Raw genomic sequence first — 142,874 nt, forward strand, 5'->3', positions numbered from 1 at the left:
AAGTCTACCACGGATGAGCCTACGAGCATTTAGGATAATGCTACTTGTTTTGACCAAATGAGGCAAGGCTACATCAAGAGCGACAACACCAAGTATAATCAGCAACAACAGACACTCCTTGAGATCAAAGTGAACTAGATTCAATCTGAGGACAGTGAGGCAAACTTGTTTACTAAGTCATTACCCAATTCCACGTTCGAGAAACATGTGGCAAGAATTGGCTTGCGGAAATTATCTGAACTCCCATGATCGTAGTCATCAGGGGGAGGTGCAGACATCAGGGGGAGATGTCTACATGTTCGTCTCGAATCGTGAAGGGTGTGTTGTGCTCATTTTCCCCTTCGACCGAGGTTATTTTTGTCCCACTGGGTTTTTGTTACTCGGCAAGGTTTTTAACGAGGCAACAAGAGAAGCACCGCGTTTGGGCAACACAAGGGGGAGTGTTCAAGGAAAACCCAATTTGTGTTTAGCCCAAACTCTAGGTTACTTGACCTAGTGGTAATAGGATTTAATTAGAAGGATCTAGAATCCTATTCAATGTAGAATTACTTTCCTTGTATGATTGAGATTCTATGCATTGTAATCCTCTATATAAAGAGGCCCCTATTATCAATGAGAATACACAGCAAATTCCTCTCAAATTCAGTTTCTCTAAAACACTTTTTTCTTTTTTCTTTTTTCTTTTTTCTTTTTTCTTTTTTCTTTTTTCTTTTTTCTTTTTTCTTTTTTCTTTTTTCTTTTTAATTTCTTTTTTCCTTTTTCCTTTTTTTTTCTTTTTTTTTCTTTTTCTTTTTTGCCTTTTTTTCTTTTTTCTTTTTCCTATTTAATGACCATCATATCCTGCTGCATCAGTAACGCCACGTCGGCGAACCAATCCAAATCGACCTGAAACCCTAATTATTGTTCTCCATGCCGGCGACCATTTTTCTTTTCCATCACTATTCTTCTTCTTCACTTCTGGTTTTGGTCAACTTGGTCATCAAAAACCACCATTTCAACCAGACCCAAAATCCAAATCACCATTTTGAGCAAGACCCAAAAACCTCAGAGTCTGAAAAAAATGGTAGTTCTCAGTGAAAAGTTTCCAAATTGAGGCCTAATGTGGAGAGAGAAAGTGCGATTTGAGTGGGAGAGAGAGAAGTAGGCTGTGAAAACAAGAGGGGAGTGGTTGAGTGGCGAATTTCCGTGCTGATTGGGATCTGCTGATGTTTGAGAGATGGTGTCGGTGACGATGGAGACGAGGGCGGATTTGCTAAGAAACAATGGAGGGAGATCGCTTCAGAGAAGGTGAAGAAGTGATCGATCAACTCCTAGCCTCTTGCTTTTGCTCGATGTCCATCTATACACCGCCAAACTAGGTCTTTACTGGGTTTGGTTTCAATTTGGGGAGAGAAACAGATGGGTTGTGGAGTTTGATCGAAATGGGATTGGTGGGTTGAGAAAGGAGAAAGTAGGCAGAACGAAAAGAAAAAAAAGGAAAAAAGAAATTAAAAAGGAACAAGAAAAAAAGAAAAAAAGAAATTAAAAAGGGAAAAGAAATAATAGAGGGGTATATTGGACATTTCATCTAAGGCCAACTCCTAATTTGACGCGGAATGGACCTATTGGAGGGAAATTGTGAGGTCAGAGAGTTTTTAGATTAAATTAGAATGTCAGGGATTAAAACGATACGAGAGGCAAACTATAGGGACTAAACAGATTTTATCCCAAAAAGATGATTGAACACCTGAGGAAAAGAGAGATATAAAAACTTACAGTACAATTACTAATTCTAACCTTATGGAAGAAAAGAAGGGGACTAGGGGAGGATGGATTTTTGCAACACAAACTGCAGTAAGGCAGAATAATTTGGGTGAGAAGCTTTTTGTAGCAAATCGTGTGAAACCTAAATGAAATGAAATCAATAAGGGAGAATTGAAAGAAAAAAAAAATCAATTTTTCAAGTCAAGGAAAATGAGAAGATGGTGCTGAAAGGAGAGTGGTAAAACCTCACATATTTTCCAGAAGAAGAAGATGATCATCTTCTATTTTTAATTTTTGATTTTCCTTATAAAATTGATTTAATTAAGGTTTATCTAATTTTTCTATGGAATATATACATTTTTTTTCCATGTCATTTGCCACATCATTCTTATAATGAATCAAGACCATTGAAAGCACTTAAATCTAATGGCTAAAAAGAAGTGTAAAAATTTGTGTAAAATAAAGTGTCCCATGATCCGGACCCTTTCTTTTTTGGTAACAAAGGGTGCGTTTTGTTTCTAATTTTATTGCCGTTGTAACAAAGGGTGTGTATTACTCTAAGCAGAAACCCTAGCTCTCATAAACTCATTTGGGACCCCAAAAAAAGGGTTTTTATTCTGTCAAGTCTACATACTGGATTGCCAGAATAGGTGTCATGCAAAAATGTTCTAGCTTCTATCTCTAATAGAGACCCTTACAATGCAAAGATCTTTAAAAGTGTCCGTGGAAAGCTAAAGTGCCTGGCAAAGTACAAATTTTTGTATGGCGTGCTTGCAACAATCTATGACCTACAAGGGAGTGACTGCTCACCAAGGGTTATGAAGAAGACTTAAACTGCGTGTTTTGTACTCATCGTATTGAGAATGCTGCTCATCACTTTTGTAAGTGTGTCCTACTACTTATGAAATCATTATTGTAGCACCGTTTAATTAGCATGCAAGCCTTCAGCCTTCACTAAACTTTAAGGAATGGATGCTTGAAAAAGCTCTTACCATGTAGCCTAATATCTTTGCTAAGCTATTAATGATCATTTGGGCACTGTGGAAAAATAGAAACAATGTGTTATGGTCTGGAACAAGGCAAACTGCTCAAGATATCATCATATTGAGCAGTTTTGCTTGGCAAGGAGATTTTCAAAAAGCATGAATACCCACCAATTAAGTCAGAAAACAGCCTAAATGAACATGGAAACCAGCTAAGAGAATCTTTAGCAATGCTAGCCATATTTTAGTGAAATTTTAGCTAAAGTAGCTAAAAAGTTATTTTGGCTAGTCACTTTTAAAAAACGTCTGCATCAGTTCTCTCTATTTTAGCTCGTTTAAAATTTATATTAATTTTTAAATGAAGATTAAATAGTTTAATTGTATTTATAAATTACATAAAATTACTTAAAATGAATGTTTTAAATTATAGAGAGTCACATCTCGCTCTCTATACTTAGGAGCAAAATAGCTAAAAGTTATAATAGAGAGCCACTTAGAGAATCTTTAGCAGACTCTCTATTTTAGCTCCTTAGCTATTTTAGAGAGCATGTTTAGCTTTTTATCTATTTTAGCAGCTGCACCAGACTCCTAAGTGACTCTCCATTATAACTTTTAGCTATCTCGCTCCTAAATATAGAGAGCGAGATGAGGCTCTCTATAATTTAAAATATTCATTTTGAGTTATTTTATACAAATTATAAATACATTTAAACTATTTAATCTTCATTTAAAAAGTAATATAAATTTAAAATTAGCTAAAATAGAGAGCATTGATACAGACGTATTTCTAAAGTGGCTAGCTAAAATGACTTTTTAGCTATTTTGGCTAAAATTTGACTCAAAATAGCTAGCATTGCTAAAGATTCTCTTAGGAGTCTAGTGCAGCTGCTAAAATAGATAAAAAGCTAAACATGCTCTCCAAAATAGCTAAGGAGCTAAAATAGAGAGTCTGCTAAAGATGCTCTAAGAATGGAGGTTTTAAACTCAATGTACGTAAATGCTACTTTCTTACCAAATCAAACTCGTGGAGGCATAGGTCGAGTACTAAGGGATGCTACATAAAGGTCTAGGGCAGCTTTTGCAAGTCCAATCGAGCATACTGCATCTCCAAAACAATGTGAGTTATTTGCAATAAGAGAAGGTCTGGATCTGCTCTATGACCTTCAAGTGCAGCGAGTAGTGGTTGAAATTGATTGCACGGAAGTAGTTAATGAGGATCTCTGTACAAATTACACTCGCCTAGCTAATGGAGGATTGATAGACGATATCAAACATGCCTTGCAGAAGGTGCAACAGACACAAATTTGCTATGCATGCACCTCGTACTTGTAATGCAGTTGCGCATAGGGTTTGAGGTAGAACACAAAATTATCTGGATTGACCAAGCACCTGATTGTAAACACCTCAATTGAGGTCCTTTCTATAGAAGTTCTTTCATTGATTCTAAAAAAACAAAAACAAAAAGAATATAAATGTATTGATATTATGATAATTAGTTCAGGAAAAGTGGAAGGGAAAGTAAATCATTTGGATGATGAGAGGATTCACTTTCCCCCATATAAAAAGGAAAGTTGTTCATTTTCTTAGGAAAAGAATAAATTTCCTTTTCCAAACCCTTAATTAATTCCACAAACCAAACGAGACCTAAGAATATTAGAAATTGTTGAAGGAAAATCAGTTTTGTGTGCCTATTCAAATTAGGAGTAGTTACATGATTGTAATAGGAGAGAATGTTCTAAAATTCCTAGTCCTATTCGGAATAGATTTCCTTGTATCATTAGAACATGTACTTTGTAATCCCTATATATATGGCTCCTATTCTCAATAATGATATACAATTTGTTTGGCTCCAAAACCAGTATGGGTGAAAACTGTCTCTTTTGAGCGTGTGGGCAGGCGTGCCAGCACCATAGGGTGCAGTCGTCGGAGAATCCCTTGACCTGACTTCTTGATCAAACGATGTGAACGAGGAGAGCACCAACCTCGTGTCTCTGCCTTCCGGAAAAGGATTTCTTTCCTTACGGGTAAGGGCTTTGGTTGTGATCTTTTCGCATCATCGAATCGATACTCATCGTTGTAGGTTGAGCAGAGCAATCACTGGGAAGTTTGGAGAAAGCACGGGTTTGCTAAAGCGTATCTTTAGCTTTGCTGGGTTGTGAGGCGTTACCCTTGCTTTGCTGGGTTGCAACTGGGTTGCAGGTAGGTTTGCTCCTGAGAAACTTTGATAATCATTGAGATTAGTTTATTGAAGAGTTGTCTTTTGTTGTATCGCTTTAGCCTCTATATATAGGCTACTGCAGATTCTCTTTCCAAATAGGAATGAAATACTATATTTTAGGCCACAGTTATTGGCCTTTGAATCAAATCAAAACTCTTAATAGTTTTGATAATTACCGTAAGCAATAAGTAATAATTATCCTCTGTACGTGGCTAGAATGTAGGCAAGGATTAATTGCCTCTTGAAGTCCTGGACGTAATCTTCTTGGATGCGGTAGGATATGCACGCATCTTAATTGCAAATATATCGTCACGAGGACTCTATAGCGCGCAGCATGAAATTAGCTTGTAGATATATCTTCTTATTGACGTTCGCGAGCAAACTTGATTGTATAGCACCATGACTCCTTGCATCTTATTGGCATCGAACAGTTGATGGGCCACCTTGCTATTTCTTAATTGTCTCACCATGCATGAAGCACCATACATACATGACATATATATATAGATATATATATATATATATATATATATAAACCCCTTTGTTTATTGCCATCAATGATGATTGATTCTTCCTCAAACTGCTCCACGTCCATTATGGCTATGTGGGACCTCTTGATTTCTTGCTTAATTGACCCATGCATAAGCAATCGTATAAACCATTCGCATAGGCTACGTCCTCTCGCAAATATATTAATTGTATGGGAATACATGAAGATTCGCATGGCTCTTCTCGTGCACAATGTTGGTAATCAAGCAAATAAGTCATCATTAATTATCAAAGATTTGATAATTACTAGTAAATCAAGGAATATCCAGATTTGCTTAACAATTGCTTGGCCTCCAAGTAGGCCTTATTTAGCCTCTAAATAATATATTCCAAACTTGTAGGAAATATATAGCTTGGGCCACGGATATTGGCCCAGATCTCTTCGAGTCCCCCATGTCGGGAAAAAATGTTAATTTTGGGTTCAAACACAATTCTCTCATCAATCTCTCTCGAATTCTCTTTTACTTAAAGATGTTATCAGCACGAGTTCTAACCACAAAACAAAAACTAAAAATCTGAAAACTCAACTCGCAAAACAGCCTCGCTACCCCTAGCCCGAGCTAGCCGAGCCACCACCGCATCTTGCCCCGCCCGCACTCCGTGCCCCTGCTCACCTGTGCGCCTGCAGCCCTGCACTACTGTCCGACTGCCCCTGTCGTCCGCCCCCACACACCAATCCACTACTCTTGGCCTCCATCTTCGGCAACTACTACTTGCTACTGCCCACACACTTGACGCACACCATCAAACCATCCAAGATTGCTCCATCCAAGCTACATCAACTACAAGTTCAAGACTTCAAGGTTTCAAGCTTCAAATTAACCAAGTAAGTTTTTATAATTAAAGTTCCAGCTTTCCGTAATTTAATTTCTCCTTCTTTTTCTTCGGGGACTTGTAACCTCCCTTCTTCTACATCCCACCTTTCTTATAACGTGGGTTCGATTCTTGAAAAGCGGAATCGTGGGGATTCACGCTATTAACGAACTAAGAGCATTCATAAAGACTTCAAACTAAGAGTGTCTGCAAGCATCAATTTATGACCATATTAAACATCATTGTTTCGGTCTAATCTAATGATTCTTGGAAATCGATTTCTTGGTAGCATAGCTCAGAAATCTTATTATTTAGTTGTCGTGGAAATTTTTAACTCCGAAACTAATATATTTCTTCTTCTTATTTCAAGATGTCGAAGCCGAAGCTTGACTTTCCTATACTTGACTCAACTAGCTTGGAATATCATAGTTGGGTCACGGATGTTGAGAACCATCTCACTTCAAAAGGGATTCTACCCGTAATTCAGGCACCAAACCCCGAGCTCGTATTTGAGCGTACGACTACGAATAATGCCACCACTTTCATCTTGATAAGACACCACATGGATAAATCACTCCGATTGGAGTACATGGCAATCAAGGATGCTAGAGAATTATGGGTTGCGCTAGAAGAGTGTTTTGGCAATGTCAAGGACTCCCTCCTCCCCGATTGAAAGTTCAATAGAGCAATCTACGATTCGCTGACTTCAAGTCCGTAGCTGAATTTAATTCAGAAGCTCTATGCCTCAAAACCATGTTGAGGTTCTATGGACAACCTGTCACGGAGCAAGAGCTAATTGAGAAAACTTTCTCCACCTTCCCCATCTCAGCAATATTGGTATCAAAGCAATATCGAACCGAATACAATACTGGACGGATCACGAGGTTTCATCAACTAATTAATGTTATGTCTGTAGCTGAAAAACATGATAATATCCTTGTGAAGAATTATAATTCAAGGCCTATCTGAACTAAGAGCGTTCAAGAAGCGAATTATAATAATGCACCCAAAGGAGGGCACAAGGAGCGGAACCCTAAAAATAAGGGACACAACATACATTTTGGTCCATATAACCGCCCTACAAAGGAAGGAAACTGTCAGAATGAAGGACAAACATGTGGCAATACATGGCAACGTGGGAGAGGTGGCCATGAGGCTCCAGGACGTGGTGGAGCCGCCCAAGGCTGTGGGAATTGCACTAACTCCTCTAGGGGACGCCACCCAAGTGCAAACAATGCAACTTAATTAAAAGGAGGAAATCACAATGATGTATGTCATCGATGTGGATCAAGTGAGCATTGGTTTAAGCAATCCAATACAAGCAATCAATTAGCTGCGCATTACAAGGCATATAGAGACTTTAGAGAGCATGAAGCCTATCTTGCCGAAGAAGAAGAAGACGGTGATGATGCCAACGTCAATCTTACCATAGCGGACTTCAAATCTGACAAGGAATTGCACAAGGATGCTGCAAATTTTGATTAGTATAGTCCTTTATTTTTCCAAGAATTATGTAATGGCAATTATGCCTTAAATCAATAAAATGACTTAATGTATTAACTCTTTCCCTCTAGGAGTACTCAAGAGTAATTGTGATGTCTAGAAAAGGTTTGAACTGAGAGAACGGTTTTAAAAGTGAGCAATGATCCACCAAAATCTCGCCTTACCTTACCTGGTCACAACCAAATTGGAATTACCGAACGGATTGAGTGACTACGATTTGTCTATGATTTGATTTTTTCATTTTGGATTAGATTTTGGTCACGAAACTTTGATGTAATCATTGGCTATTATTAATAAAGTCTCGATTTATTTTATTCAATGTCTTGGACATATTTTAATTTCAAACTTTATTATTTTTCAGTATGTTCCCCAGAGAGCTAGAATGCCTCGTGGATAATGCAACTACACGGTTCCTTCGAAATAGGCAACTATTTTTATGGATGACGCCTTCTCGATCTTCCATGACTACGATGGCTGGATCATCTCAACATGGTAAAGGACTAGCCCAATTTATGTTGCCAAATGGCACAACTTTAAATGTCACCGAAGCTCTTTATGCTCCTAGGGCAGGAAGAACCCTATTGAGCTTCAAAGATATAAGAGCCAATGGTTTTCATGTGGAAACACATTGTGAGAATGGACAAGAGTTCCTTTGCATTACCTCTAATGACTACGGACATAAAAGAGTCTTAGAAAAACTTATGTGTCGTTCTAGTGGGTTGTATGCAACCATTATTCGAATAATTGAATCAAATCATGTTATAGGAGATGATTTATGGGATTCCGACACATATAGGCTTTGGCATGACCGTTTGGGACACCCAGGTCATGATATGATGATCCATATATTAAAGACTTCACACGGACATCCATTTTTCAGAACAAAAAGAAGTAAAAATCAGGATTTGGACCCCAAAGGAGCCTCTGCGCCTCACGGTGCCGTTCACCCCCAAAACCGGCCTTCCTTGGCCGGCGCCGCCGTCCCCCTGCGGCCCAAAGATGGCCTTGACGCCACTCATGCTCCTTTTACTCCAAATCCTACTTCTAAAGTCCATTGTGACTTCCTGGCTCAACCAAAATCCTCATTGGTTGTTTCTAAAGCCCATCATTAGTTCTGCAAAGCCTGCTCTTTAGCAAAATTAGGATCGAGATCATCCTATGCAAAGGACACTAAAGAAAATATACCATTCTTGCAACGAATCCAAGGTGATATTTGTGGACCTATTCAACCTCCTTGCAGACCATTTAGATATTTTATGGTGTTGGTTGATGCATCGACATGCTGGTCACATGTCATGCTATTGTCCACAAGGAACGCTGCATTTGCTAAACTCCTAGCACAAATTATTGAGTTAAGGGCTCACCACCCTGATCATCCTATTAAGTCTATAAGATTAGACAACGCTAGGGAGTTTACATCAAAAACTTTTGATGATTATTGCATGTCCATTGGGATTGATGTTGAACATTCTGTTCCTCATGTTCATACTCAAAATGGTCTCGCAGAAGCCGCCATTAAAAGAGTACAAATGGTCGCTAGAGCATTCGTAATGCGCACCAATCTCCCTATTTCTGCTTGGGGCTATCCAATATTACATGCAGCTGTGGTTATTCGTCTGAGACCCACTGCCAATCAACCATTTTCTACATCCCAGATGGTGACTGGATACGAGCCTGATGTCTCACACTTACGCATATTTGGGTGTGCAGTTTATGTGCCAATTGCGCCGCCACAGCGCACCAAAATGGGTCTTCAACGATAATTAGGCATTTATGTTGGATATGATTTTCCAAAGATTATCCGCTACTTAGAACCCTTGACAGATGATCTCTTTACCGCTAGATTTGCTGATTGTCACTTTGATGAGACAGTCTTCCCGTCGTTAGGGGGAGATAAGAACATAAATGTTTAACAGGAACGACAGGAATTGTCTTGGTCTGTCCCCACTCTGTCTCATCTTGATCCCCGAACCGCACAGTCAGAAATTGAAGTGCGGAGAATTCTCGATCTTCAGAACGTAGTAAAATCGATGCCTGATGCGTTTTCTGATATTGCTAAAGTGACGAGATCACATATACCTGCTGCAAACGTGCTTATAAGGATTGATGTCCCTAAAACTAGAGGACATGACGCCACCTCAAGAGTACATGAGCATGGCGCTAACTGGCCTAAATGGCCTAAATGGAAAGATGCGATCCAGGCTGAATTAGATTAGCTAGCAAAGAGACAGGTATTTGGGCCTATAACGCAGACACCCCCAGATGTAAAGCATGTTGGCTATAAATGGGTCTTTGTTAGAAAGCGTAATAAGAAAAATGAGGTGGTTAGATGTAAAGCCCGCCTCGTGGCGCAATGTTTCTCACAACGCCCTGGAATCAACTATGAGGAGACGTATTCTCCCGTAATGGACATTATAATGTTCCGCTACCTTGTCAGTTTGGTAGTTTCCGAAAAACTTGACATGCAGCTTATGGATGTGGTTACAGCATATCTCTATGGGGATCTAGATTCAGAGAGAGAGATATATATATATATATATATATCTATATATATATATATATATGAAGGTTCCAGATGGACTTCAATTAACCAAATCAAGTGGCTCTAAACCACGGAGCGCGTTTTTAATAAAATTAAAACACTCACTATATGGATTAAAACAATCCGGACGGATGTGGTATAACCGTCTAAGTGACTACTTGATTGGGAAGGGATATATTAATAATGAAATATGCCCATGCGTGTTCATTAAAAGAACAAGTTCCGGATTTGCAATCGTAGCAGTTTATGTCGATGACATGAACCTAATTGGAACTCTAGATGAGTTAAAGGAAACTGCTAAATACTTGAAATCGGAATTTGAGATGAAAGATCTTGGGAAAACATGGTTTTGTCTCGGTTTAGAACTCTAGCACCGTAGTGATGGGATTTTGATCCATCAGTTTGCATGTACTCAGAAAATTCTAAGGCGCTTTAATGAAGATAAAGTAAAGCCTGTGAGTAATCCCATGATTGGTAGTAGTCTTGAGCCCAGAAAAGATCCATTTCATCCAAAGGATGAGGACGAAGAATCACTAGAGGCCGAAGTGCCCTACTTAAGTGCAATAGGCGCATTATTGTACTTATCTCAATGCACAAGAGCGGACATCTCATTCGCAGTGAACTTGTTAGCTCGACATAGTTCTGCGCCAACACGCCCCTCTATTGGGTTGGTGTAAAGACAATCTTTCGATACCTAAGGGGTACGATTGATATGGGCATATTTTATCCCTACAGAGAGAAAAGGAATGACAGAAGGATGGGATCGGACCAAATTGGCTCAAGTGCCACCGTCCAAAATGCCATGGACGGCAACATTGCTGCCGCCACCACCAAGGGTGGCCGGCCACACCCTACTCCACTCCATCAAAACGACAATGATATTTTAATGGGTTTTGTTGAAGCAGGGTATCTCTCTGACCCTTACAAAGATCGCTCCCAAACGGGTTATGTTTTTACCATAGGAAGCACCGCGATATCTTGGAGGTCTACAAAACAGACTCTTGTTGCTACTTCCTCGAATCATGCAGAGATTATTACTCTACATGAAGCTGTACGTGAATGCATATGGCTAAGGTCTGTAATTAGACATATTCAAAGAAGTTGTGGTTTGAAGTCTACCACGGATGAACCTACATGCATTTATGAGGATAATGCAGCTTGTATTGAGCAAATGAAGTTAGGTTTCATCAAGGGCGACAACACCAAGCATATATCGCCTAAGTTCTTTTATAATCAGCAACAACAATCACTTCTAAAGATTGAAGTGGATCAAATCTGATCAGAGGATAATGTAGCGGACTTATTCACTAAGTCGTTACCTAAATCAACCTTCAAGAAACATGTGGAGAGCATCGGATTGAGAAAGTCATCCGAACTCCCACGATTGTAGCAATCAGGGGGAGATATCGACATCAAGGGGAGTTATGATGTCTACATGTTCGTTCTCAAAGAATGAAGGATGTGTTATACTCTTTTTCTCCTCCTCGAGCTTATTTTTGTCCCACAGGTTTTTTTTTACTCGAGCAAGGTTTTTAACGAGGCAACGGATGAAGCATCACCACCAAGTTTGAGCGGCACAAGGGGGAGTGTTGAAGGAAAATCAGTTTTGTGTGTCTATTCAAACTAAGAGTAGTTACATGATTGTAATAGGAGAGAATGTTCTAGAATTCCTAGTCCTATTCGGAATAGATTTCCTTGTATCATTAGAACATGTATTTTGTAATCTCTATATAAAGGGCTCCTATTCTCAATAATGATTGATGCCCTTTGAGCAAGCGCATAATTTAACCCTGAAATGTCATTAGTAGTATATAATAAATAGGGATCGTTCTATTCTGGGGATTGAGGGTACACCTGTCAATGTAGGACAAACAAACAATTAAAATTAAAACAAAGTATAATATTCACAAAGATATTCACAACTATAAACACTTTACACGAAAAAGGGGGATTTTGTTTTTGATTTTTCGAAAATAAAACTAAATTAACAAAACAACTAAAATGCAAAAACATAAAAATACAAATGGAATGAGAGAACACAGATCAAAACTGAAATATATGATTAAAATCGATTCAAGTTCTAACATTGTTCATCAAAGTCATGCAAGAGGAGTTGATCATGTGAAACGTTAAAAGCAAACAATTTCCCATATTTTACTTTTCAATGCTAATTAATCTACGTGAAAGCACAAAGACTAATTCTATCAAACATGCATTCAAGCCCTAGAAAGCTAGTCAATCACAACATGTTCAACGCAATAAACACCTAGAAAGGCTATCAACTCAAGTGTGCAACTTAGTATGAAAAAGTCCACCTAATTGCAATTCTCTTTGATTAAATCCGATTTTTGCACAAAACCTTTACTACTTGTCGATTTAATAACACAAAACCAAAAAGTTGATTCATGTCCTTAATTTCGTAGCAACATTCATATGAAAACCCAAAAAGTTTCGAACCTTTTAAGATCAAAATACAAAAGACGTCTATCATGCAAATTTAATCAAACACTCACACAAAAGCAACCATAAATCGCAATATAAGAATCTGAAATTATCAATTAATCATAAAAATTCCAGAAATAATACTTTGTTCATACATATATGTCAACTAAGGCAAAACCAACGAAATACAAAGCAAAGGTTACAAAGGAGAATCGGATTACACCGTGGATGAAGATGAGATGAACGAATTGGTGATGTGGTCTCTTGAATTTCGAAAGCAATCTTCAAGGTGGAGGATGGATGATGCTCACGGCTTCTCTTCTTCTTCCTTGGCCTTGCTTGAACTTCGTGGTTTGCCCTAGAGGATGGAGAAACTCACGGCTTTGCTAAGGAACTTTTCTGATTTTTTTCTAAAGTGTAGAATGTCAAAACTTGGGAACCCTTGACGTTGAGAGAAGGGGAGTATATATAGGGGACGACCTCCTTGCTCTCCAAGCTGTGTGCTTCCTCAATATTCTCACGGCAACCATGTGATAACTCCACATAATTTCCTCCAATGCTTGCTTGCCACATAAGCCCTATGAGGTGGTCCAACCAATCACAAAATTCTCTTTTAATTCCCTAGAAATCATGCCGAAATTCCTTGAGATAATTTCTGATTTTTCTAGTTTAAATTCGGCCAAACTTCCTTTAGGGAATTAAGGAATGTATCTAGACTTCTTTTTAGCTTTTCTTGGTCTCCACACATATTTTCTTTCCTTAAAACTCTCTAGAGAATATCTCTTTGCCGTCCAAAGCTAGGGTTTCACGTTGCCTCCCTTGTTTCTCTCTTCATTCTTCACGGCAAACTCTTCTAGGATAAGTCTCCAAGTATATTTCTTTCCATAAAAATAGCCCTAGAAAATCTCTTTGCCGAAATCTTTTATTTTCTCTTTGATTCACACGGAAACTTCCTTGTTTATCTCTTAGAGTTTCACGGCAACAACATCCTAGGGTTTACTTCATTGCGTCACAACCCTAATTCCATGGGCTTTGTGGGCTTTTAATCCAATTGCCGAAAATCCAATGAGTCTTGAGAGTTCTTGGGCCTTGTTGCTTCAACTTCAAGCCTTGTCACCTTCCAACGTCATGACACTTCATTTTTCCATTTCTTTTTCATAATAACGTTGGAAACTTCATTGGTAAGCTTTCCTCCTTTTCGCAGGGTTTCCTGGTTGAAGCAGGAAAACTTCTTTTCTTCATTTCTGCTCACTTCTGTGGTCCATTGTTTCTCATCTTTGCTCCCCTTGACTTCCGCAAGCTCCTCTTCCCATCTATGAGTTCATTTCCACTTTTTAGCTCGGAGGTCCTGAAAATAGAAACTAGTAAGAAAAATAGAAACTTTCCAAAAATGAAAAATGGCAACTTTCCTAAACTGAAAATGGGAAACTTTCTAAAAATGAAAAATAGAAACTACAAAAAAAATAGAAACTTCCTACAAATAGGAACTTTCCCAATCAAAGAATTGAAACTTTCCTAAACAGAGTTTTAATAAGGAAATAAAGCAGAAAATGTAGGGAAAAGCAAGTAAAACGTCGCATTAAAATGCTCCTATCAATGATATACAATTCTCTTATCAATCTCTCTCGAATTCTCTTTTACTTAAACAATGATATTTTGTTTTTGGGTCCCAATCAATCCATCTGACCATCTGCGTTTTGCTTTAGACTTGGTGTCACCTAAATTCTATATACTTCAAAGATTGTGCCTTTACCTTGGGAGACGAAAGATTTTTAGACTTGATACCCTTAAACAATCGCGTGAGATCAGCATTATGGATTTCACTAACTATGGTGTGAGGATGCATGGTTTTCCGATCCTTTGATTCATATATAGAATGGTCTTCAAGTCATTTATGTGTGATTTCATGTGTAGCAGCTTATTTCTTTAGCAAATAAATATTTTCACTTGTTTGTTTCATAAATTATAATCTTAAGGACGTTGAAGTGTCATCCAAATTTCATATACTTCACTGATGCATATGTAGAGATCACTTTTCATAAACGTCAAGGGAGCCATATTTTGGAAATCAGAAGAATAGGAAGGCCAATTACTGCTTGGATCCTTCATACAGAAGCACATGCCACCGGCAATTTGGCGGCTTTTACCCTCTATGGTGTGGAAACTTGGAATGGTTTCATACACTACAAGAAGCTTAAGCCTCAATTATCATTATCACTTCATAATATATACAAGAAAATTTCACTCATCCGAATGTTACAACCAAATAACTCTGGTAATAACATAGAAATTGACCGCTGCTTTTGCTCATCTCAACCGTGCTGAATTTGCATGCTGCTCAACATACATAGGCAGAAGAATGATGTTATCTATCTCCTTCAGTAAGACGTCCTCCGTGATATTATCCTCTATGCTTTTCTTTACCTTTTTGTAGGTCTCTACATCATTTGGAGTCGATTTATCTGTCCTGCTCCGCATGTAGACCCATTCTTTTTTCTCAGAATCCCGAAAACACTCTATTATTTTTCCCGAATAAAAAGAGTAGTGTTCCGAACTATCCTTAAATGCAACCCTCTCTCCTTTCATTAGTTGCTTTTCTCCATATGCATACAGATAAAGCAGTTTCCGACCATCACCACCTACCTCGAAGAGAAAATCAACCGAGTTCATTTCCGGGTATTTCCACTTCACAAGGCGTTCATGTTTTCTGATAACATAAGGATCGTCCATACCCTGAAAGATCACGCCATCTGCATCATGTGAAAGCTTTGGGATGAATTCCTTCAAAATCTTCTTCACCTTAGAGAGTGGCCAAAAGCCCTTCATCCTCACCCTGAATGGTTCCAAGTCATATCTGTAGTCAGGATTATTGCTCCTACTTTCGTAAACTCGGCGCTGGTCATTAGTCCGAGGCTCAATTACTTGCTCCTCAATCTTCTTCGACCGCTCCTGAAAAGGCCACTCTACCACAGAACCGTTGTTGAGTGCCATCATATCATAAACAAGGTATCTTCTGGTCTGCTTCTTCTGTGGACCTGGCAGGTGCTCAGTATCGATCACCATCTCCCCATCTAGTAACGTGCAGTGGTGAGTACTCTTCTCAGTAGAACCATTTGAGTGTTTGCGGGGAAACCTCATTTGAACCCTCCTAAAATTGAAGCTTCTATCAATCAAGTAACATCCATGTATAGTTATTAACATCATATAACGGGTTCCATCAGCTTTCCAAGTGGCATAGTAAGACTGTTGCCTCAACAACTGTAGATTCTCCCAGTTAAGAGAAACTGGGTGTGACCCTGGGAATTGCCATCTTCCTCGTACCCTGGGAAAGGCCTTAAGAAGTTTGTAGCACAACCTCCGCAGTTCCTCTTGCTGGCCATCAGGTATATCGTCACCCAGGATATCATCATTAGTCATTACTACACCATCTGTATCCCTATCCTGATGACTATTTTTCAAAATTTGATCATTGTCGTCTGGCACAAATTCCGAAGATCTCTTCCACTCAGGAGAAGGTGGGCAAACGAATTCCACAGGCTTCATTTCATGATAGAATGAGTACAATGCATTGATGTAGTCAGGTTTATATATTCCCGGAGGACGCGCTTGAGCAAAATCTTTTATTGCTCGAGTGACTGTCCTCATTGGCTGCGTGCGCATCAAGTAATGTATGATCATGTACCCTGTGCGATTGTGTCCATGTGTACAATGCACAAGGATATACTTCTCTGGGTAGTACTCTTTGAATCGCATAACCTCGTATACGAAACGATTCACCGAAAAGTTGTCCGGTACAGAATTCCGGCCATTGCATGGAATCCTGACATGCTTGATACCCATTTTCACCAAATCACACGTCCGATAGTAACGAGTTGTGTTGGTCAAATCGATAACCAAACCGATTTTTCTTCGCCGAAATCTCTGTGCCTCAATCACTTGCTTGAATGAGTATCTCTTAGCATGAGGAACAAAGACATTGTAGGATTCACCTAGTGGCACTTTAGAAGGTATCATGCAATCTAGCTCTTCACCAAACGATGAGCAATCCAACCACCCAGAGGGGAGCTTAGATGTGTCATAAGACTTGGGAGTTTGAAAAGATTCATTTGAAGGACGCAGCTGAGATAGTACTGATCTGTGGGTATATGAACTACCTTGATCTGGTTTCAATCGCTTACACTGTCTCTCTTCGCTATCGCTGCGTTCTGGGTTTGGTGCGGGTAATTGTAATGAACTCAAGTGGATGTCTGTGGAGACCATTATTAGGTCTGATCGAAATGGATTTGCAAGGATGCCGCATCCCCTGTATATATAGACAAGTATATATACCAAATCCTTAAACGATTAGGAGAGTAGGACTGTTTTCCTTATTTGGCTAGGATTGATAGACAACTAGGAATTGTAGCTCTTTCTTAAGTGTGTGTGCGCGCGTGTTTTCAACGTCTCAGTTGGTCAAAAGAAAGATATTTTATCCTCGTTTACTATTAATTAATGGGTTTTTGTCCATTTACCACATTTTTAGAGATTTTTTTCTCACTTACCCATTAAGTTTTTTTAATTCCCTCTTACCAAAAACACTCTAAGGAAGTCTTCCCTAATACCCCATTAATTTTTTTTTTTTTTGTTTATTTTTTAGACTATTTCACCCTCACCCCTTTGTTACTTAGAGAGAGAGAAAAAAAATGGAAGAGAGATAAACCATAGGAGACTTCGTCAGATCCCTGTCACCGTTCGCCGGATTCCGGTCACCGGTCGCCACCCTCCGAATTTTTCTAAAAACCTCTCCGGAGGTCCCCAAAAAGGTCGCCGGAAAGGTTTATTGCTCCAATAGACGTTTATTGCCCCCCAATAAATGTCTATTGCTCCCCATTGCCCCAATAGACGTCTATTGCCCCCAATAGTCTATTGCCTTCCAATAGACGTCTATTGCCCCCCAATAGAGGGGCAATAAACCTCTATTGCCCCTCAATAGACGTCTATTGCCCCTTAATAGAACTTTCGATAGCCGGAATGAGAACTAATCTTTTTAAAATTAGACAAATAAAACTTTGATTAAAGAAAAAAACTAAGAAATTATATCAATTTAAAAACGTCTATTGCCCCTCAATAGACATACAAAACTTTTTTTTCTTTCTTTCTTTCTTTCTATCCCATTACTAAAAAAAAAAGATCTGGTCACCCATGTCTTCTCCCTTCGCCGGTTGCAGGATCTATTGCAGAAGCAGAGCAGTGGCGCGAAATTCCGAAGAAACCGCTCGTCAAGCATGCAGCTCTCGCCTACCTCCAGCCAATGTCGACGCCGCCGGAGCTCAGCGACAAGGGCCTGCTCGTCTTTCTCCTCCTCAACTACTTCCTCTTCCACACTCTTTCCCCAATCCTCATCGTTGGCTTGGCTGTACAAATTCTTGGGATTGGGATTCGACTTTGATTGGAGAGGCGAAGGCGTGGTGGAGCTAGGGTCAGGAGATGTCGGATAGAGGTGAGCGACGTTGACCGGAAGCTTCCGTCGTTGGTGCGACACCATGAAATGATCAGATGTCGAAGAACCTCTTAGAATAGAACGACGATATGAGGGGGGAGAAGCAGTTTGAAGATGATGTCGTGGTGGACAAAGAGGATCTCGACGTCAATGGAATGAACCAGGGAGATGACGATGATGACCCGTGCACAATTGATCTGATTCTATAATGATATCATTGTGGTTTTGTCGAAGCTCCGGCGTTGATATCTTGGCTAGAGAGAGAGAGAGAGAAGAGAGAGAGTAATCTGGTGAGATAGTGGTGGATCGGAGGGATGAAAGGGAAAGGAGAGAGTGGCATGGATGTGATTTTTTAAATTAGGCTGAGGGCATAATTATCATTTTACGTTTAGTTTGTGTAAGTGGGAATAAAAAACAGTTGATGGTGTAAGTGGGAATACCTTGATCTAATTTTGGGCTTTGGGTCAAGGACCCTTAATTAATTGCATGTATTTACAGTATCATATTTATGAAACTTGGGAGCAAGTATCCCCCAAGAATCGGGTCATCTTTGAAATACGAATACAAATCACTCAGGTCCTTGCCATATCATCAAGATAAGGTTACGCTTGATTTAGCTATTTAATTGCCAATGTGACGTGATGGATAATAATTTATACTATTATTAAGAGAAGATGTTTTATTAGTCAAAACAGAATAAATGTACCAAGATGACCCTGAAATGTTAAAAAAATTATACAACTCATAAAATAGATAGGGTGATATAGTCAAATTACAAAATAAACAGAAAATATTAAAAAAAATGTGAAAATGAGAAACAGATAATTAAACTACCCACTCCTTTAAATAACTTCCCACTCCCTATTAAAAAAAAAATTCAATTTTCACACACATAATGTGTGAGGCCATCTAGTAACATAGCAATCACCCTTTGTGATTACGACCTAAAAGTAAATGTATCAACTGCAAAATCACCCTTTGTGATTTCATGGTCAATTTAGTTTGCTGCAAAACAGCAATCCTGGCCAGAGGGATTTCCAAAAGCAGAAGCACAAAGGGAGTGATTATAAGATCGCATTCTCCTGTAGGTTGGGGACCTCCTGGTCCTGGGATCAAATTTTGGCACTGCAACTGGTAAACACCTTGCATTGTGTGCACTGGATTACCATGTGGGATCGATTTCTAGCAATCGCGGCCGGCGGTCTATGTCAAACACTAAATTGGCCTTAGTCGGTGGTGTCCCCCAATCTCGACTCCACATAATCAATAAAGAGCAACAACTCCAGGCACGTCAAGTTGGGGTGCATGATAGTAGTATAGTACCAGACTACCAGTACTAACGAAACTGATATTGGTTTGAAATGTGGAGAAGACGCTGATTTTTATGCAATTGAGCAAGGATTGGAGTTGATGGATTGATGGTGCTTTAGTCTAAGAGAGACAACACCAGAATCAAGTTCTATTCAATCCAGTCAAACTGACAACTAAAAAGTAACATTGTTCAAGTAGTAATGTAAGATTTAAAGTATATCACCGAACAATTTTTATCCAATCATTGAATAAAGGGTTTTTATCACCCATGGGGTCTAAACTTTTGAGCACCAGACAAATGATACCCAAATAACTTTTAAAAGTGATCAAAAAGGTAGCTGAACTTTCAAAAACACATCAACATAATACCTCCGCCAATTTTCTGTCAATGGACCGTTAAATATGAGGGTATATCAGTCATTTGAACCATTTTGACTGAAAATCACTTGTTTACCCTTGGGCCTCTTTTGGTTCGCGGAAAGGAAATCAATTCTTTTGTATTTCCTATGGGAAAGGAAAGCTGGTGGGAAATTAGTTCTCCTTTGTGCTGTTTGGAAACGTTGGGAAAGCAACGAGAAAATATATGTGTGTTTCCATTTTAGTGTTTGGTTTGTGTAAGGAGAAAGGAAACTAAATTATATTAAAATTTCATTTATATCCTCATTGTTCAAGTAAATCCAGAATATGTGTCTAGCCCAAACTCTAGGTTATTTGACCTAGTTGTAATAAGGTTTTGAATTAGAGAAATTCTCGGAGATAGTCATGGATATCCGATTCACATTTCCTTGTACAACTCTGATTCTATGTCTTATAATCCTCTATATAAAGAGGCCCCTATTATCAATAAAAGCACGACTCAATTCTCTCCCAATTTCAGTTTTCCTTAAACACGTTATCAGCACGACGTCCTAACCCTGAAATAAATAGCTAAAACCCTAAATCCGAATACAAAACCTTGAAACCTTTTCTACCTCTGCCACACAACTGGAAGCTCTCGACCCCAAGAATCCAGAACCGGTGGCAGAACCACCAGAACATTCCGGAAACCTACTGAACCGGCCACCGGAAACTCCAAACCACCCTCAGCAAATACTCTACCTGTTCACCACCTTTCGGACCTCCTATTTCCACCAAATCTTTTCAGCTGAGGCCTTTTGACTCCAGGATTCAGGAACCGGAGGACAATCATTGAAAACCGGCCTAGAAGTTGCTGAACTGGCAGCCAAAACCTTCTGCAAAAAAACCGGCAGAAGAAGAAGAAAAAAAAAAGGAGAAGGCAACCCAAGGCTCAGCGGCCCAAGTGCGAGTGCGGCCCAAAAGAAAAAGGGGCTGACGTGGCCCACTGCAAAAAAAAAAAAAAAGAGACCAGCCCAAAAGAAGTCAAGGCCCAGTCCATCCAACCACGTCAGCACGCCACGTAACACTACCACGTCAGCAGTGGTTAATGCTGGTTGACCATTTCCGATCAACTTTTCGGCGACTTTTTCCGGTTAAATTTTCCAGCGACCTATTTCAAGGTATTTTTTACTAAAAGTTCCCGTTTTTGAAGTTTTTATTTCTTTTCTCTTCTTTTTCTCGGGGACTTGCAAACTCATTTCTTCTACCCTCTTTCTTCATCATAGGGGAGACCTAATTAAGCCGAACTGTGGGGGTTCATGCTCACTCCAAGCTTGGAGCTTGTTGAGATCTCCAAACTTAGAGTTTGTAGAGAATTTATGATCGACCACTTGCGTCATTGTTTTGATCTAATCCAATACCTCTTGGAATTGAATTTTTTGGAAGCGATTACACTCAGAAATTTTATATGTTTTCGTGGTAGCCTTTTACGCTCCGAAACTAACCCTAATTTCTTGTTCTCTTTCAGGATGAGTAACCTAAACAAATTGGACTCCATTGAGAACAACTGGCTCTGGATATCACAGGTGGGTTCCTGATGTCCACCAGCATCTCAAGGCCGATGGAATTCAGGATATGATTCTCGAGCCTAGCCAGGACGTGCTAACTGTTGAGCAAGCTAAAGCTTTGGAAGCAAATAGAGCAGCCTTAGAGGCAAATAAGGCGAAAGTCATCATCATAATGACTCGTCATATGAATGATTCGCTTCAGTACGAGTGTATGAATGAAGAAGACCCTAGAAGGCTGTGGGCCTCACTCGAAGAAAGATTTGGCAACGTCCGTGACTCCCTGCTTCCTGACCTAGAAGTGAGATGGCATAGCCTCCGCTTCTATGATTTCAAGTCAGTTCTTGACTACAACTCGGAAGCAATTCGCATTAAATCTTTAATGGAATTCTGTGGTAAAGAGATCACAAATGCGAAATTGATTGAGAAGACTCTCTCTACCTTCCCCGTCTCTGCATTGGTGGTTGCTAAGAACTATCGCATCGATGTTACTACAGGACGGATCACAAGGTCTCATGAGCTCATTGGAGCTATGAATGTCGCTAAAAAGCATGACAACATCCTTGTGAAGAACTATAATTCAAGATCTGTGGAAACAGAGCATATTCCAGAATCCAATTTTAGTCGCACTCCTAAAAGAGGGCTCCAAGAGCGAAACCCTAATTTTAGGGATACTTCTGGATATTCCGGTCCATATAATTACTCTACTTGGGAAGGTAACCACCAAAATAGGCGAAAACAGAACCAAAGAGGTCAACGTGGAAAGAGAGAGGGAGGCAACTCCTCTGGCCATACACTAGGAGCCATCTAAAGACATATCATTGGCACAAAAATGTTATTTGCAGTAGTCATCAATGCACCATAACTTTTGAGAAGGATTTTTCCCCTAATCCAGCTATTATATAAAAATATATATATATATATATATATATATTCAAAAAATAATAGTAATAATAAAATTTAAAAAATCTTTCCTAATCCAGGTAGGATATATACATAAATGCCTTCCCCTGTTGTACTCTGCGCCAATAATTTCCTGAGTTACAAATGCCATAAGCAAGATTTAAATTCTGAACCAAAAACAAAGCAAGAACAATATTCTGTTTTCCTCGACACTCTTGGCGTGTGTGCGCTTCGGAGAAACCTGGTCCAAGAAACTAAAAATACATCTACATGTTACGCATGCTATACTATACAATGTCATGCAACTAACTGTGCCTCATCAATTTCAGGGACTACAATGTCAAGCCTCATCATGGGCTTGTATTTCTCAGGAATCTGAGCACCTGCTTGCAAGCACAGCTCTACCACTGCTGGCACCTTCCCGTAGAACTTCTTGAGCGCACCACCCTTCATTGGAGGCCCTTTGGGATCTTTGACATGCCATACATAATTTGGAGGGAAAACTTCGTCCACGGTAGCATCCTGCCAACCATGTTTTCCATCCCTCCATTGGTGCTTGAATTCTCCACACAGCTTTGCATTATGACCCCAAGGTCCTACATGAACCTCCGTGCAATACCCACATGCCTTCACACTGCATTTCTTCATCAGCTTTGTCACTCCAGACTTGACAGTTTCATATGCATCTAGTGTCTCCTGTGCAATTTTAGGAATATCTGATGACAGTGGAGGTGCAAACCATTCAGAAGCCCCATGTGTATCAAGATCAGCAATAGCAAGTGAAGATGGATTTGCAGCATGCCATTGCTCAGGCTCCTCAACAAATCCACCCCGATCGATCACTTTCTTTCCGATCATTCGGATGGGTTTGGTTCTTCGGCGTGAAGGGTACTCAGGTATGTCCACACCAGCTTGGATGCACAGCTCCACAACTGCTGGAATCCTGTCATATTGGAATCTAGTTTCATGCTTAATGCGCCGACCAAAAGGATCGTAGAGATGATATGCTTCAATGGGTACAAGTACGTCATTGATTGAACCCTTCATCCATGAGTGGAAGCTTCGGCGTGTAGCATTTGATGGACCAAGACAGTCCTGAATGTGATGGCCAGACTGGGCTACATGGACCTCAGAGCATTCACTGCCAAAGAGTTAAAACAATTTAATGTTCCAATCTATAACCTATCTTGCGAAACATACTGAAAGATGGATACAAAATACAATTAAAACATACTTACAGGCAACCATATACTGGAATAACATGCAACAGCTGTGCAAGGCCTTTAATCAAAGCTTTCCAAGCATGCAGTACTTGATGAGCAACAGGAATTAGATCAGGGTCAAGTAATCCATTTTTTGGAGGGTCGAGTGGCTTTTCTATACCCTTTTCTGCAAGTTTTTTGTTCACCTTTGCAGCCTGCTTAATCTTCTCTAAGGGAATGGGATATGGTTTTTTCTTTTGCTTAGGTAGTACAGCTGGAAGATCCTCATTTTGGGGAGATGCATCTCGCTTCCTGAAAGTTGGTTCTACACTGGGCTTCCTACTGACAGAGTAGATGGTTCTGCATGTACTTCCCCCTTTACGAAGCTTTCCATGCTCAAACTGCATTTTAAACAAAGCTAGGGTATGAGGCTCAGAACAAAACTAAACTCACATCAATAACTATGTATTTCCAAATTAAGCAGGCAAATATTTTCAAAAGTACCCTTACAATCACAAGTCACAACTTGAACAACAGAAGCCTAAGAGTGTAACATCACTAGGAACACACGTAGTGATCTAATCAACTAGTAGCACAATCATACATAGGGAAGAGGGTTGGTAGCAACAGTTCTAGCTCAGCCTTCTGACTTAAATTCTTGACAAGTAGTCAAGTACCACTATCTTTTACTTTTTACGGAGTAATAATATCATAATATAACTGAGTAACATACGAACACATTGTTATCTATATTTTCCAACTTGACATTCAGCTTTGCAGCAAAACAAAAGGAAATAAGATGCAGTCCTTTCCATATTCAAAATTTAGCCAGATCATCTAATATGCATATTTGTAGTACACTTCCACAATAATGTGCAGATAAAAAGAACAAAAGGAACTCAAAAAGAGGTAATCAAACCTTCAAGCCAAGATTATATGAACTCGCAGCTGATAATTGAGGCGGCTTGAAATCTACGGTACTGAGGCAAGCACCTAAGAAGTAAAGCAATACGAAAACAGGTTATTTTAAAATTTGTTTCTAAACATACAAGCTAAAGAATGAAAGAATGAGTGTATCACCTTTCGGAGACGGTTCCCACAAAGTAGAGGATGCTGTTGGAGGCCTCTGGAACATCTATCTATGTTGGAGTCAGCTCTCTCCTGGCAAACAAAAAACCCAGTACAACAAACCAAGTGTGAAAATCAAAGGACACGATGCTTGAATACTCAAATTATATAGCTTTCCTGGGGAGAAAAACTTATCCCTAATGTCATTTCAAAGCCTAAGTATAGCAATTCAGTACTATTGTTAACGGGTGTGCAATAATATAAACCCAGAAGAAATCTAGCATTCAACAACACCACCACCCAAAAGCTGATGCAAAGATTGCAACTTTCACACCCAAAATGCTGAATTTCCAGCACCCAATTAATCAGGAAGCTAAAAGACACTGCTTTTCCCACCCATTTAATTTTGAAGGGTTCTGTTAGGGCATTTCATCGAACAGGTGGTGTGCGCTAGAAAAAATAAGACTACCCAAAAGCAACCCAGTTTCCAATTACTACAGACTTGTGTGTAACAAGACTAAGATAGCTTACTGAAACTTACAAGATTGATGAGCCACTTTTTCAGGTTGGAAATACTGCAACCGGTTCAGCCTGGCGCTTATCAGTAATACGTGTACAGTTAACAGCAATAGAGCTTCAGTTTCTTGGTCTTATGGAAGGACATGGTGGTCAACAAAATATCTACATGGGGGTATGATAGCTAGAATGTGGAAGTGTCGTTGGCCCCAAGCATAGATTATACTTTATATAAAAAACCTTCAAGCACAAAATTTTTAAATATAGGTCCGTGTTTAAGGGTTTTTGGATAATAAGAAAAGTGTCAAGGACTGAGTGATAATTTCTTGAATCCAAAATCCAGAAAATAGCTTATGAATTTTGAGCAGTGACCAAAATATCGAAGATTATGGAAATATTAATGGTTTAAAAAAAGTTCGAAGGAAATATCGAGAAAATATTGAATATCGATGGAAAATTTACCAAAATTTTGGATAAAAGTTGTATGATCAGCTAAAAATATACTAATAATAACATATAAAATTAATATCGATATTTGTACAAAACTGAAATTTCGAGGAAATAGTGAGGATATTGTGGATATTTTAGTCCTTGATTTTGAGGATTTTGCAAGATGCAACTGCTTTGTTTAACGGCACAGATGGTACTCTTTTTTTCGTTCGAGTTTTGTTATAGGGGTTTTCTTGTTTGGCAAGGTTTTAGCAAGGCAGCCATTAGTGTATATTCCGGCTTTTTATTTTTTTATTTTTTTATTTTTTTTGAAGTGAATATATCCTGATTTGTAAAAAATTAGAATATTTTCTTCTTGTGGTTATTGAATGCCTGAATGGGATCAGTTCTTCCAATCCAGCCTCCTCCACTGAAGGAGGATGATTCGGAATTGTGAGACTTCAAGTTGGTACACCATGAAAGTTATGATTATGGTTTATGTGGTGGCATTGAAGGTTGCAGTTGACACAAATGCCAAAAAGAAAGTATTTGCTATGCACACAAACAAATAATTTACATATCAACCAATTATTCCCCTTTATGCACCAATACACTGGCTCTGTCCAGAAACAATTCCAGACCCAGCTTATAATTCCACCCTTACTACGCGGGAGCTCTTCTCCCGACTCATATAACACAAGCAACATATACGGAGTATTAATAAAGTCTTATGTTATGTTCATCTCATGGTAAATGTAAGTTTGCATGGGCCTCATCCCAACACTGCTACTTGGCTACCTGGTTCTGCTGTTGTGGCTTAGTTTGGCAAGCTGCAGACATCACACGCAACCGTGCGGCAATTTCCGTGAATGATGGGCGGACAGTGGGATCAGGGGCCCAGCATTGTTCCATCAGCAACTTCCATTCAGCATCACAATAGTTGGGTACAGATGGCCTCAATGTGTTATTGACAATGCCTCCTGCAAGCGAGAAAGAGAGTACAAACTTAAGTAATATTTTCTATTATTGCAGTGAGGAACATCCTGCACATAAAGATAAAGACTTAAAACCAATTTAAATCACGAATGACCACAGATAAGTTCATATCTATTGTTGAAGATTGTTTCATAATCAATCAAATGAAACTAACTCATGCATCCTTAACCTGAGCTGATTTCAAGATCACTCAATTATATAAAGGATAAAGCACAGCTCCTTTAAGGCAATCCAATGAAAATTCTCAGTATTACCTACAGTTACCCAATATTCCAAATGTCATTTCATATTATCATCAGCCTACTCAAGTTCATACATCCGGAAAAGATATTATTCATACCCAGAAAAAGTGAAAAACAGTAAACTTCAACAAATTACCAAACCATGGAATGACCCAAGCAACAACTGCCTGAGAGATTTCATTACTTGGATGCAGGTTCAGTGTTAAGCAAAAGCTAATAAGATATTAAACGTGGCTTGAACATTGGAATGAAGGCCACTGAACATCCTGAAGAGAGAGCTTAGTACACACCTATGATTGCTCCGTAATGCATATTGGCATAAGGCTCCTCACAAGTAAGAATCTCCCATAAGACGATGCCAAAGGAAAAGACATCAACCTGCCAACAGACGTAAAGTAGGTAAAAGACATGCATCATCTTACAAGCCAAAAAAAGAAAAGAAAAAAGGAAAAGGAAAAAAATAAATAAAACAAAAGCGAGGAATGAAAACTGCAAATAGTCGACAGCTAAAGGTTTCATGTTGGAATATAAAGAGAACACAGTGGATAAGTCATTTTCTTCTTTTAAATCGGATATCTGTCCAAAAGAAGATAACTTGTGTTGGTTATGCAACTATTCTGCAACATGGACGAGCACCATATCATCCAAAAATACCACTAGAAACAGATTTAACTAAGATCCCCTTTGTTACTTTTGAAACATAGTTCTATATAACATTGCACACTATCCACCTAAGCTAGTGAAGAGTTTCCTGTATGGCTCTGAGTACATATAGCCAGTGATTTTAAACTAGAATGAATCAAGTTGTTCCAGATTCATTAAACAAACAAACAACCGTGGGACAATTAAATCTCTTCTGCTGCCAATAAGCATAAGAGATGAACTCTAGCGTACCTTTTCTGAAACCTTACTACTGCTACCATTAAGAAGCTCAGGAGCCATCCATGGAAGGGTTCCCCTCACACCACCCGTAACTAAGGTATTTCTTTTGATTTTAGACAGCCCAAAATCTCCTACCTGAAAACAATAAGCAACTTCAGCTAAAATATATGTTCAATTTGGAACATATTATGTGTTCAGTACAGAACAAACAAGATGAAAAATAAATGCCTTTCCAATAAGCAAGATTCCATCATGAATCACTAATTAAGAATTGAGTTTAATAAAGACAGCAAAAGATATATATAGAAACCTTGCAAATGGGTCGTAAAGGGTCTTTCAAGTTCACAAGCAAATTGTCACATTTCAAATCAAAGTGCACTATATTTTTGGAATGCAGATATTCCATTCCAAATGCTGCATCCATAGCAATAATGAGCCTTTTACGACGATCAAGATGCCTGAAAATTCAAAACCAAAATAAAATGGAGAAGATTACAGTCAGTGCCTCGTCCACTGCAAAGGATTACATCTTTTTCATAACTAAAGTAAGAGATATCACCTCTCCTTGCTAAGTAAAACATGCCTCAGAGAGCCATTCACCATGAACTCGGTCACAGTGGCTAGCGTTGCCCCTGGTCCGTCCTGCACGACCCCATAAAATGCCACCACATTTGGATGGTGAAGCTTTGAAAGAATTTCAGCTTCACGCCAGAACTCAACCGTCTGAGAATAAATAAATAAATTAGTAAACAGATTCAGAGCTGCATGTTACTATATGTCATATAATCACTGGTTAATGAGCATAATGCAGCAAGTCAATGCCACCAGACAGCACTTAAATGTTATCTTGATATTTGAAACAGGACCACCAATCAATTTACATCGGAGGATCCCAGCCTTCTTTTAGAAAAGCTCATAGCAGAGATATTCTTCGTCCTAGACTTAACGGTCACAGCTGCATCTCACATGACTGAAGCTGACTCTACGTGCTTAGTTGTTATTGAATAAGAAAACAATATGCTCCGACTCACCAATCTTTCTTGCTCTGATGAGCGCCCTGTGAAACAGCTCTTTTTTATTCGCTTAATGGCAACATCTGTTCCCCTCCACTTTCCATGATAAACAGTCCCAAACGTGCCAGAACCCAATTCCCTAAGCTCTTCAAGATCTTCATTTTTTATGATCTGATAATGAATTCATAGATAAGGCCAATAAGAGAATTAATAGAATCATCAATAAAATCATCTCATTTGTCATGGTCAAAGGTGCTTTTTGGTCATCAAATATAATGGCATGGACTACAAGATTTTCATTAAACTTTTGACGTGCGAAAGTAAGAAAGATTATTTGGAGACGAGCATAACAAACCAAACTTTAATCAGGCACAGCAACTAAAAGGAAAACAAGGATCCATTTAGCATAGACACAAGATTCAGATTATAAATATACATTTTGTTTGCATACTGATTCAGGTTCAAATAGTTGTAAACGTAGAGTTGGAGGTGTAAACGTATGAAGAAATTCAATCAGTGCTAAGCCAGTGATGGCAGTCTGTGGTAGGTAGTGGAAGAAGGACTATGATATAAGTCTATAACATATGATGTTCAAGATATAGGGGTTTTTGTGATGTTAGAACCACTGAAGAGAAACATGGTGGGACTGTCAACAAGGCTAATAGGCAGAGGCAGTACTGTATGATGGAGAAAAAACTTTTGCTCCCAGATGAAATCCAAGTACTACTAAGTTTTACTTAAGCAATGCGTAAGTAGGTTAACCAAGGATATTGAAAATTCTAATACTCCAAAAGATTAAAGAAAAAAAAATCTATATGCATTCATTGACAGATTATGGAGGCATTTTTTGACATTTGCAATTTTGCAGACAGAAAAAAGAAAAATACTATTATACGATTTATACCTGCAAGGTAGTGATATCAAAATCTTCCAGAGGAAGATCACCAGGTGGTCCAGCTGTGTTCTTGTTCTCTAGCTTGTCATCCTATAAGTGAGGAGAGCAATCAAAAATTGGTCACCGGAGTCAATATGGTAAAAGTGCAAGTCAAAAGTAAAAAAATGCAACAGATAGAGATACCTCATATTCTGATTCTCGTACTCTATGATTTACCCCATCCACCTGCTCACTTTCAATTCCCTCAGGTAGAGAAGGATTATAATCTGACTTTACATTTATGGTGGTGGGTCCAGTTATAGATGACAAATCTTGCCGAATATCCTCATCAAAACTGATATGTGATTCAGTGTGACCAAAAACAACTCCAGCAGACTTCAAAGGTGGATAGCTGTAATCAACTGGAGCTCCTTCTCCAATACCTGTCAGTGGGGATGAGAAACCCAGATGGTCCTGATCCATAAGGGAGACATCTTTTCTTACAAATTCATTCTGAGCCAAATTTCGGAAGTATGACCAATGCATAGGTTCATGATTCTCCATGTTCAAGCTCAAGCCAGTTCCATCCCCAGGAAGTGGACTGACACCAGACTGGTCTATCCTAGCTTTGGAAAATATATCAGACAGAAAATCACGGGGAAAACGATCATTAATATCAATAAGAATATCCCCGTGCTCTGTAGTGCCAACACCAACAGTAGACTCGCCATTACCACCACCTGTAATTGGGTTCTCTTTCCGAGCCACAAGATTTACATAAACCTTGCCATTATTCCCGTAGTCCTTACTGGCAGTTATCTCAGTCCATTCAAATTCTGGTGGAACTGAAGCAGAATCATCTGTAGGCTTGAGAGACGTTTCTTGACCAGCTCTTAGTTGAGTCAGCGCTGCTTGTTTATCACTGATACTTCGGTCTCCGTAGTTATCCTTTAGCCTGCCCGTTTCACGGCCATCACCAGAATTACCAACTGGATGTATTGAGTCAGGTTTTTGTACCTTTCGCTCAAGCCCCTCTTCAACTGTCTGAGGAATTTTGTACAGTAGTTTTGGAGGTAAGACAGACTGCTCAGACTGCAAAGTGACATTCTCATCATGCAATTTCTCAACAGATTCCATGATTGGTTGTTTGTGATCAGGACGTGCCTGAGCTACCATAAACGGCGAACCAAAAGAGTCCCCAGATTTTGATAGACGGTTCAGTTCTGATTGCTCCCTGGGGATTCGTTCTGAATGATAGACACGCGGAGGAACCACAGGTTGTTCAAGATAGCTAAAATCCATAGAATCAACCTCAGAGCCAGCATATCTAGAGTCAACTTCAGAGCCAGCATATCTAGAGTCAGCTTCTGAGCCAGCATATCCAGGAATAGACAGTCCGCTGGTTGTTGTGTGGAAACGGTCATCTTCATTGTTCTTTTTCCCATCATTTACATCTTCAGAGGTTGTTGGATTCTGTCGAGGTTCCTGGAGCTTTTTGTTGCTTCTTGTAGCCAATAAGGGTGAACCTGTCTCTGCTACTGAATTGGCAACTGAAACTTCATCCCTAGAAATATAATTTGGAACAGAACCATCATATGGATTTACAGAAACAGTCTTCTCATTTTCTAAACTTCGAACTTTATCAGTTTCATTTAGCTTCTGGAGAGAGCTCTCTCTTGTCATTCTTGCTTCCTTCTGTGGAGTATCCTTCTCTAAAGATTGAACTTTCTCAGCTTCATTTATCTTTTGGGCCGAGCTATCTCTTTTCAGTTTCATCTCCTTTATGGGTAATTCTGAATCTTGCCCATGTATTCCAGCATATAGCTTATCTTCAATCAGACCCCCTTGTTGAATCGGCTGTCCATAGATAGGCATAGAACCTATATTTTCTCCAATTGCGTAATTAGGAGGTTGAGAACCAAAATCATATTGCACTGGAACAGATGAGAGCACTGTAGTCTGTTCATCTTTTGCAGGGAAGCTCTCCACAGGGTTCAAAGCTGACGATGGATACTGTCGGGTGTCTCCACTATGCATTTTTTGTCCCTGATAAAGCTGTGAGTTGGATTCATAAGCACTTGAAGAACCAGGAACCGCTGAATGAGAAGCTTGATTAACCGAGGAAGGCACATCTACCGCTGAAGGAACAGTGCCAGCAGGAGCTGCATCAAGCACTGTGTGAGTGCTGCCCCTTGTAACATTTAGACTGAGTAACTCTTCCAAATTGTTGCCTGAAGAACTTGCCAAAGCAATAGAATTCTTTTTTGAACCTAGGTCCATCCCGTTTACAGCAACAACATATTGAATCTCAGAATCCCCCTCCACGCTTTCAGGGCCAAATTGAGATTCCTCTAAATCAAGACTAGAAAACAGGAACATCCTAGGCCTCTGTGATCCTCCATCCTGTAGAATAGTGCATTCCTCCATCATATTTTGCAGATCCTCATCAGAAGAAACCGAAACTAATGCATCAAGATCCTCGCCCGGAAGCTGATACTTTATTGTATGAGTTTGGTCATAAACTGCCAACAGTTTCTGCATAAGATCCTGCCAAACGATATCCTTGGTTATCCGGATAATACGTGTTTCACCTCCAACATATCTAAGCTTTCCGTCACTAGGACGAGGCAAGATTTTACCACCAAAGCTGCAAAGGAACTTCACTTTTTTCGATGAGCTATCAGACACTCCTGCAGAGGAATAACCAGAAAGTCCTCGATTGATGTCATTTCTTGATGAGGGTTGTGGTAACCGTACTGAATCATAGTAACTTTTATTTTCAAGAGGAGAAGATGCCTTTGTTTCATTTTCCGGGACACGATCTTTCTCTACCAAATTCAGCATAGAAACATCGGACCCACTCTCTGAGCCTGTATGGCTGATTCCAAGTATGCCTTTTAGACCCATATATCTAGAAGCACTGTTAGGATCCCCAGATGCATGTGGGACTAATAAATGCTGCCTCGAGTTCACCCTTTCCCGCATAAATTCAAGAGCAAATTCCTCGCCAGTCTGAATAGAGTAATTTAATACAGGTCTGGTTCCACCAGAAACATTATACTCTGGAGGTCGCATATTAGTGCTAATATTACTTGATGGATCCAGGAAAAACCGTTGATTGGCAGACCCATATCCGTCGTTTCTAGTTTCAACAGTGCTGTATCGAACTTGATCGTAGTTTTTTGGTTGATCCATTGCACCTTTACCCAGATTTCTATCCATAAGGTAAAACTTCACCAGGACAAACAACCAATACAAAACGCAGTAAAAATGGTACATGAGCATGTTCCCATGGGTAGCCAACTGCAATTTTTGCTAGAACAGAGCATTCTCCCAACCCAGCAGTCTTTGAAGAGGAGCCTAAGGGAGAAAACAAAGTATCACTAGATCAGTTAACCAGCAAAAATAGTCTCTGTGCCTGAGAAATCTATAAGAAGACAACCTTGAACAACAAGAAAGATGTCCGAAATCAGTTTGAGCTCAATGTCAGAAAAGAAAAAAAATGTTGATGCCTTTACATAGACAATCCAAGTCGAAGACTCTAGTGAAAAACTACAGCTCTTAAATATCTATACCAAGCAATTTGATTTAAAAAATTCACTGATTCGCATACATGCTATCATAACCACAGCACCAAAGCACACACTAGAAAAATCTTCCGCGATTTACATTGCCTAATTCAAACTTGAGACTGCATTAACAATTAATGTTAAAACTTAGTTTCCCATACCCATGTGTATAGTTTCCTCACTCATTTCATTCATTTTCTTAGCAAAACAAAACGGTACACATCCGTTACAACACGAATACAACTCAATTTCACCATATTAAAAATTTCTAATACACCATCTTAATAAAATTAGAGCTATTCATGAACGAATGGATAACTAGTGGAATTGACCAGATTAGAAAACTGTTAGACTAAATCAGACTTGACCTAGGTTCTAAACCCCCAACATGCAACGCAGATCAAGATCAAAACCCTTAAATTCCATCCCAAAAAAACCCCCAATTGAGCAAATAGCAACAGCAAAACCCCAAAATCCGAACCAACTGGATCAAAATTCCAGTCCAGTGAACTCCATCTACACCTAAGCTCAAAATCCACCACCAAACTCCCACAAAACACAATAAAGACTCAAACTTTACAAGGATCCAGCTCAATCCATTACAGCAATGAATCAAACAAACCCAGAACCGATCCCAAAAAACCCAAAACGGAGACGATGAATTTGAACACGTACCTTGAAATCAACAGTGGTGGATCATCTGCAAGTCTCTGTGTCTTGTGTGCTCAACTTTTCTCTGAGCTCAAAGACTCCAACTTTTTCTTTTGGTTTTTTTAAGGAGGATTTCCAAGTCTCTCAGATTTTACGCCTTTTTTTTTTTTCTGAACGGTAACGATTTTTTATTTCTGCAACACTTGGCGGCCCACGCGCGGTGTCAGCGCGTGTGAAACACGGTCCGTCCAGTTGGAGTTTGAGAGGAGACATTCCTTGGCGGGTGCTGACTGTGCTTCCGTGGTGAGAGTGAGAAAAATATTGGCAGCGTGTGACTTGGGTTGGACTGGTTGGGTTAAAATATGGGGGGCGGGGTTATTTAATCCAGCTTTACCAATTCCAACTGAAATGACATTATTTACCGCATCATGAATGACATTATTTACCGCATGATTTGCTTCACCGGAAAGATATAGTAGCTCTCACACGATTGGCCGGATTGGTCAAAAAAAAAAAACAATATTCTCCTACGTTTACAACTTGTAAACTCAATTTACATGACTTTATGTACACCAAAATGCTCTAAGACAGATAATGAATCATTTCTATTCTACCCAATTGATATCCAAATGCTTTAATTCTGAGATCCACTTTTGTGTATCTTGAGATACGTAGGGATTGGATGGTGCATCTTTTGCACCCTCTGCGTTAGTTGATACTACACGATCACTTTTTACATCCCTGGCAATGTTCGGCCGTCTATTGGGGTGCCTCACATTGAGTGACAGAAGACGTGAAACTTCATGAAGGCCGCCCCACTTTTCTAATGCACGCGCAATGTCATACCGCCCTGTCAGAGGTCAAATACAGAAGTGGTTCAATAGGAAGATAAAATTATTAACATTGATCCCAAATGGTGATATCTGGCCATATACAATGCTAAAACAATCTATAACCAGACATGAGATTATGATATCCTTCTAACATGTCCTACCTAGGCCTTGCTTCCGGTGTAAATTGATTCAGTGGATTGAGGTAACTCTTAGGTTCAAACCTTGTCTAGTTCCACGAAGTTAACGAACAATGAAGACGAAAACAAGAAGAAAATCTGTAGATTATACAGCATCAATCATGTTGTTGGCCATTTTGATTCCATACCTGCACGCTCGAATGACTTCCTGCTGGGCATGTATGAAGGGTCCATTCCCCAGCTCCTCTGAAATCGACTAATCTGCAATATAAAATGGAATTCTGTTAAAACCAGGAATTTAGCACTTTTATTTTGTGAGAGATAGATCTTAAGATTTACCACATAGTAAGTTGTCCTCAATCCTGATTAGTTTTTATTCGCTAGTGATTTACATGCCAAAAATAGATGAAATGCTATGCTTCCAAAAAGAAATGGGAAAAGCGGTTACAGTTTGCACCTACCTCTTCCTGCAAATTCTCAAGATTATCCCAGTAACCCTTTGGTTTTCGATGCTTATAAGCAAGAGAAAGATTCATCAGTGTTGCAATCCTTCTGAATCCACCCATGCGTGTGATTGCTTTCTCAATATCTACTCTTCCCCGTAAACGAAGTTGCTTTCTCATGGGCATAAATCCTTCCTGCCCATGCTCTGCAATAAATTTCAGGAGCTCGGCTTTCAAAACTTCAATATCCCTCTGCAATCCTGGGACCCTTGGCCTTTGACTAGATGAACTCTGAGCATCGGAATCAGACAATTGATCAACTGTTATACAACCATCATCATTATGGTCTGTACTGGATGAAGCAGTTTGTTCCTCCAAGCTTATTTTTTCATCACATGCTTTCGATGACTGTGCTACCTCCCTCTTTTCTATGTAGTCTCGTATTGTACATAAATTTGAAGGGAGATCTTCGTATATGACCTACAATGTCATGACAATTATGACTCAATTAATGTTTTCTTGTCAAGGCTCACATCCAAGTTATGATTGAAAAACTATGCAGACTGATTTTAAATATAAAGTTGGGTTTAATGAAGATGTATAAAGGTGTCCAGAGATTCAGTTAGTGATTCCATAAATAATTGCTTCATAGGAAAACCCAAAAATAAGTATTCTCTTCAGCAACATGACAAACTCCTCTAACAATACATCATGCACTGAGGTTTTTACACTAACAATGTTCTCCAAAGACAATAGATTAAGCAGAAGCAAGTATTTTATACCAACCTCTTCCATTATAGCTTCAGAGAGAAAAGTATCCTTGCGCATTTTCGATTCAACAGTGTACTTCAACAGCGTGTGATGACTTCCTAGCTGCTCAAGAACCCATTTACCCCTAAATGAGTCGAAGTCCCCTTCAACTTGTTCAAAACTTATCTCCTGTTCAAGCAGTTCGCACAAGTCTAGGACAACACGTGCATGAAGTACCATATAAAGTAAGCCCTTACATCCTTCCTGCATATTACAGATAAATTACATCAATTTCGGTATATGATTTTAAGAAGAACACTAATAACATCAAGGAAACCATAGCTAGTGGTGCTATGGTAATCCTGGAAGCATAGTGTAGCACTGAGCCCCAGAGTGGTACCAATAACATAAATCCTTATATGTTGCCATCTCTCATTTCTTTGCTGATAAACCTTTTCTTCATGTTTGAACTCAAAAACTTACAGAACTACTTCATAATTTAACATTTATGAGAAATAAATAGATTAACCTCAATAGAAATCAAAGTGGACAAGATGTCTTCAGCAGTTCACTTCTTTTTTGTGATATAATAACCAAGTGTATCTCTAAATAACCAGTCATCCAGTCTGTAGAGATGGCAAAGGAAGTCCTTGAAATCCAGCCCCACCACCTACATTGTACCTCCATAAGACTTTCCACTTCTTCACACTCCCGAAGACCTTGTACTTCTCAGTAAACCTTTATTCAATCAACTATCTTTGGGATTCTTAGCACCATCTCTTTATCAAATTATAAGATTCATTGAGAGGATGGACAAAAACTAGTTTTCATCTGATCCTCAGTTAACTAAAGATTCTGCTCAGTTTACAAAGGAAGGCACAACTTGTACCTGAAGAATTCGGACTTTGTTGTTTTCTCTTGACAATATCCGACTGATTGCCAAATTCGGGACTATCCTGAAAGATAAAATTTCACCAGGTAAACAATCAGGCTGCTGCAAGCAATCGTAAAACCAACTTGCAGAAATTAATAGCTTACCTTTCCTTCTTTTCCTTTATGTTATATAACTATTTTGTTTTTTTTTAAATAAAAACAAATAAAATAAATACTTGATTTCACTAATTCACACTAGGCAGAAAGTTAAGACAATGTACAAATATTATTATTATCAACTTACCACTATTATAGTTGACAGAGAATTTGAAATACATATCTACCATGTCTCAGCTTCAAATCAGATAATGAATCAGAATAGACATTTCAAGAAAAGGGCAGATCTATTCACTCTATCAAAAACCTATCATAAGGGATTTGCCTTTTCTATTATCAAGTCTACTCATTAATCTCATCAAGTCCAAGAGCGATAAAGAATGGAAGTGAACTTGGGAATCCTTTTACCCTATGCTAAGTTTTAATTCAGATATTTAGCTAACTAAAGCTGTGATAGGTTATGTATGATATGAATCATGAATTTTCTTTTTATGTATGATAGTTCTTTCTGCCAACCTCTTCATCAGGCTTTTCAAAAGTTACTAGTCTAAATGGTAAGCAACATTTATCTAGATGCATAACTGAACAAGTGAAAGCAGCATACTCGGGAAGACTTTCGTAAGCTGTCAAAACACCCCATACTTCACGAACAGGAGCTTTTACTGTTATGCTAGCAACAACACCACGATGGACGCCTCCATTTTCCTTCAGCCAAAATCATTTTATCATCAATTGCTAAAACAGAAGAGGCTCTCCCTAGGCTAGATGAGAATAGTCAAGAATCAATTGGTTACCAATAGACCATCGAATCTCCGAAGATGAACCTCATCCACCAAGCAAGGCCTATCAAGTCTGCAGACTTTTCCAAAAACACCCCAATTACTATTCAACTCAGAAGAAGCTGGGGGCAAAGATTTAGCAGTAGGGCCAGGTAAATTCTCTTTAAACTCGTTAAGTGTATAATCCTTTTCACACAAAGAACCATCCATGTCTTTTTGGAGTGAACTAGTGACACCATTAGTCATGCTAGGCTTGGAGCTTTCTTCTATTGCTATCTTTTTCCCCCCTTCAAAAGCCTTTTCAGACCTACAAGCCAAGGCCCGAAGATTGACAGGGAGATCTGATCTGATAATCCTCTCCAAGAAAATGGCAGGGAAGTTGAATCTCGGTATTACATTTACTTCATATGATAAAATTGTTGATGATGACCTACAATGATTAGTGAGAAAAGAGGAAATTAGGAAAACAAAACGCGACTTCAGTAGCTCATATCACATAACTGTATATCCGATGTGTTCTAATTTCCAAGAGGCACGGAAGATAAATACTAGATTTGAAGACCTATAATGCATTGAACTTGCTAAAATTTATTTCTAAGACCTGTTGTGAATCGACTGAGATGTGGAAATCATCTCCTCAGCAAAGAAAATATCTTTTATCAGGCCACATTCCTTTATGTGTCAAAAGCTTTTCAGCTGTAATAACTACTTATACTTATCAGGCATGGTGGCAGAAAATACTGGGAGTTATATAACAACTATTAAAGTGAAAAAAACAGAGCCAAGCATGTGATAAAGATCAAATCATACGCATACTATACTGCAGCAAAAAGTTAAACTGACCGATAACCGCTAAAAGATGCCACGAAGATTTCGCACTAAATTAAGAGGGGTACAAAAAAGCAAATAGAAAGAGCATATATAAACCCAAAAGATGCAAGGGTAATGTAAATCCTTGTTAACTCACAATCAGAGTACCTCAATCCTACCTTGTCCCGCATTTCACAGACCATTTGCCTTCAAACTTTTTGAAGTCCCCATCAACCATGGAAAAGTGAAGCTCACGATCATTACCACTCTAAAACACAAACCACAGCTCAAGATTAGTAATTGCAACAAAATAAAATACTCAAATATCAGAACTTTACAGCAACCCACTTGCACGTTAAACAATACCCTGCTCCCGAAATACTATTCAACCAAATGATAAGCACCAAATACAAGAACTAGGCTTCAATTTAGTCCTAACCAAATTGGAAAACTCCTGAAGGTCCAAAACAACTCGAGCTTCAATGTGCCAATACAGTGCTCTCTGCAAGCCTCTCTGCTCCAGCCAAATACGCCCAGGATGTGGACATGGAATCCTCCCACTAAAACCATCAAAACACCAAGTAAAGATTCCAACTTTACAACATTACGAAAAACCCAATTGAATTCAGAGCTCACTTAATATCAAACACTAATCAAAGATCCCAACTTTACCAAAATCCCAATTGAATTCAGAGCTCATTTAGTATCAAACACTACTCAAAAGATGCCAACTTTACCAAATTACCCAAAACCAATTGGATTCCTAGTGGTACCTGGAAACAAGATTGGGGATGAAGTCAGCAAGACGCTCGTAATCCGTGAGAGCGTTCCAGACGGAACCGACGTCGGCATTGACCGAAATCTCGGCCTTGACTCGGCGCTCCCGCCACGAAATCATATCCACTTCACAGCTCACCCTTCTCTCTCCTCCTTCTTCATCTGCCTCTTCTTCGCTTCTGGGTTTCTTGTATACGGCGCCGTTCTTGTTGCCGTTGAAATGGTGGCACTGGTTCCATCTGGGTCCGTCGGCGGAGGACGAGAAGACCATGCAGACGTGAGGGTGTGGGCTTTTGAGGGCCCATTTGGGGGTGTAGAGAGGGGATAGAGCTCCGTGGGCAGTAAAGTTTGAAGCTTTGGAGATGATCATCGAGGTTTTTGGGGTCGGAGAGCGAGAGTGAGAGGGTCGGAGTGGGTGTAGAACTCGACCGTTGATTGGTGACCACCAGTTTGCTTTGCGAGTCCAGGAATTGTGTGGCGGGTGTTGGAGGAGGGGCGTTTTCGTCATTTCGAGTGGAAAGTGTGTGATTTGGACTCTGCATTTGACTTTCCTTTTTCCGGCCGGCGCCCGATCGGAGTACGACTACAAGTGATAAGGTAATCGATTTGTTTTTGTGTTACGAATTAATCTAAATTTTGTTTGGTTTTTTTGTTTGATAGAAAATATGTTAGCCCTTTATTGATGAACTTATATTACACAACTGGGAGCTCAGCTGCAATTGCAGCTGCTAGATAACTAGGGAATGAAAAATAAAAGCAATCCTGCACTATAGAACTACCATGTGCAGCTAACATGTGGGCAACTACATTTGCCTTTCTACTAACATAGCTAACTTTCAAAAGATTTTGAGAATCCACGAGTAGACTCAGATCCTCATAAAGTCGTCCCAAGGCTGAAGCATTATGGCTAGCTTGGGCAGCTAGTTGACGCTGCACCTCTTGTGTGTCAGTCTCCAACAGGGCTGGAACAAAACCATGATCAATTGCAAAGTTAATTGCATTCCTACACGCCAAAACTTCGGCATGTTCTGTTGATATCAGTCCGCGTAGAGGACCTGCACCTCCAGCTAACATGGCACCACTTAAATCTCTAATTACAAAACCAAAACTTCCAGACCTAGTGATATGATGAAAGGAGCCATCAACATTGATTTTTAACACTCCTATTGATGGAGCCACCCATGATTGCACTGTTCTTCTTCTAGCACTAGCCACTGCAAATTTGGTGTTATGAACACGAAACTCTTGCATACGAGCATCAGCTCTAAGCAAAACATCACAAGCCAACGCACTCTTCCCCTCCCAAACTCGTGAGTTTCTTTCTTTTCAAATACTCCACAGTAGGAAAATCAACACCCCTAACTCGGTAAGAGATAAAATCCTCACACAATACTCAAACCATGTCAATAAATCACAGTCTGCTACTTGTGGATCAAAACATGTCCTCCTCAGAAGTCCATAGCCCTACAGCACCTGCCGCGTGAAAGGACAATCTCTACAGAGATGTAAAGTGGACTCACTGCTCCCTCCACACAAAACGCATCCATGAGATTCTACCTGAATATGCCTTGTAGCTAACCTCTCCACTGATGGTACAATATCATGACACACCCTCCAAGCAAACACTTTTGCTGCATTAGGAATCGAAACCTTCCAAATCCTCTTCCAAAATCTCCCATTTACCGCCAAAGTAAAAGGACTCCGACAAGAAGAATGAAAAAACAAAAACCGGTAAGCCATTTTAACAGAAAATTCACCATTTTTGTCCAACCTCCACACCAATCGATCAGAGATATTCCTACGACTGAGTGGGATATTTAAAATGATCTCGGCCTCCGCTCTATCAAACAGCCTTTAAATCAGAGGCTCATTCCAAACTCCCGTAACTGCAATCAAATCACTAGCTTTGCTAACCTCCCCCATAACTGAAACATTATGCCTCGGCCTCCCAGCTTGCAAAGCAGAAATCCAACACTCTGACCATATGTTAACCTCCTCCCTATTACCTATTTGCCAACAAGAATTCTCCTTCAAGAGATCCCTAGTAGAACTAATACTTCTTCAGGAAAACGAGGGAGAAGCATGGGGTGGAGCCTCCCAAAAAGAAGACTCTGGAAAGTACTTGGCTTTATAAATTCTAGCAATGAGAGAGTCCGGATAAAGAATTACCCTCCATGCTTGTTTTGCTGGCATTGCCGAATTGAAAGTTGTAAGACTCCGAAATCTCAATCCTCCTTCCTCCCTTGGATTGCACAAGGCATTCCAAGTCTTCCAATGTATTTTCCTCTTATCCAGAGTCGTACCCCACCAAAATCTGGCACACATTGTTCCAAATCCTCACAAAAATTCTTTGTCAACTGGAAAACACTCATAGCATAAGAAGGTAAAGCTTGAGCTACTACCCGAATCAAAATATCCTTCCCTGCACCACTCAACATCTTACCCTGCCAACCTGCAATCTTCTTGGCCAAGTTATCTTTAATATATTTGAATGTAGCAGTCTTCTTCCTCCCCACGTAGGTAGGAAGCCCTAGATATTTTTCATGGGAAGCTACCACTTCAACCCCCAATAAACTAGAGACCTCCTCTCTCATCTCTTCTGATACATTCTTGCTAAACACAACAGAACTTTTACTAAGATTAACCAACTGACCTGAAGCTCTCCCATATGTCTCAATGACATCCTGAATCTCATAACAAGCCTCTAAAGATGCATGAGCATAAAGCATACTATCATCTGCAAACAAAAGATGATTAACATAGGGAGCATCGTCACATACTCCGATTCCTGGCAAAAGACCAGCATCCTGTTTCCTTTGCAACAAAGCAGAAAACCCCTCAGCTCCAATCAAAAATAAGTAAGGAGATAAAGGATCCCCCTGCCTCAATCCTCTACGAATTAAGAAGGAATATCTCACAGAACTGACACACTGTATCACTAATTCGATCCAATCATGTGCAAAACCAAATCGAATCATCACCTTCCGGAGAAAAGACCATTCCATCATATCATAAGCCTTGCTAAGATCAAGTTTCAAAGCCATACGATGACCTTCACTCCCTTCTCTTTTGTTATGAACAAAATGGGCAATCTCATTAGCCACTAGAATATTATCAGTAATTAATCTCCCTGGCACAAAAGCACTCTGGAAATGAGAGATCAACTCAGGCAAAATCATTTTTAGTCGATTGGCCACCACTTTTGAACAAATTTTATACAGCACATTGCACAAAGCAATAGGCCACAAATTTTGTTTGCTTGAGAACAAGCAAAATCTAAGTTTGAAGGTCGTCAAACACTTGTTAGAATTTCTCTGGCCTCACTAGGGTTTTGTGTAGATAAACTTATCATACGAAAAATCGTTTAGATAAACCAAATTATTTACAGTGCCCATGCACAACGACAGACTTACAATCAACTTAATCAAGTCCTCATTATGCTATGAGTTGTTCATGACTCCCCTAAACCTCCATGTAGCTGCATTTGATTATTCATAGTTTTCAAAAATTACACATTATTAAGAGAAAATATATCATTGGCCCCCCAAAAGTTTTGTGCTAGCTCCGCCATTCCCCCAAGCCGCAGTCGGTAAATTATGTTAAGAGTGCAGCTATTGTCCTAAATAAGAGACTAATCCGTGTTGAGGCATCATGTCATAAGGTTCCCCCCCCCCCCCCCCCCCAATCTTTTTTTTTTCCTTTTTTTCTGTTTTTTTCTTCGTTTAGTATTCATTCCTTAATGAGCTTCATAGCATTTTTTTTTTTAGGGCAACGGAAAACTAATCCATTGATCGAAATCATGACGACCTCACTCGGTCAAGTATGAAGGGTACAAGCACCCCTCATATTACAATGCAAGCTCATAGAGTACTAAAATTCAAAAACAGAAACTCCAAAAAGACTAAAATCCTAAAGGAACTGCTGAAAACAAAATACATAATTGAAAAAAACTCCCTAACCCGACATTGCCTGAGGATGGAACCACTGGTCTGAACATCTTGACACCTAAGACCCTCTTAGTGTACGTCGCAACACTCAACACAGCCACAACAATATTCGAGGAACAGGGTAAAGAGCAGGATAGGCCGCCTCCCAGAAATCCCAAAACCAAGCCCAACACAAGTGTTGGAGGAAAGGGGAACTGAACCAATAGGCCCAATTCACCAGCCTGCATCTGCAGCCCAGATCAGTAGAGGCCCAACAGCCCACTACCCAAACCCTTCGCCTCCCACCCCTAGATCGACCGGTTCTGACCTTTCAGAAGATGCGGCCGCCGCCCATCACCGCTTCGGTGGCCGTCCACGGTCTTCCCCCATCAAGAAAACCGGAAAAAAGACCTCTTTGGATCTAACTTGAGACCACCTACAATCGAAAGAGGAAGAGAAGATCCTAAGCACTAAGCCTCCGGTGAAGCCCCAACAAATGTTCCAAGCCTCCACAGAAACCATGTCGAAGCTACCTCACACATCACCCTCCTTCCCCTGCTCGGTTGCATGAAGCTTGCAAGCCTTCTATCCGGCACCTATGGTGGAATCTCGATCGATCTCCCCATACACTTGTCCCTCGAAGAGACTGGGTCATTCTAGAGTCCATAACACCATACGGTTTCGGGGACTTTTTTCTAGAAAAATAGAAGGTATGAAACTTGTTGCGGTTGGCCAAAGAAGGAATAACAGGTTCTGGATTTGGGTAGGGTGGGTTGAAGAAAAGTAAGAAAAAGGATGGGAGGGGGATTGAGGTGATGACGCCAGCAGCGATCTCTATGGATAAGACTGGATCTCTATGCTAACTACCGGGACTAGCTGCCCGACCGACAAACACACTCCCCCTATTCTCTAGCCTGCGATCAAGATCTGAAAGGATCCCGATCTAAGCCAAAGAGAAGGGGGAGGAGAGGACGAGATCTACTTTCTCTCTAGCTTTTAGAGAGAAGGAAGAGAGACGGGGGTTTTTGAACAATTTAGTTTACTATTAGAGAATCTTGCCTTAAGGAGTTTAGTTTGTCATTAAAAGGCGAAAGCCCTCCTTAGCTTGGATTGAAACAAAGTCCTTGGTCGTACTTCAATCATCATACCCATGAAAGATTTATTTGTGTAGACAAATACTAACACTAAACAAACCTACTTGGAAGGCTTGTCTTTGTTTTCAAACAAGCATTTGCTCCTCAAGAACAAATAATTTTACTATTGTCCTATAGGACGAATACTAAAGCTAAACATGTCATCAACTTAACAATGCCATGGACACGACAAGTTGGCGACCGTGATGCTAAAGACACAAAAAGTTAATCTTAGAAGGCGAGAAATCGGTTGAAGTTTTTTTTTTCCAACGAAAAGTGAGTATTAGGCCGCGTTTGGATGAGAACATTTTAAATCCTTGAGAAATTCTGAAATGATGGAATCTAGAACTCTATCAATTAAAATTTCATTAATTGCAGTTTTCATTATTTGGTTGTATCTTCTTCTTTTTTTTTTTTGAATCAATCGATCAATGATTGTTATATTCATCACAAGCCAGACTAAGCCGTTACATACTACTGTCATTTAAGGGCATAGGCAGACAAGAAAATAGTGGTAGTACCCACAGTGGTACATAGAAATATACCTACTCATTATATAATTAAATACGTAGATATAGCAGGAATCTTTCTTTGGTACTACTCTAGAGGCGCTAGAAATACATAGAGTGTGCACAACGATGCTTAGCTTCCTAAATACAAGGAATTTATTGTAATTTAGAGTTAACTAAAAAACATAGAAAAGGGCTTAAGGCTAAAAAACCTCAGCCTAAATTAGAAGAGAAGAGAAGAGTCCAACTCAAGGCCCAGCAAAACTGGGTTGACCCAAGCCAGTCCACCACTCCATCACGTCTGCAACTGCCCGTGCATCGTTGCCCACGAGTCTCGCCACGAAACCAGCCGCACCGCCCATAAGTCCCACCACAAAACTAGCCTCACCACGAGTCACGTCGCCGATCTCCTCCACAAGCCAGCACCCCCCAAGCCCCCCGAGCTACTGTCGATGCACTAGCCCCGCAACCTGATAGGAGCATAAATGCGACGAATATAGTGTGAAATCCCTTACACTTTTCTTAGCTATTTCCTTTAAAAAGTCAGTTTTAACTTTGTTTTCTTTTTAGGTAGTTCGTGAAGTGATTCAAGAGAAATAAGAGCTGAAAGGGAGCAACGAAGCCATGAAACATGAAGTACTGATGCAGAGGACCAAGTTTGATCAACCATTTGGCCAGAAATTACAAGGAAAGTCCACGGAATTCATTGTGCAAAACAGTTGCTGCAAAGCAGAAAACTGCAGTTTCAGAATCAGCTTTCTGGGAACGGTTTTGAGGAGAAATTATTGCATCATTCCAGCTTCACATTTGAAGAAAGGACCAGCGATCCTTGAAGACATGATGTTATACTTCAACTACAGCCAAAGAACAGGTCAAAATCATCAACGAGGCAGTAGGAAATCAAAGTCGAAGTATGTTTCCCGATAAGGCAGAAACTGTCAGCTTTTCACGAAGCTTTTTGAGAGATCTTTTCCGGCGATTTTCTTGGAGTTTTTCCAGAAGGTTATCGATCATTCTAGATGATATGATGTCATAGAACACGTGGGAGTCAAGAACCATCCAGAAACTTGTCAAGACGAAGTCGTTCCTTGTCCAAGAAGGAAGCTTCAGAGTAAGAAATCGAAACCTAGTCGAAACAGGACTGTTTGGCAGAAATCTTTTGTGGACGAATTTTGGGGGCATTTTTGGAAGGTTATTGCTGCTGCAAACATGAAGGAGAGTCCTAGAATGATTCCTCAAGATTTTGGGAAGATTACTAAGGCTTGAAAATCATTTAATTATGCACCAAGTAGAGTGATCCTCAAGCAATTAGGAGAGGTTTTCAAAGCAGAATTGGGAAAGGAAACTAGGGCTGTGTATTCTATATATATAGAGCAGTATAACACGTTGAGACACACCATCCTACAGCGCCGCTTCTGCTCCCAAAACCCTAGCACACAAAGTCTAAAATTCCCAAGTCTTCAAGAAGGAAAACCGTGCACATCACCATCCATCTCCATCAAGCTCCTGCCGTGCCCCATCTTGAAGGATTGCCTGCATCTAAGGCTGCCTAAAAGTGAATTCGTGGCTCTCATACTCTGCTCTTTACGGTTTTTATCCTCTTGTAATCGATTACTCATGCTTTTAATTGTTGAATTTAAGACCATGTGTGGCTAGTTATTTTTGTTAGGGGCGAGGTTTGAAGCCCCAATTATGTAGAACATCTGTTTGATTAAACTTAGTTTCTTGATCTATGGTGTGGGTTGGTTGTTTATCTCTGATTGATTGAAAACTTTTGCATGTGTATGTTTTATGGTCGCGAACATAGGATTTATGCATGTAATTGGAGCTAGGTTTAGAAAATAATTCACCTAATCGTTTTGTTTTCTAATCCACAAGTATGCAAGGCTTTGAACAAAAGTTGATGTTTTAAACAACTAGAAGAGCATGCTAGGTAGGCGTTCCACACTAGACTGCAACTCTATAATCAATCGTTTCCATGAGATCTTAATGCTTCAAATATGTTGACACTATATGTGTTGTTGATAGGATAGCGTTCTATACCTTGATTGCATGTTTGATAGGCTTAGCTATTGTGCGTTCACGTAGACTAAGTAATTAGGGAAACATTAATAAGGGACATGATCTGCTCCGACTTGTTTCTTGGTTGATTTCTGTTCACACCTTAGTAATTGAAACTAGGTTAACTTAACATTGTTCGAAAGTAATTGGTGGTGGATTTCCGAGTCTCTAACGTCTTCTCCATATTGTTTTTCAACTTAAAATTCGAAATTGCTTTCTTTGTTTTCCTTTAATTTTCGTAAAACTTAAAAACCCCCAAAACATTTATTTTTTTCCTTTCTTCTTTTATTTCGTTGCTTCCTCTCTCCTTTTCCCTATTCTACGTTTGTTTTCCTTTCTTTTAGTTAGTTTCTTTGTTTGTTTGATTTGTGTTCTTTGATTAGTTTAGATTAGTTTATTTTTATTTCTCCTTGTGATTAATTGGTTACCCTCAATCCTTGGCATCGAACGATCCTTGCTTACTCTATATTGCTAACGACTACATCTTGCAGGGTTAAGTTGAGCGCTTGTTTCTAGCGTATCAATTTTTGGCGCCGCGTCGCCGGGGATTGAAAAATACTTATTTTTCACAATTTTAATTTTTAGTTTAATTCAAGTTTCGGTTAGAAGTTGTAAATCATACTTGAATAGTTTTGGAATTCTTGTTTTTAACGTTGACTCTATCTCTACGTCCTCTAGGCGCATCTTATTACAACACGATGTCTAGGATTGGTCTGGATACGAGAAGTGTTTTCAAGTGAGCTTTGTCTCCACCAAAATCGTTCCTTACCTACCTGGTCGTGTTGGAAAGGAGTTACCGAACGACGTAGAGAGAAAGTTTTTGTTAACGATTAGAATTCTATTTCTTTTCTAACTTGATTTACGAGTTCTAGTTGAAATAAAATTTGTTTTGTGTTAGTTTTTCATAATTTCGTCCCTTACATTTATTTCCCCTTGTTTTTCGTTTTTTTTCTTAGGGTTCTAACGCCATTCTTGTTTGTTCCTCAGGCACTTCAACTCGTTTATGCATACAAGGAAAAATCCAAAAGGCGAGCTTGTTCCTTTTGATCCTGAACTTCTGAAAACAATTCGAAGCAAAAACAAGTTGAAGGAAGCAAGCTCGTCTTCACCAAAAGAAGAAGAAGAAGTGTACGACATCTCATCACTCTTTCAAGAGCAAGTTTCAACGCCAACACCTCCACCAATGGCTCTCACCATTAGGCAACTTTCAACTTCTGTGATTCCACCAGGTGGTGTCCCCACTTGTATAACCTACCCTGATGCAGTTGAAGGAGCAACAGCTGACTTTGAGTTGAAGTCTGGGCTACTTCATCGTCTTCCTACATTCCATGGACACTCTATGGAAGATCCCAATCAGCATTTAATGGAGTTTCAGTTCATTTGCACAAGCATGAAGCCACAAGGAGCTGATGAGCAAATCTTGAAGTTGAAAGCCTTCCCATTTTCGTTGGCTGACAAGGCAAAGCAATGGCTTTATGAGTTGCCAAGTGGACGCATCACATCTTGGGCAGACATGATGAAAGCATTTTTGGAAAAATATTTCCCTACATCTCGGATCATCATGCTTAGGAAGAAGATAAGTGGAATTCAACAAGGGCAAGATGAGTCCTATGCAGAGTATTATGAAAGGTTCAAAACTCTCATCACTCAATGCCCTCAACATGGCATGAAGAATGAGACCTTGCTCACTTGCTTCTATGATGGTCTCACCAACTTGGAAAGAGATATGCTCGATGCAGCTTCAGGAGGATCATTTGTTGACAAGGAACCTGCAGCTGGAATGATCTTAATTGAGAATAGGGCCCTGAATCAACAACAATATGGCGGTTCCAAGCCCACCCATACACGTGAAAAAGTTAATGAGGTAAGTACATTGGTTCAATTGGAAGATAAAATTAACAGGCTTACTTCTATTGTTTCTCAGGGAATGAAGGGACAAGTTATGGTATGTGGAGTGTGCTCAATGCAAGGGCATATGTCTGATCAATGCCCTCAACTCATGGAAGGAGGAAACTTTGAAGGTGTCAACGCCCTAGGGTTCCAACAAGGGTACCAACGTCCAAGGAATGACCCATATTCTAACACCTACAACCCTGGATGGAGGGATCACCCCAATTTTCGTTGGAAGGACAATGAAAACGCCCAACCAGCTTCTCAAGCCTTCAATCAACGTCCTCCAGGCTTCTTCCCAAAGCCACAGGCTCCTCTAAACTCTAATCCTTCGAATTCTTCATCTTCTTCTTCTAATAACTATGATGAGATTATAAAAACTTTAACTGTTTCTACTCAGACTTTGTTGCAGAACCAAAATCAAATGCAAAATCAAACCAACAATTTGATGCAAGGTCAGAATCTCATGCAAAAGAGGATGGACGCAATGGAGAAACAGCTTGGTCACGTGGTTGATTTTATGACAAAAGGCCCTGAAGGTGGTAAGCTGCCAAGTAATACTATTCCAAATCCAAAGGGGGGCTTTGAATCTGCCAATGCCATCACCACTAGAAGTGGAAGGATCATCAATGACGTCCCCAAGGCACAAATGAACACCACAGTGCACATTGATGAAGAACAGGAAACACCAATTTCGAAGAGGAAGGAAAACAATGGCCCAGCGACTTCCAGGATTGAAACTGACTTAGCAATCCCAGACCCTGCTACGTCCAGGATTGAAGGCTCATTGCAATCCCCAACAAAACCAGAAACCAAAGGTAAAGTGTCTAACTCTTCAATCCCGGTTAATACTAATGCTTTCCTTTCTCCTATGCCTTTTCCTCGCAGATTTGCTAAGTCCAAACAAGAAGAAAGCGACATGGCTGTTTTGGATACCTTTAAAAAGGTGCAAGTCAACATTCCCCTTCTTGAAGCTATAAAGCAAGTGCCCAAATATGCAAAATTTTTGAAGGAACTTTGTACAACAAGAAGGAGAATTCGAGAAAAGGAGGTTGTGAAGGTGAATGAGAATGTCTCAGCTGTTATTCAAAGGAAACTTCCCCCAAAATGCAAAGATCCTGGAAGCTTCACCATTCCTTGCGTTATTGGTAACACTAGATTTGAGAATGCCATGTTAGATCTAGGTGCATCTATAAATGTTATGCCTTATTCTGTTTATGCATCTTTAGGTCTAGGTACACTTAAAACTGATAACGTAATTATTCAATTGGCGGATAGATCTAAGGCCTTTCCGAAAGGATTGTTGGAAGATGTGCTTGTGCAGGTTAATCACTTGATCTTTCCCGCGGATTTTTATATCTTGGACATGGAGGAATCCACCATAAACCCAACGCCACTTTTGTTGGGTAGACCTTTCATGCGGACTGCTAGGACAAAAATTGACGTCTATGCTGGCTCTCTAACCATGGAATTTGATGGAGATGTGATAGGATTCAACATCTTTGAGGCTATGAGGTATCCAATTGAATTTGATTCATGTTTTTCTATTGACATACTTGATACTCTTGCACAGAAGGTTTTGGAAGCAATAAGAGAAGATACGTTGATCACAACCATTGAGCAAGGCGTTGGTTACACCCATGATGGCGTCATAATTCCCATGAAGAAACTTCAGGAAACGTTGGACCCTCAAATATTTGAGGACGTTTCTTCCGTTGAAACTCATCTACGTTATGAAGGTAAACCTCCTTCCCCTTTGTCAATTCAGTTATCTACTAATAAACCTCTTCCTTCAGTGATTCAGGCCCCTACACTTGAACTCAAACCATTACCGGATCATTTGAAGTATGTTTATTTGGGAGATGACAAAACATTGCCTGTCATAGTCTCATCCAAGTTGACGCCATCTCAAGAAGAAGAACTTGTTAAAGTGCTAAAGAAACACAAGACTGCAATTGGATGGACATTAGCTGACATCAAGGGAATAAGCCCCACCACTTGTGTGCATCGAATTCTTCTTGAGGAGGGTGCCAAACCAACTAGAGAGGCTCAACGTCGTCTTAACCCTCCAATGATGGAAGTTGTGAAAAAGGAAGTCATCAAATTGCTCGATTGTGGCGTCATATACCCTATTTCAGACAGTAAATGGGTCTCACCAGTCCAAGTTGTGCCAAAGAAATCCGGAATTACGGTCGTGAAGAATGAAGAGAATGAACTTGTGCCCCAAAGAACCGTGACTGGCCATAGAGTCTGCATCGATTATAGGAAGCTTAACGCCACCACCAGGAAAGACCACTTCCCTTTACCCTTCATCGATCAAATGCTTGAAAGGTTAGCTGGTCATTCTTTTTATTGTTTCCTTGATGGTTATTCTGGTTATAATCAAATATGCATAGCTCAAGAGGATCAAGAGAAAACAACTTTCACTTGTCCTTTTGGCACTTTTGCTTACCGTCGAATGCCATTTGGACTTTGCAATGCCCCAGGTACGTTTCAAAGATGCATGCTCAGTATTTTTTCTGATTATATTGAGAAAATAATTGAAGTTTTCATGGATGATTTTAGTGTTTTTGGTGATAGCTTCGAAAATTGCTTAGGAAACCTAGAATTAATCTTGAAACGTTGCATTGAAACTAACCTTGTTTTAAATTGGGAAAAATGTCACTTCATGGTTGCTCAAGGTATTGTTCTAGGGCATATTGTTTCTTCTAGGGGAATAGAAGTAGATAAAGCTAAAGTTGATCTTGTTCGCTACTTACCCTCCCCCACTTCTGTGAGAGAGGTTCGTTCTTTTCTTGGACATGCAGGATTTTACAGACGCTTTATCAAGGACTTCTCCAAAATTGCAAGACCCCTATGTCGACTTTTGCAAAAGGAGGTGACGTTTGAATGGAATGCGGACTGCCAAGTTGCGTTTGAACAATTAAAGGAGCTTTTGACCTCTGCTCCTATCATGCTTCCTCCGGATTGGTCCTTACCATTTGAGCTCATGTGTGATGCTTCTGATTATGCAGTAGGCGCAGTGCTTGGCCAAAGAAAAGAGAAAAAGCCTTATGCCATCTACTACGCCTCTCGGACTTTGAATGATGCTCAATTGAATTATTCGACTACAGAAAAAGAATTATTAGCTGTTGTTTTTGCTTTGGATAAATTTAGATCTTATTTACTTCAAACTAAAGTTGTTATTTATACTGATCATGCAGCTTTGAAGTATTTACTCTCAAAGAAGGAAGCGAAACCGAGGCTAATTCGATGGATTCTTCTTCTACAAGAATTTGATGTCGAAATTAAGGACAAAAAGGGGAGTGAAAATGTTGTTGCAGATCATTTGAGCCGCCTTGTACATGGTGAGGACGCCATACCTCTTATGGAAACTTTTCCGGATGAACAACTCTTCGGAATTGAGGTAAGTGAACCTTGGTATGCAGACATAGTCAATTTCTTAGTCACTAAAAAAATTCCAAACACGCTGTCAAGCTCTATGCATGCAAAACTTAAAAAGAATGCTAGGCAATATGTTTGGGATGATCCTTATCTTTGGAAATTTTGTGCGGATGGTATAATTCGACGTTGCGTGCCTGAAAGGGAGTTTACTCATATCTTGACATTTTGCCATTCTGAAAATTGTGGGGGTCATTTTGGTTCTAAGAAAACTGCTCTTAAGGTGTTGGAATCTGGTTTTTATTGGCCTAGTTTATTTAAGGATGCTTATGCTTTTTGTATGACATGTGATAGATGCCAAAGAACCGGAAACATAGGACCTAAAAATCAAATGCCTTTAACTAATGTTTTGGTTGTTGAAATTTTTGATGTTTGGGGTATCGATTTTATGGGACCTTTTCCTTCATCTCAAGGTTTTCTTTATATTCTTCTCGCTGTGGATTATGTCTCAAAATGGGTGGAAGCACAAGCCACCCGGACTAATGATTCCAAAGTTGTTGCAGATTTTCTTCGATCTAATATTTTCTCTAGGTTTGGAATGCCTCGAGCAATCATAAGTGATGGAGGATCGCACTTCTGCAATAGATCCATTGAAGCCTTGCTTAGAAAGTATAATGTGACACACAAGGTGTCAACGCCATATCATCCACAAACTAGTGGACAAGCAGAAGTGTCAAATCGTGAAATCAAGAAGATTTTGGAGAAAACAGTTAGCCCAAGTCGCAAGGATTGGAGTCAAAGGCTAGATGATGCCTTGTGGGCGTACCGGACAGCGTATAAGACGCCAATAGGAATGAGTCCCTTTAGGTTGGTGTATGGAAAAGCTTGCCATCTACCCGTGGAATTGGAACATCGAGCTTGGTGGGCTGTGAAGAGCTTTAATATGGATTTAGATGACGCTGGGATTCATAGAAAGCTTCAAGTGAATGAGTTGGAAGAACTACGTAATGATGCGTACGAGAGTTCCCGGATTTATAAAGAGAAAACTAAGGCCTTTCATGACAAGATGATTCGTGGGAAAACATTCATAGCAGGCCAAAAAGTTTTATTGTTTCACTCTCGTCTCAAACTCTTTCCCGGTAAGCTTCGCTCACGATGGGTTGGTCCTTTTATTGTTACTTACGTTTTTCCCCACGGAGCTGTGCAAATTCGAAGTGAGCAAACAGGCCATGAGTTCAAGGTGAATGGCCATCGATTGAAGCCATACTACGCAGCCTTTAAGGAGAGCAACGTAGAGGAAGAAGACCTTCATGACACACCTCCTCTCATAGATTAAAAGCATTCACTACGTCTGGCTGAAGACTTTAAACCAAGCGCTTCTTGGGAGGCAACCCAAGGGATGTTTTCTTTGCTTTCTTTGTTTTCTATTTAGTTCCTTTTTATGTTTTTCGTTTGTGTGCAGGTCATAGAGTTGTAGAGAGGTGTGAAAAGTGTTCCTTCTGTAAAACAGAGTACTGACCGTACAGTCCGTCTACTTTAGACAACTACCGTTTTTAGCTCAGAAGGGACCAGAAGACGTGCCATATATGAATCGAAAGATCTTTGAGTCTAGTTTCGGTAAGTTTTTACAGAACTGGATTCGGAGTTTATATGTGTTCCCAGTTCCAGTTTGAATGCAGCAAGGTCAGCCCAGGAAAACAGAAAACTGCGCAGTTGTGTCACAGAAAAAGAAAAACTGGGCATATTTCCGTGGATGAAATGAGGAGTTCTTTACATGGACTCAAAGCTCTATATGTATACTACCTTCAGACCAAAAATCTCGTCCATTGACCCAGTGATGCTCCCGGAATAAAGGTTTGAGTGGGTAAAGGTCACTTTGCCCGGATTTCTGTTCCAATTTCTGTTTTTTTTTTTTTTCTCTAACTTTATAGGGCTATAACTTTCAAACCGCTTGGAGTTAGGAAGTGTTCCACATATGCACAGAAAGCTCGCAATGTCCACTTTCACCCCCAAGTGGTATAATCGTCATCTGAAGCTGCATAAAAACATTATGGAACCTGGAACATGCGCTGCCGGCACAAACTTCTGGTTTCCAAAGATGCAACAAGACTTCGCACGGAGCTTACGTTAGGAAGTCAAGACCTTAAGGTCTTGAGGTTGGGGTCTTTTGTTGTCATCTCCAAAGGTCGTGAGCATTGGGAGGTCTACAAGGGGGAGCTTTTCTATCAACCTTCTCACCTTTCTTCTTTTTGATTTCCCTTCTTTACACTTCTATTATGCATTGTTTGATTTAGTTTTCCATACATTGAGGGCAATGTATGATTCAAGTGTGGGGGAAGGGAATTTGAGTCTTACTTGAAAAAAAAAAAAAAAAAAAAAAAAAAAAAAAAATTTTTAGTTATGTTCTTTCTTTTAGCATTTTTAGTTCTTGTTTTTGTTTTGTTTTTCGAGTCTTAGGTTGCTTTCAACTGTCTAGGATGAACTTAATCTCTGAAATTATGGATAAAAGAGGATCACAATATTGAGATGATGTTAAAATAATTCTTTGGTTAATTATGATATATACAAAGCATATGAATGTGTAGTAGATGTGGTTTTTGTTGACCTTGGTACAGAATTATGAGCATGTTGATGATGAGTGTGATTCATAATAACCCTTGTGAGAACTTGAGCCTATTTTCCATTCTTTGTGAGTGTTTATTGAAAAATTATACTCTTATTTTTTTGGCGATGCTTAGTGATCTCATTATCTTTCTCTTTGATTGACTGCTTGCCACAGATTAAGTTTGACGGACTCTAGAGATTACTAGAACTTGCTCTTGTACTAGTTGAAACTTTTATCAATACATGTCCCTGATTCTGGAAAGGATAAAGGCACCTAGGAAATTCCACCATAGCCAAAAATAGCCTGTGTCCATATTTGTGCCCGTCGTGGGACTCCTCTAGTTAACCCCTTTGAGCCTACATTTAAACCTTTTTCTTTCATCCTCAAAATCCTAACCTTTGAACCTTAGTATAGTTATATCCCTACCCTTGTTCTAAGGATTTAGTGGAGCTAATTCATGAGACAGATAAGATTTTGAAGGCACTACAAAGGAGATGATGAGAAAGAATAAGTGTGGGGGAAAGACTTGTCCATGAGAAAGAGGAAAAATAGTATGGTGAAAAAAAAAAAAAAAAAAAAAAAAAAAAAGATGTATACGGCAATGAAAAAAAAAAAAAAAAAGAGAAAAAAAAAAAGTGTAAGTATTTATGGATTTTAGTCCCCCCATTGTGGATAAGGAGTTTGTTTTGAAGTGAAGGCCTAAGTACGATGAATTTGGTCTTTGTCCTATTTCACAAGAAGTTCAACGTTGCAAGATGCCTTGGTGACTAAAGGAAGACGTCTCAATGCTTCAATGAAAGCTCCACTAGGTTATTAGAACACTTTGTGATTTTTCCTTACCCTTTCGTTTCTTAAACCCCTAAACCTTGGCCCCATTACAACCTTGAAGTAAGACCTCTTTGATCCTTAAGATGGGCAGCCTTTGATCTGTGGAGATTGGTTACAAGAGTTGAGCATATGGTTCGGTCCGTCCGGCAAGTAGTTGGTATCCTTCATGAGATCGTAAAAGAAAAAAAAAAATGCATATATTTCGACATAGCCTTTCTTTCTTTATATGTGAGCTTTTTGTTTGTCGAAAATATTATTATCTCTCACATATATTTGAGTGAAAAAGCTTTTAAGCATTAGCCTTGATCTGAGAGAAGAAAGAGTGGTGAATCCTGTGAGGTTTGAATCATACTTGTTAGATACATGCTAAGCTCCACCCATCACCATTGTCACATCCGTGTCTTACATGCTTATATGTGGAATATATATTTTAATTGACTATCGAATTACTCATGATTGATTCTTGGTTGCATGCTAATCTTGATGCTATAAAAGTAAGAGATTTCTGAGACAACAATGTTGAAGGCATAGTTTGTTTTGAGTCTTTTGAGTCTTTATTTTATTTTCTTAGTTTTGATTTTGCTAAGGGACTAGCAAAAGCTAAGTGTGGGGGAATTTGATAGGAGCATAAATGCGACGAATATAGTGTGAAATCCCTTACACTTTTCTTAGCTATTTCCTTTAAAAAGTCAGTTTTAACTTTGTTTTCTTTTTAGGTAGTTCGTGAAGTGATTCAAGAGAAATAAGAGCTGAAAGGGAGCAACGAAGCCATGAAACATGAAGTACTGATGCAGAGGACCAAGTTTGATCAACCATTTGGCCAGAAATTACAAGGAAAGTCCACGGAATTCATTGTGCAAAACAGTTGCTGCAAAGCAGAAAACTGCAGTTTCAGAATCAGCTTTCTGGGAACGGTTTTGAGGAGAAATTATTGCATCATTCCAGCTTCACATTTGAAGAAAGGACCAGCGATCCTTGAAGACATGATGTTATACTTCAACTACAGCCAAAGAACAGGTCAAAATCATCAACGAGGCAGTAGGAAATCAAAGTCGAAGTATGTTTCCCGATAAGGCAGAAACTGTCAGCTTTTCACGAAGCTTTTTGAGAGATCTTTTCCGGCGATTTTCTTGGAGTTTTTCCAGAAGGTTATCGATCATTCTAGATGATATGATGTCATAGAACACGTGGGAGTCAAGAACCATCCAGAAACTTGTCAAGACGAAGTCGTTCCTTGTCCAAGAAGGAAGCTTCAGAGTAAGAAATCGAAACCTAGTCGAAACAGGACTGTTTGGCAGAAATCTTTTGTGGACGAATTTTGGGGGCATTTTTGGAAGGTTATTGCTGCTGCAAACATGAAGGAGAGTCCTAGAATGATTCCTCAAGATTTTGGGAAGATTACTAAGGCTTGAAAATCATTTAATTATGCACCAAGTAGAGTGATCCTCAAGCAATTAGGAGAGGTTTTCAAAGCAGAATTGGGAAAGGAAACTAGGGCTGTGTATTCTATATATATAGAGCAGTATAACACGTTGAGACACACCATCCTACAGCGCCGCTTCTGCTCCCAAAACCCTAGCACACAAAGTCTAAAATTCCCAAGTCTTCAAGAAGGAAAACCGTGCACATCACCATCCATCTCCATCAAGCTCCTGCCGTGCCCCATCTTGAAGGATTGCCTGCATCTAAGGCTGCCTAAAAGTGAATTCGTGGCTCTCATACTCTGCTCTTTACGGTTTTTATCCTCTTGTAATCGATTACTCATGCTTTTAATTGTTGAATTTAAGACCATGTGTGGCTAGTTATTTTTGTTAGGGGCGAGGTTTGAAGCCCCAATTATGTAGAACATCTGTTTGATTAAACTTAGTTTCTTGATCTATGGTGTGGGTTGGTTGTTTATCTCTGATTGATTGAAAACTTTTGCATGTGTATGTTTTATGGTCGCGAACATAGGATTTATGCATGTAATTGGAGCTAGGTTTAGAAAATAATTCACCTAATCGTTTTGTTTTCTAATCCACAAGTATGCAAGGCTTTGAACAAAAGTTGATGTTTTAAACAACTAGAAGAGCATGCTAGGTAGGCGTTCCACACTAGACTGCAACTCTATAATCAATCGTTTCCATGAGATCTTAATGCTTCAAATATGTTGACACTATATGTGTTGTTGATAGGATAGCGTTCTATACCTTGATTGCATGTTTGATAGGCTTAGCTATTGTGCGTTCACGTAGACTAAGTAATTAGGGAAACATTAATAAGGGACATGATCTGCTCCGACTTGTTTCTTGGTTGATTTCTGTTCACACCTTAGTAATTGAAACTAGGTTAACTTAACATTGTTCGAAAGTAATTGGTGGTGGATTTCCGAGTCTCTAACGTCTTCTCCATATTGTTTTTCAACTTAAAATTCGAAATTGCTTTCTTTGTTTTCCTTTAATTTTCGTAAAACTTAAAAACCCCCAAAACATTTATTTTTTTCCTTTCTTCTTTTATTTCGTTGCTTCCTCTCTCCTTTTCCCTATTCTACGTTTGTTTTCCTTTCTTTTAGTTAGTTTCTTTGTTTGTTTGATTTGTGTTCTTTGATTAGTTTAGATTAGTTTATTTTTATTTCTCCTTGTGATTAATTGGTTACCCTCAATCCTTGGCATCGAACGATCCTTGCTTACTCTATATTGCTAACGACTACATCTTGCAGGGTTAAGTTGAGCGCTTGTTTCTAGCGTATCACAACCCACAAGCCACACTGTCGCCCAGACGTTCCCAGATCCACGCCGCCGCAGGATCGCGCCTTCCCTACACAGAAAACCACCACAGACGTCCATAAAAGCCTTCCAAACCTGCCATCAAAACTAGCTTGCCAAACCCCAAGCCAAAGAACTTCTCTCCCGACCTCAGCCTAGGGCATTCCGGACATGGAACGGTTTGGTTGTGTTTATGCTCTCTGAGAGAATAGATGGTCCTACTACTTTGGTTGTATCTATTTAGAATTTGGAATGTGTGATAAACTAAGAAAGTTTAAAACAAATTAAAATATTAAAAGAAAAAAATATAGGCAAAATAGCCAAATTACCCCATAACTTTTCTCATGACTGCCGATTTACCCCATGACATTTCAATTTTGATTATTTACACCCTCACTTTCTAAATGTTGCCAATTTACACCCTATAGTCAAATTTTAGACTTTCCATCCAATTTCTCTATTAACTTAGTTAGCATGTGAGGGGTCTTTTCGTCTCTGTAATTGTCACCCAAAAAAAATAAAGAGTGTTGTTGTTTTTACCGAACAAAAATCTTAGTACACCCCGGCCAACTATTAATTTTTTGCCTCTAATGTTCCAATATTACCCTCATATATTAATAAATCAAGAAAAAATACAAAATTACTTTGTTAAAAAATAAAAATAAAATATTGCTATTTGTCTCCCACAATTGTTTTTTTTTCCCTCATCCTCTCCTCTTCTTCTCTGTCTATCTCTCAATTATCTTCTTCTCAACATGACCTCTTCCTCTATGTTCCTTTTATCGAGATCAATATAACACAATCCCAACTTGAATCAATCAAGATGACTTTCACATGCTTGCTGTAATTTTAATTTTCATATTCCATACATATAAATCTTTTAGTTTGTTCGATGGCTCCTCAATCTTATACACAATACAAACCCCTCTAACTGGAAACATGGAAGATCAAATTCTCACATGAATGTTTGAAATATTAATCCAGTCTAGCCTTCAAAGAAAAAGAAAACCAGAAACCTAAATGATCAAAGATGGTTTCTCCTTCAGTGATATGATCATCCAATCATTTGATGTAACTAGCAAATATTAATTAAGCGATTAGTTGCAAGCTAACAACCAACTTGAAATAAAGGGAGTGAAGAAGAAGAAGAGATGGACAAGGAAGAAGCGACAAAGGGCAATTTTTTTTTCTCCTTGTTTTAACGAAGAAATTTTTTTAAAATTTCTTTAACGATGTTTTAGTTTGATTTTTTTTTTGTGATAGTTGAAAAGACGAAAAAGCCCCTCACGTGCTAACCAAGTTAACAGAAAATTAGATGAAAAGTCCAAAAAATAACGATAGGGTGTAAATTGGCAACAATTAGAAAAGTGAGGGCATAGATAATCAAAATTGAAATGTCAGGGGTTAAATCGCCAACCATGGGAAAAGTCAGGGGGGTAATTTGGTTATTTTACCAAAAATATATTGTTCTGGAAACTAAGAAATAAGAAGAAATTTTTGCAAGAAAATTCGAAATGATGCCTATTTTGATGGAAATTAAAGTGAGAAATTTCAGACAATCAATTTCTCAATTTTTTTGTTTCCACAATGAAATTCATAATTTTCATTAGAATGTCAGATAAGGCAATACATATTTAGAAATTATGAATTCTGTTTTAGAGAAACTAAAATTGAGAGAAATTCGCTGTGTATTCTCATTAATAATAGGGGCCTCTTTATATAGAGGATTACAATGCATAGAATCTCAATCATATAAAGAAAGTAATTCTACATTGATTAGGATTCTAGATCCTTCTAATTAAATCATATTACCACTAGGTCAAGTAACCTAGAGTTTGGGCTAAACACAAATTAGGTTTTCCTTGAACACTCCCCCTTGTGTTGCCCAAACGCGGTACTTCTCTCGTTGCCTCGTTAAAAACCTTGCCGAGTAACAAAAACCCAGTGGGACAAAAATAACCTCGGTCGAAGGGGAAAAAGAGCACAACACACCCTTCACGTTTCGAGGTGAACATGTAGACATCTCCCCCTGATGTCTGCGCCTCCCCCTGATGACTACGATCATGGGAGTTCAGATAATTTCCGCAAGCCAATTCTTGCCACATGTTTCTCGAACGTGGATTTAGGCAATGACTTAGTAAACAAGTCTGCCTCACTGTCCTCAGATCGAACCTAGTTCACTTTGATCTTGAGGAGTGTCTGTTGTTGCTGATTATGCTTGGTGTTGTCACCTTTGATGTAGCCTTGCCTCATTCGTTCAAAACAAGTAGCATTACCCTAAATGCTCGTAGGCTCATCTGTGGTAGACTTCAAACCACAATTGTTCGAACATGCGTGATTATGGATCCAATCCATAAGTATTCATGAACCACTTCGTGAAGAGCAATAATCTCTGCATGGTTCGAAGATATAGTGACTAAGGTCTGCTCTGTAGACCTCCAAGATATCACGGTCTTTTCCCATGGTGAACACTTAACCAGTTTGGGAATGACCTTTGTGTGGGTCAGAGAGATACCCAACATCAGCAAAACCTTCCAAAACACATGTCGTTTTGGGATGGGGATAATGGACGCAGGCCAGTGTTGGCGGCGTTCCTGGTGTGTGATGGGTTCGAATCCATCATCTCTTTGTAGGGATAGAACAAGCCCATATCACTCATACATCTCAAGTATCGAAAGACATCTTTTACACCAATCCAATGGCGTCGCGTTGGCGCAGAGCTATATTGAGCTAACAAGTTCACGACATATGAGATGTCTGGTCTTGTGCATTGGGATAAGTACAATAATGGGCTTATTGTACTAAGTAAGGCACTTCTGCCTCTAGCACATCTTCGTCATCATCCTTTCGACGAAGAGGATCCTTTTCAGGACCAAGACTATAGACGATCATGGGGGTGCTTGAAGGCTTGACCTTGTCAAAATGCCTAAGCATCTATCGACACGATGCTCAAGTTCTAAACCGAGACATAATCGTGTTCTCCCAAAATCCTTCATCTCAAACTATGGATTTCAAGTGTTCAGCGGTTTCCCTTAACTCTTTAAGAGCTTCTAATGAAGATCATGTCCAACATGAACCGCGATAGAATCCGAAACTTGTCATAGAAACGCGTGGGCATATCCCTTCCCAATCAAGTAGTCACTTTAGTGAGCATTTCAACCTTATTGAAAACACGCTCCGTGGTCTAGAACCTCTTGACTTGGGTAAATGAAGTTCGCCATGAACCTTCATGTATATTCCGTATCTAGATCCCTATAGAGATATGTAGTGACCACATTTGTAAGCTGCATGTTCAGTTATTCGGAAACTACCAAACTGACAAGGTAGTGGAGTGCAATGACATCCATTACGAGAGAATATGTCTCATCGTAGTCGATTCCAGGGCGTTTTATGAGAAGCCTTGCACCATAAGGCGAGATTACCATCTCTTTTTCTCATCAAGCTTTCTAACGAAGACCCATTAGTCAATAGGTTTTATGTCAGGAGGTGTTAGCATCTCTAGCTCGAAAACCTTCCTCTTCGTTAGAGAATCCATCTTAACCTGGATCGCATCTTTCCATTTAGGCCAAATTTCTCTACGTTGGCATTCATTCATCAACGGAGTGTGGTTCGATATCATTAGACTCAATAAACTCATGCGCAACGAAATGCGCAACTACATCATCAATTATGATGGAGTTTCTATCCCACGTCTCATGTACACTAGTGTAAGTTTCATAGAGCTTTATATTCTCAGGAATAGGTTTTGACGTTGAGGCGTCCCCCAACAATAACCATAACCCGGAAGATTCTCATGAGACGGATTTTGAGTCTTGATGATCAAAGGATTGGAATGTGCCAAAGTATCCTTCGAACCCACGGGCCTCTCCACGCATTCTAGCTGGGGCCATGGCCTGTAACGCCAGAGTGCCACTCTCATTGGCGTTGGCGCCATGCCTACCTCCGTGTAGGGTGGCGCTACATCCTCTCGTAGGGACGTCCTTCCTTGCAGGCATGTTTGCAGCATATTTGTGTGATCTCGTCACTTTAACAGGGATCAAGATGAGACATAGTGGGGACAAACTACGACAATTCCTGTCGTTCCTGTTGAACATTCGTGTTCTTATCTCTCCCTAACGACGGGAAGACTATCTCATCAAAGTGACATCCGCAAATCTAGCGGTAAGAAGATCGCCTAGCAAGGGCATTTAAGTGGCGGACGATTGTTGGAAGCTCAAATCCAACGTAGTTGCCCATTCATCTGTAAGGACCCATCACAGAGCGCTGTGGCGGCGCAATTGGCACCTAAATGGCTCACTCAAATATGCGGAAGTACAAAAGACGTGTACCCAGTCACTAGCTGTAACGCAGAGGTACATTGAGTGGCGGTAGGTCGTAGACGAATTAGCATGGCTGCATGCGATATCGCATCACCCCAAGCGGATGTAAAAAGATTGGTGCGCATTACCAATGTTCGGACTACCATCGTAGTCGTTTCCGTGAGACCAATTGGGTGTGTACATGGGAATGTGATGTCCAACATCAAGCCCATTGCAATATCCATCGAAAGTCTTCGATGTAAACTCACTAGCATAGTCAAATCCAATTGACTGAATAGGATGATTTGGGGAGTGAGCCCATTGTCATATGATATGTGCTAGGAGTCTAGCATAAGTAGCATTTATAGGTGGACAATGGCACAACACGTGACCAGCGTGTTTGCGTGTCAACCAATATCATGAAATATTTAAGCGTCCGCAAGTTGGTTGAATCAATCCACAAAATCCCTATGGATTCTTTGTAAGAACAGAATGAGTATTGTCATATCCTTTGCATAGGACTGTCTCAGTCCTAATTTCCCTAAGGAACGGGTTTAGTAAAACGAGCGAGAGGCTTTAGAAGCAACCAATGAGAATTTTGGTTAGGCCTGAGCGTCTGAAACACTATTTTGAAGCAAGTTGGTGATTGCAGCATCACCTAGGGCGCCATCACCATGATGGACGCCATCCATGGAGTCATGGATAGGGACTACGCCAGCCCTAGGCTGGTGGTGGACGGAGGCGGTGCCCTAGGCAGCAACGTCGGTCACACTTAGTCTAAGAATCAACTTTTGATTCATGCTTCATTTCGCTCGAGAGAAAAGATGTCCGTGTGAAGTCTTTTTGTAGACAGATCATCATATCATGACTAGGATGATCTATCCTATCGTGACAAACCCAATATGTGTCTAAATCCAAGAGATCTTCTCTCATAACTTTATTGGATTTAATAGCTCGAATAGTGACATAAAGTCCACTAGAGAGACACATAAACTTCTCTAAGATGCGTCTTTGTTCGCAATCATTAGAGGTAATGCAAAGGAACTCATTTCCGTTCTCTACATGCATTTTCGCATGGAATTCGTTGGCTATTCATAGGGTACTATTTGCCCTAAGAGCGTAGAAAGTTTATGTGACAACTGTAATCAAGGTGCCATTTGGCAAGTGGAACTTGGGCTATTCCATGTCCTTGAATTAATACTGATGGCCCAGCCATGGTAGTCACAAAGTCATATGCTCAGAATCAAAATTGAGTCATAATGAAAAGAACTCGAAATTTTATTCATAAGCCAACGGAATACATCATTGTTTCTATAATCAAAGAAAATCTAATCCAATAAAAAGTAATATGGCAATCGCCTACATCTCTTGGAAAATAAAAAGACTTAATCAAAATCGCCAATTTCTGGGTCTTGATCCTTGTAGTCTTCCACCCTTAGATCTAGATCACCATCTTGATCATCTTGTGCCATGTAATTTGCTTCCCTTGCTTCACGATACGTCTTGTATGCGTTTGCAACATTCTGGGGTGCGGTACATGTTTTGGCCCAATGTTCAGTTGATCCACATCGAAAACAATCATTATGGTCAGGCTCCCTTGATCGAGGCGCCATTGGGGCGCGATTTGGACGACCTATCCTCTTGGTGGCGTTACCACCATGGTCGGAGGCTCCACCTCTCTCTCTCTTCACACGTTGACCTCCACGGTTCCGTGCACGCCTCTCTTGACGATTTCCTTCCTATTTAGGGCGAACATATGGACCAGAATGTCCAGAATTGTCCCTATTCTTAGGGTTTCGCTCCTTGCGTCCTCCATTAGGGGTGCGACTATAGTTAGACTCCAGAATAGGCTTAGTTCCCACGGGTCTAGCATTATAGTTCTTCACAAGGATATTGTCGTGCTTTTCAGCTACGTTCATGGTGCCAATGAGCTCATGAAACCTTGTGATACGTCCTGCATTTACATCAATCCGATAATTCTTTGAAATCATCAGTGCAGAGACTGGGAAGGTAGAGAGAGTCTTCTCGATCAACATCGTATCAGTTATGGCTTGGCCACAAAACTCCATCAGAGACTTGATACGAAGAGCTTCCGAGTTATAATCAAGCACAGACTTGAAATCACAAAAGCGGAGGCTATGCCATCGCACTTCTAAATCAGGAAGCAGGGAGTCACGAATGTTGCCAAATCGCTGCTCAAGTTCTACCCATAGCTTTCTTGGGTCTTCCTCATTGAGGTATTCATTTTGGAGCGCGTCATTCATGTGCCTTGTCATGAGAATTATGGTTTTAGCTTGTTTTGCTTCGAAAGCAGTAGCTTGCTCAATGGAGAGCACGTTCTGACCAGGCTCTTGGATGGCTCCCAGAAGTCCATCAGCCTTAAGATGCTGGCGCACATCTCGGACCCACTTATGGTATCCTGCGCCAGTTGTTTCTAGTGGAACAAAGTTCAACTTGTTCAGGTTACTCATCCTGAAAAACAACACAAGATTAGGGTTAGTTTCGGAGCGAAAAGGCTACCACGAAAAACTATTAAATTTCTGAGCGTAGTCGCTTCCGAGAAATTAGGGATTTTCTGAGCGTAGTCGCTTCCAAGAAAATCCTATTCCAAGAGGGGTTTTGGATTAGATCGAAACAACGATGTATGTGGTCAATCGTTTTCTTCTCAACAAACTTTAAGTTTGGAGGACCTTACAAGCTCCAAGCTTGGAGTGAGCACGAACCCCCACAGTTTGGCTTTTGGTCTTCTCTATAAAGAAGAAAAGGGGGGTAGAAGAAGGGATGTTGGAAGTCCCCGAGAAAAGAAGAAGAAATTTAAATAAAACTTCAAAAACGGGAACTTTTAGAAAAGTTTACCTTAAAAGACGGTCGGAAAAGTCGTCGGAAGTCACTGTAGCTGCCGGAGTTACTGTAGCTGACTGAAAAAGTCGCCGGAAAATGGCCGGAAGTTGGCCGGAAAAGTCGCCTGAAAGTGTTGACCGGGGTGCTGACGTGGCAGATCAGTTGCTGACGCGGCAGGGCTGACTGGGCGATTGCTGGACGCTGACGTGGCAGATATCTTGGCGGCTAGCGGCTTGGCTTTCACGTGGGCTTCGCTGGGCCTGTTGGCGGGCTTGGGCTGCACAGGTTCTTCCCTTTTTTTTTTTTCTTTTTTTTTTTCTTTCTGCCGGTTCAGATCTGGTGAGCTCAGGTGGCCGGTTTAGTCAAATTTAGGCCGGTTCCGGTGATGAATTTTCGTCGCCGATGATCTGGGGTTCGGCTACAGTTGCTGGTGAAGTTTGGTAGCACTTGGCTGGGAGGAAAGCATCGAACCGGGCAGAGGAACTTTCGATACTTCCGGTGGCCGGTTTAGTGGTTTTCCGGCCGGTTCTGGATTCCTGAAGTTGGGATCTTCAAGGTGGGCGGCGGTGGTTTCTGGGATTTGTAGGCTACGAATTTAGGATTTAAGGGTTAGGGCTTCGTGCTGATAACGTGTTGTAGAGAAACTGAAATTGAGAGAAATTCGCTGTGTATTCTCATTTATAATAGGGGCCTCTTTATATAGAGGATTACAATGCATAGAATCTCAATCATACAAAGAAAATAATTCTACATTGATTAGGATTCTAGATCCTTCTAATTAAATCCTATTACCACTAGGTCAAGTAACCTAGAGTTTGAGCTAAACACAAATTAGATTTTCCTTGAACCTTATTTTCATCTAAATTCCATCTTTTTTTTTTCCTTCATCCTAACATACTATTATTGAATACAGTTTTGATAAAAATTGAAGTTTCACACATGAAAGAGCGTGAAAGGGGTTTGTAGGTGGCTAGGGTTTTCATAATCGTCACCACTCTTCTTGGGTTTCTGGTAGGATCCATGTTTGGATGAGGTAGAGGCCGTCTCTACCATCTTTGGATAAAGAGCGGTGAGGTTTGTGGTTCAACTCATTAACGATGGCAGGCGATAAAGACGTTAGTAGGTGGTGTCTTCATAGGGATTTGGTAGATGCCCCAGGATCCAGGCTGTTGCGCAAGGTCTCCGGTGATATTGGGTCATTAATTTGCTGGTGAATGAAGGCAGTGGGGGTTGTTCCACCTCCTCTCAAAGGTGTATACCGCAATGGCAACTGGTTCGAGAAGACTGCAAATGGGACAACAATGAGGGTTAAAGACAACAACGGCGTTGGTGTCTCCTTGGATCCAATGAGTTTGGGATCCGAGAATTAGCTTGAAGACAACCGGAAGTTATCGAGGTCACGATGACGGGTTTGCTCGCCAAATAGACAGAACTCCATCCCAAAAGTTAGGGCAACATGACGGTAGGGGTGAGCCTCTGAGCTTTTGGCCTTTTCCGATTTGTTGGTCTGGTTTTGAGCTATGGATTGCGCCTTCTAAGGAGGACTTGATCAAATGGAAGTCTATTAGCGGTTTATCCTTTACTAATCTTTTGGGCAAGCTATCTTGGCGATTACATAGTTTCTCGTACGACAATTGCGTGTATTGACTAGGACTATATGGATACCAAGGCCAGTGGTGTAGGATTGCAATGCTAGTAGCTTTTAATGTTTCTTGTTCGTTTGGAATGAGTGTGCAGTGCAGTTCTTTAATGGACTTTACTTTCTAGGGATATTTTGAGGGTTTAGGCTTTGATATATGTAATTTTTGACAGTAACTTGGTGAGTCCAGCAAATATATAAATATTCATTCCCCTAAAAAAATAATTATTGAGTATTTTGAGACCGACTATAAGTTGTGCTCGAATTAATTGAATGAATATATAAAGAAGAGAAATGGAAGTGTCCTAATCCATTAAATTGAAGGAATAATTAATGAATTCTTGTTTAAAGATTATTTGCTTTAATTCGTTATGTATTTGTTGTACAATTATACTTACTAATGTTGTTGTTACTATTCTAAAAAAAATAAAAAAATTGATACATGATAATAATGACAAGTTTCATTATCTTTAGATTTTGGAACATTACACAGTTTTAGAATATTTTTTGTAAAGTTAATGTACCCAGTGTTATAATGTGAGAGACTATCAAAGCGCGCGAGACGGTTAAACTATAAAAGGCAGTTAGAGCGCGGGAAACGGTTGATGTGTATGAGGCAATTAAAGCGCGCACAATAGTTAGTGCGTGAGCTCATAGATTTAATGATACAATTCAAAATTTAAAGAGTATGAAATGCGATATAACTAATTAAACAGGATTTCAAAATATATTTGAAATTTCAACTAAACTAATTTTAATCATTAAGCTTTAATTAAGGGCCTAAAAACATGTACAACCAAATCGTACCGACCATTGTACCATCTCAACACTTTTTCAACTACTTTACTTGTTCAAGATGGGATTTCACACTGTTGAAGATGTGATTTCCTACATTCCTGAACTGTTGTTGTTAGTGCACAGTATGAAGCTGATTTCATTTACTTTTCTGATAAACCACAGTAAACAGAGGCTGATGAAAAAAAAAAAAAAAAAAAGCGTGAGAGGGAAAGCCTGCAAGTGAAAAGAAAAGCTTGAGAAACCGAAAAACACAAGCACTCGATTCAAAAACCAGCTAGAAACTAGTGATCAAGAAAACAGAATAACAGAGTGAAAGAAACCACCTCTCTCCTAAACACTTGTTCTCTCTAGAACAGGAGGATTTTGAGAGATCAGGAGAGGTGGAGAGTTGTGGGCACAAAAGAATGAGGGAAAAGGAAGAAAAAAGGGGGAAAGGGGATATGGGTAGTGAGAGAAAGAGAGAGGGGGAGAGAGAGAGAGAGTCATGGAGTTCCCACGTGGCTGGCGGTGAGTGGTTGTGGTTTTCAAAACAACAGCAACAACATCAACGTTTAAACAAGAACAAGAAGCTCACCACTTCCTCTTCTCTCTCTCTCTCCTGCCATGTCAGAGTGTTGTAACCCCGTCCTATGACCCCGGCGAATCCGTATTTATGTGTTGCTTTCTCTCTCTAGAAGACTCAACTCTCCTCATCATTCTCTGTCTCGCTCTCTCTCTCTAAAACCCAAATAATAAAAAAAAGGAAAAAACAAAAACTATCTCTTTCCTCTCCTATTTATTTCCATTTGTCTCCCTTCGCTTTCTCTCTCTCTTTCTCGTATCTCCCCCCACAGCCTCTCCCTCCATGCCCTAAACCCCCATATCCCTCCCCAGCTCATCTCTCTCAATCTGACTCTGTTGCTGTCTTTGCTGGCCTTTTGATCCATTGCCTTGATTGGTAAGCTTCTCAATCCATCTGGGCAGTCCTTAATTCTTGGGTTCTTTCCTCATATTCTGGTTGCTGCTTTTTGTTGGGTATGTGAATTTGGGAACTGGGCCTTGTGTGCTTTCTTGCTCATTTTCACTTGGGTTTTGTTTGATTGCTCAAAGATTGTGTCTTTTGAGCTTTGATTGCTCAAAGATTGTAGCTTTGATTGGTTGGTGTTCTTGGGTACTGGCATTTCCGGTTTGTAATGTGCACTTTAAGTCATGGATAGGTGTTCGAATGGGGATTTGTGGTTGGGAGTAGCTGAATGTGTATGCTTGATTCAGTTTTGTTTGATTTGGTTGTTGGTTTCATCACAATGGTTTGGAAAAGGTGGTTCAATTGTTCGATTTTTAGGTGTATAGTATGTCGGATTTGGCTGCAATGTTACAGTGTAGCGCTGTTTTCGGCATTTGTAATGTCTTGTTATCGGATGCTGCTTCGAATTTGGCATTTGGCAATGTACCTTATAAGGTGCTAATCTCAGGTCATATTTAAGGGAAGCTGAACTTATGTAGCAGTTGTTGAGGTTGAGCGAGGTGGTGGCCTTCTCTATGACCTTCGTTAGCTTGGTTGTATATTACGGTATACTGAAATGCTGATCAAATTTGCTTAGCTCTGCTGAATTTACTATTAGTTGGTCTAGGCTTCTACATTTGTTTTCTTTGATGATTTACATAATCATATCCTCTTTAACATTATATGTTTGTGCCTGCTAGATTTATCTTTTTGCTTCTAATGGTTTAACTGTTTTTTAGAAATTGCAGTGGTTAGTAGAGTGTGTAAAAGCTCTGATGCCTTGAGTAATCTCAATTCTTGATGAGCTTGTTGTCACTGTTGATCAAGTGTGTAAGACTCAGGTCTAAAAGATGAAGGATAACAGCTCGTCAACAAGTACAATGATTAACAGAAACTGGGTCTTGAAACGAAAACGTAGAAAGCTTCCTTATGGACCTGCTCTATCTAATGGCAAAGAAGACAGTTCAGCAGCATCAGAATCTCAAGGGAAGACATCTTCTTCCGCTAAACGACGGCTGACTAATGAAATTATTTCTGATCGACTTTCGTCCAAGAAGAAAGGAAACGATGGGGTGAGTTATCCTTGTTGTAGCTTTTTTCCCTTGCTCCCTTCCCCCTGCATAAGTAGATAACCTTGATGCATGTTCTGACTTTGTGCGACTTTTTGTCCAACCCAATATCCTTCGTCCAGTATTACTATGAATGTGTGGTCTGTGACCTCGGTGGTAACTTGTTGTGTTGTGATAGTTGTCCCCAAACCTATCATCTCCAGTGTCTTAATCCACCTCTTAAGGTATGTATATTTTGGTCATATTATGCTAGTCTTTTATATTTCATGATCCAATTTCTTCTTGTTAGATGTACTAATGTGCAATTGCCTTTTCTTTTGCAAATTCTACTATTGTGGAATTTACCACCTGCAGCGGATTCCGAATGGGAAGTGGCAGTGCCCAAACTGCTGTCAGAAAAGTGATGTGCCAGAGCCTTTAAATTATCTAGCTGATAACATTTCAAAACGAGCAAGGACAAAGATTTCCACCTCTAAGTCCAAAGCTGAAGTTAAGTCATCTGAAAGAGAGAAAGTTTCGCAGATTTTTGGGAACACCATTGTTGCAAAGAAAAGATCATCAAGCAAAGGGAAAGCTCATGGAGTTAAATCCTTTGAAAAGAAACCATTCTCCCAGATAGATATATCTTCTAGCACGAAGCCCAGTCATTCATCAGCTGGCTGTTCTGTGGAGGGTATTTCATTGTCTGAGAATGTTGGCGATGAAAATAGATCTAATCTTTCCCCACCAGATGATTCCGCAGACAAAAAGTTGAGCTCTCCGGCTAAAGAGGTTTCATCTCATTCTAAAATATCAGAGACAAATGAAGAAGCTCCGGAGGCAGCTGTGACAACTGGAGAAGCTCCGGAAGCAGCTGTGACAACTGGAGAAGCTCCGGAGGCAGCTGTGACAACTGGAGAAGCTCCGGAGGCAGCTGTGACAACTGGAGAAGCTCCGGAGGCAGCCGTGACAACTGGAGAAGCTCCTGAGGCATCTGTGCCAAATGGAGAAGCTCCTGAGGCATCCGTGACAAATGGAGAAGCTACTGAGGCATCTGTCCTTCCTGAAGTGAAGCCTGACCCGTCTTGTGATGATGCATCTCCGCGTAAGACCATTGTTCTTGCCATCAGTGCTGCTGCTGGCAAAGCTAGAAAAAGAAAACACAAAGGCAATAATGAGAAGAGTAAAAAGAAGCGCAGGACAGAGAAGAGGAAAACTGTCATTGGTGTTTCTAAACAGTCTGGATCTAAAGCAAATACCTCAAGCCCAGGGACTCGTATTCGTAAAACACTTCGTAAGCATAAATCTCTCAACCATGGGGTTTCTGCATCTTTGGCAAGGGAGGATGTCACAACCAAGGGTTCAGATGTCCAGATGAAAGACAAGGTATTTTCCCATTGTTCAATTTGTGTGCTTTGCTTATTGTGTGTGCTGCTGCTGCTTGTATGCATGTTTACATTTCTGTATGTGTGTGCACAACTTTTGTGTTTATCACACCTTTTCATGAAATTTAAGTTTGGAGACATGCTTTGTGGTTGGATTTCTGTTTTATGTGTGCTGTTTCTTTTGGTTGCTTTATGAGGATGATCATTCTTTTGTCCTCACACGTAAGAGACAATCACAAGTTTCGAAAAATAACCCTAAACAGAACAAAAGAAGAACTCTGCAACCGATTTCATGAATGTATATTTTTGACATCGCGGAAGCTCTCTAGCTCTTAGACTGATTCCCCAACTTAACAGTATTTTGACCCTCAGTTGTCCTAGGTCCACACTTTAGACAAAGGTTTAATTGCTAGCAGCACATGCATGAAATGAAGAATAGCCAGACCATTTTTTTCATGTCAGCGACAATTTTGTTGGTCCACGTGGGTCATGTGTTGCTGATGAGTTCTTAATGTTTTTCTTATAGTCATGCTGACTTTTTATATACTTTTGTTATCATGGATATTATTATCAGATAACAAAATGCTCTTGAATGTAAAGCTTGTCTAGTGTCCTTTTGTCTGTTTACTTGTATGTAAATATGGTTTTTTGTTTCAGGACCTTACTGAGGAAGCAAAAGACCAATTTCATAATGCAGATAAAGCCGGAAATCATGGAGTTGAAACATTAATGCAGAAGGATAGTCTTACTGCTGAACTCCTGCAGGTAAATGAGTTTTCTAGAATGTCCTTTTAAAGAGAATGGATATTCTATAAAATATGAATTCCCTACTTTTGTTAATTGTATAGATGTGGATAATTTGCTTTGTATTTTGGTTACTTGATATTGCCATACAGATTACTATATTGCGTTTTTGTCACAGGTGGATAGGGTTTTGGGATGTCGAGTTCAAGGTAATCATGCTGCTGCTTCTTGTCACTTATCAGTGACAGCCGCCCAGGACCTGAGTTCTGATGATGCACAAATCTCAGAAAATAATAACAGACTGTCACAGGAAAATTTTGCTTGCGAAACTGTTATGGATGTTGGGGCGGCTAAAAATCTCACTGAGGGTTGTCAAGGAGTTGTTAAGGGTGTTGATGGGGATGACAGCAAGAAGGATGATATAAGAGTGGACAAACTGCATGTGTACAGAAGGTCTATGAACAAAGAAGGTAAAAGAGCTAATTCCATGGATTTGTCTAGGAAAGATACCAAGGAGTTGGATCCTGCAGGCATAATTGATCACGATCCAAACGAATCTGCTTTAAATGCTGATGATCCAGAAAAAACAAATGAAGAAGTAGTGACTGCAGAGAATATTGATGTCAATTTGAACAGTCACGATAAAGATAAAGAAGAGGTTCTGGAAATTTGTGAAGCGCATGTTTCTGCTGATACCAATGACAAGAGTGATGTCAATACAGAAGCTGGAACTGATATCTGTGCTGAAAACAAAAGTGAAGAGCCCACACTGGCTGAACGTGCAGGTGATGGTGTTGAGACGGTATCGTATGAATTTTTAGTTAAGTGGGTAGGTAAGTCTCATATTCATAATAGCTGGGTTTCTGAATCTGAGTTAAAAGTCCTGGCAAAGAGGAAACTAGAAAACTATAAGGCAAAGTATGGAATGGCTGTTATAAATATATGCGAGGAGAGATGGAAGCAACCACAGCGGGTGATCGCTCTCCGTGGATTTAAAGATGGTTCAGGTGAAGCTTTTGTGAAATGGACTGGTTTGCCTTATGATGAATGCACTTGGGAAAGATTGGATGAACCTGTAATGAGAAATTCTCATAATCTGGTTGAATTATTTAGTCAGTTTGAGCACCAAACGTTGGTAAATGATGCTCTTAAAGATGATTCATCAAGAGGGAAGGTTAGCCGACAGCAAAATGAAATACTTGCCCTGACAGAGCAGCCCAAGGAACTAAAGGGAGGTTCATTGTTTCCCCATCAGCTTGAAGCACTCAATTGGTTGCGGAAGTGCTGGCATAAATCAAGAAATGTGATACTAGCTGATGAGATGGGGCTTGGTAAAACCATATCAGCTTGTGCTTTTATTTCATCATTATATTTTGAGTTCAAAGCCACTCTACCTTGTTTAGTCTTGGTTCCACTTTCCACAATGCCTAATTGGCTTGCTGAGTTTTCATTATGGGCCCCTGAATTGAATGTTGTGGAATACCATGGGTGTGCCAAAGCAAGAGCCATGATTCGCCAGTATGAATGGCATGCTAGTGTTCCAAATGAGTTGAACAAGAAGACATCCGCTTATAAATTTAATGTTCTTTTAACTACATATGAAATGGTTCTGGCTGATTCCACACATCTTCGTGGGGTCCCTTGGGAAGTTCTCATAGTTGATGAGGGCCATCGATTGAAAAATTCAGGAAGTAGACTTTTCAGCTTGCTTAACTCGTTCTCTTTCCAACATCGTGTACTGTTGACTGGCACCCCTCTTCAGAATAACCTTGGTGAGATGTACAACTTGCTTAATTTCTTGCAGCCTGCATCATTCCCTTCCCTGTCTTCATTTGAGGAGAGGTTTAATGATCTTACAACTTCAGAAAAAGTGGAGGAATTGAAAAAACTCGTTGCTCCACATATGCTTCGTAGGCTTAAAAAGGATGCTATGCAGAATATTCCCCCAAAGACCGAACGAATGGTTCCTGTTGAGTTGTCCTCCATCCAAGCTGAATACTATCGTGCAATGTTAACAAAGAATTATCAGATATTGCGGAATATTGGGAAAGGGGTTGCACAACAATCGATGCTGAACATTGTAATGCAGTTAAGGAAAGTCTGCAATCATCCATATCTGATACCAGGCACTGAGCCTGACTGTGGGTCTGTAGAGTTCCTTCATGACATGCGGATAAAAGCTTCAGCCAAGTTGACACTGTTGCATTCTATGCTTAAGATTTTGCACAAAGAGGGTCACAGAGTCCTTATCTTTTCCCAGATGACCAAGCTCCTTGATATCCTTGAGGATTATTTGGCCATCGAATTTGGACCTAAAACATATGAGAGAGTAGATGGATCTGTTGCAGTGGCTGATCGTCAATCTGCAATTGCACGTTTTAACCAAGACAGAAGTCGATTTGTCTTTTTGTTATCAACACGCTCTTGTGGCCTTGGGATCAATTTGGCAACTGCTGACACCGTCATTATTTATGATTCTGATTTCAACCCCCATGCTGATATTCAAGCTATGAATCGAGCACATCGAATCGGACAATCAAATAGACTTCTGGTTTATAGGCTTGTAGTTCGTGCTAGTGTTGAAGAGCGCATCTTGCAGCTTGCAAAGAAGAAACTTATGCTGGATCAGCTATTTGTGAATAAGTCAGAATCCCAAAAAGAAGTGGAAGATATTCTTAAGTGGGGGACAGAGGAACTTTTCAATGATTCTCCTGGCATGGATGGAAAAGATACAGGTGAAAATAATAGTAACAAAGATGAGGCAGTGCCAGATGTAGAGCATAAGCATAAGAAGAGGATTGGTAGCCTGGGAGATGTTTATGAAGATAAATGTACGGAAAACAGCAACAAGATTGTTTGGGATGAAACTGCGATTTTAAAGTTGCTTGACCGTGAAAATCTTCAATCTGGACTGACTGATAATGCGGAAGGAGATATGGAAAATGATATGCTTGGCTCTGTAAAGGTAAAATATTGAACTTTACATCTAATGCATTTGGTAAGCTTTATGCTTGTTTGTTTATTGACAAAAGTTTCTATTTATCAGTTGCCATTTGAAATCATTACTGTTATGCTAAAACATAGCCTATTTGAATCCGGGATTGTCATGCATTTATTTGTAATTATAGTATGAAAACTTTTTATTACAAACTAGCCAATTCACTTGCAATCTGTGCGTGTTTCATTGGCTCTTCTATTTTTATATATTTTAATTTGAATATAAAAATAAAAGGTATGAAAAGTGGGTATTGGGGCATAGTTATATTTTTAATTTTCAATGTCTTAGTTATGATATTTACTATTTTCCCCTTAATATATGAAATTTAAAATTTTGAGTGATATAAGTTAGAAGGGCAATTCTTGGGTTTTTTAATGTTTACAAAAACCTATGATTTCCCTTTATATATAATATATATATATATATATATATATATATATATAGATTGATAAAAAAAACCCAAGTTTTCCCTTTATATATAGATTCATAGTTACTAGAGTTTTCTAAACCAACTTTCATTTATCAAAACAGCGCATGGTGAAGGTTAAATTGTTAGCTTCTGTTTGAGCACCTTATGTTACTTATTTGGGAGCTTTGGTCTTCAGGATATTTTGTTAATACCATCAGAGATAAATTCAGCATCCATAAATAACAGCGCATCCTCCAAATAAAGATTGTTTATTTATTTAGTTTTATATGGTTCTCCATCATATATGCCCTTATAAGATCAACTGATTTCAGTTTTTTTTCAATTTGGAAATATGCATTTGAGTTGAGCAATAAGTCAGTCCATTTGAGTCGAGCATTCCATAATTAATTTGGACTTGATGCGGCCAGATGCAAAATCCTTACCATCATTAGGTCTACTTTTTTGAATTCCTGTTACAAATTAGTACACTTTGTTGACCCAGCTTGATTTCATTTGTCCCGTTTTCCTTGGGTCAGCATCAGTTGGCATGGGTCTTTTTTGGTCAGTTATGAGTCATAAATCTAGTCCTTGAGCTACCCTCTGCCTGCCTAATTTTCTTTCTTCTTAATTTGTTTTATGATCTTTGAACTTGTTCTTTTGGGGACTATTCTGGCTTGCATGCTTCTCATAGATGCAATATAGATTCTAACTGTTCATTTTTTGTGTCCTTAGTTGCATGCATATTGATCTTGTTATTCTGCTTTATGTTGTTTTTTGGTTCTTTCATTTAAGTTGTCCCTGATAACTACTTTATAAACAGATTGATTAATAATCAATTTCCTCTCTGTTGTTTTTTTTTCATGATCCAACCTAATGTATAAACAGTCTATCGAATGGAATGAGGAGCCAATTGAAGAGCAGGGAGTTGAATCACCTCCTGGTGCAAGTGATGATATATGTGCTCAAAATACTGAAAGGAAAGAGGATAATGTGGTTAATGGTACAGAAGAAAATGAATGGGACAGACTCTTACGTCTTAGGTAACAAAATCTTCTAATTGTCACCTATTTTAAGTATTTTCATGTGTTAGTACTGCTTGCTATTAACTTACAAAAATTCATATATCTATTAATCTACAATCAACTTTCAATGTTTCTTAGGACATAGATATTCTTTTTTTCGACAAGTTGAGTAATAAAAATAGAACAGTAACTATTGAAGTGGACAGAACGATTGGGACATGTACAAAAATGGAACTAATGTGCTGTACATTTAAAGGAGAAAATAAATTGAAAGATTAGAGACACTTTTGGACATCCATTGACATCAATAGAATGAAATAGTGGGATATAATAGTGAGACATGAGTCGGAGGGAAATGGGTGACATGCTCTGGCCTGTACTTGTTGAGGTCGATCTGGATGTGATGTAAATGGGGAGTGGGAGTTTCTGGTTCTTCGGAGTTGGGCATATGACTAAATCATGTTTCAGATGCTGCCTATGTACAAACTATAGTGATCACAATAGCTACAGTTCTATTATCTGATAAATACTTGCCCCATTTCTGTAATTGACTTCTGCGCCAACACTGAAGCTTTTGACCATTTGTGGTTGCTGCAAATTGCAGCCAACACTGAAGCTTGAATGTGCACATTCTCTGTCTCTATCTGTGTCTCTCTCTCTTTTTCTTTGTTTATTGTTATTATTATTTATAATTCATTTGTTAGCATTTCTGAACTAGACTTTGTGAGGTTGGTGGCAAGTTATAAGCTAAGCAGGAGGGCAAAAATGTTTTCTAATAAAATAATTAACATATTAGATGAAGAGCTAATAGGAAGATAGCAGAGTACTAAGTTGCTCTGAAACTTTCTACTGTATATGGTGGGGAAAAGTTTCATTACATATTGAAGATGGCCAAAAAAATTACTGTTCACTAAATCCATAATATTGGGAATTTATATTAGCAAAATACTGGCTTTGAGATTTTAAACTGCAACCGTGTATCATATGCATTTTATTGGGCTTGTAGATGGGAGAAATATCAAAGTGAGGAGGAAGCAGCTCTTGGTCGTGGTAAGCGAATGCGGAAAGCTGTTTCTTACAGGGAAGCATATGCTGCACACCCAAGTGAAACATTAACTGAGGTACTTCAGTTTGACTTATGCTTGAATGAAGTATATTGCTTTTTCTGGTCTACTTTTATTTGTATCTACTCTTTCACATTGCTTCTGAAAATGTCACTAGGAATAATTTTCTTTTTCTTGTAGATACACTAGCATGAGAAAAATACCCTATTAATGACTTTACGTGGTTGTGTACTAGCTAAGCTTGTTTCAGACCTTCCAAAAAAAAAAAAAAAATTATTTTGATATTCATAAAGTCGTGACTTTAAAATAAGTTCTCCCTTTTCTGTTTTCTCCCTTAGGCACTTGAACCATGTGGGCAAGATTCTACTGCATAACTTCAAAAATTGCTTGTCTATTTTGCTGGTTGCTTATCTGGAGTGATTCTAATTTTTCGGTTTGTATTAGCAGAGTGGTGGTGTTGAAGATGAGCGTGAGCCCGAACCAGAGCCAGAGCGGGAGTACACACCCGCAGGACGAGCTCTAAAAGCAAAGTAGTAAGTTCAGATTCTCTTCAAGTATTTCTACCATAGTTGTTTGATTTAGAGTGAAGATTGAATTTAATATTTATTCATGGATGTACGGCACTATTATCAACATGAATGGGCTAGTTTACCAAGAACTTGGTCGTTTTTTGATAATAAGGATATAAATGTGTGATTTTCATGCCTTTGAGGTATGTATGACACATTTATGTCCCGCATCTTCTACTAGATGGATTGGGTATGATTTTATATGTTCTAGATTTTATATGATTTTATATGAACTCCATCAATTTTAGCTCGATGGGATAGCACTGCACACATTTCATGGAAAACAAGCATTCTCTTTAAACAACTTGATGGTTTTGAAGTGGAAACTGTTTTAGATTTTGGTTGACCATTGGGTTGTAGGCATTTATGTTTCATCATACTTTCTAAATCGAATAGTAGATTGTGAAATATTTTGACAGTGGATGCCATTATTTACTGTTGCTTTTACTCAACAGTGCTAAGCTCCGTGCTAGGCAAAAAGAACGTCTAGCTCAGAGGAATGAAATTGAAGAACCTCGTCCTAGTGAGGGACTGCCTGTTGAGTCACATCCTCAGTGTCCCATGAGTACTGCTGAAGATGTTGATCAAGCGACTGGGGATCAAGCGGCTGGATTAGTTCAATTTCTCAGTGAGAAGTCTTCAGTAATTGACTTGGAGGATAACAAATTAGATGCTTCTAAAGCCAAGACTGACTCTCCCTTAAGATTGGGCAAGCTATCAAAGCATAAAAGCAGTCGCCTCGATCTCTCTGTTAATCCGCTTGACTACACGTCTCCTGACATTTTATTTCCTAGACACCAACATCAGGGAACAAGCATGACTCATTCGATGCCCCCAAATAATTTGTTACCTGTTCTGGGACTGTGTGCCCCAAATGCTAGTCAAATAGAATCATCAAAAAAGAACTCAAGGTCGAATGGCAGACGGAGAGGAGCTGGACCAGAATTTCCATTTAGTCTAGCTCCTCATTCTGGGACCTTGCCTGAAACAGAAGCAAATGGTGATGAAGCAAAGCTATCAGATGCATCCGCAGAGGCATCACAGCGTTTGAAGAGTAGCATCCCAAATGGTGGCTTGCCATTTAGACCGGTACTCTCACTCTATCTCTCATTCTCTTTTTGTGTGTGTGTGATGGTTTTATGCTTTGTAGAATACATGATCACTATGCTTGATCTCTTTGCAGTATCCTCCGGCTTTTCAAGGAAAAGGTTATGATCGCCCTGAAAGTTCTGGTGCCACCTTTTCTGATTTCCAAGAAAAGATGGCACTGCCCAACTTACCATTTGATGAGAAATTGCTATCAAGATTCCCGCTTTCATCTAAGAACATGCAAAGTCCACATCTTGACTTCTTACCTAACTTGTCCTTGGGTAGCAGACTCGAAACTGTTAATGGCTCCTTGCAAGAGCTTCCAACAATGCCACTGTTTCCCAATTTAAAATTGCCTCCACAAGATGCGCCCAGATATAATCAGCTAGACAGAGAAGTCCATCCCACCTTGGGTTTGGGCCATATGCCAACTACATTTCCTTCATTATCTGATAACCACAGAAAGGTGCTGGAAAACATAATGATGAGGACTGGTTCTGCATCAAACAACTTGTTTAAGAGGAAATCAAAAGCAGATAGCTGGTCGGAAGATGAACTTGATTTCCTCTGGGTTGGTGTCCGTAGGCATGGAAGGGGCAATTGGGATGCAATGCTAAGAGACCCAAGGTTGAAATTCTCAAAGTTCAAAACTTCAGAAGATTTGTCAGCAAGGTGGGAGGAGGAGCAACTCAAGCTTTTAGAAGGATCAGCTTTTCCAGTGTCAAAATCATCCAGAAAGACTCCCAAGTCCTCGCAGTTTCCAAGCATATCTGATGGAATGATGGCCAGGGCACTGCATGGAAGTAGACTTGTTACACCTCCAAAGTTTCAATCCCATTTGACGGACATGAAGTTGGGTTTTACTGATCTTACATCTGGCTTTCCACATTTTGAAGCATCAGATAGACTTGGTTTGCAAAATGAGCAATGCCCTCCTATTCCAACTTGGTTTCATGACAAATTCCGGGGGAATTTTGCCAGAGAATCTGCTGCTGGACCTTCAGACAGACCAGGGACATCTTCCAATGTTTCCATGGAGCAGCCATTTGTTGTCACTTCTTTTGGAAGCAGTTGCTTGGGTTCATTAGGTTTGAATCCCCCAAGCAGCTATGATTTGCAGCAGAAGGAAAATGAACAGGGTCCCTATAACTATGGGAAGTTGCCTAGTCTTCTGGATAAATCACTGAATGCTCTGCGTGATATGAATAATAATTTTGCAAGAGGTGAACCCAGTGCAGGATTCTTTCCTGATCCCAGGAGAGGTTTTTTAAAGGGTGAAGATGTTGCTGGAAGTAGTTCATCAAAGGACAAGCTACCTCATTGGCTACGGCAAGCTGTAAGTGCTCCTGCCAAACCCCCAGAACCTGACCTTCCCCCTACGGTATCGGCAATAGCTCGGTCAGTTCGATTGTTATATAGGGAGGAAGAGCCAACCATTCCTCCCTTTGTGATTCCAGGCCCACCTCCTCCACTACCAAAGGATCCAAGACGACGGCTGAAGAAGAAAAGGAAACAGAAGTTACATATCTTTAGGCGAATTTCCCAAGACATTGCCGGAAGCAGCCACTTAAGTGAAAATGCTTCAAGCTCCATTCCTGTGGCCCCATCATTTCCCTTGCTTTCACAATCAATGGCACCACCTCCAGGCTTTCCACCAATGGAATCTGACCTCAATATGCCTCGGAGTTTAAATATGTTAAACCCATTAGCCTCGTTGCCACATCTGAATCAACAGATCAAAACAACCATGGGGCTGTCTCCTTCCCCTGAAGTGCTTCAACTGGTAGCATCCTGTGTTGCTCCAGGTCCACATCTACCAGCAGTTTCTGGCATGACAAGCTCAAGTGTCCCTGACTTGAAGCCATCATTGCCAGATTCAGCTGGCCAAGTAGGACTCTTGGACTCGCAAGCTACATTGGCAAAAGATGAGGCTAAGCCGGGTTCACCTCTTAAGGAGTGCAATTCACTCCCTAAAGATAGAAAATGTGATACTGAAAGTGGGGATTCCAGCAAGACTCAGTCAGATCCCAATAGAACTGAGCGTCCCGATGCTGAGGAAGTATCTTCTGAGGGCACCGTCTCAGATCACCCTCTGAGTGACCGGGATTCATAGCTGTAATGCGGGAGTGAAGATTATAACATAGTTATTCTTTCATGCTACTCAAGGCTCCAATGTGCTTGAATTTTTGTAGCTTTATGTAGTTCGCCACAAACTAGCCCAACATAGGATTATTTAGGATATATTGTGTAAAGCTTTTGTACGAGAATGAAATATAGTGCTGCCTTCTCAGTTTGCATTGTAATTGATCCATGGACCTTGGTTTTTCCCACATGTCTCAATTGACAGGGACAATTTCTGGATACTGTTGCTCAATTAGTTTGATAATCGAAGAGTTCTGTTGTAGTCATCCTCGGTGTGATTCGCCACTTTGTATACGGCAGAAATAGATGAATTGCGGAACCAAGACTTCACTGCAGATACCGAAGGCAGATAAGTGAATCTCTCACCACCTTCTGCGACTGTTTTGGACATTTGAGCAACTGATCCTGTTATTGTCCTTTGTATAAATTTTCCCTCATTCTTCAGAATTTGGGTTGTTTAGTGCCTGAAAATTTATTCGGAAGAGATTTGGTGAAGTAGTACGTAGTCATATTACTAACACTATGGTAGTAATTGAAATTTCCATAAATGTCTAAATGTGCAAAATCTAGAACCATCACAAAATTATAAATTATTGGGACAGGACCTTCATGTCTTCCTTCCCTGGGACACAGAACTTGCTTGTGTTCCTATTCGGATACAAGTCGCCGACAGGATGAACAATCCGCAAACCCCCTTAATGTCCAGTGAATTACTCAGGTTCCAATAATTCAATGCTACAAAAAATTGTGTTGTAGCAAAATTTACTAGGCCAATTACTTCATTCTGATTTTACTTTTGGGGTGAAAATGTCCATCATGTTACTTTGGATCCTCCCAGTACATGACATGTGGGTTCATGTGGTATTGTGGCATGTTTTTTCCAGCCTCGCTGATAATTAACCCAGCAACATTAGCAGCACCAGCAATTAATTAAGGAGTTGCCTACAGACTATTAACCATCTATCTACCTTGCTATCTTGTCCTGGTAATCTGGTTCTGGACTAAACTTTTATAGCTAATAGTCAGCAAAATGAAGGAAACAAGAGAAAAAGATTGAACTGTATCCACTAGTCAGCAAAATGAACTACCAGTAGAAACACTGTATAGGCTTGTTAGCCATCAAGCTAGAACAAACACACACTCTCTCTCTCTCTTCTTCTCCCCAAATCTCAGATGCCAACCTCTACTAATATACAAGATACCCATTACAGCACAGAATCATCACTAATTTTCATCTCTAATCTCCAAATCCTTGATTTTTCTAATGAGTGGTGGTGGTGATTAGTCTTGGACAAGGGGCTCCTGATGGGTTGGCCACAAACCTTGAAGAGAAGGCATAGAACTTGTAGTAATCTTGGTCATCTGACAAGTTCCCACATCCACTGGCATCAAAGTTGAGAGAATAGCTCAGTGGATCATACCGGCACTGGAACGAAGAACTTTTCGCACAGCCTACCCTTCTTCTCTGTTTCCTTAGCTTCCTCACCAGTTTGGCTAGACAAGTACAATGAGAAGGTGATGGTGAGGCTTTGATGCATTTGGTAGCAGCGGTGGCTGTGGCGGTTTGAGGTTCATGACCACCAATCTTGGTGGAGCATGTGGTCTTGGGCCATGAAAGATGCCACATTGTTAGGGTACCTTCACTAGTTGGATGTGTGTGCTCTTTGGAAGAATGTGGGTTGAAAACTGGAAATAGCTACTTGGCAGGTGATGAGGGAGATGTCAAGGGAGTTTGGATGTGTATGTATATATAGGAAAAGAGTGAGGGTCCTGAGGGAGGTGTAATCTTAATTTACAATTAGTCTTTAGTAAAAAGATAAATAAAAAAGAATAATAAAGAAATTTCATGCAAAGCCAAAGATTGAATGGTTTTGGTGAACTTTTCAATGCATCATCCACATGACAAGTGACAGAAGCCATTGTGAGCCAAAAGCTGGGTTTCAAATGGAGAAGAATTATTATATTAAAGGAGAGGTTGATTAACTTGAAAACAAGGTTAGGATGGTCATTAGCTAATCACTAATAAGAGAGTGAAATGATTAAAGGTCGTGATTAGCAGTGGCATCCCAGTACCCAATATGTATGAGAGGGTCTGAAGATTGTCAGAGAGCAGAGAAATAATTTGACTGAGGTGATGACCCAAGTGGAGAGCTATAGTATTATTCTCAAGGAGTCCCACCTATCAACTCTAAACTGTCAACTCCGAAGATCTAATCCCATGATGTGCTCATAAAGTTCTTTACAAGAATCAAAATGATTGTTTTAGAGCAATTCATGTACGTAATGGTTGTATACTTGTATTGATTTTGAATGTCGTTTTTCTTTGTTGATGATGCAGCTGCATACTTCAGAAAGAACTTGTAAGTGATTGAAAACCTTCATCCGTGGTTTGCAATAAGAATGATATGTAGGGGATGCACAATGTTCGATCCACAAATATAGGCACTGACGTTAAATATGGATTGTGGAATCACTGTAAAAAAGAAAGTTATTCACGTACATTTAACATGATCGATTTAAACTTCTAGATAGTTATTATATAAATTAATTGAGATTGTAAATTCGATCACAAACTACACTTTAAAATAGTGATTCCATAAATTAATTAAAATTATAAATTATCACAAACTGTGTCAACATAATCGACACTTGTTAAACTCGTTCACACTCTAAACACTTGACCAATTAGAGAAGAAGACCAATTATACATGTATATCAAACCAGATATTGTATCTTTTGTCCCCTGTTGAGCATGAATACCCCTAATTTGATTCTCAATTAACATCTTCTCTCGCACTATTCTACTTATACTACTACTACTGTCCAAAAGTTCTAATGCATGTATCTGATGGAATAAGAATCAACTTGACCAATAATTTATTCTCTCTTTATTTACGGCCAAAAGTCGAAACTTTGATGGCACCAAATCCAAAATCCAAGTCATATCCAAGTCCTCTGTGTGGGGAGACACCGAAATCAATACATGTCAGAATAGGATACGAACAAAAACATGCAAGGATGGCACAAGTCAAATGGGATGTATGTGTAAGAAACTAAGAACCCATAAACCCTAAAGTCATGAAAGAGGTCTATTGGGGCCTCTCCTCCTCCCTGACCAGTGGCAGTCATCACGTGGGTGGCTCTGATCAGCTGCGGGTTTACACTGAAAAGGAAAGAGAAGAAAGTCGAAGAGCATCACTGCAGCACATGGTTTTCTTCTTCTCGATCATGGCCTCATGAGGTTTGTTCTTGGTTTGGGATCGAATCTATCATCACAAAGATGATAGATATATAGATGGGAAAAAAATACAAACAGTACCCAACCTATGGTCCACTAGTAACTTCAGTACCCAAGTTTTCAAAACTATCACTTTGGTACCCAGGTTATCTAGCCCGACCCAACTTTAGTACCTGGAGCCGTTAACTCAGTAACGACGTCTGACAAGTGGCATATATTGAAGGGTAATTTTGTCTTTTCATATTTAATTCATTATTTATATATATATATATATATATATTTTTTACCTCTTCTTCGCTCTCTCTCTCTCTCTCTCTCTCTCTCTCTCTCTCTCTCTCTCTCTCTCTCTCTCTCTCTCTCTCTCTCTCTCTAACCATTATCAACGACCAAGACCCGCGCCTCCTCCTCTCCAGCTGGAGCCCCCCCCTCCCCCCGCCGCAACCCCTGCCACGAAAATTCAAGAGCTCACCAAAACCCTGTCCCGCCAGTTCTGGGGCGTCGCCTCGTTTCTCGCCCCGCCGCCCAATGAGGCCGCTTCGAAACCCGCCGAGCAGGGAGAGCCGTCCGATCCGGAGCTCTCCGAGGAGGACGTGATCGCCGGAATCCGGAGCGATTTCGCGGAGATCGGCGGAAAGTTCAAGAGCGGGATCTCAAAGCTTTCGAGCAATATGGCGGTTTCGGAGTTCACTAAGATCGCTTCGAATTTGCTTCAGTTTGGATCGGAGGAAGAGGCCGAGGCGGCTGGGCTGGCTCTCGGTGTGACGCCGAAGGTTCTTGCGTTCGTGAGAAATGTTTCTATGCATCTCGAGACTTGGCTCGATTTCCCTCTCTCTGATGATGATGAAGATTCAGATGGTATGCTTGACTTTCGATTAAACTTCAATTTGAGTAATTTGATTCAATGTGTGTTGAATTGTTGCTTAATTTGGTTGTGTTAGTGTAAATTAATGTTTATTTGTTCATCATTTTTATGAAGGATTTGATTTGAGATATTTGCTTTTCGCAAAGAGATTTCGTGTTTGTTGCGATTGCAGCTCTACATACTGAGAATTATGCAACTTAGAGGTTTTTCAGATAAGAATGAGGTGAATCTCAGCTAGGTTTTTCAGACCTGGAGGCGCTGCCGAGTGAAGCTCTCGACGGCTTTGTGGTTCTCTCGGCCAAGCTCCCGATGCCTCTCTCTCTCTGAGACTCACTCACACTATGAAGATGGGAAATGAAATTCCAAAGATTTGGATTGATGTTGTTTGATGTTTCCCAGGCTGTGAGGATCGGAGTTAGGGCCTTGATTGGTGGTGGGATTCGCTGTGACTTCTCTTTTTCTGGAAGATGCGAAGGCTTCGGGGACGGTTTTGAACTGCAGACGGCGACTGGGTTTTGGTCACGAAGAGAGTGTGAGGAAGAAGAAGACGAACAGTGAAGGGACCATAATACCCTTCAAAGTTTGCCAGGTGGCTAACACCGTAATGGCAAACAGTGTTTTAGGTACTAAAGTTGGGTCGGGCTAGATAACCTAGGTATCAAAGTGATAGTTTTGAAAACTTGGGTACTGAAGTTACTAGTGGGCCATAGGTTGGGTACTGTTTGTATTTTTTTCCCTATATAGATATGCGTCTGTCGACTCTGACCAGTCTGTGTCCATTTTCTTGCCAAGACATTAACTGGGTTATGTTCATTAACTGAAACTAAAAAGGCCAAAGGCCAGAGACCAAAAAATGTTCACTGCCTCTCTTAGAACTCTGATCGACTCGGCCACTTTTGCATGGATGGCAAAGATCTGAGATCAAGCATTTGCAGCGTTTGAGAGATTCTTGAAGCTCTGTTTTGGACCTTGTACCATATCGAGCACGCATGTACGTACGTTAATCAATGATTTTGCCTGAACAAGTAGCAGACTAGTGGCTACCAACGGACCAAAGTAGATGAAGAATCTGTTGCATTTATCTCACCGAATTTTAAAGTAAAAAAACTCGAAACATTATTTTCAGTCCGAATCAACCATGCTTCACATGGGAACTTGAACAATTCCTATTGAGTTCCTATTATATTAGGGTTTTTTCTAGCCCTCGTACGTTAATCAGACTTTTGAGCATGATTGAACACATAAGAATACATATTGGGTTTTTTTTTGTTTTTTGTCTTTTCTTTTCTTCCCTTCCAGTCCTAACTAGCTAATCAAGTAATCATACCCGTTAGTGAGCCGTGACCTGTTCGTTAGCCAATCTAATTAACACTGTGGAGGTCACGGGTTCAAATTTCACCGACATCAAGATGGAGTGGGGTGGGGAGTTACATTGTGGTCCACAGTAAAAAAAAAAAAAGTAATCATACCCTATCAGAAGTATGACTCTTGTGTTGTTAGTCACGATTAGCTAAAAATTTTATTTAGATTCTTAACGTATGCATAACTTTGCATTTTCTAGAGGATTTGTAAATTAATAATATTACAAGCAGGAAACTAAGATCGATCACGCTGCATCATATATAGTTCCAAGCTTTCATTTGTTCCAAGTTCCAACATGTGAAAGCATGATATATATAGTATTCATATAGAGGTGAGTGTGATCAAGTCTTAAAGAAAAGGCATGAGATCCAACAAGTGCATATCTTTCTAACACTAGTATATTGGTATTTTATGTTCATAGTTTGAGTTTCATGATTTCATCATTCAGTGAGTGCAAATTGCAAACTAACTAATCTGATCGATCTCTGTACGCGCGTTTTTCCTCAAAAGTTAACACAGATGTATAGTATAAACTTCAACATGCAAGCATGAAAATAGTTTACTTGAAAAACTACAGTAATTGGTCAAAAGTAAAAGTAGATAAATAATACTAAAATCGTTACTACATGTGAGGAGAGATTGAGTTTATACTTTATAATGACCCCAGCAGATATATTAATTCGTAGAAAGTTATTTTTCTATATTACGAAGAAAAAATAGAACAAAAACTACTGAAGCCAGAAAACCTTGGCTTGGATTTTTCTACCGAAGGTCTGGTCGAGGTGAATGTGATGTCGATCAAGGTCTATAAGAAGAAGGGAAGGCCTCGTGGTCAGAGAAACAAAGCTAAATGCTCGCCGGCGGCGTCTGTTTGTGGTGGCATTGTTTCCATGGTCTCGGGTTCAACTAAGGATGGGCCTGGCGGTGTGCCTGGTGTGCATGAGGGGCCAGCAGCTTTGGAACCTGTTTCCCGATCCGAGTAGGAGATGACTCTCGATGTCTTCTAGGGTGTGATGGGTCTTGCTTGGTCATGGCGACGTACACCATGAGGGTCTTAGGCATCAAAATGATCAAGGAGGTGTCTCACTTTTGGAGGAGTAGAGTTTCGCATTTTATTTTATCGCTTTTTGCTAGTAGTTTTCATTGGTTTTTTTTTAACTTTAGTTTTGTTGGATTTCCTTTTGGTTTTAGTTCTTTATTGAGCTTGCATTATAATATGAAGAGTGCTTGTATCCTTCATGCTTGACCGATTGAGGTCGTCATGATTTTACATCAATGGATTAATCGTCCGTTGCACTAAAACAAACAACAAAGAACAAAACTATAACTTAAAATCTTTGAGACATGCACCCACAAATTGACCAATATAAATAGCATTACTAAATGAAACAAAATGATTCCACATTCATACATCCAAAGAATAACCAGCATTTGCTTGATTTTGGCCACAAAAGTGGCTCTTCACAAGAAGGAAAGAGGTGGAGATCGAAGAGAAAGAACCAATGTTACAAAATGCATGGAACATTTCCCTAGAGGCTAGACTAGTATAATTGTCATGGTTTCCTCTTCATTAATTTCCTTGTGACTAAAAAAGCCGTTTTTTAAGGGTGGATTGATACAATTGGACGAATCCATTTTTTCTAGTCATGAAAGTGATAGTGATCATGAAATTAAGGTTTTTCAATATTAAACATATAACTGGCGTGACTGGTCTGTTGCTCATCAAGATTCTTTTATTGACTATATATAGGGCTTTTGGCTAGGTAGTGACTAGTATCTGAATTGGATTTTAGTTGAACTACCAAATATTTTATAATCTCATTCTCTCCCTCCATGCATGTGGTTAGAACATGCTCTTGGCAACCATAGAATATAAGAATAAATATACATTGTACTTTATATATTCATCCATGTTCATATACAATGGACCTAGTGCCTATGTCTAAAAATTTTCAAAGTCTATATATGAATTATAAACATTTCCCCAAATTTCTCTTTTACCTTTCTCGGGCTAACTCTACATGAAGTAGTAGTTTGAGTTTCGAACAGGGTCGACTACGGGGCGAGTGCTTAGGGAAAATATATACATGCACACATTTATATATGTATTAATTCATGAAACCAAGGTTTAAATTTCATAATCCACATTCCAAGCCAACCGACCACTCTATGTATTGTGCAGGGTATTGAGTATTGACTACTAGCGACCCCTGGATATATAAGAGGGAACATGCATGCCTAGCTTCATTGCCCTTCCCGATATATAAACTATAGAATATGACATAACACCATATTAGTAGGCAATACGGGCGAAGAGCTCAGACCATGGTATATATGAACCAAACTTCGAATTAATACCACCAATAAAGCAGGAAATGGAAAAGATATATATAAAAAAAAACAGAGATAGCTAGAAGCTAGACATGAGCAATGTGAGACATGTTAATGATTGAGTTTTTTGGATGATAATTTTCCTACTGTAAGATATGTTATTAACCAGCTGAAAATTTGATTTTTCACACAACTATGTACACATAGTATTGGGCAAGAAATTTCTCTTTGTTTTTCATGCTTCACAGGAGCCATGCAAAGATTTACTTTCGACTCCAAATTTAGTTCCTAAATTTCATTTAAGATGCTTAATTTAAGAGATCACATAATTAGAATTTTTTTTAAAATTTTCATTTCGGTTCTTCAAATTAATATTCATGAACTTTCTCAAAAAAAAAAAATTGACTAAATATGCTAACAAAATTGAATCGGGATAGATATATGGCGAGATTTTAATTAGACAATTATAATGTAAACTTAGCTTGCAACTACAGCTTTAAATTTTTACTTTGTAAAACTATGCATACACGACCACTATTATCTAGCTAGGCTTTTGCATTATGCAGCGAGACTACTGCAAAGATTATGAAAGAAACAAGATGAGTTTAACATATATAGGACATCAAATTAGTTATAGCAAACACCTGAAAGGCTTCATTCATCATGTTTATTAAAATTGTCCTGAACATCTCAATTAACGGTTCATTGATTTCTTGAAATGAAGGGATGTTAGATGCCAAGGATAAACTTATATATGGATAGTCATACTCCGCATTATACATGGTTAAATGATAACACATTGAAAAGTGAAACACAAAGAACTAAGCCTCACGCCCTTACCGAATGGAGTTAATCAATAATCAATCTGGATTCAATTCACTTCCAAGTTCCAAGGGTTAACGTACCCTTCTAGAAAAATCAAAAGAAGAGATGACGTACGTTTTCATGGATTTATATATGCAATGCAAAGGAAACACATCGTGAACGTACCGGCCTCCATAAAACTAATATCCAAAGAAGATGCATTGTTCATTACCAATTCTAGAATTTTTATTATTTGTTCACCTTAAACATTGTGTTTGTTAACTGTATGAGTCATGATTCATCCATGATCGGCCAAAGGAGTTTAGTCATTGGGTCTTGCGGGTTGAGTAGAATTAGGTAAACTAGCTAGTTAATTAGTGAAATCCAAAACCATAATATAGTCAAATAGCAATTGGAAGCTTAGTGCCCTATGTCTGAGGCTACATACATATGAAATTCACAAAGAAAATTTGAGCCTACAAAAGTACCTTTTGTTCACACCATAGCCGGCGAAATCCATATTGCTTGGTATGGTTGCCCCTGGAACCAGTTATGTTGCCATTCGACTTTTCGATTCCCCAAGTCGAAGATGCCTACGCCATTTCAATAATCAAGTACATGGAATTTTGAAGATAATCTAAAATCCTGATGCAGAGACACACATGGCTTGATGGTCACTCAAGAACAACGCATCCTCGCCAAAACTTTCAATCTCAGCCCATTTGCATTTGGGTTTATCCCCACGAAGATGCAACAACTGTAAACCTTGAAGTCCAAGCTTCTGAAATTACTAACCACCATCATTATATCTCCCCTGGACGACTCCACAAGTCTTTGATTTTTCATAGAGAGAAGGATACGTACGTCGACTGAAGCTTTGGAGCAAATTCTATGTCCATGTCCAGAACTCCAGATGTTTAGTACGTAGTTTGTTAACTGCTAGTGTGTTAATATCATTGGAGATGTTTATAATTAAGAAGAATCCGACCGCGAACAGTAACAACCAGAAACTGGCCTTCATAATAAATTAAAACAGTTTACTCCAAATATCCGATGTTGTCATCTACGTGAGTCCAAGCATTTTCCCCGGATTTAAAATGGGCTAGCTTCATGGTCCTACTCGTAATAGGTCGATTATTACCACAGCTTCATGATCATTGGAGGACAAATTAGAAGGATCACCAGACAATACAACCTTAATAATTCTGTAATCCTTGATTGGTGGAAGGCTAAGGGTACGTCCGGTGAAAGGGTTTAAGAGGGTTTCGACCCCTCTCATGTTATCTGCATAAGCCAACCGACCATCGGAATAACAGTACAACATCTGATATTTGTAACAAGGCGCATAGCTGTAAGTCTTACCTTGTGTGGCACCACACACACACACACAAGCTAGCGAGGCTTTCACAGTGGTTCAACATCGACACAGGGAGCTGTTCATGACATGATCTGAGGCGTTGTTGCTTCTGATATAAAGCTACCGATCGCCAATGCTTGCAAACTACACCGAATCGGATGTAGTCTGAGATGAGTATCATATCAGTTTTGGAAGTATCAGATCAAGAAGCTCCTTGGAATTCATGTCCATGCGGCCAAAACAAGGGTGGATCGATCGATATTACCTCTTCATAGTGCTAGGTTATTATTTTCTGCATGTTAATCTCTTCCACAGGAAATTTGCTAGCTGGTTATTGTTTTCTGTTCTAAGTTTCAACGTAGAACATACACATTAGAATCAAAGCAGTGAACTAAATCTGACAACGTCGACATGCCATGCTATATATCTAGTGAATTCAAAACAAATGAAAGCTCACTGTCCATAAGATTAATAAAACTGACTTTACATACATATGGATTAATCACAGATAAATGAAGTGTTGGAGACGAAAAATCTCATATTACAAAAGTGACAAAAGATCTCACACTCAATTGTTTATCGAGGCCTTTTGTGATTAAAGCCCAACACCTACCGGGTGGTTATAAGTTGGGATAATATTGGCATGGTATAATTGTGGGTCACGGGCTACACTTGTCGTTGTTTAACATGGTATCATCGTATCAGAGTGGGTCTTTCTCCAATCACGTCCACTACTAGAAATTTCCCCATTCCACACTGACTTCAATTAGTCCCTATTGGGACAGAGCACACTGAAAACAGTTGATAATAGAATTAGCCACTATGCAGCCACTATTGAGGAATCAGTCCCCTCTAAAGCAGGTGCCATTGGGGCAATAGGCACTGATAAAACAACAGTGGAATAACAGAATCAAGGTAAAGTCAGCATCTAAATTCACATTGATATTAGTAGTTTTGGAATGCCACTGATATCAGTGGCAAATTTATGAGGTTATATTAAAAAAAATAAGGTGCCAACTGGCACCTTTACATTCTTGTACTATACTTTATATTGTATAATACAATAAATGTACTAGCTATAAATTTACAGATGCACCCATCAATATATAAACATCAAGACTTCATCCCACAGCTGCAACTCTTCTTTTGACACAGACAACCTGCACATTATATCAGGTTAATTAGTTCTTATTCTAACAATTACACAGACCAACTTAACATATAAAAAACATTAGAGTGAAGCTAGAGGTGTCTCTTTGGTTATGAACATGTAGTATACAAGGATATAATATATCAGCTATTATAGAAATTTAGCATTCGAATAAACATAACTACATAACAATATATCTAAAAAATTGACGGACATGACAATGAAAAGGCATAGTAGTGCACATCTGCATATACACTCTCAATTTCAAACCCTTTGGTCATGAAAATAATTTGTAGAAAACATAGGAAAATACCTCAGAGCCACACGATATTTCTGACCCAACTTTTCAAGCTCTGCCATTACATAATCTGTGATACCAGGAGTGCTTGTATATTTAAAAGACAACTAAACAATTAGAGAAAAATAAACAAGAGAAATGGAACATTACCGTGCATTAACTATCAAAACTTTTGGTCACTATCATAAGTTAACCAATTTCTCTGAATCATTCTTGTTATATATAAAACTAAACATTCAAACCCAATTCCTAAGAAACACTAAACATTAATACAAGTGAATAACTCTAAGACTCACACTTTGCATATGGGCAGTCCATCATTCTCTTCTCCAAATCCAACTACAGAAAGTGAACAAAAACAATTATATTATCCAATATAGAAAACTTGAACAAGCTGTAGCTTATACATGAAGCAATTAGCACTAAACACTCACCTTATTATGGATAGAGAAACTGATAAAGTTGGTATCTACCAAAACCTGGTAAGGCGGCCCCCAAAGCAGTGTTGTATGGAAAGAACAACGCCATAGAAACATTTGGCCTAAATACAATTTTTGCCTTCACATTTTCCTAAACATCGGAAACATGGTCGATAGCTATATATATGCTCCAGAAAAACTATCATTTACAAGGAAATGTTATAAAATGAAAGCAAAAGTGTTTCAGAAAAAGAGAGAGTTTGGACGCATGGAGATAGAGTGTGTCTATTCATCTCACCATGAGGGGGTTTATATAGGAGTACATGATGTATACAAAGAGGCAACGTTTAATAGCAACGTCAATTACTCCTATTCACAATTCTATCAATCACTAATCTATAGTGAAATGCATATATGACTCTCCATCTATTTACATGATATTAGCCATTACTATTTACAACACTCCCCCTTGGATATTTCATGTTAATAGTGTTGCCTAGGCTGAGCGCTTCTAAGTTGCCTCGTCAAAAACCTGGCCAAGTAATAAAAACCCTGTGGGAGAAAAACAACCTTGGTCGAAGGAGAAAAAGAGCACAACGCACGTGAATGTGGAGTAGTCGTATCACAACAGAGATAGGTGAAGTCTTCTTATCAGCATCATAAGTAGATAGTATGTCTACGAGAGGTATGCATTAGAGTGGCTACACCAAAACCTTGCCCGGTAAACCCAGTGGGAGAAACCCGTGGTCGAAGGGAAAAGATGTGCAAATGCATATATGTCAAATCAAAGCATCTTCAGGATGCAGTAAGTGGGGTGACCATGCCAAAGATGTGACTCGTCAAAACCTTGCCAGGTAACAAAATCTAGTGGGACAAAAATAACCCTAGACGAAGGACGAAAAGAGTACACGATGGTCAAGTGGGTATGCTTCAGGATACTCCCCCTGATCTCGACTCCCCCTGAAAATTACATGTTAGGTAATTCAGATAGTTTACGTAGACCAATACCTTGAACATGCTTCTGGAATGTAGACTTTGGTAGTGACTTGGTAAAGAGGTCTGCACGATTGTCTTCAGATCGAATCTGTTTGACTTCAATCTTCTGATGCTCTTGTTGTTGCTGATTGAAGAAGAACTTCGGTGCAATATGTTTGGTGTTGTCTCCTTTGATGAAACCCGTCTTCATTTGCTCAATACAAGCAGCATTATCTTCATGGATAGTGGTTGGTTCATCAGTAGTGGAATACAGTCCACATGTGCTTCGAACATGCTTTGTGATGGCTCTCAACCATATACATTCACGTACTGCTTCGTGAAGAGCTATAATCTCAGCATGATTCGAAGAGGTAGCAACAAGAGTCTGTTTTGTAGACCTCCAAGAAATTGCAGTATTCCCAATAGTAAAGACATAACCAGTTTGGGAACGCGCCTTGTGCGGGTCTGATAGATAGCCTGCATCAGCATATCCAACAAGGCGATCATCATTCTGAGGATCAAGGGGGTTTGATCCATTTCTTGATGCATAGGGATAGAATAAGCCCATATCGGTTGTACCTCTAAGGTAGCGAAAAATGTCTTTTATGCCATTCCAGTGGCGGCATGTTGGCGCAGAGCTATATCTAGCTAACAAGTTCACAGAGAATGAAATGTTTGGTCTAGTGCATTGAGCCAAGTACAATAATGCGCCTATTGCACTTAGATATGGGACTTCTGGTGCCAATATCTCTTCGTTATCATCTGCAGGACGAAACGGATATCTCTTAGGATCTAGACTTCTAACAACCATGGGAGTGCTTGAGGGCTTTACTTTATCCTCATTAAAACGTCTTAACATCTTCTGGATGTAGTTTGATTGATGAAGCAGAATGCCATCAGCACGGTGCTTGAGCTCCAGGCCAAGGCAGTAATTCGTTCTCTCAAGATCTTTCATCTCAAATTCAGATTTCAGGTGCTTTGCGGTTTCTTTGATCTCTTCAGGAGTACCAATCAGATTCATGTCATCAACATAGACCGCCACAATTGTAAATCCAGAACTTGTTTTCTTAATAAACACGCATGGGCATAGTTCATTGTTTACATATCCCATCCCGATCAAATATTCACTTAGACGGTTATACCACATCAGTTCGGATTGTTTTAATCCATAAAGTGAACGCCTCAAACGAATGGAGAGCGTGTTCCGTGGTCTAGAACTATTTGCACCGGGTATCTTAAGTCCTTCAGGAACTTTCATGTATATCTTTGTATCAAGATCCCTATAGAGATAAGCTGTGACCACATCCATTAGCTGCATACTCAGTTTTTCGAAAACTACCAAACTGATAAGGTAGCGGAACGTTATGACGTCCATTACGGGAGAATATGTCTCCTCGTAATCAATCCCAGGGCGTTGAGAAAATCCTTGCACCACTAGACGAGCCTTGTATCTCATAATCTCGTTTTTCTCATTACGCTTCCTTACAAATACCCATTTAAATCCTACAGGTTTAACATGGGGAGGTGAGGGAACTACAGGCCCAAACACCTTTCTCTTTGTCAAGGAATCTAATTCGACCTGGATTGCTTCTTTCCATTTTGGCCAGTCATCTCTACGTTGACATTCATCAACGGAGCGAGGTTCGATGTCATCGCTATTTATAATTTCTGTAGCTATTGCGAATACAAATATATCATCGATGATAATCTCATTCCGATTCCATATCTCACTTAAGCATGCATAATTTACCGAGATTTCTCTATTCTCGGGAGTGGGTTCAGACGTTGGAGCGTCCCCCAACGTCGTCTCTTCTAGGACGGACCCATAATTCAGAATTGTCTCGTGAGATGGATCAGTTGAGATCGCGATGTCTAGTGGATTGGTTTGTGCCAGTTTTACCCTCTTCTGGGGATAAGAATCCTTCGAACCTAGTGGTCTACCTCTCTTTTGGGCAGGGACATGTGACTGGTTAGCCGCCATGGTCGTACCTCGTCCATCTGGGGCGACGTGTCCTACAGGGACATCTATCCTTGCAGGCATATTTGCAGCAGGTATATGTGATCTCGTCACTTTAGCTAGATCAGAGAAAGCGTCTGGCATATTTTGGGCTACCCTCTGTAGATCTAGAATTCTCCGCAATTCATTATCACATTGTGCGGTTCGGGGATCAAGATGAGACATAGTGGGGACATTCCACGTCAATTCACGTCGTTCATCAGGAACGGTAACGTTCTTATCTCCCCCTAACGGCGGGAAGACTGTCTCATCAAAGTGACAATCCGCAAATCTAGCGGTAAAGAGATCGCCTGTCAAGGGCTCTAAAAAGCGTATAATGGATGGGGATTCATAACCGACATATCCTTCGTTAAGGACCCATTTTTGTACGTTGTGGTGGCAATTGGCACGAAAACTGCACACCCAAATACGCGTAAGTGCGAAACATCAGGTTCGTACCCAGTAACCAATTGTAACGCGGAATAAGGTTGGGTGGCAATGGGCTCAGTCGGACCAACATAGCTGCATGCAAAATTGCATAGCCCCACGCAGATACTGGAAGCTTGGTGCGCATTACCAAGGTCCGTGCGATCATCTGTAATCTTTTAATGAACGCTTCTGCGAGACCATTCTGGGTATGAACATAGGGAACTGGATGCTCAACATTAATCCCAAGGGACATGCAATAATCATCAAATGATTTTGATGTAAACTCTCCAGCATTATCAAGTCGTATAGACTTTATTGGATAATCCGGGTGGTGAGCCCTTAATTTAATAATCTGGGCAATGAGTTTAGCAAACGCAGCATTTCTTGTGGACAATAACGTAACATGTGACCACCTTATCGATGCATCAACCAAAACCATGAAATATTTAAATGGTCCGCATGGTGGTTGGATAGGTCCACATATATCCCCTTGTATCCTTTGTAGGAAAAGGTTGGAGTCTTTTTCAGTCTTTGCATATGATGGTCTTACATTTAATTTTCCCAATGAGCATGTGATGTAAGACGAGAATGGACCCAGTTTAGCCGAAAAACCATAAAAGTAAAGAAGCGGTGTAGAATCAAGAAGAGTGATTAGAAAATAGGTAACTCACGCGTAATCAGGTTACTAGCCGCTGGAATATTCAAGAAGATTTAGTTTTGGACTTTTCGGGTTTCTCGTGCGAAAAGTCAGGTTTTGATTTTGAATCAGATTTGACTAACTTTTGGCCAGAATGTCCGTTTGAAACGCATGATACCTTTTCAGAATGGGAACGACGAGATCTTCAAGACTCACTTTAGTGAGCCCTATCAGATTTAAGCCAAAATGTATCGTCTTAATTATCCGATTCGTGATTTAATATTTTTATGTTAGTTTTACATTCTTTTTATTTTAGGTTTTCTAGTTTATTTTGGATTTGTTTTGTTTTAATCCGTGGGCTTTAGGGTTTCATTAAACGGCTATAGAACTATCTTTTATCATATTATCAATCAAAATTGAGAGTTTTCTCTTTTATCTCTGGTGGACTCCAGAATCTTTGTTTTAGGATTATTGCTTGTAAACCTAGGGTTACTTCCGCCCGCGTCAGCATGCTTGGCATAATGTGTTACTATACACAAGATCCTTATTGGTAAGTGGATGCCCATGGGATGAATTTAGGATACGGTGCATTATACTTTGACCTGGGTGTCCCAAACGGTCATGCCAAAGTAAGTAGTTGCTCGAATTGGTTAGCTTCTGGCTAGTTATGTGATTTGCCTAATTGGTCTTATGGTAGTCATGTAGAGACCACTCGAAAGGCATTTTAGCTTCTCCAATGTACGCTTCCGGCTGTACAAATTGGAGGTTATGCAAAGATATTCCACACCTTTTTCCTCAGTGGTTTCAACGTGATAACCGTTGGCTCGAATATCCTTAAAACTCAATAACGTTCTTCTGGAACGTGGAGAATATAAGGCCTCATAAATGGTAAATTCAGTACCATTGGACAACATATAATGAGCTTTGCCATGGCCCTCTATTAGGTTGGATTGACCTGATATAGTTGTCACAGAGGTATGAGTAGGCAATAAGTTTGCAAAATACTTCCTATCTCGGAGTATGGTGTGCGTAGTTGCACTATCAGCCAAACAACAAACTTTCCCACAAGACATGCCTATTCATAAATTTAATTCAATGGATCACATGTATGAAAATAAATAACTTTATTGAATTAAACATCCAAGCATAACCAAATTATAAAACCAATATCCCAAAAATCACCAAAGATAATCCAAAGGAAATATAAACTATTATTCATAACAATAATATAGATATGGCACAAGTGCCTATTATGTCCATGTTCTCTAGTTTTCAATCCTCGATGTACCCATTGGCTGCTTGGAAATCAGTAATCTCCAAGGTGGTATCCATAGGAACTGACCCTTCCACAAGGTTGGCCTCTCGAGTTCCACGTCTGGCGTGATACTCTCCTATCTCTTCATTTGTTGCACAGCAGGTGCGAGACCAATGGTCAGTGCCTCCACATCTATAACATAGATTATGCTGATTCTGAGGGTGACGGGCCGGGCCAACATTCTCTCTAATTTGAGCTTGTTGGAACTGGGCATTTCTGTTTCCACCACGTGGGCCTTGTCCACGTCCTCCTCGACCCCTTGGGTGATTACCTTGGTGGTCACGGTTATATGGGGCATTTCTGGGCCCATTTCTCCTTCCATGTCTCGGACGTTCAGGCCTCCTTCCCCTTCCAAGACCCCGGTTTCTCCTTGCGCGGTTATTTTCGCGATGGGCAATAGCATTTGCTTTAGGCAAAGGAACTGCTCTGGTACCGGTGGGCCTTGCTTGATCATTCCTCAAAAGTAGGTCGTTGTTCTTTTCAGCGAGCAACAGGACGGTGACCAATTCTGAGAATCTAGCAAAGTTTCTCTCCCTGTATTGTTGCTACAGGACCATACAGGAAGAAGGGAAGGTGGAGAAAGTTTTCTCCAATAGATCAGCTTCTGTGAGCTCTTCTCCACAGAATTTTAGGAGTGAACGAATCCTGCAAATTTCAGAGTTATACTCATTGACAGTCTTGAAATCCTGGAAACGTATGTTCTGCCAGTCGTGCCTTGCTTCTGGCAAGTAGATAGTCCTCTGATGGTTGAATCACTCTTCTAGAGCGACCCACAGGGACCGTGGGTCCTCTTAAGCTAAATATTCCACCTTGAGTGCTTCCTCCATATGTTTCCTGATGAAAATCATAGCCCTTGCCTTCATATCTTCAGGGGCGATGTTGTCAGCATTAATCGTTGATCTCATCTTATTTGCAGTCAAATGGAGCTTGACATCCTGGGTCCATTTGAGGTAGTTCCTTCTGGAAACTTCCAAAGCAACAAAGTCAAGCTTGTTGAGATTTGACATTCTCTACAAGGATTCAAAGGATAATTGTTTAGGGCTGGACTCGGGTCGGTTTTGCAATTTCAAGGACTGAACCCGGAACCGGAACCGGAACCGATAACTGAATTTCTGTTCGGATTTGCTGTTTTTTGTATCAAGAACCGATGTAGAACCGAACCGACCATGCTCGGGTCGGTTCCTCGGTTTTTCAGTTCCAATCCAGATCGGTTCCATTATCGGTTTTTCAGTTCCAAACTCGGATCGGTTCCAAATTCGGTTCCTCGGTTTTTCCATATAGAAACACTACTTTTCAGCCGTTTCTACTTTCTAGTTTTCACTTTTCCTGATTTCCATACATACATTCAAATGATTCAATATATCACAATTTATTCACTCATTCAAACTCAAAACAGTATCTACAATATACATATTCAACAATCAACATCAACATAGCAAATTAACAATTTCCTGCAAACTCCCAAACTGTCAAAGCATGAAAGTGATGAAAGCATTAAACTATCAAACAATCAAAACTCTCAAACTATCAAACACAAACACTCAAGCACTTTCTAGCAATACAACTACAAACTCAAAGTCTGCAATAATACACATTTCCAGCAATACAAACTCAAAGTTTCACATGCATAAACTGCAAACTCAAAGTCTCACATGCAGCAAATAAAAACAAACAATAAACTGTCCAATTTGAACAATGCAGCTGCATCAATTTGCAGCAAACTAAAATACTGAAAGTCTGAAACTGAGCAATTCAAAGTCTCAAACTGAAACAAATAACCTAAAATTGAAATAGTCCATGAATATTTCATCAAAGTGCACAACTGCAAACATATTTCCAGCAAAACTTCCTCTTCCTCAATGCAACAAGCCAACAATACTTCCAGCCTTCCGTCAATACTAAATCTACATAGAAATTTACAAATCTGCAATTAATGGTATTAGGAGAATTTTTTTTTAAAAAGAGAACTTCAAATGAAGCAAAAATGTTCAGACCTTTACGCAGCCTTGATTATTGAGTGAATTGAATCATTTTTTCTGCCTTTTCTTCTTGGTTGTAGGGGCTGAAGCTGAAGCCGAAGCCTCAGAACTCTTGGTTACTCTGCCACTAGGTGCAGATGCAGATGCAGCAGCAATAGTGTTCTTGCCCTGATTATCATTCTCTCTATCCTTTTTTTCATGGTCTGCACAATGTCAAAACTCAAAACAGTAAATCACATAGAATTTATAACTAATTTCTTGTACCATATTCAAAAATAGTAAACTAAAAACATCAAAAACACATACCAGCTTCAATCTGTTCATATGACTCCATTTCCTCTATAGTTGGAATGTACTCCAACCCTATAATGGCATCAGCCTTCAACCAATTTTGAAGACATATCAGCTTTTCAACTGTTTTTGGGTTTAAAGAGCTTCTGTATGGATCTATTACCCTTTTCCCAGTGCTGAAACTTGACTCACTTGTAACTGTAGACACTTGTATGGCTAATATATCTCTAGCCAATGATTGCAAGTTGGGATATTTACCTCCATTAAGCTTCCACCAATCCAAAATCTTCCAATCATCATTTTCAGCAGGTTTGTCTATAGGGTCCAGCAAATATCTATCAACTTCATGTCCCACCACAACATCATTATTCTGTTCAAGCTGCCTATTCCAGTCTTCTAGCATAACAGCCCTCTTCCCACTAAGAATCCTTGCTCTACTTCTAGTCTTACTAGTAGCTGTGTCACTAGTAATTGGACCTTTACCCTTAGCCTTGGATGGTCCACCATGTGAACCATTAGACTGCCCATACAAGTCACACAAGTCTACCATAAGCTGCTTTACTTCATCACATTTCTTCTTGATCTCCCAATCACACAAATTCAACATTGTTTCACACAACCAACTAATATTTCTCAATTTATACCTAGGATCTAAGACCAAAGCAACTAGGAAGAGTTGGTTCATGTCATCTAAGTTCCCAAAATACTTGGAATACTTGGCCTTCATCTTGACTGCCATGTCATACAAGACTTTGTCTACTTCACTTGAATCAGGCCCTACCCCAATAGAACTGAGATCTTCAAGCTCTGCTTCAATAGTAACAATATCATGGAATGCCTTGTGTGAAGTGGGGGTAAGTGAAGCACTAACATTAAGGGTCACATCGTAGAAGACTTTCAAGAACTTCACAAAAACAGCTGCATTGTCCCAATCTGCAGCACTTGGTGGCCCTACTCTTTTTACAGCCACTTTCTTCTTTTTACTCTGATTTTCAATTTCATCATCATCTTCAACTTCCTCATCTTCATCAAAGTAGCTTTTGTACCTTGAATCCTCCTCATCCTTCAATCTACCAAATGCTTTTTTCAACTCCAAAGCTGTGTCCAACATAAGAAAGGTGGAATTCCAGCTTGTTGGAACATCTAAGATGCAAATCTTATTGCATTCAACTTTCTCCTGCTCTACACAGCTTTTAAATTCATCTAACCTAGCACCCGAACTTCTAACATATCTCACAGCATTCCTTATGCTAGACACTGACCTCTCCATCATATTCAGTCCACTCTTCACAATTAGGTTTCAATGTGAGCCAAACATCTCACATGCATAAACTTACGTTCAAAGATTGGTTTTATGTCCCAATTGCACATTTTCTTCCTAACATAATCAATGGCATGCTTGTTGGCAGAGGCATTGTTAACAGAAATTGTTAAAACCTTCTCTATTGACCAATCAATCAAACACTTCTCTAAGATTTTTCCTATGGTTACACCTTGGTGGTTTGGAACCACACAAAAAGGAATCACTCTTTTGTGCATCTGCCATCCCCGATCAATAAAATGGGCAGTAATCACCACGTAGTTTATATTCTGACAAGAAGTCCAAGTGTCTGTTGTCAAACAAACACAATGTGACTTCAATTCCCTCCTCAACTCCTCCTTCTTGGCATCATACATGCCTAGAAAGGTTTTGACTATGGCTTTCCTACATGGGACTTTAAACAAGGGTACAGCAACACTGCAAAAATAATTAAACCCCGGTTTTTCAATAAAACTGAATGGTAGCTCATCGACAACTATCATATGAGTTGCAGCTTCCACACAATTATCTTGTGACCAATTCACACTAACCAAACTACTCTGACCTCTTTTTCCATCAGTAGTCAAAACTTGTTGGCCGGATTCTACATTTGTGAGCCCCGGAAAAGTTTATCGAGCTTAAACGAAATAGTTCGCTAATTGACTTATCGATTTCGATAAAAGTGAAAGTACTCGAGAATATTTTCAGAAAATTTCGTGAAGTGAAATCTTCAATTTAGAAGTTGGAAAATGAAGTACACGTCACGACGAGTTCGTGGAAATTTTCAGAGAATTTTCCGGTGACCGAACAATTTTTAGTGGCTATTCGAAGTTTTGGAATTGTGGAAATTAATTCCAGAAATTAATTCCAGAAAAAGAAACACGTGGCATGATCCTAGCACTATACCTTTTCCACCGCTTCATCACAGCCCTTGAATCAATTAAACTTGAGATATATTTACCCCAAGATCAGACCAAGGCTCTAGATTGCTCTAGAGTAACCAGAAAGTTCGAGCTCTCTCAGCAGAGAGAGAGAAACCCGACGACCCGCTAGGCAGCCTGACCACAACTCCGGCGTCCGGCCACCGATCGACGACGGACGACCACCATCTTCTTCGCCTCTTCGTCGCCTATAGCCTGATGCTCTTGGATCGTCCATGCACCTGACAAGAACGAAGAGCAGACGGTGAAGGTCCAAGCTTTCGCCGGCGATTTCTACAAGTTTCCGGCCACCATTCAAGGCGCATTCGGTATGGAAATTCATCCCTTCGTCATAATATACACGATTTGATACTTAGTTTTCTGATTGGAGTAAGTTCTGATGAATTGGGTTTCTGGATTCCTCTCGGTCCGGCTCTGCTCTTCGACGCAGGCGACTTCTCTGGCCTCTCTTGGTTCACTTTTCATTTCGTCTTCACCTGTTGATGCTTGTCGTTCTAAACTGAAGCTAAATTCCAAAGTATTGCTAGCTGGTGTTGGATTCCCAGTTCCTCATCATCCCTGTTCAATCGAGCTTGCTCGAAGTAGCTTTTGAAGGTATATTCCAACTCTCGAACCAAGTTTTGATCTTGGTATGATACTTGGAGGTTAGATGAACTGAATGGGTCGTTTGGCTGAGATTGTATTACGCTTGTTGGTTGCTCAAGGTTGGTTAAAAATGAGTGGATAACCTGTTGTTGTGGCCTTGAAATGGATAGTTGGTTGTTTGAATGTGTATAAGCTCGATTGCATGTGCAGAATGGGTTGTGTGTCGATGTGAATGAATTATGACTATCATGTTTGATTGTGGTTGTTGTTATTTAGGTGACAACAGTTTAGAATTTATGAATTGGTTGTGGAAAAATCAAAAATGTGGTGAAGCTATAAAGCTTGGGTGTCCATAGTAAATTCCGTGGAATTACTATGCGGCAAAACGGTTAAGTAAATTCGAGATCTTTGGTTTGTTTGTGTATCTCGTGGTTTGATAATAAGTAAGGAAAGAAATTAATGTTTATACATGTATTGGGCGGCCTTGGTAATCAGGTACACTCAATATATGTTTGGTCGATAACGTAACTTCAAGTCAATGCTCGATAATTTAGGTAATTATCGAGTCTACCTCGATTGGTCAAACATGGTCAAATGGTCAAGGTGGTCAACCCTTGGTCAACTCTTGGTCAAACCAGGAAAAGTTGGTTTAGACGATTTATTAATCGTCGAGATTTCGTTTAATTGTTCAAAAGATATTAACTATCGAAATGTCAGAATTTAGGATTCCAGTTACCCGAGGAACAGAAGGTTCGCAACTCTCGGAGTACGTGAGAGAAAGCATCGGAATCCAGGTAGGGATTCAGGACTCTCCTCGGTTAGTTGTTTTCTTATATCTTGTGTTAAAATGATGCATGATGGGTGGTACGGTTTGGTTATGTTAAAATGCAATGCATACTAACCAAATTGTGAGAGATGTGATGGCTTGAGAGCGAAAGGGGCACTGACTTCCTTGGGTTCAATCCCCTAAACCTCCGGAGGGTTAGCTATACCGGTCGTCCGAGTATCTGCAATCACGGACTTGGTACGTGTGTATAGCTAGGTAGTGGACGTTCTCGCTACGCTTACCTGGTGATAAATTAATTTGAGGTAAGGTCGTGTAGTGGGTCTATAGGATCGGCCATCAGGTAACACTTGGATTTGGTGCCGTGTTTATTTAAGCATCATGCATCGGTTTTCACGTTGAAAAATATTAAAGTTTGTCATTCATTTTTTTAAATACTTGGTTTAAGCCTATTTTCATACTGGAGCTCCAAAATCTATTTATTGGTTTCATGCCTAGTCGAGTTAGAGTTCCTGTTGAGCAGCGAGGACGAAAGCTCACCCCTACAACAGTATGATTGCAGGTACTGTGCACTGGTGACGGGACATTAGCGGACGGAGCTGGGTGTGCATAACAAGTTCGGTAAACCCTTGTCTGGAGTTGTGCTAACTTTTATTTCTCAAACTTCATGCTTCGGAGCTTGTTGTTATCTAGCCTCAGGTTAAACTCAGTTGGATTCTCTTTCATTGAAATCCGTACCCAGTGTACGTCCTTATCCAAGTTCTGAACAAACAAAATAGTTGCTAGCAATTCAAGTTTTCACCTCAAAAATATTTGTAGCTTCCGCTGTGTTTTATAAAAAGTTTTTCAAACAAAATGCCTAGCGGTTCTCTAGGATATAAATCGAGCGTTCGGTTTATGTTTTAGAGATTCGCGGCACTGTGACGTGCTTAAGCTGGTGAGGTGCAGCTTGGGGCGTTACAACATTAACTCTACCAGGGTATTTCTTACACACTATCTCAATGTGTTTCCTAAGAGAAGATGTGCCATTTTCATATGAATTGCATGCTAAATGAGTTGTACAGTACTTACATTGAGCCCTCTTAGTATGGCCAACCACTTTCTCTACTCCATCAACAGTCTCAATTAAAGGATGATCCTCATTCGTGAAGTGATCCCAGACATCCGACCTCTACTTGCCTTTCTTCTTCTCTCCTCTTCTTCTCTTGGCAACAGAGCTCCGAGCAGTAGAAGCTTTTGTTGGTTTACTGGAAGTTGGAACAGTGTTGTTGGCTGCTTGTTGAGATGCAACCACAATTTCATTGGAAGCGGCTGGTTCAAAATTGGAGGCGGATGAGTCAGAGGAGCTAGCAGATGCTTCGGACATGGAATTAGATCTCCAACTCCAAGGCAGTAAGCAAGAAGCAATCTGTAGGTCAAGAAGCAATCTGTACCTACAAATTGTCTTCCAAAATACGGGTAAAATAATTCTGCAACTCAGATCCACGAAAGTAGGTCAAGATTTCCTGCCAATCCGGATAAACATGACCAAATTAGCTAAATTGTAAACACAGGACACCAAATTGACTAAAAAGCAAGGCTAAATTAAAAGTTTAAAACATACCTGATTAGCATAAGCATTGCTACACATGAAGATTCCTCTGACAATCTGACCAGTCCCTCCTGCAATCTGACCAGTCAACAACAGTTAAAATTAACATCAAGATCAAATCAGTTAAAAAGCATTGCTACATATGAAGTGTATTGACTCTGCAATCTATTCCAATACATATTCCAGAACATCCAACAACTTAAAAAGTTCAACTTCCTTGTTTTAACTACCATAGCTTATTTAGTAACAGTTGCATTGTAATTTACATTTTCAAATTGGAATGGAAAATTCCTTCAACCGTTCAAAACTTGGGCAAGAACTTCGAAATAGAGGAAAGGTGTTTGCTTTTCTTATTGAATTACTGGCATTCAGTCATTCACCAAAAATCAAACTAATAAATTCAAATTGGAAAACAAACCAGTTCACAATAATTCCATACACATGGAATACCCAATTCGAAAATTATACTTGCATTAATCAGAATCCAAGTAACAGAGTGAATTCACAATCGATATTGCACCCAGAACTATCCTTTCCATCAAAAACTAATACTAAAAACAAAAAATCCCAACCACATTATCTTTGATTTTGATTGATGTGATGTTCAGTTAATTAGCAACATTATCTTTGTTAAAAACCTAAAATTACCATCAAGATCAAAATATCAAATGGAAATCGTCAAATCGAACCCATTTCAACTATACCCATTCAAAATCGAACCCATTTCCCACAAGATTAAATGGAAATCCAAGTATCGAACCCAATTTTACAGATTAGAAATTTAGAATTCAGAAACTCAGAAGAGAAGAAGAGGAGGAGCAGAGCTCGGAGAGGGAGAGAGAGAAAGTGAGATACCTAGAGCCTAAAGGCGGAGCTCGGAGACCGGAGAGCCGGACTGGCAGAGCGGGTTGCAGCTGTGTTCGCTGAACTACACTCAGCTGTGTTCGCTGGAGGAAAAAGTAGTCAGATTTCACGGATCTGAGGAAATTGCAGAGCGATGAGAGTAGAATGAGAAAAATGAAAGCTTACACAAATCGAAGGAGACTGAGAGAGTGAGACTTTGAGGGAGGTCGTCTGGGTTTCGATCTTCTATTACAATCAAAGGAGAGTGAGAGTTTGAGACTTTGAGGGAACTCGGGAAGAGTCGAAGAGATAAGTCAGATAACAATTTAGGGTTTTGATCGAATGGATAGGATATTATGAGATGAGATGGAAGGCTCTGATTGCATTTGGAAGGCCTGATCACATGAGAAAGGGTCTATTTTACAGAAATAAGCTCACCACTAATGTCCACTTATACATTGACATATGTAATTCGGTTCCAAGGATGTTTTAAAAACAAGGACCGAAACCGAACTGAGAATATGTCTCCAGGAACCGAACCAAAAAAAATGTGTATACATATGTTGTAGAACCGAACCGAACCGAGACTTTCGGTGCGGTTCGGTGCGGTTCCTTCGGTTTTACGGTTCCAAATCCCAGCCCTATAATTGTTAGTGCTATGGGTAATAATTTCCACAAGCAATCAATAAGAACTTCAGGTTCTATAACATGGTATGAAAATTAGGATTAAACATGTATGGTGAATTCATGAATGAAACTTCAAGTTCCTTATATGACATTATTGAAATTACAGATTCGATATTCATGAAATGTTATTTCTCTTTTGGTAACTCCAATTAAATACGACCAAGTAAGAGTATGAGGTTTGGGTGGAGCAAGGCTCTCTTAAGTACACAGCCTCATTGTATCTTGCCTAGACATCGCATTGAATTGGGTGCGCCTACTTGGAAAGATTCATAACCTTTCAATGTTATCGAAACTACGGGTTCGATACGTGTGAACTTCTGGTTCAATATTTATGTGTGAACTTTTGGTTCATTAAGTACCTGCATTCTATTCATATATATTCTAGTGCAAGGAAATTTTTTAAGCCACTAAAATATTCATATAATTAATATGAGCAAATAGATAAGCAAGTAACACCACAAAATCATTATAGTAATAAACGCAATATATGTTATTAAAATGAATAATGAAAAGAAAGAATAAATTATGAAGTGATTGTGGTAATGAGCATAAATTACTATAGTAATTGCTTTGGATAGAAATCAATCAAAATCAAAACACGGATTAATCAATCACCAATTAATTGGCCTCAAATCTGCTTCTGGCAGAATTAATACTAAATAGTGGTAATACATACTAACTTTCCATAGTGGTATAGCGGACAACATGTTGAGTAGGTATCTATTTTTAGCTGGGTTTGAATCCCAGCAACTGCACAATCTGTTTTTTTTTTCTTTCTTGTTGAATTGATATTACTGATATTGATTTGGTACTACTGGACCAAGTACTACAGATATATAGTTGCAGTCCATAATTTTTTTTTTTTTTTTCCAATCAAACAATCCCAAACACATGAACAAATATATACAAATACGTATACCAAGTAAATAAATCATGTAGGATTTGCTAGGGTTCATGCATTATGGTGATTTTTCATATTCAATCAATAGGCACAATAAGAAAGAAGCATGAATATAAAATTAGGTTTTGGAAAACATTACTTGATGACGGACGGATGAATCTTCAGCTTATGTGTGTAGAACTGAGAAGGTTGTCTTCTCAGCCAATCCAAGAGCTATTCGCCTCTTCTGGACAGCTCCCACTTCGAATGGTGTACAGGTCTCAAAACAACTCCAATATTGAAATTTGGAGGGCAGATAGAAGAGGCAGAGACGAACAACTTTGATGAAGGAAAGATTTTGATCTGAGGTCCCGATCAAGAGGTTTCGGGGCGTGCAAACAGGCTACAGCAGGGGGGTTTTTGTTTTCTTGGCTAGGGCTTGGGTTAGAGCTTCGTGCTGATAACGTGTTATAAAATGAAAGCAAAAGTGTTTCAGAAAAAGAGAGAGTTTGGACGCATGGAGATAGAGTGTGTCTATTCATCTCACAATGAGGGGGTTTATATAGGAGTACATGATGTATACAAATAGGCAACGTTTAATAGCAACGTCAATTACTCCTATTCACAATTCTATCAATCACTAATCTATAGTGAAAGGCATATATGACTCTTCATCTATTTACATGATATTAGCCATAACTATTTACAACAGGAAATACAATCTCAAGCAGTTTTTATAATCAACCCAATTCATTAGACAAAACAGAGCAGTGATAAAAATGGTAAATAAACCAATCCAACACATCACATACAAAAGTTCACCGAACACATAGAAACAGAAAGGCAGTTTAATATGACATATGATTCTTTCTTTGAGTTTTTTGTTATTTTTAGTCTCAGTGTACATTTGAATCTCAATTGCATAAACTTCCAAATGTTGACTCCCTTTCTTTTGATCATCTATACCATTTTCTTTTTGACAAGACTTATGAAGTTTCTTCATAATCTAATAGTGCAACATAGGCTACTCTCAGCCTTTCAAGATCACAAATTCACAACCATCATAGGTAATAAGATAAACAGATATTACCTAACTCATTCTCCCATATTCGCCATCTCAAACCAAATTTTGCAAAGCTTAAGATTTGTCTTGAACCAAAGCCTCTGCACAACAAGACGGAAAGAAACAAGGAAATTAAATAATTTGACCCTCTTTCTGCAGTGGTATTGATTCTTCTTATTGACCTAAAATTCATAGCCTCAAGGCGATTATGATGCATTACAAACCAGAACCGAAAGAGTACATGAAAAATCAAGCTTATACCACCAAGTCAATTGACAAAACCAGAAATTTCATTGATCTAAGAACTATTTGTTCCCCAAACCTATTGTTTAATGGCATTAGTAATAAACCGAAAGCTGAAGCATGTGTACCAAGCATACCATAAACTCATAAATCTTTTCAGAGCACAGATTATATACAATTTTCAGTTACAAATTGTCATCAAACAGAACGGAGTAAGCATCAAAACAAAAGTCAACATGAGGAGCTCAATTGCAACAACAACACTCACCAGCTAAATCGCAACCTCTTTCGCTTGTCTGAATATTCATACCTCAAAAAGACCAATAATTTAAGCACCTCCATGAAATCCTCAAATCCAATTTTGAACATAAAACATAATTAGAATCACAAAAGTCGAACCAAGATAGATCTCCCCAAAGAAGCCGCTATCGATGTTCCGTCCCAGCCTGAACTTATTCTCAATAAGAGACTCCATTTGCGCAACCCGAATAGGAAAGAAACCCTAACCCCAAAACTACAAACCCTCTTAAAATCAAACCTTTGGAGAGAGAATCTAAGTGCCAAGTAGCATACTAGAGCTCTGTCGACTGCACTACAATGACACCGCCAGGATTGTTGTCAACCGAAGCAAAACGAAAAAACAGAGAGCATAAGCAAGCAAAAAAATTTGTACAGACAGCACTGTCGGTGTGTGGGCTCTCCGTGTTGGAGAGAGAGAGAGAGAGAGAGAGAGAGATAGATAGATAGATAGATCTAGAGTTAGAGCAAGTCCACCCATAGTCAAGAAATATCAAGGTCGAAAAGTCAATGCGTCGACCAGTCAAGAAACTGTTTGCTGCCACTGGACATGGGTTTCCACCCGTTCTGTTTCTTGACCAGTCAGTTTTACTGTTCATTGATTTTTTTTTTTAATTTTTTTTTTATAATTGGAAAATTGAAATAGATTTGATGTAAAACGATATTAATAATAGAGATTTATGGATAATTAATGTCATAATTATTTTTGAGAAATTTAGTTTCGAATCGATTTTATTTTTGAAACGAACGTTATTTAGGGGGATCTCGAAAATCGACTTTTTATACATATATAATTTGGGAAAACTTCCTTCATGAAAGTTATAGAGATCGTCGATACGAGTTCATGCATATGTGGAATGCAAAAATCGGAATTCGTATGAACTAGTTATAAATTTTTGAAAATTTGAAAATTTTCTATAAATAGCAAAAATTTATGGTCCTTTTTCATAAGGACAGATTTTTCCTCTTTTCTTCACTTTCACCCCTGAAACTCTCTCTTCTCTCTCCGCCGCGTCTCCTCAGACCCATCGGGTCCCGGCCGACCCGACCCGAGTTTTCCGGCGTCGTAGTGCGTCCTCCGGCCGCGGACCCGGGCCGTACGGGCTCACCTCGGCCTGCTTGTCCTCCCCACAGTGGTGCCTCACCTCACCACTCAGCCCAGAAGGAGATCGAAGGCCTCCCACAGCCGTGCGACATGACCCGACCGAAATTCCAGTTTTCAGGCATCCTCTCGATGACTGGGTGTCAAATCCTGCCTAATTGCGGGGCCACGCGTCAGTGTCTCGTCCTCCACTGCCTTACTTCAGCGTGTCATCTTCTCCATTTCTATAGATAACATGGGTGACGTCATCAGTTGGCCGAGCTGGCAGATGCTTTGGCTAGGTCAAGAAAAATGTCAGCCTGTTGCCTTTTTTCATGGCTTCGGTCAAGGAAGTCATCTTCTTGCCCGGTCAGAACACCACCGTTGGAAGCAGGTTTTTCTCCTCCATGGTCACCACCTCAGCTTTTCCTGGCTCGTGACAAGTCAAGAAGCAACTGGTGGACTTGCTCTTAGTGAGAAGTGTGAGAGATGGATCTAGATGAACCAGATAGAGGGATCTAGGGTTAAACTGAAAAGTGCGAGAGACTGACAGGGAGAGAGGGAACTTTTTGTATATGCCGTTAGTTAAGATCTCCATAGATCTGACAGTTACCACTGAATATCAAAAACGGAGAAACCCCCAAGTTGATGGACACCAGTATCATAAAATATCATAAAAATTGAGCCAAATTCAAATTTCTTCATCTGTCAGTTCCGCAAATAGCTTGACAGTGGAAAGAAGGGCCCACTTGAATGCACATTTGGACCATTTGGCCTACTTAATACCCACTGATAACAGAGGCTCCTCAATAATATATATATATATATATATATATATATATATATATGTATGGGTCATTTACCTTACTTAATACCCACTGATAATAGTGGAAGGAAAAAAAAGTCCCACTGATTTTTCAAATCAGTGTGATACTGTTCTCTTTGCACAATGATGATTTTTAGTGGCTAAAAAAGAGGTGCTATTGGGGAAATTTCTAGTAGTGCACGTCATTATTGGGCCCAAATTTCAGTTTCTTATCTTGCCATCCAAAAATTCCAATTGAATAGTTACTAAGTCTCCAATGTGAGACTTGGATTGTTACTTGATTTGACCGAGTCTCCAATATGAGACTTGAGAAACCCAATTTCCAATGTGGGAATTTGATTGTTAAATGATTGCAAATGCATACCTTAATTGATTGCACGTCTCTAGGTTTGTACGTGAGGGAGCGTGTTGACGAAGAAATATCTCACATTAGAAAAGTGACAGAAAGATAATATAATTTATAAGTGGGTGACTCATACCCAATTATACCTATTCCTTTTGTGATAATTACTGAAGATTGAAGAGAGAGTAATAATTACATATATTGCTGTCATTTTCGATCCTTCAATTGCAATTCAAGAATTGAAGAATCAACATAGTGGACTAAAGGATAACTGCTAAAGCGATTTCACTTTTTTTCTATTATATATACTAGCCTCATACTTGTGTATGCACGTCTCAATATTGAAAAAAAAAAATGAAGAATGTGGAAGTTGCCGCATTTTTTTTTTTTTGATCTAAATGGAACTTTATTAATAATGAAAAGATTACAACGAGTTATGGAGTATCAATCTAAACTTATTCCCCAACATGGTGGAAAAGTTAGAAAGTTACCCACACTAAACTTCACACTGAAAGTCCATATTGATGCACTTCTTCATATTTTTATATTTAGTGTTTTTTTTTTTCATTAATGCACGTTTTATTATAAAAAAAAATGAAGCACGTGGAAGTTGTGTGCACTTCTTTAATTTTTGTCATATTTATATTTTTTCTCCTTTTTTATTTTTCCATAATTACCTTCTAGATAATTTTATTTTTGAGTTTTTATTTAAAATAATATTTAAAAAAGACATTTTAGACACTATATTTTAGTAAAACTCTTTTACACTAAAAGAGTGCCTTCATTTTTTTTTTTGAACGAAGAGTGTCTCCATTTTTTTGAGAGATATTTTAAAGATGTGTTGCGTTCTCATTTTCAATTTTTATTTTTATTACCATTTTTATTACGAGACGTGGATGTCTGGAGGGCCTCCTTGACTGAGCATTCCGCCCTTCCCCAGACATCCACGTCCTCGGCCAATAGCGACTTTGAATAGCCTTTATGGTTTTGGTCGTAAGCGGCGGTTGCAAGCCATCGCTCGATCCCAGGAATTGCACACCAGTAAAGCTCTACCCACCAGTGTCCTTGTTCCGGCCTGTACTCCTCCTCAGACCTTCACCGGCGGACAGATACTATAAACCTACCCGTCCGATGACGACGTCCCGAAGACGTGCTGCCGGACGAAACATGGGAACAAACTGTTCGACTCTTCTTCAAAAACGAAAACCGCTTTTACTTCGCTTCGGAAAACGCAAACCAACTTTTTTTTGGTTGGTTTTAAAGACATTTTAGACACTATATTTTAGTAAAACTCATTCACACTAACAATTTTTTTATTTTTTTTTTTCTGAATGGAGAGTGCCTCCATTTTTAGTTTTAGAGATGTGTTGTGCTCTCATTTTCAATTTTTATTTTTATTTTTACCATTTTATTCTCTATGTATTAAATCCTTTAATTGTAGGCATGGGCATGGAAGAAGGCAATTTCTGGATTTTTTTTTTAATTTACTAATTTAGACAATTAGACACAAACACTGTTTACTTATTAATTACTAGTCTGCAATCACATGCTCTGTATGTGTAAGAAAAATTTTTATTGTAAAAAAAAAAAGAGTTATCTGCAAAAGAAAATAGATTTAGTGGGTAGTTATTGCAGAGAGAATAGTGGGAGAAAAAATGGGAGGTTGTGAGATAATTTCTTTTCAATTTTCTTAATAAAATCTTTTTATAATTTTCCTATTTACCCTTGTGATTTAATTTGTTGTCAAAGTTTTTTAATCTTTCAGGGTTAAATCTGTCAAAATTTTCAGTTTTGGCTAACAAAGCCTCTTCTCTTAATAATAGTATAGATTATTTGTTTTTTAATCAAAAAAGACATATAATTATTATTTTTAAGTGGGTGCCTACGTGGAAAGAAATGGGCGAGTATGGGAAATTGGAAATGCGAGTATGGCAGTCGCAATTGAATCCCTAATCTGCAAATCTGAAGTGCAGGGCTTTTTCCTACTCGCGGCCCCCAATTGTTCTCTCTCTCTCTCTCTCTCTTGCTCTATGGACCCTGCTCATGTAAATACAAATCTCTTTCCTTTATTATTTCTGAATTAACCCTTTTTCTTTTTTGTGAGTTTGTGTTTATTCTAGTTACTTATGAGCTATACAATTCAGTGATTGTGGTTTCCTAATTTGTTAATAGTTCATAGGAGGTTTGAATTGTATTGTTTTCCTTTTTAGCTTCTGTGAAATGTGGACTCTTTAACTGTTTCTGGGTTCAACTTTTTCTGTATGTACTTTGGTTAAGTAAAGTATCTGTTTTTAAATTTTAATTAATGCTCAGTTGTAAATTGTGATATATTTTCCTTACTTCAGATATAGGATCTTATTGTGAAAGTTTTCATTTTGGATCACCATTTGGGTTTTTGGTTCTCTGAATTTTTCTGGGTATCTCAGTTATTTGCTGTTATATGCAGGAGTTTTTTTTTGATTTCCTGTTTGGTTGTGTGAAAGTTACTATCTTGAGTGTGATATGTAATTCTGAAGTGGGATAAATTGTGATTCATGAATTTTCTCTAGTTGCTTTTTTTTTTTCGAAAATCTTGGTATAGTGTGGGACATTGTTAGAGGAATTTAGTGTTGACTGTTATCTAGTGTGCAATAGCTATGAACCATTTCATTCTCCTGCGTTTTCTTATTTCTGCTATTCTTTTAACTTGTGGTGTTGTATGTCCTGTTACTGCAGTGAAATGTTTCAGCTTCTGGTTAGACTATAAGTTACTGAGCTCTTACTAGTACATACATGAAGTGGTTGCTTTAAGAAAGTTGTGATTTTTGCCATGAGGATTGATCTTGAACAGCCTTCGGGAGAATCCCACAAGGCAGATAATGGACCTAGTGGCAGAGAGGAAGATACTTCTGGAGATCGAGCCATTGTAAGTGTAACTAATGTTCCTATAAATGACAAGGAGAATACAGGAAAAAATGTGAATGGAAGTGTGTCAAATTCCAAAAACAGGGTAGATGCCAGAGATGAAATCAACTTGAATGCTCCGAAAGATTTAGAGCTTCATGACGGATTGGAGTTTGAATCAAAGGAAGAAGCTTTTTCCTTCTATAAAGAATATGCCAAGTCTATGGGGTTCGCTGCAGTAATTAAGGCTAGCCGACGGTCCAGAGCATCTGGAAAATTTATTGATGCAAAATTTGGATGCAGTAGATATGGGACCAAACCAGAAACTAGTAAAGCTCAAACTGCAGAGCCTGGTTCATATTCCAGAGAATCAAGTATCTGTCTTAAGAGAAAACGAGGAGGTCGTGCTAGCCGATCTTTGGAAAAAACAGATTGCAAAGCCTGCATGCATGTTAAGAGAAGGCAAGATGGTCGATGGACTGTTTGTACTCTCATTAAAGAGCACAATCATGAAATTTTCCCTGATGAAGCCTATTTTTTTCGAGGGCACAGGAAGTTAGATTTAAGTAGTGGTAATGTTGATGGCATACACGCTATCCGGAGAAGAACAAAGAATATGTTTGCCAATATGTCCAGACATTCTGGGGGGTACAAGAAATCCAGCAATCAAAAGGGTGGTGGGAAAAATCAGTCACCAAGCTTACAACATTTGTCTTTGGAGGAAGGAGATGCTCAAGTCATGCTTGACCATTTTCTGTGTATGCAAGATGAGAATCCTAACTTCTTTTGTGCAATTGATCTGAATGAAGAGCAGCGATTGAGAAATGTCTTCTGGGTTGATGCCAAAGGTAGACTTGATTATGGAAATTTTAGTGATGTAGTATTTCTTGATACCACATATATCAAGAATGAATATAAATTGCCATTTGCTCCCTTTATTGGTGTGAACCACCATCTTCAGTTCATTTTGCTTGGATGTGCTTTACTTGCTGATGAGAGTAAATCAAACTATGTCTGGCTGATGCGGGCATGGCTAAAAGCAATGGGGGGACGTGCTCCAAGAGTGATACTTACTGACCAGGACAAGTTCTTGAAAGAAGCTATCGCAGAGGTCTTTCCTGATAGTCGTCATTGTTTTTGTTTGTGGCACATATTGGGTAAGATTCATGAGAAGCTTGGATATGTGATTAGGCAGCACGATCAATTTATGGAAAAATTTAACAAATGCATTTTCAAGTCTTGGACAAATGAACAGGTTGAAATAAGATGGTTCAAAATGGTTGATAGATTCAATTTAAGAAATGACATATGGTTGCAGTCATTGTATGAAGATCGTAGACAATGGATACCGGCATACTTGAGAGACATTTTCTTGGCAGGGATGTCTACAACTCAGCGATCAGAAAGTATAAACTGTTTCTTTGACAAATACATGCAAAGGAGAACTACATTGAAAGAGTTCTTTGAACAATACAATACAATCCTCCGTGAGAAGTATGAAGAGGAAGCAAAAGCAGATTTTGAAACATGGCATAAACAGCCAGCGTTGAAATCTCCATCGCCTTTTGGAAAACAAATGGCTACCATGTATACTCATGCAATATTTAAGAAATTCCAAGTTGAGGTGTTGGGAGTGGTTGCTTGTCACCCAAAGAAAGAAGCTGAAGATGGAGGAATCAAAACTTTTCGTGTTCAAGATTTTGAAGAGAATCAACATTTCATTGTGGAGTGGAATGAAATGACGTCAGATATATCCTGTTTGTGCCATTCATTTGAATTCAATGGTTTCCTTTGTAGACATGTGTTGATTGTGCTGCAAATATCTGGTGTACACAATATTCCATCTCAGTATATATTAAAACGTTGGACAAAAGATGCAAAGAGCAGGGAAACAAGGGGTGTAGGGTCGAGTTCGGTTGAGTCTAGAGTTCAACGTTACAATGATCTATGCCGACGTGCCTTTGAATTGGGTGATGAAGGTTCTTTATCCCAGGAAAGTTACAATATTGCGTTTATGGCATTGGAAGAAGCTTTGAGAAATTGTGAGAATATAAATAACTCAATTCAGAGTGTAATAGAACCAGTGTCTCCAGAGGCTCATGGTCCTCATAGCTTTGAAGGAATGAACCAAGGTAACAGCACTAACAAGACAAATAAAAAGAATATTACATCCAAGAAAGGACAGGTTAGCTGAGTTTTCTGGTGGTTGCTATGCTTATATTCCTGGTTCTTTTATGATGTTTTTGAATGGTCATTCAGTTCAATGTGTCCTTCGAATTCTTTTAGGTACATTCAGAGCCAGAGGTCCTAACCATTGAGATGCAAGAGAGCTGGCAAGGAATGGTTAGTTATGTTATGTTTTTGTTTACACCTGAGTTTTAAAGCACCTACTACAATTTCATACTATGAAAAGCGTGTTTCTTGATGTGGGTTCCAGACTTGGGACACTCAAACTGAAGAGCACCAGCCCTTGATTGTTCTAATGAATGACAAGAGAGCATGCAACCGATGGTATGGTATAGTGTAGTGACAACTGAGCAATTTTGGAAAGAAAAAAGCTGTTTCTTATTCACATTGTTTTTCATTCAGAATTCATGATTTTGTGAAAGTCCTGAGCTAAGTACTTCTATCTTTATCATAGGAACAACTGAGCTCGAGAGCTCCCACCCTAGATGGTTACATTGGTCCTCAACAAATTGTTCAAGGAATGGTAAGAGATCATCTTCATGACAAAAAAAAAAAAAAAGTTTGGGATTTCTGTCAAGGACCTGTGTAACAAAATTTGTCGTGTGCTTGTGGAAAAATGATTTGACCTGTCTTCCTTGGATCTTCTTGTAGGGGCCGTTAAACACAGTTTCCTCAAGGCGTGATAACTATTATAGCAATCAGCATATGCAAGGGCTGGTAATGCATCTGAAATGTGACCTGTGTGTGGATGTTTTCGATAAACACAACTGTCTAATTGTTTACCAAAACAAAGAACTTCTTAATGAGATTCTCTTTTCTGTCGTAGGGGCAATTGAACTCAATCACACCCATCCAGGATGCTCAATACATAACTCAGCAGAGACTGCATGGAGTGGTACAACACTTTGTTGTTTCCTTATCAGATTTTGTAGATTCGTTCTTATCAGATCTTATCATAGATGGGAAGCAGGGATTGCTCTTGAGGATTTATATCATCTGTTACTGTCACTTGTGCTGTTTGCATGTGAATAATGATAGCATGTTGCTTGCTTGCAGGGGCAGTTGCATTTCAGACCACAAACTATTCCAAGTTTTGTAATTGAAGATGATTTGCAAGATATGGTACGCTAATCCTTACCCAAGTTTTTAAAGTTTTTTCTTTGTATGATTATTTATATTGGGTTTTTCTCTCTTGTTCCAGGATCAGTCCACTGTGGGACGCACTCAGATTCATGGGTTGGCATCAAACCATTTGCAGTCGAAACATCCCTCTCGTCAGTAGCAATAGATAGGTACAGGCGAGTCACAAAAGTACTTAAAACAAATCTTGGTTCCATCATAGGCCACAATTTAATCATATATCATCCATCGTTTCATTGTCATGTGGCAAAGAACGGGTTCTTTTGCTGGCTTTTTTACTGCTTAATGAACCAAGCCGGTTTTTCCAGCAGGGGGCGAGGAAATAATATATCAAACCACAGCAATCAAATTGAAGAAATCGACATAGGGAGAGAACTAGATCCTGGTTGGACGAAAAATCTTTCGCATTTGTCCGCTTAGAGTACATATTGGAAGCCCTCTGAATTTGAAGAAAATTTGTAGCTGTAGCTTTGTTGTATGTTATCGTTTTGTCTTTGTCCATGTACAATTTTAGTTGTAATCCAAAATCCAAATATTATAATCAATACAAGTTTATAATCATCTCCAATTCTAATTTCAAGTTTTTCATTATCTGCCCTAGTACATAACTAAAACTGGTACAGCAGTGCAACCCTCTTTGGAAAAAAATCTGGCAATTCTTTACCACATAGAAGTAGAACTGCCACGGTACTCGAAACTATTAAGTCAGCTGCACAACCCTCCTTTACCACAGGGTTGATGGACTTGCAGTCCTTCAAAATTATAAGCATCAGATTAATAATGTGCCTATTAAATTGAAATTAATAATGAAAAACTTCATCCCCTTCAAAATCTAAACAAGGGAATAAGAATCATGGAAGGAGTTCATCCATGGGCGAATCTTAAACAAAATCGCAGCTTTATCAGAACAGCTCAGATATCAATACAACAAGAAATCAATCTTGAGCAAATTTCTCAACTTAAAACAATTGGAGAAAACCTGATATGTGTTTCATTTGGATTGATAAAATTCCAGAAAGCTGTTGGCCTGGTGTTTCCCCAGAAACATGAACTAATCTCACAAATTTCTCGTAGTGGATTACATACGGATCATGTATTTTATTTCACTCAAGAACAACTTTCGCTCCAAGAGCTTTCAGCTTCTCTACAAGTTGCTCTCCTTCCTCCTTTGACACACCGGCCTTTAACACGGATGGTGCCTTCTCCACTAAATCCTTTGCTTCCTTGAGGCCCAAATCAGTGAAGCTCCTTACCTCCTTGATCAGTTTTATTTTTGAAGCCGCCTCAAAGGACTCTAACTTTAATTCAAATACCGTCTTTTCTACTTTCTTTTCCTCCTTAGCCGCTGCTGGTCCCTTCATTGCCAATCCTATTGCAGCAGCTCCTGGCTTCATGACTCCCACAGTTGGTGGTACCCTCAGTCCCTTTTTCTTCATAATGATCGAACCCAGCTCAGCAACTTCAGCCAGTGTGAGTGATGATATTTCATCTACGAGCCTGAATACACGCTCTGTGGGAGGACTGCGATGCTCTGTAGGATCAAAAGTTGCCGGATCGTAATCAGCTGGGAGTCTCCTTTGATCAATCTCCACTTCTTCCTCCTCCTCTTCTTTCCTTGCAGGTTGACTAAAGTTTTGGTAAAACCCATTTAAGCTACCCGGATTCAGTGCTCCGAGGGGAGAAATAATGGCTCTTCTGCAAAGCCCATTAGGTAAATGATTCCTTAGTCTTAAGATCAAGCTCATTTCTGCAAGGTTTCCAAAGGACTTTGTTCTCTTACAAATACGAAATCAACAATCCATTTCACGACTCACTTTAGCAATTATCTGGGCCTGGAATCCACAGTAAACCTGTCAGATTCAATTTGTTAAGGATTGATGCAAGTCTTTGATTCAAATTAATCTAAGCTTAATACAAGTTCTATAAACCTAACGCTAAAGCGTAAATAAATGTACTCTTAAACAAAAAAATAACTCCCAAACTTTCAGCTTCATTTCCTGAGGAACTAAATTTGTGAACTCAAGCAAAGTAAATGTTCTACGTTGTGATTCTCTTCAACCTCTCCAAATCAAAATCAAATGAAAAAGACTTGCAATGGTTTCTGAGACTAGAAGGGCAGATTTGACTCCTGAAATCCCATCATTTTGGGTTTTGGGTTTTTCTTCGATACCCTTATTCACAAGATTGAAACTTTCTCTTCAACTAAGCTTCATCAATAACAGAACAGACGGAAAAGCAACCAACTTTCAAAGTTTTGGTTAAAAATCTCCGAACCCATTTTCCCAGATCGTTGAAAACTTAATCAGGCATAGAATTCTAAGCCAAACACCATTTCTGATTCACAAGTCCAAATCAAGCACTGTAAATTACATATATACAGACAACAGATACATTTATATATAAGAGAGAAGGAAGCGAGTACCTTTCAGAAACCTGAGTAGGAGTTCTAAGCTGGTGAGAGCTGAGATGGAATAGAACCCTAGAAATCAACCAGACTGCAACAGAGGGTTTTAGCTTTGCCCTTGGGGGCTTCAGACTCTTTTAATTTTGTTTTATTTCTTTACCGGGTCTAAAACATAACGGGTTTTAATCCGGGTGGGTGAACCCGGCCCAACGTGGAGGACACGTGGTGCTAGACTGCTAGCGATATATAATATGATACTCGTTTTGGGTAGTGAGGGCTGGAGAGTAGGGATGGAAAAACAGGGAAGGTTGGTGGTTGAAAAAGTGGGAGGAAGGTCAACTGTGACAAGGAGCTTCTCAAAGTACCCTCTCAAATTCATAGTACCCAGAAAGGTTTCAACTTTATTAGCAAATTTAGTATATGAATGGACCCTTTTGGGATGTTGATTGTGATGATCCCAGAAAGGTTTCATTAGTAATATGGAGTTGGCATATTTTGGTAGCTGTAATTTGATATCAGTAATATGAATTGACCCCTTATGTTGATTGTGATGATTCTTCAGGTGGGTTCCTCTAAAGCTGATGCTGTTTGGGTTTACACCCTCACCTATGGTGGTGGCATTGTCACTGTGTGTAACTATCTACTGCCTCTTATTTTGGGTTGTATTGTTATTCAGCAATCTTAAGTACTTGTAATTTATTTTTGTACTTTGTTGTTCTTGTGTTCAGGGAGATTCTATTTCTTGTGAATTTACCATTGGAGATGGTTGCACCACTGTCATAACAACCCAAGCTTCCACCAAGGTTACTTTTTTTTTATATAAGAAATATCTCTGTGTTGGATTTCATATCATTAGCCCACTAGTCTAGTTCCTTTGTTCCGTTGGATTAATGGGTTTTTGAGGATTGAGTTCATAGACGTGTATTGAATCTGGAATTCTCAAATAGGTTTATGTTCTTGCATAGGTATACAAGTCTCTGGGGGCCAAGTGCTCTGAACAAGTCATGGAGGTAACCAATCTGGCCTAAACCAACATATGAAAGCAATCAAATCAACTATCAATTGGGAGTTTATTGATATACAATTAATCAGATAATGTTATGCTTTGATTAGTAGTGTTCATTGCATGAATCACGGAAATCAAAACGTTGATCGAATTTGAAATTTGCTATTAATTTCAAGTGACAGCAGCTAATTTTTTCCATGCAGTAGGCAAGAGTTGGGAGCAATGCTCTTTTGGCTGTCATTCCAGATCCTGTGACATGTTTTTCCACAGCGAGATACTCCCAGAAACAAATCTTTAGGGTAGTCTCTGACTCAAGTTTGGTCCTTGTTGATTGGATTACCAGTGGGCGTCATGAAAGTGGAGAAAAATGGGATTTTGATCTTTATAAGAGTGCAAACCACATCTTTATAGGAGATGAGCCCTTGTTTCTTGACATGGTAATCATTTTCACTTAATTCATTTTTCGTTTGTTGCATTCTGAAGAGGTTACCTGTTAGTTATCTCTGATATCACCACTTAATTACCTGAATATGCTGATCAACATACCATAATGCTGACTAATTCAATTCATTCACCCATCTCCCTTTCATTGTCTTTTCAAACACACAAACGGAAATACATCTCCTATTTTTACATGAATAAAGTTTCATGCTTGCACAAGATTTTTCGGAAGTCAGCTTTGAAGTAGAACTCCTTCTTTTCCTCTTCTTCAGCTGATTCAATGTTTCTGGGACAGGTGCACCTGGAGAGTGGAAGTGCTTCTTCAATTGCAGAACGCATGCAGGACTATCAAGTCATTGCAATGGTTGTACTGTTGGGGTTAGTAATTTCAGTATGTATAGATACTATGAACCTTTTCTTTGCCTTTATTCTAATTTTACTTTGGTATTCCAAGATGCACTTTATTTGAGATGGATAAATCCAATGTTACACCTTTTGGTTGCTTTATTATAGGCCAAAGATAAAGTACATTCAAGACCTAGTTCAAGAAAATGTGAAAAGGATGATGTCTGAGCAATTGCACATTCCTTCCACTGCCTCAGGTCGCCAAAAGAATTCAAATTCTGATTATCGCTTCACCAAACCAAGCTTTATTGCTTCTTCCAGTGTTTTTGGTTCTAAGGTATAGTGGTCTGGTCATGCTGCAACAAGTAATGGTTGCCACATTTTCCTTATAAGAGTGGCAGGACTTCAAAAAGTAATATGCTAGTAGAGCCTTTTTGTGTATCATTAAGACCTGCCTATCAAGGCCACTAATGACCTCAATAACGTAGGAAATCCCTCAGTCTAAAAACTTCATAGTAATTAAGATCTTAATGCAATCTCAGTTGTGTGGTTCTGTTAATTTTTCTGTTTTGTTTAAAGATTTAGTTGGAAGGTTCTTTTCAATTAGTGTAGTATTAACAACCATCTGAACTAAATGCGAATCATATGTGATGTGTGCAGGGAATAGGGGTGGTTGTTCGTATAGCTGCCACAACAACTGAATCAGTTTACGAGTTCCTGCAGCATCAATTGGCCGGGATGGAGCCACTACTTGGTGTATCACCATATCACTAAACCTGCATGTAGAAGTGTAGAATGCTTCATCTCATGAAAGGAATCAATACTGGGGCTTAGTCTGTGATTTTGTTGTAAGCATGAAGTAGTTTTATAACCCACAAACTAGATTTATATTTTTGGCTCTTTCATTTATTTCCCCACCTACGATCAGATTTTTTTTTGTCTTCAACTCCTTAAATAGTCTACAATATTTAAAACAAGTTACAGCCATTTGAAAGTTCTTGTTGGCTCTTCATGTTTGATATATAATTATACATTCTATACTTGGTCATTATCGAACATTATTCCCCTTTTTCCCAAACGTGATGTCCTTCTGGTTTGTACTTGTCAGGATCCCACACTACAGCTCTATGGCCTACTTATGTTACACCTAAATTTTGTTATTTCATCCCAAATGTGATAATGTTCTGTAGCAAATTGCACTTCATATAGTTGGATAAATAAGTAACTGAGCTCCTTTAGTCAGCTGAGTTCATCTGGAGTAAAATTTTACCATTTTGTATTGTTGATATAATCCCGCATCGGATTAATGATACTCGTACAGTAAACTCTGGGCATGTTTCATCCATTGTCAATTTGTTCCCGTTTTGTTTCATCCAAACATTTTTTAGTGTAAGCTTCCAATTTGTTTGGATGAAAATTGTAATATTGTATTGCGTGAACCATTTTATAATGACTTTGACACGGTATAATTAATCATGAAGGAAATGCCAACCAAATAATAAAATACAAAACATATATTGATAGAGTTAAAACCAAGACCAAGATATCCCAAACTGTCATTTTATACAACACAGATCACCCGCTAAATCTATCTCAACACATCAACGAGATAGATGGACCTAATTCACCCACTCTAGTTGTTTCATGTGAATAAGGAGCCGCACAAATTAAGAACAAAGCAATTCTTGTAACTCTTTTTAGAATGAAATCTCACAAGGGGCATGGAACGTTCTTCCACGGCAAATAGCTTCTAGGTTTTCTCCAGCATAAGAACAAAGAGGTGATACCTCCACACCTGGTTTCAAGATCGATTGTCAAAAGTGAAAACACTAACAATTGCACCATGGCCAGAGAAAAATGAATTGGCTACATGTTTGAAAGCAAAAATGAATGAATTACCGGTTGCATATAAGGGCACTGAATGTGTTAAGAATCCACCAGCAGCGACTACCCAACGAGTGTGCAGTCGAAGAACAAGAAGCCTCGCACTGTCTGGGGTGTCAAAGTTTGACCCGTTTGCATTTTTTACTGGTGCGAACTCTTCTTCACGCAATACCTGAATTTTTGGCAAACAAAAGCAGCTCTTAGCACTACAAAGTTAAGGAAAGAGAGCTAGGGGTTTAAATTACAAAGAGTGGGACATAGAATCACCTCAAAAAGTGCAGTTGATGGTGCATATGGAAACGCATCAAAAACAAACTGCTCTAGTTTAAATCCCACTGTCTGTCCATGGATAGAAGGAATCTTCTTCTCGGCAAGATGGTAACTGAATTCACAAAAACATGTTTATAACAGCATCCTTAGCCAAGACAATGGATGAGAAACTCAAAATGCAGGGTGTCAATGATGTATAGACCAAAAAACAAAGTCATTCAATATCTGCTACTTTGTACGACCCCAAGGAGTATGCATTTATATTTCTTTAGTGCACGACCCCAAAGGCTAACGAATTCCCCAGACAAAGGGATTTAGAAAGCTAGCTGAGGTTCCCTCTCCTTCTATTACTTAGAGACCATGGAACCTCTGCATACAAAATATAGAGCAATGACAACAACCACAGCAACAAGTTGACATCACCTCTGTCATTTCTAACAATCTAGATATGATCAAATGTTGGTTTGAACATTTTTGTTTTGGAGGAGAAAATCAAAAAGATGACAGAAAGCTGACAATCTACGGCTGTGTTGCACAGATACGATACAAGATACATAAGTACAATGATACAGAAAGTATTTGTTAAACATAAGGCATAAATAAAATACATACATATTTGAATTTGTTTCTTCATTCCTTTTGTTATTGATGTTTGTTTTGTTTCAACATCAATCCTTACATTTAAAAATAAAACTCAGATGAGAGAGAGAGAGAGAGAGAGAGACTAACATGCTATCTTTCTCAAGGCCATTTGCTACTTGGTTTAGAAAATCCAGTGTAAACATGTGCAAGCACACCTGAAAAACACAATGTGACAAGAGTTGCTGACACATGAATCAAGAAGCACACGACTATCATTATGAAATTGTTAATCTTAAAGCAGATGCCAAGTGAAAATGCACAACAAGAAACATCGATATCCATGCAGCTAGCCATTAATACACTAAAGCAGGAATATAGAAGTTATAAGAGAGTTTTCTCAACAGCAAGCAATAGTAGATTAAAGAAGGTGGTGAAAGGCATTACATTACTCCAACAAAAACGAAGACGTCCCGTTTGTTGATTGATTGCAGAAGACAGAGACGAATCCATCTCACTGTATTCCACCACAGTAAGGGGTCCACCTTTTCCTCGTCGTACAAACACACCAACCTTTTCTTGGGGATAAGCCTGTAATCAAAAATCCAAGTAACTCAATATATAATACATCTAAAGTCCCATATGTATGAAATAGTACAAATCTTAGAACTCATATGTATTTGTAAATGGATATATGCTGAGACGGATATGCGGTCAAAAGTATACTCTTCGGGAATACTTCCAATATTTCTCAAGTTATTAAGATATCCATACAGGTCAAAAATGTTTGTATTTATGGTTCACAGGATTTCCCCAGATTAATGGGTATGAACCAACAAAGAAGATACTGATAAAGCCTTAAGAATTCCATATTAGAGGGCATGTGCACAATCATAAACAGAAAGGGCAAGAGAAAATACATGAGTAAATTTTTTTTATAAGGAAATATTTGGATTCAAATGGATTAAACAATGCAATGGAAGCTATACTGCAATCCACCTTCAATTGGTTTCTCAATCTCTATACTTTAACTTCATACAATGTTACACAATTTCATGCAGGGATACTAGTTACCTTACGAACAACTTTTGCAGCGGATGCAACGCCTTTATCAATGAAATAGCCCAAGAAAGTTGGATCAGCTACACGAACCTGCTTTCAAGAACCTAATCAATATGACTTTAATATAAGAAAGAGCTTTCAAGTCTTCAATGAACAAAAGCATTTCACTCCCCTCGGTCAAATTGTTAAAAGCAAAAAGAGGAGTTGTATTATCTCTGTTAGTTTACCAATATAGTGCGTATAAACAAAATTAGTGGTTTTTGTTGCTTCTACCCACCCTTATCCTACATCCGCAATGTGCAGGTGAAATTTCTGGTGGGAAAGAAAAGAGAAAACGAATGTGGAAGAGAGAGAATTTCTTATCCCAAGCAGGTTTTTTTTTTTCTTTCAGAAAGCACACTTTATGCAGAAAGGCAGAAAGCTCACCAGTGCATTGTCAACTCCATAGCAATCCACATACTTAACGCCTCTCGTAGCCATATCTTCTAATAATCTTGAAGACTTCAAAGCTGATCAACAAAGAGGGCTTCAATTAACTAATGAATAGTTTATCAGCAGTAAAATAAAATAAAGGAAATCAAGCTCAGCTGTAGTGTTCTACATGTTGATTAAATATTATAGAAACGTACCTGAATATACTCCTCCATTCCCATCTGGAGACTTAGCTACCTGGCTTAATAAGTAAATTGATGTTAATCACATCTTTTTTTTAGGAGTGATAGATCACAATCTCTATGGGCAAAGAGTGTGTGTGTGTGCGCGTGTGAAAATATGGAAAGAGAGGAATTTAAGTAATGTGATAATTGTCAATAAAAATAAGTGAAAGCTGGGGGGGGGGCACTTGACAGATCCCTGGGCATAAATACGCTCCAACATCTAAGAGCCACAGAGTAATTCTCTCATACTTTCAGAGGTTGACCACCAAAAAGAAAACAGTAGGGTTCAGCATTAAGTGAGCTTATCAAGGAGTTCCAAAATGAATCTGAAGGACCACCTTACCAACCCCTACCTAAGAAGCTTATTGCATAAGTTGTGGTTTGACAACTAGAGTGTGCAAGTGGCAATTATTCAATTTTTAATCCATATCTAAGTTTGCAATCGACTTATATCCTACAAACCCTGAGCATAAAGAATTCCGGTACAAATAAAAATCATACTCTGTATGGAGTTTCCATAATATATCTACCATCCCCTGAAACACAAGGTATGGTGCCTTGCTGAAAGAAGGTGACCTGCATCAAGAAGTGTGACCTCAAAAAGTAAGCAAAACCGCTTTTCCTTCAGAAGACGAAAAATCACAAAAACAGAAGAACTATAGCAAGAATAAGGAAAATAGACTCTGAAATCTTTTTACCTGATCAGCTTCAAGACCAAAGTATTTATGACTTTCAAAAAATTTTCTTGTGGCTTCATCAGTAAATGGACTGGTCATAATATACCAATGTATTTGCAGTGGTGCAGCAGAACCTGAATAATATAGTAATTAGTACCTTAAATTACTTACAGTTTGCAATGAATTTAAAAGTTCTAGTTCAGCTGTTAGTAGCCTTATCATTTAAGCTCTAATTTCAGCTTCGCCAAGACCAAGGGTTTTAACTTAGTGGGAGCCTGGGAGGCTACCCTGTTTTGTGGCGCTGCCTATGGAATGAAAAGATAGGTGAAGAAAATAAATAAACCCTACCATCATTTGTAGACTGAGCAGCTAGTCTCTGAACACACAAAATCCGCTCAGCTTGAAGTTGAAAGAGTGACTTTCCAGATGGAAGCCCGATATCTAATATTCAAGTACAAAAGAACAATAAGATAATCATTTCAGGTAAAACTTAGTAGAAAAGTATGATGGTAGAAACCAGGTAGGGAAGGAAAAGAAATAATACTCACTGAAACATCCCTTTGGGTCTGAACTTCCAAGTCGAGTTCCCTGCATAAATCAGCCAAACACACACTTGACTAATTGAGGTATGCAGAAAATTTACAGAAGCAAACATGCCAGAAGAATTACAATAATTTTATTCTTCAACTACCTCGCTCACCCCAACTTAAGGAATAAGAAAGAAATAAAAATAAATAAATAAATAAAAAAGGAGAATCAATCAACATATCTTCATAAGCCCCAAACCAGAATCATGATCAGATAGTTATTCTGTGTAAAGAGGGATAAAGAGAATCTGCTATTTATGGGATGGTTTGCTTGGCAAAGCATGGCTATAAATCTATAATCCTTTATACTAGAGTGAACCGTGTCAGCAATCCTATACTAAAGTTTTCAAACAAACAATGTGAACTCTGCAACATTAAGAAAGATAGTCTGACAGTTATTTGATTCAGTTTCTCAAGCATTCCAAGCTCTAAACAGAAAATCTAATAATACTTGGTTTCTTGCAGTGAATAAGAAAGGTATGTCCCGAATTATGATATGTTTAATCATTTCATTCACAGGGAAAATAGGTGGTAGCTTGCATTACCAGAAAAGGCATTATTACTACGAAGCCCGAGTATTTTACTGTCACTATTAGTTGTGCACAAACCGAAACATGTGATTATTTGAGTCACGAAGCTGGCAAGATGCCCCTTGACATGATCTTCATAGGCTTTAAGATCTTTTTATGTCAAAAGTGTTGGCCTAGAAAAGGAACCTACACAACTCAAATATACCAATGCTCAACTAGGTAGGATTCCTCCATTATGAGGTTTCAAATACTAACAAGGAATGAGCTACAGTATACAGACCATTATAATTTTGTAACATACCCCCACGCACTGGCCTCTTGCCTAAGAAAGAAAGAAAAAATTAAAGAAAGTCTTGGAATCCTATAAAGCAACTTTGGTGTAAATAATCATTACTCAAGGGATAAACCGCATTCTATACTTTTTCTATCACTAAGAATAAGTGCTATCCACAATTGTCCCAAATGCACATCCAGAAAAGAACATCATACCAACCAGAGAGAGAGAGAAAAGTTATTGGTATAACTATATATAATTCTATAAAGCAACATCATACCAAAATAATAGTTAGGGGGGGGGGGGCTGATTATGTCCATTATACACTTAAAAAGTTTGATTCTTCATTCATAATGAACATGACTCATCTCTATCAAGTTGTCTTTATGTGCACATAACCCCGAAAAGCGACATCATACCACAAAAGTTAGTGTTTGTGAGAGAGAGAGAGGCATTATTAATCTAATAGTTCTCTTTTGGTGCAGTGTAAAGTTCAACATTAAGTAAAAGCAATGAGTAAAAGCCACATTAAGCACCAAATCCAGAAAGTTAAAAAGCATAATTATAAAAATTAGGACCTCTCACCTGTCCACCGGATAAGAGCAAGACGGCCAACTTTCCGTCGTGGATTGCTTTCAATCCCATCTTCCACCATCTCTCTCGGTCTTCAAGACTCCGCTCCTCCACACTCGACACACTGCTCTCCGGCACAGGCTCAATCGCCGCCGTCGGCAGCCCTGCGAATCCAAACCAAACCAAATCAAAATCCATCACAATTACACTGTATAATTATCACAATGCGTAGCTAGTAACAATACACTAACCGTGAGATCGCAGCGAACACCGAATGATCCGATCGATTCTCGAAAGATCCAAGCTCTGTTGCCAAACACAAACACAAATTGCATCAATTTCACTAGCGCTAAGCTCAATCAACACCAATGCAATCAAATTTTGATTCAAAAAAATCAGTGAAAATCATCATTATCTGAATTTTGGCAAGCTCTGTTTCTAAGAAGCAGAGGAATAGAGAGATCTGAAATGACCTCGATGTCCTTGACGAGGAGCTGACGCTCGTCGGGGGAGAGCTCGTCCCAGAGGGCGAAGGCGTCTTCCTGGCCGTAATCCTTGAGCCTCTCGAGCAACGCCTGGGGCGGAGGAGGAGGTGTCATCGGCGACACGTCGTTCACTAGCTCCCTCATTTTTATTTTTTTCTCTCTCTAGAATTTCAGAATCTCTCTCTCTCTCTCTCTCTCTCTAGAAAACTGTGCCAGATCTCTCGCCCTGTCCTCTTGAGGTTAATAGTGACTGGTGAGAGAAGAAGAGAAGAAGAGAATCCACGGAGGACAGCTAAACACTCGCAGTGGCGAGGAAGACAAGAATCAATCAGTAACCACCTACTGGTTGCGAAATGTCATAATTGCCCCTGACCCGGTTACGCGCGATTGGGTAAGTACGGGTCCGGGGGTCGTGTATCAGAGGGGTGTGGGGCCACGAGCAGGACGGGGGAACGTTCGTGCAGTGAGGTAGTCTGATGTGGGAAAACTAGGAGAGACGAGGAATAGTGCTTCAACTACCGATTTGTTTGACTCTGCCGACAATGCCCTTTACCGGATGGGGTCCGAGTACGATCCGAACCCTTTAGAAAATGGGTGGGTTACCTTAAAAGTTTCATTTTCTCTCGTACTATCTTTTTATTTGTACTTCTTTGAAAATTTTTTTTTTAAAAAAAATCTAAATCATATAATTTTGCCCTTGAAAAGGAAACTTCATCCATCCCGACGAATGGCCGGCTCCACCTCAATCAGACAGCGCTTTTAATTAGCATCATAATTTTATGGAGTAACTACAAGATTTTGATTTTTTTTTTTTAATATCATTATATCAATCAACGAGTACACTCGTTTAAAATGACATCCCTTATAAATTCGGGAGCAGTACCAAATCATGTTTGGTTAACACTATTACATGGTTTGCTTGCTAACTTATGAGCCACTACATTGGCCTCAGGCGGAGCAAAAGTTACTTTGAACTCCACATGAGCACGCAATCTTTCTTTCACATCATCAAGAAGAAAACTACACATAGAAAGGTCCCCTTCTTTCTGGTTCATTGCAGCTGCCAACATAGAGCAATCAGTTTCAAGGATGACCTTATTATAGTTGTGCATACCTTCAACTATCTGAATTGCCTCAAACAAAGCTTGTAATTATGCATAAATATGTGTGGTAATAGACTGCAAAGGCCGAATTGCTACTACCCGAACTTGTCCTCGAGCATCTCGAAACACAACCCCAGCTCCACTTTGATTCATTTTTATAGTAATTTGATTCGTTTAAATAAGCACAGTTAGTCTTTTTTATATTGTACATGATTTTTTTATTTAATTTTTGTCTAAAATAAATATATTTATTCTGAGATGCATGGATAATTATGTTATGTTGCGTGCTTAAGGGGTGTCAAAAATAAGTTGGACCACAATAAATGTTGCTTAATTTTGTGGTCCATTGAGTATCACCTATTATTTCTTATGCTAATTCAGTTCTAGTTTAATTTTTGAAAATGAGTTTCATATGTTTAGATCTCAAAGAAAATACATTACCTACTGTCCTACTCGATCAACATCATGGCATGGGCAGCATATTTTTTTCGTATTAAATGTTAATTTACTATCTGATTGTAAATTGAATAATTTTGAAATATGTATTTCTTCTTACATTTCTATGCTTGTAACACGAGCAAAAGTAACACAAAATAATTAAAAACAATTCAATAGTGATGTGTATAATTATTCTTTTACAATAGTACTGCTTCAGGTACGTATACATTTTCTTCTTTCTATTCAATCTGCTGATACGCCATTAAAGAAACTTATCCTTTGAGCCTTTGAGGAATGGACCAAGAAGATGGTAAACTAATCCGCTGATCGTCATCTATTCAAACTTCAAAGCATGATGGGGAAATTGAATATGAAAAATTAGGTTCATGATGATAAGGATTGGACGATCATGCATTTAAACTCTAGGTCAAGAGAGCCAACAATCGTAATCAATAAGTCTATCACATTCAAATAAATTCCATGCCTATTATATTCCTTTGTTTGTAATGCAATGCTTGATATAAACACTCAACCATTATGTTAAGGTGTTGTTCTCACTGATCATTACATGACAGATCTGAACAACCACCAAATAATCAATGGGGTGGCGAAGGCGCCTTTTGGTATTCTTTCTTTTGTTGAATAATAATAAGGATTAATTTCAGTTTACCTCCTTAGATTTGGAGGTGTCATCATTTCACTCCCTTTACTTTCAATTTTGAATTTTTACCCCCTAAATTTTCCAATTTCAATCAGCCGTATCTAATTTCTACTATTTCGTCCAAATTGGACGTTAAGTTTGACCCTTGAGGGCTAAAATGGTCATTTCAACATAAAAATAAAAAAAATAATTTTTTTTCTTCTGTTTTTTATTTTTTTTCTTCTGTTTCTTCGTTTTATTTTTTATTTTTTTATTTTATTTTGTCTTCAACCTATACACCACAAGTTATAATAGGTTTATAAAAACAAAAAAAATACTCTAGGTGGTTGAAAGCTGCTCACTGGTCTACGATATTTGTGACATATCTCTGATAAAGTGAAGAATTTAGGATATATCCCTAATAAAGTAAAAAAATATCTGTAAAAAATAATTTTACACTTTATCTGTAAATAAATATCTGTAGAAAATGATTTTACACAGATATTTCTTCACTTTATTGGAGATATACAGATATTTACAGATAAAGTATAAAATCATTTTTTACAGATATTTCTTCACTTTATTAGGGATATATCCTAAAATTCTTCAATTTATTGGAGATATATCACACCAAGAAGCCCGAATCACACCAAGAAGCCCGAGGAAGAGTTTGTGCTTCATATTCCGACTTATGATGGACAAATGGCACAATGTGAATAGTTGGAACAAGTCATCAAGTTCAAGAGCCAATAGGAAAACTCCACCTAAGCACGTGAACCCTAATTCTTTTAGGTTTTGGATTTCCTACACAATAAGAAAGATGAAGGCAACCTCTAAGCATATAAAAGGAGATCAATCTGCAGCAGCTCTCTCTCTCTTCCTCCCCTTCTTTAGTTAATTTTGTTTATTCTATGTTTTGCTAGTTTTTATTAGTTAGGGGGCTGCTTGAAGCCCCTAGACATGAACTACAAGATGATTTGACTTTTGATTGTATTTTCTTTTAATCCAAGATGAGACTGTTGTTTACTACTTTTCCATTGATGAATGCTTGCTTGTATGCTTTGAGTGCACGCTTAGTATGCATGTTAGGATTCTACCGCTTTGATTGTTTGATGCCTGTGTCAATAGTTGGACTCCTCAAACCTTCTAGAGAAGCAATTGTTAGTTTTCACTATCAAGTAAACTAAGTCCTAGGTTTAGCAAGGCGCTAAGTTTATTGCGATGCCTAGTGATGTCTCAAACTCTTTTAGACTTTAATGATCTCTGCATGTTTAATCTAACAAGCGTACCTTTAGGTTGCATTGCTTGGGAATAGTCTAGGTGTAGAGCACTTCCTGTCTAGCGTACGAAGTAAGAAAGGGTAATAGGTTGTGTTCAAGCGTACCGAGCCAATCTGAGCATCTTCATCTAGATTAATTGAATTAAGATTGAACAAATTATCTTGTGTGTGATTTTCCGGGGTGGACGCATCTTCCCTAACTATCTTCATCATATTGTTTTCAAACCATCTTAAAACCAGTTTTTGTTATTTTCAGTTTCTGTACTCTATATTTTCGTATTTGTTTAGAATAGTAAATCAATTCCAAAAATCACCAAATTTTGTGTGCTCGACCTCCTGTGTATCTAGTACTTCTCTGTAAATTTTCGTAATTTTCTGAATAGTATAGATTAGGTTTTTAGTTAGGTTTTCGACTGTTGTTCGCTAGGAACAGTGGTCACTTTTGTGACATTGTTTTGAGTAGTTATAACCTTAGTCCTCTGCGGGAAAGACCCTTGTTTGCCCTTGCTACAATTGACAATCTTAAGTGTGAATAAGGAAAATCAATAACTTATAAATTTAGCTATCAGGTTTCCTGATTGAGGATTTGGTGTTGAGTTCTTTGAAATGGCAGATTTTGGGTTGTGTAACGAAGGTTCAATGACCGATTTTAGTTCTATGGTTTGCTGATAAGGACGATCGTCGGAAGCCTTGTAGTGGTGTCGGTGGCACTGTTAATGATGACAGTTGATTAGGTTGCTCCTTCGCTACCTTGGCCTTGGACCTTTGGGTCTGGGTCTGGGTCTAGGGTTGGGCAAGTTTGAGCCAGTGTAACATGGATGGTTTGCTGGGGTGGACGCCTACCAGACTTGGTGATTGAGCCTGTTCGGCTTGAACAGTTTTATAGATGGGCCTTTTTGAAGGGTGCCTTGACACCCTCATGTAACACTTAGTTGTTTTGATGAGCCGGTCTATTGGACTATTAGATTGGCATTTTTGATATGGAGTCCATGATAACGTTTGCTCTTGATCAATATCTCTGTTTGGAGATTGGTAACTATCTAGGTTTGGCATTTTTTGCGAGTCTGTTGTCTGTTAGGAACTTAGGATCTCTTCTATGTGTTGTGTCTAGAAGTACATGTTTTCATCGTACCACAATTAAGTGTTGGGGCGGGCTAGTAAAAAAAAGATGATTTTGCCTTGGAAGAGCAAGGTGTTCTTGACAGTTGCAACAAGCTTTAATATGCTCTTAATGAATAGTTTATAGACTCTATTTGTCAAGTTTAGAGTTTGATCAGCGGACCAGTTTACTGTTCAAATTTGATGTATGTACCATTTTGAATTTCTGCTTTGATTAATGATAACTTGATTGGTTAAAAAAAAATTAATAATAAGACATTGGGTGCGGCTATTGTCACCCTACTAACCACTTTATTCACCCTTCATGCTCTTCTCACCCTACATATACTCTTTTAATTTCAACTTTACTTTGTTCACTCATTTGCACCACCCAAAATATCATTTCTATCTAATACTATTTTGTTCACCCTACATTCTCTTCTCACCCTATATATATATATATATATATTTATATATATATATATATATATATTTTAATTTCAAGTTTACTTTGTCACCTTATATATTTTTTTTAATTTTAAGTTTACTTTGTTAATCCATTTTGCAGTACTCAAAATATATTTTTCCCAAGCAATTAAGAGAAACTTGAGAAGTGAAGGGGAGAATGATGGTCTTGCTTGAGAAGTGAAGGGGAGAAACTTAATTCAAGTTTCCACTACAACGGGACGGTCTTGCTCAGAAAGGAATAACATGGGGAAGTTTAGAATGATGGTGCTTGACTGAATTACCCAATGAACATACATCAATCTTCGTTCAATTTATTGGTTCTTTGCCATATAAATGTTTCACTACTGATGGATTGAAATATGGGATATGATTATACCTATTTTATTTTCTCTTCTGGAAACTATGATAGGTCATTGCACTATAAAAAAAGTTCAAAAACAAATGAGTGACCATTCAATTGCTGAATTGCATTAATAATTATTTGTTTTTTAGGGATAAGCACAAAAAAATTGTAATATTTAACAAGATATTGTCTTTTACTGTAATTTTATATTAGGATATTTTAGTTTTTCAATAAATCAACAACTTGTAGGGTGAACAAAGTAGTTAGTAAGGTGGTAATAGCCGCACTCTAAAACATTATATTATGCTTTTCTTCTTCAAGTTTATTGAAATAAAAATAAGCATATAACAAATTTAGTGACCAAAAATGTCATATTCCTAACATTAACGAAAATGAATACAACAAACACTTTATAATTACCTTTCCCTTATGAGTTTATGGCCAACGGTTTCGTAATGATATTTAATTCGTCACCATTGTTTTAATAATTCATAGACTTTTGCAATAATAGAGTTAGTTTTTTTTAATAAAGGGCTGGTGCAGTTGCCCCTCAAGCCTTGATTAATGAAATTGTTGAATACAAGAGGGGGATATTGAGCCTAAACCCCTTATTACAATAAGCATCTAGAGTATTTCCCGAAATAATATCAGAAACATTCACATAAAACATTTATTCTAACAAGCACCAACTAGTTTGGGATGGATCATAAACTTAAATATTAGTTAATCGAATCTTTTTCAGCGATGCGATTCTTGATTTATCCGTTGAATCAATTGTGGGCACCTTATTTTCTCTAGTTTACAACAACTCCAAGATGTGTTTTTTTTTTTAGGGAAACGGATGAATTTCATTGATAAAAACCATACTACCTTACTAGGTCAGACAAGAAGATCCAGAGATCCCTCTAATACAATTGCTCATGCTCAATTATTTATTACTACAATCCTAGAGAAAATCCAGAGAAACTAAATCTCCATAAAAAAAAATGCAACTAAAAAGAAATAAAAAATGTTTCCCCATTACCCAAACCCTAAGAACTCGCATTGACTTACTTGAGGCCTAAGGACCATCTTGTTGTACCTCTCCACAAGTCAACACAAGCAACACCTAGCGTTAGGGCAATGCAAAGCTACTTCTCTAACCCTTCTAGGGAAGAGTCTCATGCTCCACACTAACATCAGAAAGGATACCCATATAAGCCCACTAAGCTTGTCGCCATGGACTCCGGTTGCTTCCCATAAGCACCCTGCTTGGGCTTAGGATTGTTCCTTCGACCACGGAGTCTGTCTCTTTTCCTCGTTCTAGTCTCTGCCGAGGTGATGGACACCTCAAAAAGCCCTTCTAAAAACAATGCCAGCCCTAAGTCCTCAAGTTGGAGGCCTACAGGAACCAGAGCCAAATTGTGCTTAGTTTGTTTACCAGCCTCCTCCGTGTCCTCCTCGTGCTGACGCCATACACCCTAGATCTGAGTTGGTGTTGCAGTGGTCTCTGGAAGGAACCAGATGGTAACCCCCTTTTTCTCCAGGCAAAGCAGATTGGGTAGAGGAAATCTATGGAGTAGAGAGGGCAATAAAGTCGGCTGCACATTTGCTCTAGTAACTAGGGCAGGCATAACCGGACCCGCAACCATTGATCTACTAGTCTCTGAGGCCATCTCCGCTTCAATCTCCCTCGGACAACGTGCACTACGTACAGTGATTCACCATAGCATACTCTCTGTAGTGACCCAAAAATGGTTCATACCAGAAATGCAGAGTGATGACATATGCTGGAGAGACCCGAACCTGGCGCTCCAGACGAACATGGTTGTTGATTGGTAGTGAAACCCTAACCTTCACCACACCTCGTCGGATTCCAAGGTGATCTACCTACAGGACAGGTCTGATTGTCTCCCCAACCAGGCTGGTAATAGCTGCAATCATTAAGCCCGGTGATAGGCCTTGGATTTCCACCCAGATCCACACAAAATCTGGGGGAACTGCGATTATATCAGATAAGCCTGATAACATTCATGGTTTATTGAAAACGAAAAACAAAGAAAGAGAAGAAAATGAAGAAGAAAGCAGATAGAAATTTGAGACTACATTGTTATTAAGATGATCCCCAATTACAGTTTTACATGGACTTATATATCAGCTTTTCTACTACCAAAATTACCGAAATACCCGAATATACTCCTAACATCCCCCCTCAACCTTAGGCTTGGGTACAAGCATATGGTTGGAGAAAATGTAAAAAGTAAAACCCCATAACCAAATGATGGAGGAACTGGTGCCTCTGCTTCATAACAAGGACAGTAAGCAACTCCAAAAACAAGGGAAACAAGGGCAGCAAATGCTCAGAACATAACATGCCACTTTTGATCTGAGAATACTATGCTTGGAGTGACAACAGCTTCAAAGAAGACTCAGGAACCAATTAGAAAACCAACTTCACCCTAATCAAAAGAGAAATTCTAGAGCCAAGACCATATTCCTTTAACCAGATGACAAAAGAGAGATAAATAAGCCAGCCACTTGTACTCACAAGCTTCTATCAATGTAGGGTATAGTCCAACCCATGCCAGGGTGCAATATTGGCCTTGATATTGTAAACAACTCTTTGAATCAAGTCATTATCATTCTTCTACGAACAATGTCAATTGGGTAGGAAGCAAGACCAGCACCATTGATGACGACCCATCCAAGAGCAAAGCTAGCAAAGAAACTATTCTGCAAACCTCCAATTAGGACCACAGGCTTGTGAGAATCATACAGTCCAAAATAATGATACCAACACATGATATATTGAATCCACAGTATAGACTAGCAAAACCATCAGATTTCAGTGTCTTATTGTAGACATCAATCAGACCATTGAATTATCTTTCTCCTCCCATCTTTGCAGCCTTAGATCCATTAGTCAATTGGGGAAGGGCATAATCCAAAGAGTAGACAAAGAAAAGAGAAGAAGTACCAACTGCACCTCCTGAGGCCAAGTTACCAACAAATTACTTCAAATAACTAAGTTATATATTATGAAGCAGAGACACCTTTCTCACCTCTTGCAAGCCATAGATAAAGAAAGCAGATATTCAAGTTATTCACTACAACTATTGTCTTCCAAAATTAAAACCAACAGTAGAACAACCACATTGCTGAAGGCAGTGAACACTGTAATCCTCATCTTCAAAGCCTGGTGCATAACAAATCCACAATTCTTCAACATGGCTCTATTCACATCATATAATTTGGCCTCCAACTCTTCTGCATTACCCCAACATATACTACATAAATTTCTAAGCTGCTGCCTAATGTGTTTCCATCCACTACCCAATTTGGATTATGACTCACTGCAAGAATTTCTTTTAGGAGAACAAGACATCATCAAAGTTTTGCTATACGAAGGACAGGACACCTCCAAAGTTATGTTATACCACAAAGATTATGTTACACGGAGGATAGGACACCTCCAAAAGTTATGTTTTACAAAAGCCATCTCCAAAATTTTGTTATACGGAGGACAACATACCTCCAAGGTTTTTGTTTTGTTTCCTATCCTGTAAGTCAACATACTTAGCGGTAGGAAAAACACTAAACAACAGCATATCAGTTATGACACCAAATATTGATCACTTAGCAGCATAATGTGGCAAGAATACAAGCTGATGAGACAATTCAGAATCGCCAAGAAGAGCACAGGATGTTATAGGAAGCAGCATAACAGAGAACTAGACATCTTCCTCCTCAAATTTACCATATCAGAGCCTAGTGATATGAGAACCTCCCAGCTATATAACACCAAAGTTTGATTTGCAGTTTTGAACATAAGCTCAATCATCCAAAATACAAGATAATAGAGAACTCTCAAATATCCATATTCATCATCATGTTCAGCACACAACCCTCACCGAATAACCAGATAGCAACAATTATCATTACATGACAGTCAATTCCATCAATTTGTCTATATCAACACAGGAATAATACCATGAATAGTAAATCATATCCACTAAGTGCAGTGCAAACGATTTAGAATTACCAAATTCCATCGAGACTTAGATGAGAGAATGCATGCCAGGTATTCGACGAAATGTTCACTGAGATGAGAGAGTGATTTTGTATTCCGAGTGAATAACCGAAGCAATCTCAATTTAATCATAGCGAAAAGGCAAGTCCCCGGTGTCCGATGAGTGAACCAAGCACATACTGAACTCCCGACGAAGCAAACTGGATGCAAACAGTACACACTACAGCAATAAAACTTCGAATCATAGATAACGGATAATGAGAGCTCATGCTTTGAGCGAGAATCCAATGCAGAAGCTTTAAGAATCTGGTGAAATTGAATTTTGGGGGTTAGGGTTTGAAATTGGGAATACATCGAATTGAAATCTAATGAAGCTGATAAATGCGGAAACTAGAGGTAGAACGAAAGCATCTACAAGCATGAAAAAGTCCACAGGATCAAGAGTCGTGGCTTTGATACCATGATAACATTCGTGGTTTATTGAAAACAAAAAACAAAGAAAATAAGGAGAAGAAAACGAAGAAGAAAGCAGATAGAAATTTGAGACTACATTGTTACTATGATGATCCCCAAGGTCCCCCTTTCTTCACAAGACCGAGATCACGCTCATTGGCAAAGGTGAAAAGAAAGTGACCACCTCTTTCCTGCACATTCACTGGTACAGACAACCTCCACATAGATCGAACAACACTCCGAAAGGAGTCCAAGATGACAGGCCGAGCGTTGTTCAAACCCCTTACCATGAAGAATTGTGGAGCCAAAAAACCTTTGCCGAGGCAGCGGAAATTGCTGAGATCTACCGGCTCATCGTCTTCCTTAAGCAACAACCTTGTCGCGAGCCTGGCTATCATTGAAGCAATGGAAGCAGCCATGAAAGATGATGATCACCGCACAACTATACTAACCAAAATCCCTAACCCTAGACACAGAGAAGGAAAGAGCCAAGGAGAACTCCAAGAGGTACTTGAGAGTGTGGAGTTTGAAGATATGATTTATCCTTGATGTCGAAAAATGTAGATCAACTCCTTATAACACTAGATTGGTTTATAATTAATCTATTATTGTCTAAACTAGTTTACCACATCATTGAACTGATATACGAATATGTGTCAGTCCATGAACGCACCATAAAATTTGCTTTATAATAGTTTGTAAAGTATCAAACTTTTTAATATTTCATTGTCAATTAGTTTAGATCTTTGATACATGGATTTCTTCATTACATCAGATTGTGTTGTACAACAAACGTTATTGATCAAACAATTAAAAATTATAGCATCATTTGAATGGGCTAGAACTCGAGTCAGAAGCATTTCTATCTTCCCGGACACATGCATTAATACTACAATTATCTAATTATAATTTGAAGAAGAAAAAAAAAATTCAGTCATAGATACTAGCTTTTCAACCCCCAAAGAAAATAAAAATTATGATGTTTCATTTTGTACTCTCATTAGGTAATTATAGTTACATTAGTTACAGATCACAACAACAGTTAGAAGATCAATTAGTAGAATCAGCATGCATTTTAATAAGACTGGATCCTCTAAGAATTATTACATACACAGGATGTGAGCATATTTAATCTCAACTTGTTTATTAATTTAACTGAAGCATGCATGCTTGACTTGTGAATCTCACCTAAGAACCACTGCACCTCGATCAACCTTTTAACCTTTTGCAATGTTATATATATCGAAGATCTCAACTAGAACGTCAGTTTGATCCTCGTCTTGCATGGATTTTATCACTCGTTTTTGTTTTTGGTAAGAATTATGGTAGAACTTCAACAAATCTTAAGATAAGATGCATAGGATAAGATGATAAAGTTTTAATAGTGATTAAGCACTAAACTCTAAACGGATTAGAGGCTCGAGAATACGAAATTGTTTTCTTTACTCTATTTTCGTGAGTGCACAGTAAAAATTATTCCTTCGAGAAATAAAAACCTAAAAAAGAAGGGGAAAGTGGACATGGAGTAGGGATGACAAAAATCTCTAGCGGGGCTTAGCTTCATTGGATAACCGCCCCTAATGGGGGGAAAATTCGGGGACAAATGGGGAATGGGGATGGGGATCCTCAATCCCCGCTATCTAAAATTGGGGATGGTAGTGTGATCCCCATCTCCAAACCCGCCCCAATAATATATACATATATTAATTTATATATATTTTAATTTATATATATATATATATTTTTAATAATATAAATCACAATAATATATATATTTACTACTTTACTTTAATTGCTACACTTTTACTTTAATGGTGTTTTGACTTTTGCACTCACTAATTATGATTAATGAATTTAATCATGTTTTAATTTTATTTGTTGTAGATTTTGATTTAAAAAAAGGCAATATGAGAAAAAATTATTTTATTTATCAAATTCTTTTTGGGAATTTGGGGCGGGTTTGGAGGCTTTAGTTCCTAGAGGGGATAGAGACGGGGAATCCCCAATATATTTTTCTTGGGGATTGGGGTGGGGATGAGGGTGGAGAATGACCCCGGAGATGAAGATGGTATTGTAATCCCCATCCCCAACCCGCGCCATTGCCATCCCTAACATGGAGGTATTGGAATGGTAATGAGGGATCATTTGGGTAATTGCATTGCTGTTATGGCTAGACCTTTTTTGCTTGTACGTACACTCGGCTTTAAGTTCGGAGGCGGAGGCGTAGGCAGAGGGAGAGACATGTAAAGTTGATTTAATGTTTGGTACTAAGGTTGGATGAACATGGAGATGTATTGCGACTGCATGCACCCTTGATTGCTGCCCTAGCTACTAGCTAGGGATGAAATTGATTCCTCTGAGGTTGGTTGAATTGTGGATGATTGTAAATTGTATATGAGGGCTTTCTAATTAATCTATCTAAGTTTGATACATCAATTGTGAAGCAAATAATGTGGCTAATGAGTTAGCTCATCTTGTTAAATGTGGTTTTATTGATGATGTTTGGTTAGATAAGACTCTTATAATTATTTAAGACTTAAGACGTTCTTGATAAGGATCATTGCAATCAATCTAATGCAACTCTGATGCTGTGCACAATAACAATACATGAGAATAAGATAATGCAAAACCACCAGATCAAATGGGGGCACGGAATAATCAAATCACAAATATATTTTTCAAGGGAAATTATTCTATGC

General features: G+C 39.0%; 10 protein-coding genes and 1 non-coding gene across 19 annotated transcripts; 3 read left to right on the plus strand and 8 right to left on the minus strand.

Moving 5' to 3' along the window:
- Positions 1 to 14,862: 14,862 nt before the first annotated feature.
- Positions 14,863 to 17,053, minus strand: LOC112203227 (mRNA-capping enzyme). The gene has a single exon (XM_024344222.2). The coding sequence runs from the start codon at positions 17,051 to 17,053 to the stop codon at positions 15,101 to 15,103; it is 1,953 nt and encodes a 650-aa protein (XP_024199990.1). The 3' UTR covers positions 14,863 to 15,100.
- A 5,422-nt stretch (positions 17,054 to 22,475) lies between these two features.
- On the minus strand, positions 22,476 to 25,375 carry LOC112202876 (APO protein 1, chloroplastic). Its single transcript, XM_024343894.2, has 5 exons — positions 25,199 to 25,375; positions 24,670 to 24,750; positions 24,509 to 24,582; positions 23,626 to 23,990; positions 22,476 to 23,528 (listed from the first exon to the last, which is right to left on the minus strand). Exons 2-5 carry the CDS (start codon positions 24,722 to 24,724, stop codon positions 22,685 to 22,687), a joined length of 1,338 nt encoding a protein of 445 aa, XP_024199662.1. The 5' UTR covers positions 24,725 to 24,750; positions 25,199 to 25,375; the 3' UTR covers positions 22,476 to 22,684.
- Positions 25,376 to 26,134: 759 nt separating this feature from the next.
- LOC112202873 lies at positions 26,135 to 34,003 on the minus strand. The gene is made up of 9 exons (XM_024343892.2): positions 33,854 to 34,003; positions 29,814 to 32,969; positions 29,640 to 29,720; positions 28,754 to 28,906; positions 28,282 to 28,445; positions 28,033 to 28,180; positions 27,735 to 27,857; positions 27,131 to 27,218; positions 26,135 to 26,582 (listed from the first exon to the last, which is right to left on the minus strand). The coding sequence occupies exons 2-9, from the start codon at positions 32,892 to 32,894 to the stop codon at positions 26,389 to 26,391; spliced, it is 4,032 nt and encodes a 1,343-aa protein (XP_024199660.1). The 5' UTR covers positions 32,895 to 32,969; positions 33,854 to 34,003; the 3' UTR covers positions 26,135 to 26,388.
- Positions 34,004 to 34,538: 535 nt separating this feature from the next.
- On the minus strand, positions 34,539 to 39,891 carry LOC112202874. Its single transcript, XM_040505648.1, has 11 exons — positions 39,345 to 39,891; positions 39,011 to 39,131; positions 38,751 to 38,839; positions 37,777 to 38,191; positions 37,587 to 37,687; positions 36,882 to 36,948; positions 36,029 to 36,256; positions 35,261 to 35,722; positions 34,988 to 35,060; positions 34,824 to 34,888; positions 34,539 to 34,679 (listed from the first exon to the last, which is right to left on the minus strand). The coding sequence occupies exons 1-10, from the start codon at positions 39,854 to 39,856 to the stop codon at positions 34,878 to 34,880; spliced, it is 2,079 nt and encodes a 692-aa protein (XP_040361582.1). The 5' UTR covers positions 39,857 to 39,891; the 3' UTR covers positions 34,539 to 34,679; positions 34,824 to 34,877.
- Positions 39,892 to 48,538: 8,647 nt separating this feature from the next.
- Positions 48,539 to 48,645, minus strand: LOC112168521. Its single transcript, XR_002924282.1, has one exon. It is a non-coding gene; the product is annotated as a small nucleolar RNA R71 (small nucleolar RNA).
- Positions 48,646 to 68,577: 19,932 nt separating this feature from the next.
- On the plus strand, positions 68,578 to 81,898 carry LOC112164758 (protein CHROMATIN REMODELING 4). 5 transcript variants are annotated; one of them, XM_024301053.2, is made up of 12 exons: positions 68,578 to 68,938; positions 69,453 to 69,550; positions 69,724 to 70,056; positions 70,176 to 70,277; positions 70,408 to 71,418; positions 72,075 to 72,182; positions 72,340 to 75,126; positions 76,454 to 76,608; positions 77,597 to 77,711; positions 78,099 to 78,187; positions 78,679 to 79,312; positions 79,407 to 81,898. In XM_024301053.2, exons 3-12 carry the CDS (start codon positions 69,835 to 69,837, stop codon positions 81,423 to 81,425), a joined length of 7,242 nt encoding a protein of 2,413 aa, XP_024156821.1. In that variant the 5' UTR covers positions 68,578 to 68,938; positions 69,453 to 69,550; positions 69,724 to 69,834; the 3' UTR covers positions 81,426 to 81,898. The 5 variants fall into 5 exon arrangements, with proteins under 5 accessions (XP_024156821.1, XP_024156822.1, XP_024156819.1 ...); XM_024301054.2 differs by having other exon boundaries at positions 69,733 to 70,056; XM_024301051.2 differs by lacking the exon at positions 69,453 to 69,550.
- A 587-nt stretch (positions 81,899 to 82,485) lies between these two features.
- On the minus strand, positions 82,486 to 83,212 carry LOC112164759. Its single transcript, XM_024301056.2, has one exon. It carries the CDS (start codon positions 83,079 to 83,081, stop codon positions 82,716 to 82,718), a length of 366 nt encoding a protein of 121 aa, XP_024156824.1. The 5' UTR covers positions 83,082 to 83,212; the 3' UTR covers positions 82,486 to 82,715.
- A 31,054-nt stretch (positions 83,213 to 114,266) lies between these two features.
- LOC112166077 (protein FAR-RED IMPAIRED RESPONSE 1) lies at positions 114,267 to 119,132 on the plus strand. Of its 4 annotated transcripts, none has more exons than XM_024302833.2 (9): positions 114,267 to 114,406; positions 115,077 to 117,429; positions 117,531 to 117,587; positions 117,886 to 117,954; positions 118,083 to 118,148; positions 118,258 to 118,326; positions 118,488 to 118,553; positions 118,633 to 118,729; positions 118,883 to 119,132. In XM_024302833.2, exons 2-8 carry the CDS (start codon positions 115,171 to 115,173, stop codon positions 118,711 to 118,713), a joined length of 2,667 nt encoding a protein of 888 aa, XP_024158601.1. In that variant the 5' UTR covers positions 114,267 to 114,406; positions 115,077 to 115,170; the 3' UTR covers positions 118,714 to 118,729; positions 118,883 to 119,132. The 4 variants fall into 4 exon arrangements, with proteins under 4 accessions (XP_024158601.1, XP_024158600.1, XP_024158599.1 ...); XM_024302832.2 differs by having other exon boundaries at positions 118,633 to 118,723; positions 118,880 to 119,132; XM_024302831.2 differs by having other exon boundaries at positions 118,633 to 118,723.
- A 213-nt stretch (positions 119,133 to 119,345) lies between these two features.
- Positions 119,346 to 121,129, minus strand: LOC112166080 (50S ribosomal protein L7/L12). 2 transcript variants are annotated; one of them, XM_024302838.2, is made up of 2 exons: positions 120,994 to 121,129; positions 119,346 to 120,403 (listed from the first exon to the last, which is right to left on the minus strand). In XM_024302838.2, exon 2 carries the CDS (start codon positions 120,314 to 120,316, stop codon positions 119,675 to 119,677), a length of 642 nt encoding a protein of 213 aa, XP_024158606.1. In that variant the 5' UTR covers positions 120,317 to 120,403; positions 120,994 to 121,129; the 3' UTR covers positions 119,346 to 119,674. The 2 variants fall into 2 exon arrangements, with proteins under 2 accessions (XP_024158606.1, XP_024158605.1); XM_024302837.2 differs by having other exon boundaries at positions 119,346 to 120,421.
- Positions 121,130 to 121,227: 98 nt separating this feature from the next.
- On the plus strand, positions 121,228 to 123,845 carry LOC112166079 (urease accessory protein D). The gene is made up of 8 exons (XM_024302836.2): positions 121,228 to 121,367; positions 121,538 to 121,603; positions 121,704 to 121,778; positions 121,941 to 121,985; positions 122,188 to 122,418; positions 122,718 to 122,800; positions 122,936 to 123,104; positions 123,428 to 123,845. The coding sequence occupies exons 1-8, from the start codon at positions 121,266 to 121,268 to the stop codon at positions 123,539 to 123,541; spliced, it is 885 nt and encodes a 294-aa protein (XP_024158604.2). The 5' UTR covers positions 121,228 to 121,265; the 3' UTR covers positions 123,542 to 123,845.
- Positions 123,846 to 124,236: 391 nt separating this feature from the next.
- Positions 124,237 to 130,628, minus strand: LOC112166078 (UDP-N-acetylglucosamine diphosphorylase 1). The gene is made up of 15 exons (XM_024302835.2): positions 130,333 to 130,628; positions 130,111 to 130,165; positions 129,872 to 130,023; positions 128,444 to 128,483; positions 128,244 to 128,336; positions 127,917 to 128,029; positions 127,720 to 127,794; positions 127,192 to 127,231; positions 126,989 to 127,071; positions 126,575 to 126,652; positions 125,948 to 126,091; positions 125,651 to 125,718; positions 124,919 to 125,033; positions 124,667 to 124,823; positions 124,237 to 124,562 (listed from the first exon to the last, which is right to left on the minus strand). The coding sequence occupies exons 1-15, from the start codon at positions 130,486 to 130,488 to the stop codon at positions 124,465 to 124,467; spliced, it is 1,467 nt and encodes a 488-aa protein (XP_024158603.1). The 5' UTR covers positions 130,489 to 130,628; the 3' UTR covers positions 124,237 to 124,464.
- Between the last annotated feature and the right edge of the window lie 12,246 nt (positions 130,629 to 142,874).

The sequence above is a fragment of the Rosa chinensis genome, chromosome 5 (assembly GCF_002994745.2).
Source record: "Rosa chinensis cultivar Old Blush chromosome 5, RchiOBHm-V2, whole genome shotgun sequence".
NCBI lineage: Eukaryota > Viridiplantae > Streptophyta > Magnoliopsida > Rosales > Rosaceae > Rosa > Rosa chinensis.

Coding starts and splice junctions, on each gene's coding strand:
- LOC112164759 (XM_024301056.2), bottom strand. CDS start 83,081: ATGTGGCATCTTTCATGGCCCAAGACCACATGCTCCACCAAGATTGGT.
- LOC112166079 (XM_024302836.2), top strand. CDS start 121,266: ATGGAAAAACAGGGAAGGTTGGTGGTTGAAAAAGTGGGAGGAAGGTCA. Junction 122,419..122,717: donor AGCCCTTGTTTCTTGACATG/GTAATCATTTTC, acceptor TTTCTGGGACAG/GTGCACCTGGAGAGTGGAAG. Junction 122,801..122,935: donor GCAATGGTTGTACTGTTGGG/GTTAGTAATTTC, acceptor GCTTTATTATAG/GCCAAAGATAAAGTACATTC.
- LOC112202874 (XM_040505648.1), bottom strand. CDS start 39,856: ATGACGAAAACGCCCCTCCTCCAACACCCGCCACACAATTCCTGGACT. Junction 38,840..39,010: donor TTCAGGAGTTTTCCAATTTG/GTTAGGACTAAA, acceptor TTTGTGTTTTAG/AGTGGTAATGATCGTGAGCT. Junction 36,949..37,586: donor GCTTACGAAAGTCTTCCCGA/GTATGCTGCTTT, acceptor TTTATCTTTCAG/GATAGTCCCGAATTTGGCAA.
- LOC112166078 (XM_024302835.2), bottom strand. CDS start 130,488: ATGAGGGAGCTAGTGAACGACGTGTCGCCGATGACACCTCCTCCTCCG. Junction 130,166..130,332: donor TCCTCGTCAAGGACATCGAG/GTCATTTCAGAT, acceptor GTTTGGCAACAG/AGCTTGGATCTTTCGAGAAT. Junction 128,484..129,871: donor TGCTCTTATCCGGTGGACAG/GTGAGAGGTCCT, acceptor TGATTTATGCAG/GGAACTCGACTTGGAAGTTC.
- LOC112203227 (XM_024344222.2), bottom strand. CDS start 17,053: ATGGTCTCCACAGACATCCACTTGAGTTCATTACAATTACCCGCACCA.
- LOC112202876 (XM_024343894.2), bottom strand. CDS start 24,724: ATGTTCCAGAGGCCTCCAACAGCATCCTCTACTTTGTGGGAACCGTCT. Junction 24,583..24,669: donor GTGGGAACCGTCTCCGAAAG/GTGATACACTCA, acceptor TTTACTTCTTAG/GTGCTTGCCTCAGTACCGTA. Junction 23,991..24,508: donor CATATAATCTTGGCTTGAAG/GTTTGATTACCT, acceptor TTTAAAATGCAG/TTTGAGCATGGAAAGCTTCG.
- LOC112166080 (XM_024302838.2), bottom strand. CDS start 120,316: ATGAGCTTGATCTTAAGACTAAGGAATCATTTACCTAATGGGCTTTGC.
- LOC112202873 (XM_024343892.2), bottom strand. CDS start 32,894: ATGCTCATGTACCATTTTTACTGCGTTTTGTATTGGTTGTTTGTCCTG. Junction 28,907..29,639: donor TTGATATCACTACCTTGCAG/GTATAAATCGTA, acceptor ATTCATTATCAG/ATCATAAAAAATGAAGATCT. Junction 27,858..28,032: donor CTTTACGACCCATTTGCAAG/GTTTCTATATAT, acceptor TATTGTTTTCAG/GTAGGAGATTTTGGGCTGTC.
- LOC112164758 (XM_024301053.2), top strand. CDS start 69,835: ATGAAGGATAACAGCTCGTCAACAAGTACAATGATTAACAGAAACTGG. Junction 75,127..76,453: donor ATATGCTTGGCTCTGTAAAG/GTAAAATATTGA, acceptor ATGTATAAACAG/TCTATCGAATGGAATGAGGA. Junction 79,313..79,406: donor GTGGCTTGCCATTTAGACCG/GTACTCTCACTC, acceptor ATCTCTTTGCAG/TATCCTCCGGCTTTTCAAGG.
- LOC112166077 (XM_024302830.2), top strand. CDS start 115,171: ATGAGGATTGATCTTGAACAGCCTTCGGGAGAATCCCACAAGGCAGAT. Junction 118,327..118,487: donor AGCAGAGACTGCATGGAGTG/GTACAACACTTT, acceptor GCTTGCTTGCAG/GGGCAGTTGCATTTCAGACC. Junction 118,554..118,632: donor AAGATGATTTGCAAGATATG/GTACGCTAATCC, acceptor CTCTTGTTCCAG/GATCAGTCCACTGTGGGACG.